A 144,179-nucleotide genomic window follows, 5' to 3' on the forward strand; every position below is an offset into this window, starting at 1 on the left:
AGACACTCACGGGTAAGTAGTGCGCTTTGCAAGTTCTACTGATTGATTGATTGACTCTCTCAGAGGGGTCACTGAGACTCCAGGTCACAAATACTGGATCCCTCCCCAACAAGGGGATAGGGAGTGCTTTGGCAAAGGAAGCCATTCCCACACCTCTGCTGTGTGTGACTCCCTTGATGCTGTGGACTCTCTCAGAGGGGTCTCTGAGACTCCAGGGAATAAATGCTGGATTCCTCCCCAAAAAAGGGGAGAAGGAGAGCTTTGGTAAAGGGCACATGGATAACAATAGTTACAGGATACACAGTTTCAGAGCATATTTACCAGTTGCTGGGGGCAGTTGCATGCTTTAAAAATGAGGCAAGGGGAAAGACTCAGGGGAGGGAGATTAGGAGCAGGGGAGGAAGACAAAGAATGAAAGAGAGAAAGAGGTGGGGAGGTTGAAGGAAACATTAACCAGGAGACACAGCAAAACAGTGTTCAACATCCGGTGTGCTGTGATCCTAGTGGAAATGGTGTAGTTCCCACACCTCAGCTGTGTGTGGCTCCCTTTACACTGTAGACTCTCTCAGAGGTGTCTCTGAGATTCCAGGGCATAGATACTGGGGCCTTTAATGATTGTTCATGTGCAGGAAGGTGTCCCTTCCTGTACAAAAACAATCATCCCCTCAGGGCACCCTTGCACCATTTTGCAAGGGTGTCTGTGTTGGTGCTAGGCTGCTTTTTTAGCATTGATGCAAGGGAAAACACAGAGGTGCGCCGTATTCTTGTGAATACGGTGCATCCCTACATTTTTTAAATAGCGCAGCTCGGTGCTGTTGAATTCCTTTGGGCACATTTCTTTGTAAATATGCCCTGTGTTGCTTTCTCCCTCTTGTGCTGTGTTTGCCCTCCTTTATCCCTTCTCTACCCACACAGATTAATTTTCTTATCCTCCCACCTATTCCCCATTAATTTTGCCTATTCGCGCCTTCATTGCTCCTCCATTGAGTTCTGCATTTACGTTTCTTTTCAAATTGCATTTTTTTGGAGGGCCTGGCAGTTGCCATTTGCTACCTGGCCCTCGACTACAAGAAAAGCGCTTTCACTCACTTAAAATTTCAATTATTTTTATTTACCGATATTACCGATATCAGTGCCGTTCACATTCCACAACTGGTCAATTAAAAAATGGCGCATGCGTCATTCAGTAGGCATGCTCGTACACGGTGTTGTTTGTAGTTGAACACGCCATGACGCATGTGCATGCCTACAGAACGACATAACCGGGCACAGAAGCCAAGTCATCGTGTTTTATTCTCTTTCTTTTGTTTTTTTTGGAGGATGCTGCAAAGAGCTAGCAAAAAAAGCATTGGCATAGCGAGTGTGTCTACAAGGCAAGACCCATTGGCTTTGTTTTCATTAGAGATCTGTGATTGGAGTCCTCTCAAGCACTTTGCCTGGAAGGCGCCAAGGAAGAATATTCCCCCCTTGTACATCATCATTTTCCAGAAGATTCTAGCTGCTGGGGAGGATGTAGCAGCGAGGGAGGATGACATGAATGCAATGTATGTGTTTTGATTGGCTAAGACTGTATTGTCAGAGTAGGATTCAGAGGCCTGCAGTGTCATACTTAAAGGTGATCTCCTAGTTGAGTGGCCTCATTTCAGAGTTTCCCTACAGTCTCTTCAAGCATTGCCCTGTCAGTGGTGTAGGTCTGCTGCAGTGTGAACTCCCTCCATCACCACCCTTTCAGTGCTGAAGAACTGCAGGACACTTAGCTACTCCTACAGTGTACTGTCAGGGCATCAGGATTCCAGCTCTGCAAGCATCCTCTAGCAGTCTCCCAGAGCTCACCAGGGTTCCACGCGTGCAAGCATCCTCTAGCAGTCTCCCAGAGCGCACCAGGGGTTCCAGGCGTGCAAGCATCCTCTAGCAGTCTCCCAGAGCTCACCAGGGTTCCAGGCGTGCAAGCATCCTATAGAAGTCTCCCAGAGCTCACCAGGGTTCCAGGCGTGCAAGCATCCTCTAGCAGTCTCCCAGAGCTCACCAGGGTTCCAGGCGTGCAAGCATCCTATAGAAGTCTCCCAGAGCTCACCAGGGTTCCAGGCGTGCAAGCATCCTCTAGCAGTCTCCCAGAGCGCACCAGGGTTCCAGGCGTGCAAGCATCCTCTAGCAGTCTCCCAGAGCGCACCTGGGTTCCAGGCGTGCAAGCATCCTCTAGCAGTCTCCCAGAGCGCACCAGGGTTCCAGGCGTGCAAGCATCCTCTAGCAGTCTCCCAGAGCGCACCTGGGTTCCAGGCGTGCAAGCATCCTCTAGCAGTCTCCCAGAGCTCACCAGGGTTCCAGGCGTGCAAGCATCCTATAGAAGTCTCCCAGAGCTCACCAGGGTTCCAGGCGTGCAAGCATCCTCTAGCAGTCTCCCAGAGCTCACCAGGGTTCCAGGCGTGCAAGCATCCTATAGAAGTCTCCCAGAGCTCACCAGGGTTCCAGGCGTGCAAGCATCCTCTAGCAGTCTCCCAGAGCGCACCAGAGTTCCAGGCGTGCAAGCATCCTCTAGCAGTCTCCCAGAGCGCACCTGGGTTCCAGGCGTGCAAGCATCCTCTAGCAGTCTCCCAGAGCGCACCAGGGTTCCAGGCGTGCAAGCATCCTCTAGCAGTCTCCCAGAGCGCACCTGGGTTCCAGGCGTGCAAGCATCCTCTAGCAGTCTCCCAGAGCTCACCAGGGTTCCAGGCGTGCAAGCATTCTCTAGCAGTCTCCCAGAGCTCACCAGGGTTCGAGGCGTGCAAGCATCCTCTAGCAGTCTCCCAGAGCTCACCAGGGTTCCAGGCGTGCAAGCATCCTCTAGCAGTCTCCCAGAGCTCACCAGGGATCCAGGCGTGCAAGCATCCTCTAGCAGTCTCCCAGAGCTCACTAGGGTTTGAGGCGTGCAAGCATCCCATAGAAGTCTCCCAGAGCTCACCAGGGTTCCAGGCGTGCAAGCATCCTCTAGCAGTCTCCCAGAGCTCACCAGGGATCCAGGCGTGCAAGCATCCTCTAGCAGTCTCCCAGAGCTCACTAGGGTTCGAGGCGTGCAAGCATCCTCTAACAGTCTCCCAGAGCTCACCAGGGTTCCAGGCGTGCAAGCATCCTCTAGCAGTCACCCAGAGCTCACTAGGGTTCGAGGCGTGCAAGCATCCTCTAGCAGTGCCTGACAGCACCACTCAGGCCCAGAAGTATGAGCATTGTGAGAAATTGGGTTGTTGATTGAGGAGGGTGTGAGTCCTTCTCAAGCACCAGACACAATGCCTGCCAGGGTGAACAATTAAAGTCACTAAATAAACCTGTGCTTAACCCTCTGGTAGCTTGGCATACAAGCAGTTAGGGTTAACTTAGAGGCAATGTGTAAAGTAAGTTTGGGGGTGACCTTGCGGAGATGGAATGGCTAACAAGCATCCTCTAGCAGTGCCCTGAATGTGCTACAGGGCTCCAGCAGTCTGTGGGCACTTTCCGCAGTGCTATGCCCGCACTACTATAGAAGACTCAAGCCCGGTGAGTTTACCTTCATCAGTGCCATGTCCGTTCTAAAGGATTCCTGTAGTGTCAGCTTCTGCCAATAGTGCTGTGTCAGGGCTGTAGGACATCATGAATGTTAGCTGCCCCATGTGCCATGACAACAGTTCTTTAGCAGTGTGAGCTTTCTCCTGCTTCCTTCAGCAGTCTCCTATCAGTACCACTGGTCAGGACTCCAGTAGTGTGGGCAACCCTACAGTGCCCTGTTAGTGTTGTAGGGTTCAAGGAATGGTAGCTGTCTCTTCAGTGTTGTGACAGCACAACAGCACTCCAGCAGTGCAAGCACCCTCCACAATCTAGTGATACTGTACAAGACTCTAGCGGTGTGATGACAATTCTATAGGACACTAGCAGCATGTTTGGTCTACAGCAATGCCTTATAAGTCCTCTAGAACCTCAGAAGTGTGAGCTGCCTCCGAGCATCACCATGTGAGTGCTGCAGAATGGAAGAAGTGTGATCTTACTCAGGCAAGTGCCACGTCACTGGTATAGAATTCCAGCAGTGTGATCTTACTCAAAGCACTGCCAGATCTCTGCTATTGAATACCAGCAGTGTGATCAAGTGCCTTGAGACCCTCTGGGTGAGTAGTGCGCTATATAAATCCATGAACTTGAACTTGAACTATTGTTGGGACGGGAAGTCTCCTGCATGTCTCTAGAGAGAGTGCTACCCCTGCCTTATGCTAATCTCCAGGTAAGTCACTCAAAAGCTACTGTATGGTTTCTAGATCCCTACCTCAGTGAGCATGATAATCATACCTGTCCACTGAGGGTCTTCCTGTTTACAAGGATTGAGACCCCAGAGCTAGGCTCTGAGGTCAAGTGGGCATGCCTAGTGCAACCATATTTTTCAGAGTGGCTACTGCCCTCTCTATTAACCCCTTCACTGCGGCGGCTATTCCGCCGCAGTGCTAAAGGGGTGGGGGGGCCGCACGGCGGTCCCGTGCTCATGACGGAACCACTCCGTCACGGCACGAGGGTGAGCTGTGCTTATGACGGAACGGTTCTGTCACGCCCGCTCAATAGAACGCGCCGCGCAGGCGCAGCGAGCGGGCCGTGATGGAACCGTTCCGTCACCAGCACAGCCCACCCGAGGCTCGTGACGGAACGGTTCCATCACGAGCATAGGAGGGGTTAAGGCTGTGGTAGACTGACAGTGGTGGCAGCAATAAATCTATTGTCAGGATGGGTGAGTCCCTAGGCACCCTCTCGACCAAATCTGTGCAGTCTGCCATGCCTGTGGACCTGTTGCCTTTGTCTACCTGACGTGAGTTTGAGAGCCTTGGGTGTACTGGGGTTAAATGGTGATTTGAGCCAGTGTGAGGAATGCAAGCTGTTCTGCTGGACCTCCCAGCTCCCCCGTGCCCCTCCCCATTTCCTTGGAAAGGCCTGGTGGGCTGGAGTAGACACTCAGATCTTATCTGAGTTTAGCTGCACTAACTCTGCAGAGAGGACCCTCCCCAACTGGTCAGGGCCTCCTGGGCTGGAGTTAATTAAAATTCCACTTTAGGGATCTGCACAGCCTGATACCAGGAAAACGTGGGAGGAAATAGTGCATCCTTCACCCATGCATTGAACATGCCATAAATGGTTTGTGATTGGAGGTGTATTCAGGATGCAAAAGTAGCAGACCCTCTGATTGGATGAGCCTATCAATCAGAGGGGATAAAAGTCTGGCCTGAGTGGTCAGCTTTCGTTCAAGACTGGTCTATGACTGAAGAGGCGGCCACACCAGGGCCGTCTGAAGATATAAATACCACACACCGTCTGATGATAGCCAGGCGCGACCCGCAGTGTGAAGGCAGGAGATAAGACACTGTTCACTATGTCTGGAACTAAGGTAGCAGCATGGAAGAAGACCAGCTGTTTCTGTGAGACTTGTGGACCGGGAGCTTTTCACCAAGGAAATTACAGACAGCTGCCCATGGTGTAGAAAGGAAGCTTACAGCACTTCAAAGGAGTTGGTGTGGAAAGGAAGCTTGCGGCTCATCAAAGAGGCTGGTGGAAGGAAGCTTGCAGCACATCAAGGGAGGCAGAGAGAGAAAAGCTTGATTCTAGTCCTTGAAGGTGTGAAGAAATTCCCTCTAACCTCCCCATCGCTGTGGGTGCCTGTTCAAGCGGTAGCTGGGAATAGAGGCCAGTGAAACAGGCCCCCACCTTTGTTCTTTTTGTGATCTCTTGGGGTAACAGGGTGAACTGGCACTCTGTCCAGCCACTACCCTCCTATAGCTAGCCAGTGGCTACTAGACTAGTGGGACTCCAGTAAACTGTGCCAAAACATCAGGGACCTGTGATCAGATCCCTGACACCACTAGAGCGGTGTCCTCACTCACGACGGGAGGGCACTTCTGTTGCTTTGAGTGGGGGGTTATGGGGCTGATCAAGAACATTTGACTTCACATCATATGCTGAAACTATATCCTTTCAATCCAAATATTAGTATTAAGGCTCTAGTGAATGAGAGCAGCCCTGTGTAACATGGTCTATAATATGCAATGCTTATTGTGTGTTTTCATGTTAACTGTGTTTTATAGTGCTTGGCATCTATGCGCTATAAAACTGTTTGGGGTCAGAACTCTGTCCAAGAGGGTTGTAGAGACATCTGTTTTTCACTGTTTATCCTAGTTTTATGTGTAGTATAAATATCTTGTGTGTATTAAAGTACTTTTCTTTTATAAAAATTAAAGCACTGACTGGACATGGAGTTTATCAGCTGGTGGTATGGTTTGCACTGTATTCTGAATGTCTAACCCCACTTTACCTCCTTGAGTAAGCCTTGGACTGCTCTGTCTCACTACCCTGAGAGAATCAAGTGCTGGAGAGGAGTACTTGGTTATCCAGTTTTGGGTCCACTAGTACTGAGGCCCCAGGACACCAGTGGGGGAACACTCCAGTTGATGCGATTGGAGCACAGTTACCCCTGAGTACCCAGGTGCCCAGGAAGCCGGGGCTAACAGTGATCTTACTCAGAGCAGTGCCAGATCACTGCTATAGAATACCAGCAGTGTGATCTTACACATAGCAGTGCCTCGTTAGTGCTTTAGTATATCAACAGTGTGATCTTACTAAGAGCAGTGCCGGGTCACTGCTATAGAATAACAACAGTGGGATCTTACTCAGAGCAGTGCCACTGGTCAGTGCTTTTGTATATCAACAGTGTGATCAAACTCAGAGCAGTGCCTGGTCAGTGCTATAGAATAACAACAGTGTGATCTTACTAGAAGCAGTGCCACGTCAGTGCTTTAGTATACCAATAGTATGATCTTACTCAGAGCAGTGCCGGGTCACTGCTATAGATAACCAGCAGTGTGATCTGACGCAGAGAAGTGCCAGGTCAGTGCTATAGAATACCAACAGTGTGATTTTACTCAGAGCAGTGCCGGGTCAGTACTATAGAGTGCCAGCAGTGTGATCTTACTCAGAGCAGTGATTCTTGGTGGAGAAGCACACTTATGTTTGCTAATTTTATTACCGTTATCTTATTTGTAATATTCTCTTTATATTTACAAGCGTGCTGCTGAGGTGGCATGTCTGTCCGCACACCATGCCTCAACAATGAACTTCCTAACTTGAATGGACTGACCACTCAACCTCTGCGCACTGTTGCTATGTGTGAATTATTCACAAAAATTTTATCTGCTAAATCATGTTTTACACAAAAATGCTTTTAAATTATTCAATCTTAGCCATAAACATTTATTTTGCTTTTTCAAACATAAATTTTTAATTTGATTAAAGTCATCAACTCAGTAGACCAGTAACATGTTTCAATTAGTTTCACATTTATAACCAATTCTCCGTTTCATCAAAATATAACAAAGTGTGACATGCTGATGAAGCCCGATGCATTTCGAGTCTTGAGAGACTCTTCCTCAGGGACCTGAAACTGAATATATACATACTGTAAGTGAAACATTGTAATTTTTATCAAAATTCTAAATGTAGCAGGCAATACAAAAATTTATTTTGTAAAAATGAGTAAAAGAATATTCCAACAAAATGTGCAAAATTCCACCACCTCACCACAAAATGTGAGAAGCAATGCATGAATGTACTCACTCTCCAAACCGAAAATAGTATGCACCACCTGTCAAGAGTACCGACAATGTCAAGAAATCGACGTTATTGATAACATGATCAGCACACGTTCACAGAGACGTTAGTACGTCTTACCTCGGTTTTTTAATCAGTCTCTGCCTCAGTCTATCAGTCACTACCTTCAAAACGGCAAACTTCCAACTCCTGAAAAAGCGGAGCACGCTGTTTAGACTCACGTTCTCCTTCAGCCCTGAAATCTACCCTGCCCGTGACAATACGAATGTACCTTCTATACACTGGATCGGTGCACACTTCTTTTCCACCTGAATTCAGTAACGTTGGCAACAATGCTCTAGGAAAAGCTCTCCGCTTTTACTACCTCCATGGATACTCCTAGGAGGTCGCTTCGCTCAGAGGGACAACATCTTGTGATCATCCCTCGTACCAAACTGGCCAGAATAGGCGGTCGATCCTTTAGCCTCCTTGCTGCCAAGCTATGGAACAGTCTACTGGAAACAATCCGTGGCATGCAGGACCTTTTGGCTTTCAGAAAGGCCATCAAAACTCACCTTTTTCAGTAATGCCTCTTCTTCTCTCTGTGCTTCTAACTTTCTGCATTTAGTCTTCTCGCAGCGCCGGGACGCCCCTTGGCTGGGGCAGCCGCGCGCTATACAAATCACTATAACATAACATAACATAACATGGCGCGTGATTCGCAATAGTTTCCGGGACCAACATAGAAAGCGGACTACACAATTCTTTTCGTATACAATGCGCCATCATGTCCTGGGCTGGATCTATGTTTCACGATTCTGAAAACCGAGGAATCTTAATTTCAACTCATCCCAAAAAATCGGTGGGGCTCCCGCAAATTACTCAATAACACGCTACCCTATCTAAATCCAAGGCCCCTCTCACCTCACCATATACCGTATTATGCGATGTGCTTGCTAGTGAAAGCAACAGCAAAAAAGTAAAGATAGATTGTGAAAACGAAAAAACAACCAAAAGACAAACCAATAAAGTGAACATTTTACAAAAGTGCATATTATTTGCAATACAACAGGATTGTACAAAACTTCATTCGTCAGTCTGAGACCTACCAATGCACTACACTGCGGGTGCACCCTTATTTACAAAAAACATGAATAGTCAATTTTTTCATTGAGCCCTTTTGGCTCCTGGGTTCTCGTTGATTGATTTTTTCTAGGACTGAAAACTGTATATGGGAGATGTTGTGTTTGTTATCCAGCCAGTGTTTAGCAAGATTACTCTTAATGTTGGCATTGCTAATGGTACTCTTGTGTTCCGATATGCGAAGTTTTAATTTTCGCTCAGTTTTTCCCACATAGAGTTTTCCACATGGGCATTTGATGTAATAAATCAAATTATTGGAATTGCAGTCACAATTGTAGTATAGTGATATTGATTTGCCCGTTTGTGGGTGGTGTAAATTAGCCCCAATAATGACATTATTGCAATTAACACAGTTCGTGCAACGTTTCAACCCTTTCTGAACTCGTTCTTGTTGTATCAGTGATGTGTTTAATAGTTCTTTCAAATTCTTCGATCTCGTATATGCAAAAATCGTTTTTTGCGAAAAGATCCCTTCAAAGTCTGGCTCATGTTGTAAAAGTTCCCAATGCCGTGAGATGATGTTTTTAATTTTCGTGGAACTATTTGAAAATTTTGATACAAATACATGCCTTTCCTGAATTTTCTTGGGCTTTTGTTTGAGAAGATTCTCTCTGTCATACACTTTAATACGTTCCTTTGTTTTATCAAGAACCTTTTGGGGATAACCCCTTTCAATATATTTGGAATGTTGTAAATTCAGATGTTTTTCCAAATCCTCAGGCAATTGAATCAAATCTCCATGAACTCTTTATTCATGTGAAATCTGTATAACATGGGTTTTATAGACATTCTCAAACCTCGTGGAATTCTCTTTACTCTATGATACTGCACCAGGGTTGATGCATGAAGTCTCTGACTGACTTGGCGTTTTGCCAAAAATTCTAGTTAAAGAGTTCATGGAGAAATGGTATTGTATCTTGAATAAGTGCTCATTAGACTTGATTCTATTGCTAATAGAAGAACTGGCAAGAGTTATTACCAAATTAACCAATGAAATTGATGAAATCAAACACAATTTGGAGAGTAGGATGTATAATTTTTAATCTTATTTTTAAATTGCATTTTGTCCCGCTGATTGCGAGCGGTGGCGTGCTCTTTTTAATGCTATAATTTCAGTGCTTTTACTGTGGTTCTAACCTTGCCCTCAAAGTTAACAGGTTACTAACCTGCATTCTTTATTCCAGGGGCTGCGCGTGGCTGGCTGTGGGCTGATCGTCCTAGGCGGGCTCACAGCGGCCGCGGCCGCCATCTTTGGTTGGGCAGGACCGGCAAACTCCACCCACGCCACTCCCCCCACGCTACTCCTCTATTTAAACAGCTTACATGTGTCAGCGCAGCGGACGAGCGCAGCGGGCGCGATGAAGGCGTGCCGGAGTTGCGCCAGAGTTAAGCCCGTCTGCGCCCGTCCGCGGCTGGCAGGGGCTAGGGGCACCCCACCCTGCTCGTTTGATTACATACTCCTCATCTCAACTCTGCTCATATTGGACCCCTGGCACAATCTCCCCCTCTGTAGCTACTCATGTGTCTGTCCTTGGCCAGTCTACTTCCCCTCCCTGTTCCCCTCCAGCGATTGTGTCACAGATGATACCCTCGCTTGTCTTCCCATCCCTGACCCTCCCTCATCCCTTCACTCCCCAAACACCGGCATTTAACATCTCGGCCACACTACTTAATACCAGGTCAGCGGTCAATCATCAGTACGAGCTATTTGACTATATTGACACGCACGCGCCCGATCTCCTGTTTTTAACCGAGACCTGGTTCAAGGCTGACTCCCTGCAAATATTCTAGCTATACTGCCCCCCTCATACTCTGCCATCCGAGCTGATCGGCCGGAGGGCAAGAGGGGTGGAGGAGTGGCCTTGATAGCTCGCACTGATCTCCACTTTCAGATCCTTCCCTCCCCCCTTATTCCGGAAGTGGACTACCTGCTAGCACGCTCGACCTCATACCAGACACCTTTGACTTGTGTTCTTATTTACCGTCCCCCCCAACTCACCCCTTCCTTCAATTCCAGCTTTCAAGATCTCCTGGCCACACTGGCGATAAATAACTCATCCGTTTTAGTCCTAGGGGACCTCAATTTCTGGCCCAACGACCCCGCTGAAAACTCCCACTCCAAGGACTTTACTGACCTCATGACCAGTCTGAATTTCATACCCCACATTCACAGTCCCACCCACACCCATGGTCATATGTTGGACCAGATCTGGGCTTTAAATGTCCCCACATCACTCCCCATCGTTTCCCCCTGCCCCGATCATTCAGTTATTTCATTCTCCCTTGCCCTAGCCCCTGAGGCCAAGCCTCTACTCCGCAAGAATATCTGGATCAGGAAATGGGGCAAAGCTGATATGCCGTCCCTCTGCTCGTCCTTGGCTGAGACCAGCCCTGACCTCTCAGGCCTCACAGCCCCAGTTCAGCTGGCAACCATTAACAACTGGCTGACCCAATCGGGCGACGAATTCGCCCCCCTGAGACGGATTTCGGTTAAAAGGGCCCATGCAGCTAATAGATGTTTCAACTCAGACCTCAAGGCGAAAAAGCTAGCTTCACGGAGAGCTGAGCGAGCTTGGAGGAGAGCTTACTGCCCTGTACTGAAAACTGCATACCTTTCTGCCCTCCAGGCCTATAAAAAAGGCATTCTCGAGGCCAAGACTGATTTTTACTCCAACAGGATATTAGCGGCAGAGTCCCAGTCCAAAGAAATTTTCGCCACTGTTCACGAATTAGCTTCATCCGATAGAGCCACGGCAACGATCCCCCCTTCCCAGCATTTATGCAACTCGCTCAATGAATTCTTCATTGAGAAGGTTGCAAAGATCAAAATCAACATACCCCTCCCTTCACCAACATTCGTTAACCCCCCCCCCACCCACCGCTTCTAAATTGACCAGTATTCCTCTGCTGACCATGGATTCACTCCCTCTGTTGCTTCAACGGGTAAAATCGGGCTCTCCTCTGGACTTCGGCCCCGCCCACGTCCTCAGAGAAATTTTCCTTGCTTGCCCTGCCCCTCCCCTCACACTCCTTAACGACTCGCTCAGCAATGGTGTTGTCCCCAACTTTCACAAAGCAGCGGTTGTTATCCCAGTCTTGAAAAAACCTGGCGCCGATCCCTCATCCCCTTCCAATTATCGTCCCATTTCCCTGCTGCCCTACTTGGGAAAGGTTTTGGAAACCCACGTCACCAGCACCTTGGGCACCCATGTGGAGGAAAATCACTGCCTCTCTCCCCGCCAGGCGGGCTTTCGACCTCTACACTCCACGGAGAAGGTAGTGATTTCAGTAATAGATGGACTTCGCGAGGGCATTGACACCAATCTCCCGCAGGCCCTTATCCTCCTGGACCTGTCCGCCGCCTTTGACACGGTAGACCATTCCATCCTCCTCACCCGTGTCAGGGCGGCGGGCATAGAGGGCTTAGCCCTCTCATGGCTTGAGTCGTTCCTGTGCAACAGGGCTCAAGCGGTCCACCTTGCTGGCTTCACTGCCGCCTCCCGTAAGGTGGAGTGTGGCGTCCCCCAGGGTTCATCACTTTCCCCCCTTCTGTTTAATTTATACATCTACCCCCTCATTTTTATGTTACAGCAGCTGGAGGTCACGGTGTTCAATTACGCCGATGACCTCCAGCTAATCTTCAATCTTTCCCACTCCCCCTCGTCCGCTCAGAATGTTCAAACTGTTATGTTATTTATTCAGGACTGGATGAACTGCAACCACCTCAAGCTTAATCCAGACAAGACTGAGCTGGTCTTGACAGGAGGTGGTTGCAGTCCATGGTCCCCATCTTTTTCGCCCTCATCACTCGGTGCCCCCCCACTCCCGGTCCCTAAAGTCAAAACCCTTGGGATTCTGCTTAACTCTCAACTTTCTGTTCACTTCCAAGTTAGTTCGGTGGTATCCTCCTGCTTCTTCTCTCTCAGAATAATCAGGAAAATATCCTGCTTTTTCTCCCTTCCGGCGCTAAAGGTTATTGTAATGGCTATGGTGCTCTGGTGCCTCGATTATGGAAACATAATCTACAACGGCGCGCCGGCCTACGCCATACACCGCTTGCAGCTAGTGCAGAATCAGGCTGCCCGCTGTATTCGTGGACTGCCCAAATTCCATCGAGCCACCCCATTGCTGAAGGCACTGCACTGGCTGCCCGTGAGAGAACGGTCCTTATTCAAACTAGGCTGCCTCACCTTCCAGGTCAGGATGGGTACTGCTCCTGAGTTTATTTGCTCAGCTGTCAGTCCCTACTTACCGGGCAGAGAACTCCGCTCTACTCACATGGCACTCCTGGCCATACCCCACTTTAAGAAAAAGAAAGCTGGCGGGGCGAAATTTGCGGCCCTTGCACCGGTGTTCTGGAACTCCCTCCCCCTGGCGCTCCGAACTTCATCCTCTTATTTAGAGTTCCGGAAAAACTTGAAAACTTTTCTTTTTTCTAGTGCTTTTGCCACCTAGTATGTCCTCTCCTGCTGCTGTTTGCTGTCGTAACCTCCAAAGCGCCATGAAACCGCTTGGTATAAGAGCGCTCAATAAATGTTTTTAAATTCAAATTCAAATAAGGAAGATTGGGAGAAAGTTTTGAATGATATCAACACTACACTGGATAAACATTCAAAAGAAATCCAAGAGGGTAAACTAAGGAAATGTAAAAGGGACACGCTTGATTACAAGCTGAACTAAGTTTATACTTGGGCCGAGGTATACGCCCAAAGAAGAGTATATACCAAAAAAAAAAGCACCAACTACATCTGAAGAAAGCCTAGTGTCAGACACTGATCTCAGTGCTAACAGACCATCAGCGCAGACACAAATTCCTGGGAACATCTGGATCAGCAGAAATTATAGAAACTGCTTCAGCTTCTGGAACATTCAAGTCTTCTTTTCCCCAGGTCGGGGATCTAAACCAACCTCCAGGAAAACCCAAAACAAAACCCGGAGAGGCACACAAATCTAGTAATAAACATTTCTAAAACGGAATTAACAAATGAAGAGCTAAGAGTCTTAAACAGAGAACTGGGCTTCGTTCCTACCTACGACATGAACATTTTGGAATGTGAGGTAGCTCTTTTCAAATTCATGAGAGTCCTTAGACTAAGACATTTTTTCACGAATGTGGTTCCTAAACAACCTGATAAAGAACCGGCAGAACTCATGGAGTTCAAACCCAAGTCTAAATTTCAATCCCCCGTTTCTCGTAAGATTTTGGATGCTTTTGAAAAATCAATCCGTAATGACCTAGATAAATTGAGCTTTCGGAGATCTAAAACTAAAAATCTATCGGATCATGACAGAAATATCTTGAAAAATTTACAAAAGAATGAAAAGATATTCATCCAAAAAGCTGACAAAGGAGGTGCCATCATCAGTATGGATAAAGAATTCTATTTGCGTGAAGTTCAAGAACATGTTTCTGATGAAACCACTTACTTGAAATTAGATGAAGATCCCACCAATGACTTGGAAGCCACACTAAAGACAATATTGGATCAAGCCCTTGAATTTGGTTACATCTCAAAAGCTACGAAACAATTCCTCACAGTACAATATCCAAGGCGCCCTCGCCTATATATGCTCCCCAAGGTCCACAAGGACAAACACAATCCACCCATGAGACCTATTTAAACGGGTGCAGTACCATTTTTGAGCCATTGGGCCAATATATTGATATATTTTTGCAACAGTTCGTGCAGAATTGGCCTTCTTATATCAAAGATACGAACCATTTTCTCCTGAAACTCAAGGAAATTCCCACCACCCAGAATTTGCTACTTTGCACAATAGATGTTAAATCTTTATATACATCTATTCCTCATCAATCAGGACTTGAAGCAGTGGAATGGGCGTTGTTGAAACAAACGGACATTAGAGCAGAAAAAACATTCATTTTGGAATTATTACATTTTTGCCTGTACCACAGCTATTTCCAATGGGATTCTAAGTTCTTTTTACAACAGAGTGGAACTTCGATGGGATTTGCTGGGGCTCCAGCATACGCCAATACATTATGGCAAAGTTTGAATCAGATTTCATTTATACAGATGAAAATTGGCAAGACAAAAGCATTTTGTATCAAAGATTCATCGATGATATTTTTGTGTTATGGTCAGGTAGTAGAGAAACCCTAGAGCATAAAATTGAACTACTCAACACACATGTTGAACAAATCCAGTTCACTCATACCATCAGTGATCGCGAAAAATCTTTTTTGGATGTGGCAATAAAATTGAAGGAAGGAAGAATGAGCACCAAAGTATTTCGAAAAGACACTGATGTAAACAACTCACTTCTGTACCAGAGCTTTCATCCGCAAAACTTAAAGGACAACTTACCAATGTCTCAATATATGAGAATAAAAAGGATTTGCTCAGAGCCTGAGGATTTGGAAAAACATCTGAATTTACAACATTCCAAATATATTGAAAGGGGTTATCCCCAAAAGGTTCTTGATAAAACAAAGGAACGTATTAAGGTGTATGACAGAGAGAATCTTCTCAAACAAAAGCCCAAGAAAATTCAGGAAAGGCATGTATTTGTATCAAAATTTTCAACTAGTTCCACGAAAATTAAAAACATCATCTCACGGCATTGGGAACTTTTACAACATGAGCCAGACTTTGAAGGGATCTTTTCGCAAAAAACGATTTTTGCATATACGAGATCGAAGAATTTGAAAGAACTATTAAACACATCACTGATACAACAAGAAAGAGTTCAGAAAGGGTTGAAACTTTGCACAAACTGTGTTCATTGCAATAATGTCATTATTGGGGCTAATTTACACCACCCACAAACGGGCAAATCAATATCACTATACTACAATTGTGACTGCAATTCGAATAATTTGATTTATTACATCGAATGCCCATGTGGAAAACTCTATGTGGGAAAAACTGAGCGAAAATTAAAACGTCGCATATCGGAACACAAGAGTACCATTAGGAATGCCAACATTAAGAGTAATCTTGGTAAACACTGGCTGGATAACAAACACAACATCTCCCAGATACAGTTTTCAGTCCTGGAAAAAAATCTATCAACAAGAAGGAGAGGATCTAACCAGATCCCTCCTCCAAAGAGAAATATTTTGGATAAAAAGATTAGGGACCCAGGAGCCAAAAGGGCTCAATGAAAAAATTGACTATTCATGTTTTCTGTAAATAAGGGTGCACCCGCAGTGTAGTGCATTGGTAGGTCTCAGACTGACGAATAAAGTTTTGTACAATCCTGTTGTATTGCAAATAATATGCACTTTTGTAAAATGTTCACTTTATTGTTTTGTCTTTTGGTTGTTTTTTTATTTTCACAATCTATCTTTACTTTTTTACTGTTGCTTTCACTAGCAAGCACATCGCATAATACGATATGTGGTGAGGTAAGAGGGGCCTTGGATTTAGATAGGGAAGCGTGTTATTAAGTAATTAGCGGGAGCCCCACCGATTTGTTGGGATGAGTTGAAATTAAGATTCCTCGGTTTTCAGTATCATGAAACATAGATCTAGCCCAGGACAAGATGGCGCGTTGAATACGAAAAGAATTGTGTAGTCCGCTTTCTATGTTGGTCCCGGAAACTATTGCGAATCACGCGCCATGGAGGCAGTGAAAGCGGAGAGCTTTTCCTAGAGCATTGTTGCGAACGTTACTGAATTCAGGTGGAAAAGAAGTGTGCACCGATCCAGTGTATAGAAGGTACATTCGTATTGTCACGGGCAGGGTAGATTTCAGGGCTGAAGGAGAACGTGAGTCCAAACAGCGTGTTCCGCTTTTTCAGGAGTTGGAAGTTTGCCGTTTTGAAGGTAGTGACTGATAGACTGAGGCAGAGACTGATTAAAAAACCGAGGTAAGACGTAGTGACGTCTCTGTGAACTTGTGCTGATCATGTTATCAATAACATCGATTTCTTGACATTGTCGGTACTCTTGACAGGTGGTGCATACTATTTTCGGTTTGGAGTGTGAGTACATTCATGCATTGCTTCTCACATTTTGTGGTGAGGTGGTGGAATTTTGCACGTTTTGTTGGAATATTCTTTAACTCATTTTTACAAAAGTAAATTCTTGTATTGACTGCTACATTTAGAATTTTGATAAAAATTACAATGTTTCACTTACAGTATGTATATATTCAGTTTCAGGCCCCTGAGGAAGAGTCTCTCAAGACTCGAAATGCATCGGGCTTCACCAGCATGTCACACTTTGTTATATTTTGATGAAACGGAGAATTGGTTATAAATGTGAAACTAATTGAAACATGTTACTGATCTACTGAGTTGATGACTTTAATCAAATTAAAAATTTATGTTTGAAAAAGCAAAATAAATGTTTATGGCTAAGATTGAATAATTTAAAAGCATTTTTGTGTAAAACATGATTTAGCAGATAAAATTGTTGTGAATAATTCACACATAGCAACAGTGCGCAGAGGTTGAGTGGTCAGTCCATTCAAGTTAGGAAGAAACTTACTCAGAGCAGTGCCACATCAGTGCTTTAGTACACCAGCAGTGTGATGTTACTCAGAGCAGTGCCAGGTCACTGCTACAGAATACCAGCAGTGTGATCTTACTCAGAGCAGTGCCACACCAGTGCTTTAGTATGCCAACAGTGTGATCTCACTCAGAGCAGTGCCACGTCAGTGCTTTAGTATACCAACAGTGTGATCTTACTCAGAGCAGTGCCGGGTCGCTGCTAGAGAATAACAACAGTGTGATCTTACTAAAAGCAGTGCCTGGTCAGTGCTATAGAATACCAACAGTGTGATCTTACTCAGAGCAGTGCCACGTCAACGCTTTAGTATACCAACAGTGTGATCTTACTCAGAGCAGTGCCGGGTCACTGCTATAGAATACCAGCAGTGCGATCTTATGCAGAGCAGTGCCAGGTCAGTGCTATAGAATTCTAATAGTGTGATCTTACTCAGAGCAGTGCCGGGTCACTGCTATAGAATACCAGCAGTGTGATCTAACTCAGAGCAGTGCCAGGTCAGTACTATAGAAGGCCAGCAGTGTGATCTTAGTCAGAGCAGTGCCAGGCCAGTGCTTTAGAATACCAGCAGAGTGATCTTACTCAGAGCAGTGCCAGGTCAGTGCTATAGAATTCTAATAGTGTGATCTTACTCAGAGCAGTGCCGGGTCACTGCTATAGAATACCAGCAGTGTGATCTAACTCAGAGCAGTGCCAGGTCAGTACTATAGAAGGCCAGCAGTGTGATCTTAGTCAGAGCAGTGCCAGGCCAGTGCTTTAGAATACCAGCAGTGTGATCTTACTCACAGCGGTGCCATGTCACTGCTATAGAATACCAGGAGTGTGTTCTTACTCTGAGCAGTGCCAGGTCACTGCTATGGAATACCAGCAGTGTGATCTTACTCACAGTAATGCCACGTCACTGCTATAGAATACCAGACGTGTGATCTTACTCAGAGCAGTGCCGCTTCACTGCTTTAGAACCCCAGACGTATGTTATGTTATGTTAACAGGTAGTTGTAGAGCGCATGTACACCCTTGGGTTTCATGGCGCTGAGAGGAAGGCTGATTATGGCCAGGATGCTTAGCCAACCGCTTGCACGAATAGCCATGTTTTCAAAGATATTCTGAAGCTGATGATGTCTTTGCAGCTTCTGAGTGAAAGAGGCAGAGATTTCCAGAACTTTGGAGCCAGGTGGGAAAAGCTGCAGCCACCCAGACGTTTCCGTCTAAAAGACGAGGTGGTAAGCAGGAGATGGTGGGCTGAACGTAGGCAATGCTTTGGGATGTATTTGGTAAGATGGCTGATGATAAATTTAGGGCAATTGCCGTGCACAGCTTTGAAAGCCAAACAGCCAGTTTTAAAAGACACTCTATGGGCCAACGGGAGCCAATGAAGTTGAGCAAGGCAAGAGCTGGCAGACGACCAATTGGGAAGTTTGAATATTAGTCTGGCTGCTTGATTTTGGACTATTTGAAGTCTTTTTAGTAGGCCAGCAGGGAGGTCAAGGTAGATGGAGTTGGAGAAATCGAGCCGAGAGAGTATCAATGCTATAACCACCTGAATCAAGGCAGAGTGAGTAAGCAGGTGAGCAATCTTCCTTATTTTCCGTAACTGATAGACGCTGGAAGAAATCACAGCCCCCACCTGCCCGCGAAGCGAGAGGTCAGCCTCGATAATGATCCCCAGGCTTTTCACGGAGGAGGAGGGGGCCGGGGGGAGCCCGAATTCAGATGGCCAGAAGTGCGGGCCCGAGCTGGACTTACTATTTCCAGGCAGGACCAGCTCGGTCTTGCCTGGGTTAAGTTTCAAGTGATTTATATCCATCCAGCGCTGAATGTGAAGTAAGGTGGCCTGAAACTGGCTTACAGCGTTAGGGAAGCTGAGGGAGAAGATGATCTAAAGATCATCGGCGTGGTTGAATAATGTAATGTTTCTGGTTTTGAGCAAATGGATGAGGGGTTTGAAGTAGATATTAAAAAGCAGCTGGGACAGGGAGGAGCCCTGAGGGACCCGGCAGGTGGAAGGAAGTTTAGGAGCAGTAAATTCTCCGAGCCTGACTGCTTGGGTACAGCCAGCGAGGAAAGATTTAACCCATTCTAAGGCAGCTCCTCGCAGGCCGGCCTGCTCGACACGGTTAAGGAGTATGGTATGGTCAACAATGTCGAACGCGGCCGACAGGTCCAGGAGCACTAATGCTTGATGTTCACTTCTGTCTGCATTCGCCCTCATGGTGTCCATTACTGCTCAGATCACTGCCTCCGTGGAGTGTGCTGGGCGAAAACCAGCTTGATTTGGTTCCAGGTAATCTGAGCGTTCGATGAAGTTGGACGCACAACTGGCCACTTGGGCTTCCAAGACTTTAGCGAGGAAGGGCAGAAGGGAAATAGGATGGTAATTAATCGGGTTACTGGGATCCGCCTCGGGCTTCTTTAGAAGGGGGACAACCGTGGCGTGCTTGAAGGCACTAGGGACCATGCCTTGGGACAGAGACTCATTAAGAAAAGGAATGACACAGTGGGGCAGGGTGGTAAATATATCTTTGGCGATATACGGGGGACCGAAGTCATCGGGGAGCCTGATTTAACACGAGTCATAAGTGCTGCTAAGGTTTTAGTACAAATGGGTTGAAGCCTATCTAGGGTGCTATGATTACTTGCCCTGTCTAGTGGGGGTTCCCAGTTGGAGGTATTGGGGAGAGTGGTTTTAATGGCAGAAATTTTATAGAGGAAAAAGTGGCTTAAAGATTTACAGAGCTCTTGGGTAGGAGTCTGAGTCAGCGTGGTTCTAGTGTCGTTGCACAGGTCGTTAACACTTTTAAAGATCACTTTAGAATTATTGGGAACATTCAGTAATTTAGAGGAAAAATAACGCTGCTTTAGTGGAAAAAATAGCAGTTTTGTACTCTCTACGGGGAACAACAAAGAGTTCCCTGTCTTAGGCAGAGTAGGTGGATCTCCATCTCCTCTCGGTATGGCGCAGTGCAGGTTTTTGTAGATTAAGGTCCTGAGAGAACCACCTATGTGCCTCCGAGTATGATCTTACTCACAGCAGTGACAGGCCAGTGCTTTAGAATGCCAGCAGTGTGATATTACTCACAGTGGTGCCATGTCACTGCTATAGAATACCAGGAGTGTGTTCTTACTCTGAGCAGTGCCAGGTCACTGCTATGGAACACCAGCAGTGTGATCTTACTCAGAGCAGTGCCAGGTCACTGCTATAGAATACCTGCAGTGTGATCTTACTCAGAGCAGTGCCAGGTCACTGCTACAGAATACATGCAGTGTGATCTTACTCAGAGCAGTGCCAGGTCACTGCTATGGAATACCTGCAGTGTGATCTTACTCAGAGCAGTGCCAGGTCACTGCTACAGAATACATGCAGTGTGATCTTACTCCGAGCAGTGCCATGTCACTGCTATTGAATACCAGCAGTGTGATCTTACTCAGAGCAGTGCCAGGTCACTGCTATAGAATACCTGCAGTGTGATCTTACTCCGAGCAGTGCCACGTCACTGCTATAGAATACCAGCAGTGTGCTCTTACTCAGAGCAGTGCCTGGTCAGTGCTATAGAATACCAGCAGTGTGATCTTACTCAGAGCAGTGCCAGGTCACTGCTACAGAATACCAGTAGTGTGATCTTACTCAGAGCAGTGCCAGGTCACTGCTATGTAATACCTGCAGTGTGATCTTACTCCGAGCAGTGCCATGTCACTGCTATTGAATACCAGCAGTGTGATCTTACTCAGAGCAGTGCCAGGTCACTGCTATAGAATACCTGCAGTGTGATCTTACTCCGAGCAGTGCCATGTCACTGCTATAGAATACCAGCAGTGTGCTCTTACTCAGAGCAGTGCCTGGTCAGTGCTATAGAATACCAGCAGTGTGATCTTACTCAGAGCAGTGCCAGGTCACTGCTATAGAATACCTGCAGTGTGAACTTACTCCGAGCAGTGCCAGGTCAGGGCTATAGAATACCATCAGTGTGATGTTACTCAGAGCACTGCCTGGTCAGTGCTATAGAATACCAGCAGTGTGATCTTACTCAAAGCAGTGCCACTTCAGTGCTATAGAATCCCAGACGTATGATCTTACTCACAGCAGTGCCAGGCCAGTGCTTTAGAATACCAGCAGTGTGATCTTACTCACAGCGGTGCCATGTCACTGCTATAGAATACCAGGAGTGTGATCTTACTCAGAGCAGCGCCAGGCCACTGCTATAGAATACCAGCAGGGTGATCTTACTGAGAGCAGTGCCAGACCACTGCTATAGAATACCAGCAGTGTGATCTTACTCAAAGCAGTGCCAGGTCACTGCTATGGAATACCTGCAGTGTGATCTTACTCAGAGCAGTGCCAGGCCACTGCTATAGAATACCTGCAGTGTGATCTTACTCAGAGCAGTGCCAGGTCACTGCTATAGAATACCAGCAGTGTGATCTTACTCAGAGCAGTGCCAGGTCACTGCTATAGAATACCTGCAGTGTGAACTTACTCCGAGCAGTGCCATGTCACTGGTATAGAATACCATCAGTGTGATGTTACTCAGAGCACTGCCTGGTCAGTGCTATAGAATACCAGCAGTGTGATCTTACTCAGAGCAGTGCCAGGTCACTGCTATAGAATACCTGCAGTGTGAACTTACTCCGAGCAGTGCCATGTCACTGCTATAGAATACCATCAGTGTGATGTTACTCAGAGCACTGCCTGGTCAGTGCTATAGAATACCAGCAGTGTGATCTAACTCAGAGCAGTGCCACTTCAGTGCTATAGAATCCCAGACGTATGATCTTATTCACAGCAGTGCCAGGCCAGTGCTTTAGAATACCAGCAGTGTGATCTTACTCACAGCGGTGCCATGTCACTGCTATAGGATAGGATAGGATAGGATGTACATTTGTATAGCGCGAATTGCTGCCCGGAGGCGTCCAAGCGCTAGGAGAACCGAATACCTACAGCAGGCCCCGAAAGAGAATTTAGGGGTGAAATTAACTAGACTGGATGAAATAAATAGGTCTTTAGTTGTCTACGGAAGGTTGAGAGGTTGGGATTAGCTCTAAGGTGCAGTGGGAGGGCGTTCCAGGCCCTGGCACCGTTGTATGAGAAGGTCCTGCCTCCGGATCTGGATCTTTTTATTTTGGGGGTTTTTGCGAGAAATGTTTGACTGGAGCGGAGGCTTCTGTTGGGCACATAATGGGTAATTAAGTCTTGAGTAATTTTGGGGCCAGTGTTCCAGAAGGCCTGGTGCGCAGTGCACATGGCTTTAAACAGGACCCTCTGTCGCACCGGTAGCCAGTGGAGGGTAATCAAGCCTGCTCTCACTGACTGTCTGCAGGGGAGGTCTAGTAGAATGCGCGCTGCGCAGTTTTGGACTATCTGGAGCCTTCTGAGGGTAGATTCGGGGGCGCCAAGATAAAGTATATTGTTGAAGTCGAGTCGTGATTGAATTAAGCCTTGTACGGCAGTTTGTTTGGCATCCCAGGGAAGAAGGGGGAGGATTCTTTTCAGCATCTTCATGATGCCAAAGCAAGTGGCTGAAAGTTTTGTGGACTGTATATTAAAGGACAGGGATCTGTCCAGCCACACTCCAAGGCTTTTGATGCTGTTTTTGGGAGTGGGTGGGGGGCCCAGATTGGGTGGCCACAAAGAGGGAGGAATACTGGGATCTGGGGAGCCCAGGAGCATCAGCTCAGTTTTGTCCCCATTCAGTTTTAACGAAGAAAGGGACATCCAGGTCTTCACTTCCTCAAGGAACTCTCTAAGCCCGCCTGGAGCCGAAGGAGCGGCTTCCTGAGTCATGGAGACCACCAGCTGCGTGTCGTCCGCGTAGGAAATGATCTTAATCCCATACGGGCGGACGACGTCAGCCAGTGGCCTCATGTACAGGTTAAAAAGTGCAGGGCTTAGAGATGATCCCTGAGGGACTCCACATTTCAAAGGTCGGCTGGCAGAGACAGACTCGTCTTCAAACACACAGAAGGATCTGTCTTGAAGGAAGGACTGGAACCAAGACAAGGCTTTGTCTTCAATCCCAACCTGGGACATGCGATATAGCAGAGTGTCATGGCTGACCGTATCGAAGGCCGCACTGAGATCAAGGAGGATCACTGCCACTGATCCTCCTTGATCCAAGATCTTTCTCGCTTCCTCAGTGACCATGAGGAGGGCGGTCTCGGTCCCATGCTTGGGTCTGAAGCCCGTCTGGGTCGGGTCCAGTAGTTGGTGGTCTTCCAGAAAGGTAATTAGTTGTTTATTTATGTATTTTTCCAGAATCTTGCTGATCCATGGGAGCAGGGATATGGGGCGATAGTTACTCAGATCATTGGGGTCCAGTTTGGGCTTCTTCACTAGGGCTCTAACCATGGCCTGCTTCCAGGCAGTCGGGACCACGCCAGATGAAATGGAGGCGTTTAAGATGTCCTTAATTATGGGCAGAGTGATTTGAGATGCTGCCATTATTATATCTGGTGGTGCTGGGTCATTGGGGGAACCAGATTTTACACTCCGTGCTAAGGGCTCAAGAGTAGCCAGCTCTAGTGGGGGGAAGTGTGTTAATGCGGGTGAGTGATGAATGGAAGTCATGTGGGGACAAGTAGGAGCCGAGGGGGTGAGGTTGTTCGGGGGAAAGGCAGAGTAGATGGTATTTATTTTCTGGTGGAAGAATTCAGCGACATCGTTACAATGGGTGATGGACTTATCCGCCTGATCACAGGGGGACTGTTTGGTCAGTTTTTTAATGATTCGGAAAATTTCCTTAGGTTTAGATTTAGCGAGGGAGATTTTCTCCGAAAAGTAAGCGGCTTGGGCCGTTTTTATCAATATTTTGTATTCCCTGATGGCTTCGCGATAGAGATTTTTTTTATCTGAGGAGTAGTCAGCTCGCCAGCTTCTTTCAGACTGCCTACAGCGGCGTTTCTTGTCTCTAAGATCTTCAGTATACCATGGGGCAGTTTTTTGAAGTCGTTTTAGTGTGATTTTTTTTTTGGGAAGAGCCGCGTCTAAAGACTGAGTGATCCAATTGGAATAAGCCAGATTTGCTAGGTTAGGGTTGTCTTTGATCAGAGGGGGATTCTCGGCAAGTATATTAGTCCATTTATCGATTGGGAGGTGGGACCAAGCTCTTGTGAGTCTGGTGATCGGTGTCGATTCAGAGGGTTTCGGTGCAGACCAGCTGATAGGGATCAAAAAATGGTCGGTCCAAGGCAGGTGGATGGGTGGTCCTGTTATAAGGCCGAAACAGTTGCTAAAAACCGGGTCCAACAAATGACCCTTGACATGGGTAGGGGAGGTAACTCTTTGGGTCAATTGTAGAGCTGCCAGGTCTTCTGTTAAAGTAGTGGCTATGTGGTCTGAATCCGAGTCGAAATGGAAATTAAAGTCGCCTAAGACGGTGAAGTTAGACGTGGGATTGAGGCGTTCGGCTATGATTGAGGGTAAGCAGACATGGAACTGATTCGGGGAGCCGGGAGGACGGTAAATGAGCGTGCCGGAAAGGCATTTGTTAAGTGAGAGTTCGACATGGAAAGTGAAGCTCTCGCAATCCGGGATGGATTAGGTTGCTACACGGCAGCGAAATTGATCTTTATAAATTATCGCCAGGAGTGCGTTCTTACTCTGAGCAGTGCAGGTCACTGCTATGGAATACCAGCAGTGTGATCTTACTCACAGTAATGCCACATCACTGCTATAGAATACCAGATGTGTAAAAAATGTAAATGTAGGTATACTTATATAGAACGACCTGTCACCACAAAGGGCATCCTGGCGCTTGCCTAGGGAACCCGTCCTGGTATTCCCCTGTGAGAGGCCCCGGCAGGGTATCCACAAGGTGAAATCCAGGCATCCCGCCGCGAGGGGCCTTTGTGGAGATTAAGCAAGCTATTGCCCAGAGTCGCAGAGCGTGAACCCGTGAGTCGAGAAGGCACCGGAGCGAGAATTATCGAGACCGTGGAATTTTTAGCCCAAGACCCGCCGAGGCGGGGAATTGAACCCTGGTCCAGGGCCGATCTCAGCTTCCGGGTCTGCCGCCTCTAACCCCTGAGCCACACTTCTCCACTTCTGATCTTACTCAAGGCAGTGCCCCGCCACTGCTATAGAATACCAGCAGTGTGATCTTACTCAGAGCAGCGCCAGGCCACTGCTATAGAATACCAGACGTGTGATCTTACTTAGAGCAGTGCCAGACCACTGCTATAGAATACCAGCAGTGTGATCTTACTCAAAGCAGTGCCAGGTCACTGCTATGGAATACCTGCAGTGTGATCTTACTCAAAGCAGTGCCAGGCCACTGCTATAGAATACCTGCAGTGTGATCTTACTCAGAGCAGTGCCATGTCACTGCTATAGAATACCAGCAGTGTGATCTTACTCAGAGCAGTGCCAGGTCACTGCTATAGAATACCTGCAGTGTGATCTTATTCCGAGCAGTGCCATGTTACTGCTATAGAATACCAGCAGTGTGATCTTACTCAGAGCAGTGCCTGGTCAGTGCTATAGAATACCAGCAGTGTGATCTTATTCAAAGCAGTGCCACGTCAGTGCTATAGAATACCAGCAGTGTGATCTTACTCAGAGCAGTGCCAGGTCACTGCTATAGAATACCAGCAGTGTGATCTTACTCAGAGCAGTGCCAGGTCACTGCTATAGAATACCAGCAGTGTGATCTTATTCAAAGCAGTGCCACGTCAGTGCTATAGAATACCAGCAGTGTGATCTTACTCAGAGCAGTGCCAGGTCACTGCTATAGAATACCAGCAGTGTGATCTTACTCAGAGCAGTGCCTGGTCAGTGCTATAGAATACCAGCAGTGTGATCTTACTCAAAGCAGTGCCACGTCAGTGCTATAGAATACCAGCAGTGTGATCTTACTCAGAGCAGTGCCAGGTCACTGCTATGGAATACCAGCAGTGTGATCCTACTCAGAGCAGTGCCTGGTCAGTGCTATGGAATACCAGCAGTGTGATCTTACTCAGAGCAGTGCCTGGTCAGTGCTATAGAATACCAGCAGTGTGATCTTACTCAGAGCAGTGCCAGGCCACTGCTATGGAATACCAGCAGTGTGATCTTACTCAGAGCAGTGCCTGGTCAGTGCTATAGAATACCAGCAGTGTGATCTTACTCAGAGCAGTGCCAGGTCACTGCTATGGAATACCAGCAGTGTGATCCTACTCAGAGCAGTGCCATGTCACTGCTATAGAATACCAGCAGGGTGATCTTACTCAGAGTAGTGCCAGATCACTGCTATAGAATACCTGCAGTGTGATCTTACTCAGAGCAGTGCCTGGTCAGTGCTATGGAATACCAGCAGTGTGATCTTACTCAGAGCAGTGCCTGGTCAGTGCTATAGAATACCAGCAGTGTGATCTTACTCAGAGCAGTGCCAGGCCACTGCTATGGAATACCAGCAGTGTGATCTTACTCAGAGCAGTGCCTGGTCAGTGCTATAGAATACCAGCAGTGTGATCTTACTCAGAGCAGTGCCAGGTCACTGCTATGGAATACCAGCAGTGTGATCCTACTCAGAGCAGTGCCATGTCACTGCTATAGAATACCTGCAGTGTGATCTTACTCCGAGCAGTGTCATGTCACTGCTATAGAATACCAACAGGGTGAACTCACTCAGAGCAGTGCCAGGTCAGGGCTATAGAATACCAGCAGTGTGATCTTACTCAGAGCAGTGCCAGGTCACTGCTATGGAATACCAGCAGTGTGATCTTACTCAGAGCAGTGCCTGGTCAGTGCTATAGAATACCAGCAGTTTGATCTTGCTCAAAGCAGTACCACGTCAGTGCTATAGAATACCAGCAGTGTGATCCTACTCAGAGCAGTGCCAGGTCACTGCTATGGAATACCAGCAGTGTGATCCTACTCAGGGCAGTGCCATATCACTGCTATAGAATACCAGCACTGTGATCTTACTCAGAGCAGTGCCTGGTCAGTGCTATGGAATACCAGCAGTGTGATCTTACTCAGAGCAGTGCCAGGTCACCTCTATAGAATACGAACAGTGTGATCTTACTCAGAGCAGTGCCAGGTCACCTCTATAGAATACCAGCAGTGTGATCTTACTCAGAGCAGTGCCATGTCACTGCTATAGAATGCCAGCAGTGTGGTCTTACTCAGAGCAGTGCCATGTCACTGCTATAGAATGCCAGCAGTGTGATCTTACTTAGAGCAGTGCCAGGCCACTGCTATAGAATACCTGCAGAGTACTCTTACTCAGAGCAGTGCCAGGTCACTGCTATAGAATACCTGCAGTGTGGTCTTACTCAGAGCAGTGCCAGGTCACTGCTATAGAATACCAGCAGGGTGATCTTACTCAGAGCAGTGCCAGGTCACTGCTATAGAATACCAGCAGGGTGATCTTACTCAGAGTAGTGCCAGATCACTGCTATAGAATACCTGCAGTGTGATCTTACTTAGAGCAGTGCCAGGCCAGTGCTATAGAATTCTAATAGTGTGATCTTACTCAGAGCAGTGCCGGGACACTGCTATGGAATACCGACAGTGTGATATTACTCACAGCAGTGCCAGGCCACTGCTATGGAATACCAGCAGTGTGATCTTACTCAAAGCTGTGCCAGGTCACTGCTATAGAATACCTGCAGTGTGATCTTACTCACAGCAGTGCCACGCCAGTGCTATAGAATACCAGCAGTGTGATCTTACTCGGAGCAGTGCCAGATCTCTGATATAGAATACCTGCAGTGTGATCTTACTCAGAGCAGTGCCAGGCCACTGCTATGGAATACCAGGAGTGTGATCTTACTCAGAGCAGTGCCAGGTCACTGCTATGGAATACCAGGAGTGTGATCTTACTCAGAGCAGTGCCAGGTCACTGCTATAGAATACCAGCAGTGTGATCTTACTCAAAGCTGTGCCAGGGCACTGCTATAGAATACCAATTTCTTCAGGGCGTTTTTATTCAGAAACCTACGAGGGTTCGGACCTCTCGACTGGTATGCGCCAAGGTGGTCGACTGAGGGTAAATAGTGTGTTATTATGTGTGGTTTGGGATCACTCACACTTAAAGCTTTCCCTAATGGCTTTTTTAGATGGAAGGATGACAATTATGTGTTTTTTATGTTTGTTTCAGTTGTGAAGATTACGCATGTCCGATGCAGTGGCTTAAAAATTTGTGACGCCCTGAAGAAATTGCCTAAATGTGAATGGCAATAAAACATGTCGGCAAGTGGAGTGTGGCTAGATAGGTATTAGCCATTCTCACTTTTTTAGAGCCCGCAACCAACACGAAAGTGACAGAATAAAGCAAAGTTCTGTGTTGTTTGTGGTTTTTATATGTTTGTTCTTTGACACGATCTGTGTTGTTCGTGGTTTCTATACACTGCACATTCTCACAAACACTGTTTTGGTTTTTTTTGGACACATTTCTTCCTTTTGAGCTTGATGTTGCCAATGATGAGATCAGGGCAATCCTGGTGAGTACCTGCCAGGTTCCCGTCGGTGGTGCGCCCGTGAGGCGCCATCTCGCTCACACACACTTTTTTCTACCTATCTGAGTTTGGCACATAAGTGTGTGTTATTTGTTGTCTCACAACTGTCATCATTTTTTCAAGGGATTGGGCACATTCTTTTAAATATGGCATAACATGGATGTACCTCCTGCCTCACTAATTAAAATAGAGGAGTTATTTGCAAAAGTTTTGCATGAGATGGTACAACATTAAGTGGTTAATTTATGGATGCCTTTGTGGTCTAGGTCTTTTTTGTGAATACATAATTTGAGTGGAGGGCGACCTATGACCCCTGTTCCCTCTAAGCTCCTCGTTGGTAGTTTCAGCTGTGTGAACGTACTCTAAGCAGTGCTGGCTCAATGCTATAGGACACCCCCAGTGTGTGCATCGTGTAAGCAGTGATGTGTTAGTGCTATAGGACATCCACAGTGTTCGCCTTCTCCAATCAGAGCTGTCAGAGCTATAGGACACCCACAGCATGCGCATCCTCCAAGCAGTGCTAGGCTAGTGCTATAGGACATTCACAGTGTGCGCATCCTCTGAGCAGTGCTGTGTCAGTGCTATAGGACACCTGCAGTGTGCACTTCCTCCAATCAGAGCTGTTAGAGCTATAGGACACCCGCAGTGTGTGCATCCTCCAAGCAGTGCTGTCAGTGCTATAGGATTACCCCAGTGTGTGCATCTTGTAAGAAGTGCTTACAAGATGCACACTGGGTATGCAGTGCTGTCAGTGCTATACAACACCCCCAGTGTGCAATCCTCCGAACAGTGTTGTGTGAGTGCTACAGGACACCCCAAGTGTGAGCATCCTCCGAGCAAGACTATGTCAGTGCTCCAGGATACCCACAGTGTGTGCATCCTCTGAGCAGTGCTATGTCAGTGCTACAGGGCATCTGTAGTGAGCGCATCCTTCAAGCAGTACTATGATAGTGCTATAGGACACCCACAGTGTGCGCATCCTTCAAGCAGTACTATGTCAGTGCTATAGGAAATCCACAGTAATCGCATCATTCAAGCAGTACTATGATAGTGCTATAGGACACCCACAGTGTGCACATCCTTCAAGCAGTACTATGTCAGTGCTATAGGAAATCCACAGTGTGCACATCATTCAAGCAATACTATGTCAGTGCTATAGGACACCAACTGTGTGCGCATCCTTCAAGCAGTACTGTCAGTGCTATAGGACATTCACAGTGTGCGCATCCTTCAAGCAGTACTATGTCAATGCTATAGGACACCCACAGTGTGCGCATCCTTCAAGCAGTACTATGTCAGTGTTACAGGACATTTACAGTGTGCGCATCCTCCAAGCATTACTATGTTAGTGCTATAGGAAATTCACAGTGTGCGCATACTCCAAGCAGTACTATGTTAGTGCTTCAGGAAATTCACAGTGTGCGCATACTCCAAGCAGTACTATGTCAGTGCTACAGGAAATTCACAGTGTGCGCATCCTCCAAGCAGTACTATGTTAGTGCTATAGGACAACCGCACTGTGCGCATCCTCCGAGCAGTACTATGTCAGTGCTACAGGGCATCCGCAGTATGCGCATCCTTCGAGTAGTACTATGTCAGTGCTGTAGGACATCCACAATGTGTGTATCCTTCAGGCAGTACTATGTCAGTGCTATAGGAAATCCACAGTGTGCGCATCCTCCAAGCAGTACTATGTCAGTGCTACAGGGTATCCGTAGTATGTGCATCCTCCAAGAAGTACTATGTCAGTGCTATAGGTCATCTGCAGTGTGTGCATCCTCCAAGCAGTACTATGTCAGTGCTACAGGACATCCACAGTGTTCGCATCCTTCAAGCAGTACTATGTTAGTGCTATAGGACATCTGCAGTGTGCGCATCCTCCGAGCAGTAATATGTCAGTGCTATAGGACATCTGCAATGTGCGCATCCTCCGAGCAGTAATATGTCAGTGCTATAGGACATCTGCAGTGTGTGCATCCTCTGAGCAGTACTATGTCAGTGCTATAGGATATCCACAGTGTGCACATCCTCCAAGCAGTGCTACATCAGTGCTATAGGACATCTGCAGTGTGCGCATCCTCCGAGCAGTACTACATCAGTGCTATAGGACATCCACGGTGTGCGTATCCCACAAGCAGTACTACATCAGTGCTATAGGACATCCACAGTGTCCGCATCCTTCAAGCAGTACTATGTCAGTGCTACAGGGCATACACAGTGTGCGCATGCTTCAAAGCAGTACTATGTCAGTGCTACAGGGCATCCGCAGTGTGCATATTCTGCAACCAGTACTATGTCAGTGCTACAGGGCATCCGCAGTGTGCACATTCTCCAAGCAGTACTATGTCAGTGCTACAGGGCATACGCAGTGTGCGCATCCTTCAAGCAGTACTATGTCAGTGCTATAGGACATCCACAGTGTGTGCATCATTCAAGCAGTACTATGTCAGTGCTACAGGGCATATGCAGTGTGCGCATCCTCCGAGCAGTACTGTCAGTGCTATAGGACATCCACAGTGTGTGCATTCTTCAAGCAGTACTATGTCAGTGCTACAGGGCATCCTCAGTGTGCGCATTCTCCAAGCAGTACTATGTCAGTGCTAAAGAACATCCGCAGTGTGCGCATCCTCCTAGCAGTACTATGTTAGTGCTATAGGACATCCACAGTGTGCGCATCCTCCTAGCAGTACTATGTTAGTGCTATAGGACATCCACAGTGTCCGCATCCTTCAAGCAGTACTATGTCAGTGCTATAGCACATCCACAGTGTGCGCATCCTCCAAGCAGTACTATATCAGTGCTACAGGTCATCTTCAGTTTGCGCATCCTCCAAGCAGTACTATGTGAGTGCTACAGGGCATCCATAGTATGTGCATCCTTCAAGCAGTGCTATGTCAGTACTGCAGGTCATCTGCAGTGTGCGCATCCTCCAAGCAGTACCATGTCAGTGCTACAGGGCATCCGTAGTATGTTCATCCTTGAAGCAGTACTATGTCAGTGCTACATGTCATCTGCAGTGTGTGCATCCTCCAAGCAGTACTATGTCAGTGCTATAGAACTTTCGCAGTGTGTGCATCTTCCAAGCAGTACTATGTCAGTGCTACAGGGCATCCGCAGTGTGCGCATCCTCCGAGCAGTAGTATGTCAGTGCTATAGGACATCTGCAGTGTGCGCATCCTCCGAGCAGTACTATGTCAGTGCTATAGGATATCCACAGTGTGCACATCCTCCAAGCAGTACTACATCAGTGCTATAGGACATCTGCAGTGTGCGCATCCTCCGAGCAGTACTACATCAGTGCTATGGGACATTCACAGTGTGCGTAACCCACAAGCAGTACTACATCAGTGCTATAGGACTACCACAGTGTCCGCATCCATCAAGCAGTACTATGTCATTGCTACAGGGCATACGCAGTGTGCGAATTCTCCAAGCAGTACTGCTACAGGGCATCCACATTGTGCGCATTCTCCAAGCAGTGCTATGTCAGTGCTACAGGGCATCCACATTGTGCGCATTCTCCAAGCAGTAGAATGTCAGTGCTATAGGACATCCACAGTGTGTGCATCATTCAAGCAGTACTATGTCAGTGCTACAGGGCATACGCAGTGTGCGCATCCTCCGAGCACTACTGTCAGTGCTATAGGACATCCACAGTGTGCGCATCCTCCAAGCAGTACTATGTCAGTGCTACATGGCATCCGCAGTGTACGCACTCTCCAAGCAGTACTATGTCAGTGCTACAGGTCATCTGCAGTGTGCGCATCCTCCAAGCAGTACTATGTCAGTGCTACAGGGCATCCATAGTATGTGCATCCTTCAAGCAGTGCTATGTCAGTATTACAGGTCATCTGCAGTGTGCGCATCCTCCAAGCAGTACCATGTCAGTGCTACAGGGCATCGTTAGTATGTGCATCCTTCAAGCAGTACTATGTCAGTGCTACAGGTCATCTGCAGTGTGTGCATCCTCCAAGGAGTACTATGCCAGTGCTATAGAACATTCGCAGTGTGCGCATATTCCTAGCAGTACTATGTAAGTGCTACAGGGCATCCGCAGTGTGCGCATCCTCCAAGCAGTACTATGTCAGTGCTATAGGACATCCACAGTGTTCGCATCATTCAAGCAGTACTATGTCAGTGCTACAGGACATTCACAGTGTGTGCAACCTCCAAGCAGTACTATGTCAGTGCTACAGGACATTCACAGTGTGTGCAACCTCCAAGCAGTACTATGTCAGTGCTATAGGACACCCACAGTGTGCGCATCCTTCAGGCAGTACTATGTTAGTGCTACAGGGCATACGCACTGTGCGCATCTTTCAGGCAGTACTATGTTAGTGTATAGGACATCCACAATGTGCGCATCCTTCAGGCAGTACTATTTTAGTGCTATAGGACATTCACAGTGTGCGCATCCTCCAAGCAGTACTATGTCAGTGCTATAGGACACGCACAGTGTGCACATCCTCCGAGCAGTGCTATGTCAGTGCTATAGGACACCCACAGTGTGTGCATCCTTCAAGCAGTACTATGTCAGTGCTACAGGGCATAAGCAGTGTGCGCATCCTCCAAGCAGTACTATGTTAGTGCTATAGGAGATCAGCACTGTGTGCATCCCCCAAGCAGTTCTTTGTCAGTGCTACATACGCAGTTTGATCATCTTTCAAGCAGTACTGTCAGTGCTATAGAAGAACTACAGTGTGCGCATCCTCCAAGCAGTACTATGTTAGTGCTATAGGACACCCACAGTGTGCGCATCCTCCAAGCAGTACTATGTTAGTGCTATAGGACATCCACAGTGTGCGCATCCTCCAAGCAGTACTATGTCAGTGCTACAGGAAATTCACAGTGTGCGCATCCTCCAAGCAGTACTATGTTAGTGCTACAGGGCATACGCAGTGGGCGCATCCACCGAGCAGTACTATGTTATGTTATGTTATGTTATTTATACTTTTGTATAGCGCAACGGTTACTCAAGAAGAGTGTCCCGGCGCTTTGGGTAAGGAGAACTAATTCACAATAACATAACACATTAAAAACAACAGAAAGCACATAAGACAGACGAGGGGACTGCTAACAGGACTATTGAGAGAACAACCAGGTCTTAAGACCTCTCCTGAACTCAAGCAGACTTGAAGCCCCCCTAAGAGGGAGCGGGAGCGAATTCCACATCTGTGGAGCCAGCAGGCTGAAGGAGCGGCCTCCCAGGCGCGCTCTCTTAACACGAGGAACAGCCGCCAAGAGCAAGGATTCGGATCTCAGAGAACGAGCAGGATGATAAAAAGCCAGTCTCTTTTGAAGATACCTTGCTCCCACCGCATGGAGAGCCTTGTATGCCAGAGTCAAAGCCTTGAAGGCGATCCGTTTGCGGATGGGTAGCCAATGCAGGGTTGATAACAGGCCCGAGGCACTGGCACGTCTGTTAAGACCGAAAATGGCCCTGGCAGCTGCGTTCTGCGCAACTTGAAGACGCTGCAACAGGTACTCTGGTAGGCCCAGGTAAAGAATGTTGGCATAATCCAACCTGGAACCTATCAGGGCCTGTACAGTCAGCTGCCTGTGCTCCACCGACAGAAAAGGCAGAAACCTCCGCAACATCTTCAATAGGCCGAAGCAGGTGCCGGTCACTCCAAGGATCTGGGCTTTCATCGTCAGCCCCTTGTCCATCTTAACCCCCAAGTTTCTAACCATAGGGGAAGAACCGGACGGAGGGAACATATCGATGGGCCACCAGGCCTGCCAGCTCGGCTCCGTATCGCATCCGAAGAAGAGTACCTCAGATTTATCGGAATTGCACTTGAGGCTGTTCAGTTGGAACCATGTGAACACCGCCCCAAGGCAATTCCGGATACTCTCCCCGTCAAAGTCGGCCCCTCTCTCACAAGAAAAGAGGAGCTGGGTGTCGTCGGCATACGACACGATCCGGGCGCCAAACGACTCCACCACCGCCGCCAAGGGGGTCATAAAGATGTTAAAAAGGGTAGGGCTCAATATAGAGCCCTGAGGGACCCCAACTCCCAAAGGCGGCATGGCGGCGGTGTCAGGCGGCGTCCAGATCGTTTGCCGTCGGCCGGCTAGGAAGGATGAGAACCAGCTGAGCACCGTCCCCCTAAGGCCAATCTCATAGAGTCTAGCGAGAAGGCCATCATGGGGGACGGTGTCGAAAGCCGCCGACAAGTCCAACAACACCAGCATGACTTTGCCCCCGGTATCCAACACCCCCTTGATAGTTTCAGAAACCTCAAGGAGCGCGGTCTCGGTGCTGCGATTTGAACGGAAGCCCGACTGGGAGTCATGTAAGATCTCATGGGTCTCCAAAAAATTGGAGAGCACCGACTGAACATGTTTCTCCAAGATCTTAACGAGGGCCGGCAACAAGGAGATCGGCCTATAGTTGGCAGGAACCTTCGGGTCGAGACCCGGTTTCTTAAGCAGCGGGATGACCATTGCCTGCTTCCAGACAGGCGGGACCACCCCCTGCCTCAACGAGCGATTCAGAAGAGGGTTCGCCAGTGGATTTATCACTTCCGCCAGCTTACCCAGAAGCTTGGCTGGGCAGGGGTCAAGTGGAGACCCAGATTTCAAGTTGCCCATAAGCGCTAGGGAAGCTGCGGCTGGTAAAGATGGAAACTCAGCTAATGTGACGCCCTGCGCGGCCGGATGGAACAAACTGGCCTCAGGTATCACCGGCGAAACAGGTACCCCAGATGGAAAAGAGTCCTGTATGAGTTTTATCTTGCTGGTGAAAAAACTCGCAATGTCTGCCGCCCAAGAGTCTGAAGGCACCTCTTCCGATGACGTGGTCCGAGGAGATATAAATTCTCTGACTATGGTAAAAATTTCCCTGCTGGAATTTGAGGCTGCCTCAATTCTCCCCGCCAGATAGGCTTTTTTTTCAAGACGGATATCCCGGTGGTAGGCCTTAACCACAGCCTTGTAGGCCACCATGTCCATGTTATCATAGTGTGCCTGCCAGGCCCTTTCGGCCACCTTGCACTGCTGCCGCTTAGCCCACAGTGCAGAGGAGAACCAAGGGGCGGAAACCCGCTTCGATGTCAGACGGGGGGGCAACACCGGGGCCAGGTCGTTGAGCCTATCAGAAAGCCATGCTTGCAGGGACTCCAAATCTACCTCCAGGTCACCAGAGAGGAGGCAGGGATGATCCAAAGCAGCCTGCGCCAACATCCCAGGGGTCACTCTGTTGAATGCTCTGAACGCGCCACCCCGCTGCTGCGGGGCAGACGAGGCCGGTCTAGTGGTGCCAGTGATAACAAATTTGGCAAGCCAATGATCCGACCACAGAACCGGGAGGGTCTCTTTCACCACCAAAGGCGACGAAGAGAAGACCTGGTCAAGAGTATGTCCCTTGACGTGAGTCGGCACCTGCAGATAAGGGATGAGACCCAGCGGGATCATGGCCTCAGAAAGCTTCATAGCAGCGGGGTCAGGCGGATCATCCATCCGAACGTTGAAATCGCCCGCGACTATACAGTGTTCTGCTCTCAGGGCCAGTCCCAGCAGCACTGAGTCAAGGTCAGAGAAGAACGTTCCAGGCGGGCCCGGGGGTCGATAGACCAACAGCCCCTTCACTGATTGGTGCGGTGCAAGCGTGATAGAAAAAGCAAGCGACTCCGAGCCACGGATGTCCTCCGTCGGCAGGACGGTACACAACGTGCCCTTCTTCACCACCAGTGCGACCCCTCCGCCCCTTCCCTTGGCTCTGTCCTTCCTGAAGATGTTATAATCAGGTGGGATCAATGTTAGTGCTATTGGACAACCACAGTGTGCGCATCCTCCGAGCAGTAGTATGTCAGTGCTACAGGGCATCCACAGCATGCGCATCCTTCAAGCAGTACTATGTCAGTGCTATAGGAAATCGGCAGTGTGCGCATCCTCCAAGCAGTACTATGTCAGTGCTACAGGGCATCCGTAGTATGTGCATCCTTCAAGAAGTACTATGTCAGCGCTACAGGTCATCTGCAGTGTGTGCATCCTACAAACAGTACTATGTCAGTGATACAGGGCATCCGCAGTGTGCGCATCGTCCAAGCAGTACTATGTCAGTGCTATAGGACATCCACAGTGTTCGCATCCTTCAAGCAGTACTATGTTAGTGCTATAGGACATCCGCAGTGTGTGCATCCTCCGAGCAGTAATATGTCAGTGCTATAGGACATCTGCAGTGTGCGCATCCTCCGAGCAGTACTATGTCAGTGCTATAGGATATCCACAGTGTGCACATCCTCCAAGCAGTACTACATCAGTGCTATAGGACATCTGCAGTGTGCGCATCCTCAGAGCAGTTCTACATCAGTGCTGTAGGACATCCACAGTGTGCGTATCCCACAAGCAGTACTACATCAGTGCTATAGGACATCCACAGTGTCCGCATCCTTCAAGCAGTACTATGTCAGTGCTACAGGGCATACGCAGTGTGGACATCCTTCAAGCAGTACTATGTCAGTGCTTCAGGGCATCCGCATTGTGCGCATTCGCCAAGCAGTACTATGTCAGTGCTATAGGACATCCACAGTGTGTGCATCATTCAAGCAGTACTATGTCAGTGCTACAGGGCATACGCAGTGTGCGCATCCTCTGAGCAGTACTGTCAGTGCTATAGGACATCCACAGTGTGTGCATCCTTCAAGCAGTTCTATGTCAGTGCTACAGGGCATCCGCAGTGTGCGCATTCTCCAAGCAGTACTATGTCAGTGCTACAGGGCATCCGCAGTGTGCGCATTCTGCAAGCAGTACTATGTCAGTGCTATAGAACATCTGCAGTGTGCGCAACCTCCAAGCAGTACTATGTGAGTGCTAGAGGGCATCCATAGTATGTGCATCCTTCAAGCAGTGCTATGTCAGTACTACAGGTCATCTGCTGTGTGCGCATCCTACCAGCAGTGCCATGTCAGTGCTACAGGGCATCCGTAGTATGTGCATCCTTCAAGCAGTAGTATGTCAGTGCTACAGGTCATCTGCAGTGTGTGCATCCTTCAAGCAGTACTATGTCAGTGCTATAGAACATTCGCAGTGTGCGCATCCTCCAAGCAGTACTATGTGAGTGCTACAGGGCATCTGCAGTGTGTGCATCCACCAAGCAGTACTATGTCAGTGCTATAGGACATCCGCAGTGTGCGCATCCTCCGAGCAGTAATATGTCAGTGCTATAGGACATCCACAGTGTTCGCATCCTTCAAGCAGTACTATGTTAGTGCTATAGGACATCCGCAGTGTGCGCATCCTCCGAGCAGTAATATGTCAGTGCTTTAGGACATCTGCGGTGTGCGCATACTCCGAGCAGTACTATGTCAGTGCTATAGGATATCCACAGTGTGCACATCCTCCAAGCAGTACTACATCAGTGCTATAGGACATCTGCAGTGTGCGCATCCTCGGAGCAGTACTACATCAGTGCTATAGGACCTCCACTGTGTGCGTATCCCAGAAGCAGTACTACATCAGTGCTATAGGACATCCACAGTGTCCGCATCCTTCAAGCAGTACTATGTCAGAGCTACAGGGCATACGCAGTGTGCGCATGCTTCAAGCAGTACTATGTCAGTGCTACAGGGCATCCGCAGTGTGCGCATTCTCCCAGCAGTACTATGTCCGTGCTACAGGGCATCCCAAGTGTGCGCATTCTCCAAGCAGTACTATGTCAGTGCTACAGGGTATAGGCAGTGTGCACATCCTTCAAGCAGTACTATGTCAGTGCTACAGGGCATCCGCATTGTGCGCATTCTCCAAGAGGTACTATGTCAGTGCTTTAGGACATCCACAGTGTGTGCATCATTCAAGCAGTACTATGTCAATGCTACAGGGCATACGCATTGTGCGCATCCTCCGAGCAGTACTGTCAGTGCTGTAGGACATCCACAGTGTGTGCATCCTTCAAGCAGTACTATGTCAGTGCTACAGGGCATCCATAGTATGTGCATCCTTCAAGCAGTGCTATGTCAGTACTACAGGTCATCTGCAGTGTGCGCATCCTCCAAGCAGTACCATGTCAGTGCTACAGGGCATCCGTAGTATGTGCATCCTTCAAGCAGTACTATGTCAGTGCTACAGGTCATCTGCAGTGTGTGCATCCTCCAAGCAGTACTATGTCAGTGCTACAGGAAATTCACAGTGTGCGCATCATCCAAGCAGTACTATGTTAGTGCTACAGGGCATACGCAGTGTGCGCATCCTCCGAGCAGTACTATGTTAGTGCTATAGGACAACCGCAGTGTGCGCATCCTCCGAGCAGTAGTATGTCAGTGCTACAGGGCATCCGCAGGGTGCGCATCCTTCAAGCAGTACTATGTCAGTGCTTTAGGACATCCACAATGTGCGCATCCTTCAGGCAGTACTATGTCAGTGCTATAGGAAATCCGCAGTGTGCGCATCCTCCAAGCAGTACTATGTCAGTGCTACAGGGCATCCGTTGTATGTGCATCCTTCAAGAAGTATTATGTCAGTGCTACAGGTCATCTGCAGTGTGTGCATCCTCCAAGCAGTACTATGTCAGTGCTACAGGGCATCCGCAGTGTGCGCATCCTCCAAGCAGTACTATGTCAGTGCTATAGGACATCCACAGTGTGCGCATCCACCAAGCAGTACTATGTGAGTGCTACAGGGCATCCATAGTATGTGCATCCTTCAAGCAGTGCTATGTCAGTACTACAGGTCATCTGCAGTGTGCTGAGGTTCCGTGAATTCTGCACCTGCGTCATAAAGGTTGTGGTTCTGTTACGAATTTGGTAACAGCGAACCGTAAACAGTGAGTTCAGCAAGTATGAGTGTTTTCATCATGTTACACCGATGGATTCACTGTGTATTTGAAGATTTTGTTCTGAACCATGGGTTCCATTTTGTGCATAGCAGCCATTTTGTGGTTGCCCTCACATAGGCTTATGACTGTGGCTGAACAAGTCTCTGGGACACATGCACCTTAGCTTGAGTTTGTGCTGACGTCTGTTTGAACTGAACGAACTGACTCCCTTGCCCGAGGCTGACCTCGTTGAGCCAGTTCCTTGTTAGGCAGCTGGTCAGATAGAGATCAAAGAGCAGGACATTGCTGAGTTTATGGTACATGCACACACCCCTCTATCTTACTTCTCATCTGTTTCTGTTCCTTCTTTTTATGACCTGTTTCCGATATGGGTTTGTCCAGATTGTGTAAGAAGATATGTTGGGTTTTTTGCATGCTTGCATAAGCTAGGACTGCCCCTTACTTTTGTGCTGAGTAATGTAACCCTAAAACATATAAAAGGCCTCTGTCCTCTGTATTCCTCAGACTGCCTCATTCAATTGCTAAGGCAGCTGGGTGACGTAGCTTCACTTAATTAAGTTTAATAAAGATGTCTTTTTCATATTTCAGCTTCTGTGCCAAGTTCTTTATTGATAATAGTAAGACCCCTGAGAATGAAGATTTTCCATTTCCTCAAATGGCGCAGCCAACGCGGGGCTCATCAGAGAAGTGACTTTCTGTGGGAGTGATCTTGTCTGGAGACTGAAATCTACTGAGGAGGACAGAACAGGATTCTACTAAGAAGGTACTCTGTGCACAGGGATTCTGGAGATTCTTTGTTTATGCAGCCCAGTATATTTCTGATCTTCCTGATTTTGATCCTCCACATGATGTCACTCCTGACAGAGAACCTTTTTGGTGTGAGTATTATAAAAAGACCGTTATGTCATGTAGAACTTGACAGTTAGAATTTGGATAATGTTTTGATTAGTAAAAGTAAGAGTTAAGTATAAGTGGGTCGCTCCCAGTCCTTTGTTCTTTGGTTCTGTGGTTCTTTGCTTAGTTTGTTTGGTCCTTAGTTTTATTTGAAGATTGCAATTTTCAAAAACCGAGGGTCTTTTATATTTACGAGTGTATCGATAGAGATAGCCCCTTGAAGTTTGAAGCTAGATTAGTGAGCTATAAGATGCCTGATCTTAGCAAATTTGAAGCTTTGTGTTGGCCAACTTTGTATACGTTTGGATTAGCTGGCTTCCCTTAAAGGGAATATCTAAATAGGTTAGATTTAAAAACATATTTCTTCCTTTGTGATTTTGTATCCCCAGGGAATTAAAATATGACATAATACAAAACAAGGATACTTTGTTCTGCGCAGTTTTATGAACGAAGATATGCAGACGATTTTGTTTGGTGTTCTGCTAGCCAAAGCTAGTAAATTGAGTGCATTTTCACTTCTTGGACATACATCAGTCTGTTGGGCTGTTTATGCAGTCTTTTGGAACACTATTGAGAAGCGTTTCTTGTAAATATGACTTACAACTAGTATTTGCAAATGGTTTGGTTCAAGTACAGTCTGTGGGCTGTTCTTCGTTTCTGTCCTGAGTATTGATTTGTGGGTCAAATGTGTGTTTAAATGACTATGTGGTTTTCCCATTATTGCAACTTCTGTAAGTGAATAGCGATGGCGCTATTCACGAAACTACATGGCTAAAGCGCGCTGTATTGTATGTCCTGAGTGTTTTGACCCCTTTCTGTTTATGTCTGAAATGAGCTCAATGTCTGTTCGTGGTTTTCTTGCACTAGGAATAAAAAGCCCCCCAAAACGAAATTGGGTGTTTTGCGAAAAATAAATAAACTTACAGCATTTTTCTTAGATGCATTGTATTAGATATTAACAGGCAAATACATCATCTGAATACATTGGACCTTGCTGTATTGCACACGCATTTTGAAACTTGAAATGTCTTAGTTTTAGTTTTAAATAGACAGCCACCGTGCTTACGTTACAAACATTAAGAGACAAGCTAAATAAATAGGAATATTTATTCAGCCATGACTTTGCCCTCAGTTGCACAGGTACATTTTTTACATTTCAGATTGTCATTTTAAAAAGGTTCCATAATTAAGGTTCATTATTTTGTATTACAGGAAGGCATTTCAATTAAGGGTTTTCTCTCTTTAAGCATTTTTTTTGTAAGCATATTCGTGGGTCTGTTGCTAAATAAAATTGTCCTTTTTAGAAAGACAGATAAAAACTAGCGCAAACATTTTGTCATGTTATAAGTTAGGCTTCTGTGCTTAGGCTTATAAATGAATACGTCTAAAATAATAGGCAAGGGATGCAGCTCGCTTTTATATGTGGAATTATCAAAAATGATTGGGTTTATTAAAAATAATTAATACATTTTGAAAAATAATTATTACAAATAAGTGCTACAAAATTTGTTTTTTACTAGTCATGAAGCTTAATGCTCATACTGTGACCTCCTTGCATTATAATTTAATTTAAGTTGTGTTACATTGCATAAAAAGAACATTAGCATATGGAATTTCACTTAGCGCAGGCGTACAAAACTCATTTTTATAAGGATTTACATGGGATATGTCCAATGTCCAATATTTGCAATTTGTAGAGAACATTCTGAGGATGATTAATATGTAAAACAATTATAGGATATTTATTTTTAAGTGCCCCTAATGTGAAAGTCGAATTTGGGTAAAATAGACCATTTAAAACAGCATTCTTGCCATTTATAATAGCTTTACAGTGCTTTAGGCTTCAGTAAATGCATACATGTAGGTATAATACAAATTTGCAGGTTGTCCCCGTTTTGGGGTTTTTCCTTTTACATGACCCAGTGAGATCCATTTAAGGTAGATGAAATAAGTACCACTGCAACAAGCATTTGTTCTAAAAACTGGTATGTGTGTTATTAAGGTTCTGTGAAGTCACACTGAGATGCTATCTTTAGTTTCCCTGTAAACAATGGAAGAATCTGTCATGTTGACATTTGTGACCTTTTAAATTAGGGCCTTGTCTCTGTGGAATGCAGAATGACCTTGCTAAACAGGCCTCTAAAAGGTGGGGTTTCTGGTTTTCTCCGTAAGAACATCTATAAAATTAAAGAACTTAATTCCAAAGGGACAATATAAAAAAAGGTTTCTTTGAAAGTCCCAACATCATGTTAAATGCTCTGCAGAACTGATACATTTGTGTCTCTGCTCTAAAAAAATAATGTCTGATAGTTGCTTTTTATTTGACAGAAAACGAAGTGTTGCATTAAGTCTTAGACAGAAAATAAGATGCAGCCCTTTTCTAAAATTTTGAAAGCTACATGCCTAAGTGAGAACGATTTGCCAATTAAGAATTATTTTTTACAGTGGAGATTGTGGCACAAGGCTAACATGGAGTGTCAGTGAAAGAATTTTACTTTTAGAACGTTAAAAGGGCTTCATGTTGCAAGGTGACTGACAAGATGGTAACAGTTAAGTAATGGAAATTTATTTGTGTGTTTGTTCATGTGTATTATGTTTTGTCTTCTGATTAAAAGTTATAATTGATATTTGTTTGTTATGAGAAATGTTTCTCTTTTGTGTGTTGTGTATGTTATTTTTGGTTCTGCCTACAGATCATTCATGGATTGTTCTGGGTGATTTAAAGCTGTCAAGACACGTGAGTTTGGTTGGTTGAAAGGAGATGTGTTTTTACGTACCTCCTTTGGAAAGAAATGTTCATGTGTTTTTTATGTTTGTGTATTTGGTCCTTTCATGAATTGTTCTTGCTGGTCCTGTATGTTAGAAAGTTGTATTTGACAGCAGATATCCAATACTGGTGATCTACTGTCAAAAGGAGGGTAAGGATTTTAAACCTGACAAATTAAGAAGGCCCGAATGGCCCGAATATTGGGTTTTGGGACATGGTATTGTGCGTCACCACTCATTTACATATGTTATTGTTTTGTCTATGCTTTTTGTGCTTGATGCTTGATATACAGCAAGTATATCTGATGGCTTGACATGTGCGTTATGCATGTTTTTGTTTTATGTTGCTGCTTTTTGATACTATTACAAGTTTACCTGTGTTGTGAAGGGATATACATGATGATGTGCATCGCTACACTACAGTTTGGTTGATTTGCTAAATTTCACAAATATGATATTTTCATTTTTGTGAACACGACACAGACAACACTTCACCAGTGTATGTCAAATTTGGCTATAAATAGTCTTCAAGAAAAATAAAAGAGATATACAGGATCAAAATGTGTCACTTGCTCCCTCTTCCCTTAAAGGAACAGGAAGCCCTAAATGTAGGTATCCTGATTGGACGTAAGGATAAAATTATAGATCTGTGACTCTCGTACATGGTGACCTAATTTCTATATTACATTACTCAGTTTTGTTCTGCTTCCTAAGTAGTGTATGGCTTTGTACCATAAAGGAAACCAGGTTTCATTTTTTTCCCTGAAGAAGGAACTGGAACATTAGCTGAGGTTACCGTATATGGTGTAGCGGCCAGCAGTAGAGTTAACATTTTAAACTATTGTAATTTTTTGTGTATCACTCACACTCTTGGTATTGTGTCACATGCTTGACTATCACCCAAGTATTTTCTTGGAATGGAATGGAATGGAATATGTTTTTGTAAAGCGCGATAGCTTCCCGCAGGCGTCCCAGCGCTATAACTGAATACGGTGGGGGTGAGGCAGGTCAGGGATTATTTCCTGAAGAGAAAGGTTTTTAATTTTTTACGGAATAGCAGGATGTTTGGTTCTGAGCGGATGGAAAGTGGAAGGGAGTTCCAGAGCCTTGCTGCGTTGGTAGAGAACATTCTCCCTCAGCTTCTTTCTCTTTTGTATCTGGGGATGATGACCTGGAAGGCGAGGGAAGATCTCAGCTGCCTGTTGGGGTTGTAGGGAGTGATCAGGCTGTGATTAAGGACTGCTCCTTTCCTCCAGTAGGAGGAAAGTAGTTGTTCTTCCTATACATTTTTCTTTTGTCACTACTCCCCTGACCAATGTTGCATCATGCCCAGTTATTGGGGATTTTAGCTGTGATCTAGTCCCATTTCTCTTTTCCATATTTCTTTCAGTAGTCAGCTTTTTATTATTATTGATGTATTGTTCAGGTTCACAATTCTAGATTGCAGTAATATACCAGAGACCCCCATATTATGTATATTTCCCTTTTGTATGACCAGACTGTTTTTTTAAGAATTTTCTTTAGGCCTACTTTGATGTTTCCCAGTCTAACTGTCAGGGTAGTGATGGGCTGGTTAGCCGACTCAATATTATAGTAAGATAAGTTTTCCACCTCAATAGGAGACACCTTACGTTTCTTTTGGAATATGACAAATTCAATGCCTATTCTAAATTGGTTTTTAGTTCCTTTTTTTCTGCTGCTTTAATTTTTGGTGGATTAGATGTGTTCCAAATCATGGAACATTTTGATCATTAGCTTTTGCATTGTATAGTCCACCTGATGCACAATTATTAAAGTGAGGTATCTACATGTCCCTGATAATATGTATTATGCAATTTCTCTTTTGAGGTGTTGTAGATAACGAATTAGGGAACACCTACATGTAATCAGAGAGAGAAAAATGTTTTTACCCCATTAGACGATGCCACTATGTGTAAGGACATCCATTTAGATAGAATTCTCATGTCGCTATCTACCCTTAGATGATGAAGGATATGCTCTCACATGAAAGCCCAATTGAAAAGCATAGAGGCACTGTTTTGCCTATTGCCTTTTTATTTGTATTGCTTTTTTGAAAAGGACAGTGTATTCTAGACCAAAATGTTCCCATGGCGTGTGGCCATTCCTTTGAAGATCACAGGCCACCTGTTTGCAGTCCCCTTTTTATACAATGAACTGTTTCAAGAATCGCACTTGCTCCATCAGACGGCATTGGATATCACAGAACCAGAATTTCAGTGCAAAAGAGCACCTGTCATGTACTGGTAGTGTGCAGTCCCTTGAGCCCCTTAATTTCAGTGCAAAAGAGCGCCTGTCATGTACTGGTAACCTCTGACAGTGTGCAGTCCCTTGAGCCCCTTGGCCTGAGTTTTGGCCACACCCCCCTTTTTCCTTTGCTCCAATGGAAGTGCAGTGCACCGGTGAATCCAAGATTGGCAAAAGGCACTATATTCTGGTGCCCATGAAAGAGCAGCCTGAGCGTCCTCTGACACTGAATGATGAGTGTTGCAGCCTGAGAAAGGCCCCGGGTCTGCACGAGATGACCTGTGCCCTTGATCAATGGAGAGCACACTACCTGTAGTGCCTGCCGCAAAGGAGAGATACTGGTGCACTGCCTTGAGACATTGAGACTTTTGAATGAGCTATGAGTGTTTGCCAGGAGGACACTCCAACGGATCATGAAAGGCTTGAATGAAGAGGCCTATGCGGAAGAAAACAACAAAAGAAGATTTGATGGACAATAGAAGCCTGCCAGAGAGGCTTTTTGAACGGACTCTGGGCATAGTTGGTTTCACAAGAGGTTTCCGTGTGATTGTATAGACTAGGTGTTAGGAGACTGATTGTTTTGCTGGCATTGTTTCAAAGTACTATTCTGTTTAGTAAAAGCAGAATAAAGTCCATTTTCTGTGGAAGAGTACCCCCTTTTCACCTCAGAGCATTGATGAGGGTCACCACTGTTTCACCTGAACATACAAAAATTACTGAAATGCATAGGAGCCCTAAAAATGTTACTAGATAATTTTAGGATTTGTTTTTTTTTTTTGCTTAGGGTTGTGAAAATTTATTATTTCATTTGTAATAGTGGTCACTACTTTCTCCTGTTGTCTACATGTTTTTAATAACATGTTTTCTAGTGTCTTTTTAAATATGACGTTTTCATTTATGGGTGGGATTGTTTTTTTCTACTCAATTGACTTCTGCACCCACTTCCCAACCTATGTCTTTTCCTACTACTGCTTCTTTGCACTCTTTTCACCCTTTTCCTGAACATGAGCAGGTTAGAGGATCAGAATTTGTAAGCAATTATTTTGTACAGCTTCTGCATCAGCACCAGTTAGTAGTGAACATCACTAATTGTTGGGTGTGTGATCTTATGCCACCTACTACAGATGGAGGTATTCCCTATTTTGTCCTGCCATATGTGGCCTTTGTGCTACTACATGTGTAAGGAGACGTGTCCCGAGAGAGTTGCTAAGTAATAGGATTATGCTCCAGCAACATCTTGATGATCTGATGAATATAGACCTGGATTCAGATTGACATGAGTTTAGGTTATTGCCTATGTAAGGGCAAAAGGAGGGACTGAGGTTCCGTGAATTCTGAACCTGGGTCATAAAGGTCGTGGTTCTGTTACGAATTTGGTAACAGCGAACCGTAAACAGTGAGTTCAGCAAGTATGAGTGTTTTCATCATGTTACACTGATGGATTCACTGTGTATTTGAAGATTTCGTTCTGAACCATGGGTTCCATTTTGTGCATAGCAGCCATTTTGTGGTTGCCCTCACATAGGCTTATGACTGTGGCTGAACAAGTCTCTGGGACACATGCACCTTAGCTTGAGTTTGTGCTGACTTCTGTTTGACCTGAACGAACTGACTCCCTTGCCTGAGGCTGACCTCATTGAGCCAGTTCCTTGTTAGGCAGCTGGTCAGATAGAGATCAAAGAGCAGGACATTGCTGAGTTTATGGTACATGCACACACCCCTCTATCTTACTTCTCATCTGTTTCTGTTCCTTCTTTTTATGACCTGTTTACGATATGGGTTTGTCCAGAGTGTGTAAGAAGGTATGTTGGGTTTTTTGCATGCTTGCATAAGCTAGGACTGCCCCTTACTTTTGTGCTGAGTCATGTAACCCTAAAACATATAAAAGGCCTCTGTCCTCTGTATTCCTCAGACTGTCTCATTCAATTGCTAAGGCAGCTGGGTGACGTAGCCTCACTTAATTAAGTTTAATAAAGATGTCTTTTTCATATTTCAGCTTCTGTGCCAAGTTCTTTATTGATATTAGTAAGACCCCTGAGAATGAAGATTTTCCATTTCCTCAGTGCGCATCCTCCAAGCACTACCATGTCATTGCTACAGGGCATCCGTAGTATGTGCATCCTTCAAGCAGTACTATGTCAGTGCTACAGATCATCTGCAGTGTGTGCATCCTCCAAGCAGTACTATGTCAGTGCTATAGAACATTTGCAGTGTGCACATCCTCCAAGCAGTACTATGTCAGTGCTACAGGGCATCCGCAGTGTGCGCATCCTCCAAGCAGTACTATGTCAGTGCTATAGGACATCCACAGTGTTCGCATACTCCAAGCAGTACTATGTTAGTGCTATAGGACATCCAGAGTGTACGCATCCTCCAAGCAGTAGTATGTCAGTGCTATAGGACACCCACAGTGTGCGCATCCTTAAGGCAGTACCGTGTCAGTGCTATATGACATCCACAATGTGCGCATCCTTCAGGCAGTACTCTGTCAGTGCTATAGGACATCCACAGTGTGTGCATACTCCAAGCAGTACTATGTTAGTGCTATAGGACATCCAGAGTGTGCTCATCCTCCAAGGAGTACTATGTCAGTGCTATAGGACACCCACAGTGTGTGCATCCTTCAGGCAGTACTATGTCAGTGCTACAGGGCATCTGTAGTATGTGCATCCTTCAAGCAGTACTATGTCAGGGCTACAGGTCATCTGCAGTGTGTGCATCCTCCAAGCAGTACTATGTCAGTGCTATAGAACATCCACAGTGTTCGCATCCTCCAAGCAGTACTATGTCAGTGCTATAGGACACCCACAGTGTGCGCATCCTCCAAGCAGTACTATGTTAGTGCTATAGGACATCCGCAGTGTGCGCATCCTCCAAGCAGTGCTATGTCAGTGCTATAGGACATCTGCAGTGTGCGCATCCTCCGAGCAGTACTATGTCAGTGCTATAGGACATCTGCAGTGTGCGCATCCTCCAAGCAGTACTATGTCAGTGCTACAGGTCATCTGCAGTGTGTGCATCCTCTGAGCAGTACTATGTCAGTGCTACAGGGCATCCGCAGTGTGCGCATCCTCCAAGCAGTACTACATCTGGGCTATAGGACATCCGCAGTGTGCGCATCTTCTGAGCAGTACTATGTCAGTGCTATAGGACATCCACAGTGTGCGCATTCTTCAAGTGGTACTATGTCAGTGCTATAGGACATCTGCAGTGAGCACATCCTCCGAGCAGTACCATGTCAGTGCTACAGGTCATCTGCAGTGTGTGCATCCTCCAAGCAGTACTATGTCAGTGCTATAGAACATTCACAGTGTGCGCATCCTCCAAGCAGTACTATGTCAGTGCTATAGGACACCCACAATGTGCGCATCCTCCAAGCGGTACTATGTCAGTGCTATAGGACATCTGCAGTGAGCACATCCTCAGAGCAGTACTATGTACTTGTATTTTGTATTTGTTAAGCGCAACAGTCATCCTGAGGGATATCACGGTGCTGGAAAGAAGTATTCTGATATAGCAGTAACCAGGGGCCCACGGACTAGGATAGGGACCCAAGTGCAGGGGGCTGGTAACGTTGTTTATAGCCTGGGGAACAGTGTAGCTTTCAGCTTCTTTCTGAAAGACATATAGTCGTCTGTAAGGCGAAGGTCTATGGGGAGTTCGGTCCAGTGGGCGGCTGCCAAGTGCGAGAAGGACTGGCCTCCTGCTCTGGTTTTCTTGATACGTTTAGTTTTGGCCAGAGCGAGGTTGCAAGACCTTAATTGTCGTGCGCAAGTGTAAAAATCAATTTTGTCTTGCAAACTTTAGGGGCCAAGCTTCTGTAATGCTTTATGTGCAAGCCTTGGCTCTCTGACGCACGGGCAGCCAATGAAGCACCTTCAGGCATTCTGATGTCGAGCTATACTTGTTTTTATTACAGACAAGTTTGGCCGCTGCATTCTGAATCACCTGCAGTCGAAAGAACAGGTAGTCTGGCATGCCCACATAAAGCACGTTCCTGTAACTCAGCCTGCTGGTAGCTAATGCCTGAGTGATGGTCCTATGACAGTTCAAGGGGATCCACAGAAAAGTCTTCATAAGAGCTTTAGCACAGCAACACTTTTCCCCCAGAGGGATTTGACTTGGTCCTGCAGGGTGAGTCCGTTGTCTATGAGAATGCCCAGATTTTTTAGGACCCGTTTTGGTTCTGGGGCATCGCCGAGTGTCCCAAGCCACCAGGTATTGTTCCAAATTAGGTGAGCTCCTCCAAAGAGCATTATCTCCCTCTTCTCAGCATTCAACTTCAGTGTTTTGTCATCCAAACTTCTGTTTCTGACAGACACCTAATGAAATGATTTCCAGTGAAGAATGGTGTATTGTCGCGTAGGAGCAGATGCTGAAACCCCATTTCCTGGCCATCTTGGCCAGAGATGAAACATGGCATTAAACAGAGTGGGACTCAGAGAAGCTCCCTGCAGGACGCCATAGTTACTGTTTTTAGAGATAGAGCAAAAAAGGCCCATTTGGACTCTCTGTATTCTGTACGTAAAAAAATTAAACCATTGGAAGGCTGTTGAGGTAAGGCCTTTTTCATGCAGGGTAAATAGTAGAAATTCATGGGATACAGTATCGAAGGGCGTTGATAGGTCTAAAAGGATCAAGGCGGCCGCTTTGCCTTGGTCCACCAAGGATTTAATATTGTCCAAAACTGCAAGACGTGTGGCATCCGTACTATTTGAAGCTCGGAAACCAGTCTGAGATGGGTCCAGGAGTTTGTTCGTTTCAAGCAGGGCTTTAAGTGGGGGGTGCTGTGGGGGACTGAGCCCCTCCAGTTTTTTGGGGGGGCCTCGAAAGGGGGCTCTATTTTCGGGCCTCAATGGTCAAAGCAAGGGTGAGCAGACATCCCGGTTTTTGTTTGGTGTTACTAGTGTAGGTAACATGTCTTTACAGGGAAATACTGCCAATTTCGTTTTTCACTATCGAAAGGCTATCTTGCCCATAGGATAACATGGGGAATGCTGTGTGACACAGCTGGGGCGTAAGGTCATGAGTCCTGCTCGGCCTCAAACGTGATCTGCCCCAGGATCGAGTCCCTCACGCTCTCTGGTTGCGGATTAACGCACCGCTGAGGAACTTTGTTAAGCCTGCTTTGCCCCCGAGCGCTGACTGCCACCCCTCGAGCTGTGTTGTGTGCCCGAGGCCGGGTTCGCCGCTCTGGGAAGGAGCCTTGAAAACACCCTGCCAGTATTCACTACCACCGGCCCGGGATCATCATTTCCAAGCTGCGCTAGGATTGGTCACAGCAACGAGGATTTCCCCCAGCAACGTGGAGGTTCGTCAGGCGGAGCTACGTTGAGTCTGGAGAGGCACGAGGCATCCCCTAGCAACTGGGGTTCCCTCGCGCTCATCAGCAGCTTCACCAGAGATCAGCGGGGACCGCAGGGCCCCCTTCACATCCTAAGGTAACCGGTAACCGGAGTTTGCACAGGGGGAGGGAGATTATGATCACAAACGCTACCCGCGGGCCTACCTTCTCTTTACAGGTCACCCTGTTGCTACTTACGCGTCAGTGGTGTAACGAAACTTGAGGGGGCCCCCCTGCAAAGTACCTGGAGGGGGCCCCTCTGACCACACTCAGGAGCTTGGGGAGCCCCGCATCGTGGGGGCTGCGGGGGTCCTTTGTTACACCACTGGGGGGGATTCATATTCAAGACTTCTGGACTTTAGCCCAATAGCTGCCTTCGCTTTCCAGTTTATAATTCAGTTTACTTCTGGTTGGCAGCCCTCGCAGTTGCTCATTGTTGCCCTCTCTATTTCTTGGGTCACCGTTAGCACCTCTCCTGCCATGCCCCTTTGTAGTGCTACTTCTTGCCTACTTTGTTTGGTGGGTCTTACAAGTGTGTTTGCAGCAGTGCGCCGAGTCCTTCAGTCACTGTTGTAACACTCCCTGCTGAAACCAGTACGGCTTGTTTCATAAGGAATCTATTCCTTGTTATATGCCCAGTATTATCTGTACAGCACATGCCCTCAGTCCTACAGCCAGTCAGCTTTCCTCCCCTTCTAACACCAAGACAGGGGATGCTGTCTCTTGAAACAGAGCTGTGCAAAGGAGGTGGGCTCCAGTTCGCCATTGCTCTTCTGCTCCCGTTCTCTAAAGACAGAGGGATTCTCTTTCTCACCTGATTTCTGTGCCTATTGGCACTTTCCATCCTATGCACCTGTTGGCACTTTCCATCCTGTGTATTAGTGCAGAGATTGAGGGATGGCACGGGCTTTCAGTGGATTCCTGAGTCCGAAACTTGACAGCAATTCATGTTAGAATTATTCCCATCACCTTGTTGGTTGTTGTGGCTGACTTCCTAAATGCGGCGGCTACGCCCAGTTGTGGGTGCCCCGCTCAATCAATTGTCATAGGAACCAAGCTATACCTCTCTGATGAGACCTAAGTACGTTTTGCTGACCCCCTCTCTAGTTACTCATTAGTTGCCCCAACTAATCGATTGTAGTGTAATAAGGTGTTTTACAGTTGTGATATATGGGAAAACGCTACTTTGGGTGATTCTGTGACTGGATGCGACTTCATGATTTTCTTAAGCACACAATGCTAGTTATCTTGATTTAGACCACGCCCCTACTCGGATAGGCCACACCCCTTTCATAAATTTGCCCCGCCCCTTTTAGAGCAACCTCCGGTTTTTTCCCCACTTAAAGCCCTGGTTTCAAGTAAATTAACAGCTGTTTGTTGATCAGTCTCTCTAAACTTTGGATGGGTAGGGAAGTTGGGAGATTGGTCGGTAGTTTGCAGGGTTGTAGGCCTCCATATCAGTGCTATAGGACACCCACAGTGTGCGCATCATCCGTGCAGTACTGTCAGTGATGTAGGACACCACTGTATTTGCATACCCCGAGCAGTGCTGTGTTTGTGCTGTAGGACAACCCCAGTGTGCGCATCCCCCCATATTTCTCCACACATGGTTTTAGGATCACATATTCTCTGCCTGGCAGCTGCTTCCCATCTACACAATAAAAAAAACTCAACACTTTGTAATATTTTTTTATTAAATATAAATATTCGGACAATACATTTACAGCTTTATTTAAAAAAAATCTTCCCTTTGATATATAAAATACAACTTTACAGCCAGGAAAATAGTGACAGAAAAAACACAAAATAATAGTTTATTTTCCAGCTGCTAGTTCGCTTACATGAACTGCAGGTACTTGAGAAAGGGGGGCAGGGAACTGGGGATGGGGCGGGGGATGGTGGTTGATAGAGAGATTTGATCCATCAAGTTAAGGCATGTGGGTGTGAGTGAACACACCAGGCTTTTTCAAAATTTTCTTTTAGCTCCCTCGCGCCTCACTCACCACTCATATTAAATATTATTTGGAGCGAGTCCCATTATTCGGAAAGCAGTGTCATTTTAGGCTGGCCTCAGCAGCACCATGGATTAATTAATATTAAATCACATTTTTTGGGGAAACATCTTTTTCTTGACAAAAATCTAATATTTTTGCCCCAATCACTCACTTTTCAGACCTGTGGTCCTGTGACCTTGAGCTGCGTGAACTCATGATTCTACGCCCAGGTATTCCAAAAAACAATTTATAGGAATGTTATTAAAAGTACAAATTTGGAAGGTGGCTGTAAATTTAATAAAGTGCAATAGGAAAGAATCAGTGTCTGAGACCACACGTGCGCCAGCCCCCAGGGTCAAGGCACAAGCAGGGGCTGTCAGTAGGAAAATTGCCACCAAGTAACACCCACTTTTAATCTTTAGATGTTACCAGCAAAAGCTCAAAATACAATTTAAAGAAGAATCTAACTTATACTGCCAAGATCAGCCATCTCTATGGATGGTTTTCTACTTATAAAAGAAGGCAGGGGTGTGCTCCAATCACCCACCGCCTACAGTCCCACACAGGAAACACTTCCACACAGGAAACATCCCCACGCAGGAAACACCCCCACACAGGTTTGCCTCACAAATCTTGGTCAGGATTCCAGGGTGCAATATTTTATTGTACTCCAGGGGTGGGGGAAAGAGGGAAGGACTTTAGGGGTGCGCGGTGCTGGGTTTGTCAGGGTGTTTTTGTTATTCTTACACAGCCAATCACATACAGCCTTGGGGAAGTGAAGAGATTAATGATCCACAGCTAAAGCTCCCAGAATGTGTAGCCAACGTGCTGTCGACTACAATGTAGGAATATCTGAAGGAGTTGCACGTGACACAGGAGGCTGTATCACGTGACAACACGTGCATATTCACAATGAAGACATTGCTGATTTTGCTGCATTGGGTATTACCTCCACTCCACAGGAGCAGGCCCAGAAATTGCAAACATAATCTAGCAGTAGATGCATGTAGTGGTGGTGCAGGAACCCTACACCAGGAAGCTGCAGGAATATTTACAATTTTGAAAACAAGGCGAAACCTGTTGTGCTTTGAGGAGAGATCTCCCCTTCACCTTCGGTCAATACATAGTACACTCCAGCTTTTTCAGACTGCACACTTTCATGCTCCTAAGAGCACCCTGGGGCAGCGGGTTTCAACATTTCAAATGCATTATGGGGAACGTAGTCCCTAGCTCCCCCATAGCACTCAACAAAGACCAAAAAGGTCGTGAAGCTGTCAACCTCTAAATATAAGGAAAAACAGGCCTAATGGAGGTAAGGAATGGAGGAGACATGGTAGTTATAGCTTCTTCCAGAAAGAGAGAGAGCAATAAATATTATACATGCTGCAGTCAGAGACACAATCAAATAATCTCTGGTTTTTAGGAAGCAACATTCCCTGGCAAAGCTCTTAACACAATGATTATTTGATGACCAAAGCTAGGCTCAAATGTTGAACAGCATTGTCATCTAGCGGTCAAACAGGCTCATTGCAGGCAAAATGCAGTACACAAATACACAATGTATTTTACACGCCTATGCATAGACAGACTTGTTAATCAAATCTATATAAAGACAAAAATAGACAAAAACACATGCACCCGTAAGAAGTGTAATACCACACCTATTCTCAAAGACACATGAGGGCAGGTGCTTCAAAGCTTTAGAGATGCATAAAGCTGAGTTTCTCGGCACTCTCTTGAAAGATATTTATGTGGGTACCCAATTCCAAGAGACATTTTGAAGAAAAAAAAGGGGGTTGGGAAGGAGAAGGGGCATCGCAGTGCTGGTGGTCGAGAGAAACGCCCAATACGACTAATTGGAGGTTTCTCTGCCTTTGGTGTTGTTTTGGTTCTCCCTACAGGTGGGAGGCGGACACAACCGTGTTGGTGACACAGATGTCATAGGATGAGAAGGGATAACATGAGGATGCAGGTTCCAGCATCAGGTCCAGACACATCCACACCACCTCTGACATTTACAGTCCTTCCTTCCCAAATCTGTCTGCGGGAACCTTCCGTGGCCAACATTCCAGACTCACACTTGCGAGTGTGGGGTACAGAGGCCTGGGGAGAAGGGTGTTGGAAGCACAGGGTAAGGCACAGGGAGAAAAGTCTGGAGCTGGCGGCCAGGTGGGGGCTGTAGTGGCTGCCAGTGAAAGGCGGAAGACAACCTACCAAGGCCCTCACCTTCCCCTCCATCTTCTATGTAGATACAACACTGACAGCCGGATCAACTTTGCCATCTAGAGGCGTGATGAGGGTACATCTGTGCAATTACAGTCTTGGCAATATGGAATCCAATGTACCATGAGGCCACATCCAGTAAAAGTCCACACAGGAACAAAGATCGTCAAATGACCATGATCAAGACGGAGAACAACAGAAAAGTCCTCCCAGTTACCAGCCTGCAGCGGTCGCCCAGTCCAGCCGCCATCTTGAAGGGCAGATCTCATTGGTCTGTCCAGATGTCTTGCTTCATATTGCAGCCAATAGGAGGAAACCAGCTACAGCTACAGCAGGAAGTGATGTGACAAAGCAGAATCTGGCATTCACTAAGCCAATTTGTTCATCAGAGTCTGTCTACCATGGCCACTGTAGATTCATACATGCGTTTGCATGCGCTGTTGGGCAGGACGGCCATAGTCGCATTGCTGGGAGAGGGAGGTGTAGGAGAAGTGTGACGACATTGATGTCTTGCTGGGCTGTTCCACTTGCTCAAAACTATTCCCCTTCTCATACGTGACAGGCTTGACGTAGCTGGAGAAGGCCCGGGTGTATGGGGCAGTGAGGTAGGATGCGCCCCCATAGACAGAATCCTGTGGGTAGAGGCGCTCGTGCGGGTCGTAGTTGGCGCGAGAGGCCACTGTGCCCAGAGTGTAGTGGTGGCGGTATTCATACAGCTTGGGCTGGTTGTTGGGCGGTGGGTGTAAGGTGCTGTGATTGATGGCTGGGGGCCCATAGATGGCACGCGGGGGGACACCATAGTCTGAAAAGCCGCTGGTGAGGTGGGAATCCTCGTGAGCTCGCACCTTGTAGTATCCATTGGTGGGATCCTGGAAAGAGAAAAACACAAGAGTTTTGAGTGAAAATGTGAACTTTGATTTACTCAGGAGTTGACTATGGGAGCATGGTGTCTGCCGCTACTACTAGCGTAGGGTATCTATTTTAGGAGTTTAGAAGAATGCATAAAAATCACCACAGGACGTTACAGTGAAGACATTTCAGTGCTACTACGTGAAGCACTTTTTTTATCTGCGCACTCTTTCTCACAATACACCAGTCTTGCTGCTGTTCAAGGGAGCCCCCTAGAGTTATGGCCGGTACTACATTAAGGCCTCTGAAGGGAGCCACCGTGCAGTGTCGGTGCAGAGGCCACAAGAGGGCAGCAGACTGCAACAACAGCTTTGAACACCTAAATGGAAAATTGAATTTGGCCTTGGACTAGCGTGCGTGCCCAGGGCTGCAGGGCGAAATAAGAAATGCGGGTCCTCATTTATGAGAAATGACGCATCGCTGCGTGAAAGCAGCGATGCGTCACTTCTCAGTGCGCACGCCTTGAGACATACCTGATGCGTCATATTTAATGTATGATGCTTCATGTCGCAAGAAGTTACAGATATGTCACTGTAAGCACAAAAGTGACGCATTACTGGAGTGTCACAAAAGTGATGCAACTCCAGCAATGCGTCCTTTCACATGGGGTAAGCCCAATGGGAAAGGGCCTGTGTCAGTCTTACGCCTGCTGTGAGACAGGCGCAAGATTTTGTCGCCACGGCGTCCTAGAAGTGATGCAGTGAAATCTCATAGATTTCACTGTGTCACTTCTACGAAGGTTTTTGTGGGGGAACGCCCCCCCTGCATACATTATACCTGATGCAGGTATAATGTAGCGCAGTGGTTTACAAAGTGACGCATCTGCTTAGATGCGTCACTTTGTAAATAGTGCGCAACAGGAGGCATGTTTTACGCCGCCGATGCGTCACAAAAAGTGACGCATCGGAAGCTTAAAACTGACGCACAGCCTCATAAATGAGGCCCGTGGGCTATGGGGTGAAACACTGTTTGCTTCTGCTTGCCGAACAGTGGAGTGGGACAGGGAGTTTCGGCCTGTGGGAAGGACACTACTACAATTAGCCAGAGGTCCTTCCAGGGCAGCCTGCAGCAGACAGAAGTTGCAGCTTTCTGAGGAGAGGAGCAACGGAGGCGAACGAGTTCAAGGAGTGGTGGTGAGGGCATGACGGGTGGAGAGCTGGAGATGGGGAAAGTGTGAGAAACAAGCAGAAGATGGCGAGGCGGTGAGCAAAACTCGGATGGAAGTGCGTGGGGAGAAGAGGGTTCAAGAAAGGAGCATGGTGCAGGGTTTAATAGAGGCAAGTAGATGTCAGAAAGTAGAAGAGGGTTGAAACAGTGAGTCTCCCTTGTCACAGGCACTACAGTGCATGACAACAATGCTGTCCTGGGTGCTTTACCATTGCCATTCCGTGTTTATTTTAGGAGCTGCTACTATCACCGACTGCCAATTAGGTAGGTCTATTGCTACTACCAATGCCAGCAGGGGACATGACACTAGTGCAACAGTGCCACCTAGTGGGCAGACACAGAAAGCCACTGGCTGAAGAACGGAGGGAGCAGTGCAGACTAGCTTATTATCACAGGAGTCACTAAAACCTTTCTTTGTTACAGGTAGGAAAAGCAATAAATCATAACTGAAGAGAGAGAGCATGAAACAAGCAGAGGAGAGGGATAACATGAAATGAGGAAGGATGGAAATAAATAAAGACAGGAGTCGGCGGGAGAGTGAGAGAATGAGAAACAAGGAGAAGCGAAAGAAGAGGAAAAGAGGAAGAAGGAACAGAAGAGGACCCTGAGAAGAAGACAGAAGAGGTAACGGGGGAATGACAAAGAAAGAGAAATAAAACGACATGAGTAAAAGTGTGTCAACATGACGGAGGCAGTGAGCAAGCAATGGGCGAAGGGAACAGAAAGACTCCAGGGAGCATTTAGCATAGATGGTATGCAACCTTTACAACGCAACTTTTACCACGCAGTGCTGTTACAACGCATGTATTACAACGAAAACCATTACAAATCATTACACTGGGGGGCGCTCTAGGATAAGGAATAGTTTTAATTTACTATCCAACCCCTTCCCTAGTGTCCACGGGGACTGGAGTTGGAATAGTAAATTAAACTATTCACTATCCAGCACCCCCAAGTGTAATGCATTGTAAAGGTTTTCATTGTAATACTTGCGTTGTAACAGCATGCGTGGTAAAAGCATGCGTTGTAACGTCATACATCCGCATAGATCAGCTAATGCTTGTCTGATATTAGCTGCACTAGAGTGTTTGGCAACAGGACAGCAGACCCTAGCTGCAGCTTTCCAATGTGATCCACAAACAGATGTGGGGTTCGCTAGGTCCTCGAGTCTTACCTTCAGGTCCTGACTGCCATCGTCTTCCTCCAGGATCTCGCTGTGTTCAGTGCGGGACGTGGCTGGTGATTCACTGTCCGTGGCCTGCAGGACAGAGAACATGGTCAGAGCCTGCGAAGAGGCAGTCCCACCTCACAACCTGCCCACTCCTCAGGGCACCCCAATCCCCACTCCCTTGAGCATTCACGCCAGGCACAGAGACAGGGCAGGACCCAAAACAGAGTCCTGCCTCACTTCCTGTCCTCCTCCTCCTCAGAGTACGCTTCATCCAAGCTTCTCTCTCATCCCCACCAGTAGTCTAAAGCATTTATCAGGCTTCATTCCTTTTTTAATTCATTGTTATATGACATGTCTCCATGGGATGTCGCCAGACTGGGCACCAAAAGTATCCCTGGGGAAAATGTTCAAACCAGCCCACTCCTTTCCCCCACTGAAATGAAATGAAATGAAAAGGGGTTTTGTAGAGCGCGGCTGCTGCCCTCATGCGTCCAAGCGCTGGGGAAGAAGAAGAAGTGCCTCATCACTATCTCTTTTTTTGTCTTTTCGCTGTCTCTTCCCTCTGTCTCTACTAAATCCAATGCTGTGCCAGAGCCAATTTATCTGGGAAAGCTGGAGTAAGTATCAGAGGGGGCAGCAGCAAACCCCTGCCTTCAAAAACCAGCCTCGAAAGGCTGCAGTCCACAGAGAAAATGACCGGTGGAATAGATAAGCAGCCCGGCACTGGAGACTGCTGTACAATCTGACCCCAATACTGCACGCAGACCTGCACCACACACATGCTGCTAACTTATGCTGCCCTAGTGCTGTTAGGACTGAACATCGAAAACACAAATAGCGTGGGACAGAAAGTTGTGTCAAACATATTGAGGACAAGAATATAGAGAAGGGCATTTTCTATGGGTAAGTACATTTTTTTTCTAAATATAACTACATTTATGTACCTTGAAATATATGTATATTTTCAAGGTATGTAGAGATAAAGTTACAAATAGTAAAATTCATACTTATCTTTGCACTTATCTTCTCGATATTCTCATCCTCAATACTTTTGACACTGTATTGTGTCCAGACAATATTTGTGTTTCCGATATTCTGTCACTGATCTGCCCTAGTAGGCTCAATTGGAGAGACTGCATGTACAACACACCCAGATCACTGCCTGCACACGCCACCCGTGGCCACTGGCAGATTGAAGGCACAGTGCAAAGAGGCCAAGACATTTACCAACAATTGCATAATCACGACACGGGGGACACTTTGCACAAAGACTTTACTTGCTTTGTTGTGTGACAAACGAATATGTCACTAGCAACTCAGGGGCCCCAAAACTTTTCTCTACAAGTAACGGTTATGCAGAAGACCTATGCCTGTTGCTGACCCTCCCTGGAAGCAGATCTCACGTACCAAGGTGTCCTTCATCTCATCATCCGTGTCGCTGGGTCGGCACGGGCTTTCGTCACTCGTTGTGATCTGCACATGAATATCTGTCTTCGAGATCTTGGTCGCTCGTGTTGCTGTGGATACAAAACAGGGGATCAGTAACATCCATGAGTTCGTGCCACAGCCACAGGACAAGACATGGGTTGTGACAGCGTGATGCCTCATGTGCCAGGTAGACAAAAGGTGAGGTGCATTCGTGTGTGGATATGTGTTGTGTGTGTGGGGTCCACTGACCATCGAGTGGCTTATGCTGAGGGGAAACAGTGGTGTACCTGGGTTGACTGAATGGGCAGAGAGCTTTGGTAAAGTGTCTCTTATAAGTGGTTGACTGTGGCAAGACTCCATGTCCCTGAAATGTGTGACTGCCCATCCCCATGCCCCTATAGTGCCACTGACGACATGGGTACCTTAGCTGACCATGACCTCTTACCTTTCTTTGGGCGACGGCAACAGAACGAGATGACGATGATGAAGAAGAGGAGCATAGCGACACCGGAGGCGACTGATGCAGCAATGATCATCAGAGGAAGGACATCTGAGGAGAGAGCGACATGTTACTAGAGTCTGCAGGACGAGGGACGATTGAGCAATGAGGCACTCAGGAGAGGGGACAACTGTAACAGAGCCTGCCAGAAACTGCTCAGGAGAGGTAAAACATTGATACAAACTCTGCGGTATGGAAGAGATGGGTGAGACTGTAACAGAGCCTGCCAGAAACAGCTCAGGAGGAGCGAAACATTGATACAAACTCTGAGGTATGGAAGAGATGGGTGAGACTGTAACAGAGCCTGCCAGAAACAGCTCAGGAGGAGTGAAACATTGATACAAACTCTGAGGTATGGAAGAGATGGGTGAGACTGTAACAGAGCCTGCCAGAAACAGCCCAGGAGGAGTGAAACATTGATACAAACTCTGAGGTATGGAAGAGATGGGTGAGACTGTAACAGAGCCTGCCAGAAACAGCTCAGGAGGAGTGAAACATTGATACAAACTCTGAGGTATGGAAGAGATGGGTGAGACTGTAACAGAGCCTGCCAGAAACAGCTCAGGAGGAGTGAAACATTGATACAAACTCTGAGGTATGGAAGAGATGGGTGAGACCGTAACAGAGCCTGCCAGAAACAGCTCAGGAGAGGTGAAACATTGATAAAAACTCTGAGGTATGGAAGAGATGGGTGAGACGGTAACAGAGCCTGCCAGAAACAGCTCAGGAGGAGTGAAACATTGATACAAACTCTGAGGTATGGAAGAGATGGGTGAGACAATAACAGAGCCTGCCAGAAACAGCTCAGGAGGAGCGAAACATTGATACAAACTCTTGAGGTATGGAAGAGATGGGTGAGACGGTAACAGAGCCTGCCAGAAACAGCTCAGGAGAGGTGAAACATTGATACAAACTCTGAGGTATGGAAGAGATGGGTGGGACAGTACTAGAGCCTGCCAGAAACAGCTCAGGAAAGGTGAAACATTGATACAAACTCTGAGGTATGGAAGAGATGGGTGAGACTGTAACAGAGCCTGCCAGAAACAGCTCAGGAGGAGTGAAACATTGATACAAACTCTGAGGTATGGAAGAGATGGGTGAGACGGTAACAGAGCCTGCCAGAAACAGCTCAGGAGGAGTGAAACATTGATACAAACTCTGAGGTATGGAAGAGATGGGTGAGACGGTAACAGAGCCTGCCAGAAACAGCTCAGGAGGAGCGAAACATTGATACAAACTCTTGAGGTATGGAAGAGATGGGTGAGACTGTAACAGAGCCTGCCAGAAACAGCTCAGGAGGAGTGAAACATTGATACAAACTCTGAGGTATGGAAGAGATGGGTGAGACGGTAACAGAGCCTGCCAGAAACAGCTCAGGAGGAGTGAAACATTGATACAAACTCTGAGGTATGGAAGAGATGGGTGAGACGGTAACAGAGCCTGCCAGAAACAGCTCAGGAGGAGTGAAACATTGATACAAACTCTGAGGTATGGAAGAGATGGGTGAGACGGTAACAGAGCCTGCCAGAAACAGCTCAGGAGGAGTGAAACATTGATACAAACTCTGAGGTATGGAAGAGATGGGTGAGACGGTAACAGAGCCTGCCAGAAACAGCTCAGGAGGAGTGAAACATTGATACAAACTCTGAGGTATGGAAGAGATGGGTGAGACGGTAACAGAGCCTGCCAGAAACAGCTCTGGAGGAGTGAAACATTGATACAAACTCTGAGGTATGGAAGAGATGGGTGAGACAGAACTAGAGCCTGCCATGAGAGAGACTGAAGAGTGGGGAAGAAGTAATATGACGTCATGTACAAGAGGGCCTGAGGAGCAAAGTTAGGGTTTTATACCAACCATGAAAAATGGTGAGACAAGACAAAGGCGAAAGAAAGATAATAAAACGTGTCTGGGATATGAGGGAAAAGAGTGAGGGATGCAGGAAAAAGCAAAGCTGAAGAAGTAGGAGACACAAATATAAGTGGGAGACACTACTCAGAGGAACGGAAAGACATTAGAAAAGTGAATGGAGAACTTAAGGAAAGAGGCAAATGATAGTGAGGTAGTCACAAGTCCAGCTCACAGGCTGGACTTGAGCGAGCACTAACCTTGCTTCTTGAGGGTGACGATGGCTGAGTGGGACCCAAACTGGTTCCATGCCGTGCAGTTGTAAGGTATGTGGAAGTCTTCTTCGTGGGTCCCCTCAATCACCAAAGAGGAGCGGACGACCCCTTCGGACATCTCCCTGCTGACTGCGAACCGATCCCGAGAGCCGCTGTCCAGAGAGAAGTCACCCCATGCCCAGACCTGGGAGAGAGAAAACACGAGTGAGGAGAAGGCGTCAGTTTAGCAGCAGTGTGAGCAAATTAATGATTGCGGTGTGAGGAGAAAACATGAGTGAGGCGAAAGCATCAGCGGGGGAGCATAAGTGAGCTTTGAGGAGAAACACGAGTAAGGAGGAAGCATCAGTGGAGGGTGCATAGGTGCGGTGTGAGGAGAAAACACCAGTGAGAAAAAAGCAATAGTGGAGGAGCATGAGTGAACTGTGAGGAGAAGCACGAGTGAGAAGCAAGCTTCAGTGGAGGAGCATGAGTGTGGTGTGAGGAGAAAACATGAGTGAGGAGAAAGCATCAGTTGAGGAGCATGAGTGAGCTGTGAGGAGAAGCATGCATGAGTGTGGTGTGAGAAGAAAACACAAGTGAGGAGAAAGCATCAGTGGAGGAGCATGAGTGAGCTGTGAGGAGAAGCATGCATGAGTGTGGTGTGAGAAGAAAACACAAGTGAGGAGAAAGCATCAGTGGAGGAGCATGAGTGAGCTGTGAGGAGAAGCATGCATGAGTGTGGTGTGAGGAGAAAACACAAGTGAGGAGAAAGCATCAGTGGAGGAGCATGAGTGAGCTGTGAGGAGAAAGCACAAGTGAGGAGAAAGCACCAGTGGACGAGCATGAGTGCGGTGTAAGGAGAAAACACGAGTGAGGAGAAAGCATTAGTGGAGGAGCATGAGTGAGCTGTGAGGAGAAACACGAATCAGGGGAAAGCATCAGTGGAGGAGCATGAGTGCGGTGTGAGGAAAAAACACGAGTGAGAAGAAAGCATCAGTGGAGGAGCATGAGTGTGAGGAGAAACACGAGTGAAGAGAAAGCATCAGTGGAGGAGCATGAGTGTGAGGAGAAACACGAGTGAAGAGAAATAATCAATGGAGGAGCATGAGTGCAGTGTGAGGAGAAAACACAATTGAGGTGAAAGCATCAGTGGAGGAACAGCACAAGCTGTGAGGAGAAGGGACGAGTGAGGATAAGGCATCAGTGGAGGCGCATTGTGTAAGAGAGAGCATTAGTGCAGTGTGAGGAGAAAATACGAGTGAGGCGAAGCATCATTGGAGGAGCATGAGTGTGGTATGAGGAGAAAACACAAGAGAGCAGAAAGCATCAGTGGAGGAGCATGAGTACGGTGTGAGGAGAAAACACGAGTGACAATAAAGAATCAGCGGAGGAGCATGAGTGAGCTATAAGGAGAAAGACGAGTGAGGAGAAAGCATCAGTGGAGGAGCAACGTGAGCTGGAGAAAGGACAAGTGAGGCATTGAGATAAGGCATCAGTGGAGGTGCAGTGTGAAAGAGAGAGCCGGAGTGCAGTGTGAGGAGAAAATACGAGTGAGGCGAAAGCATCAGTGGAGGTGTAGTGTGAGCAAGAGCATAAGTGTGGTGTGAGGAGAGAACACGAGTGCGGTGAATGCATTAGTGGAGGAGCAGTGCGAGCTGTGAGGAGAAAGCACGAGTGGGGAGAAGGCATCAGTGGAGTAGCATGAATGAGTGAGAGCATGAGTGCAGTGTGAGGAGAAATCATGACTGAAGTGAAAGCATCGGTGGAGGAGCAGCATGAGCTGTGAGGATAAAGCACAAGTGAGGAGAAAGCATCAGTGGAGGAGCAGCGTGAGCTGTGAGGATAAAGCACAAGTGAGGAGAAAGCATCAGTGGAGGAGCAGTGTGAGTGAGCGAGCATGAGTGTATGTGAGGTGAAATCATTAGTTAGGGGAAAGCATCAGTGAAGGCATGAGTGAGGTGCAAGGAGAAAGCATTAGTGAGGGAGTAGTGTGAGCGAGAGCATGAGTGTCTATGAGGAGAAAACATGAGTGAGAAGAACGCATTGGTGAAGAAAAATGAGTGAGAGTTGCATGAGCACGGTGTGAGGAGAAAACATTAGTCAAGAGAAAGCATCATTGGAGGATCATGAGTGAGGTGTGAGAAGTGAACGAGTGCGGGTGAGTGGGGAAAGATTATGATTGAGGAAGAGTGTTAGGGAGGAGAGAGGATGAGTGAGGAGAGAGCGTGAGTGAGGGAACAGCATGTGTAAGGAGAGGTGATGATTGGTTAAGCACTGCAGAAGAGGGAGAATGAGTGACTAAAAAGCACAAGAAGAGAGTGTGAGTGAAGGAGCAGTGTGAGTGAGCGCATGAGAGGAGAAAGCAAAGTGACGAGGTAAGAGAATGACAAGGGGCCGTGAGACTGAGGAGCAGGAATGAGGCAACAACTCGAACCACGCGAAAGCGGTGCAGTAGTACAGAGATGGGTATGGTTTGGAGCAAATGTGTAGAGAGGACACAGAGAAGAGAGCCTGACGGATAAAAGGGCTGAGAGGCAGAGTGGGTGAGAGGAGGGCATGAATAATGGATGAGTGGAATTGATGGGCACAAATTGGAGGAAGTGGGATGGAGTATGCCTAGTAAATGATTATGTCAGAGGAGTGGAAGGTGGGAGGGGAGGGAAGAATTGTGAAAATGGAAATGAGTGATGGAAAAGAGAGAGCAAGGGAAGGGAGGGATGGCAATGTGAGGGGAAACAAATAAGAGAGCTGGAGATTAGTCAGAGGACAGAGAATATGAGTGGTGGGAGATAATCTGTGAGGAGGGTGGAAGGGTTCTGACAAGGATCATCAGTTGGACGACTGAGAATGTGAGTGATAGAAGGGTCGAGGGATTCAGACGAGGAGAGAGGAAGTAAGCGGGCGAGTGGAAGACATGGGGCAAGTAAAATGTAAGGGAGGTAGGTGGAGGAGAGAAACCAGGGTTGGTGTCATGGAGGAAACAAAGATGGCTGCCACTTACAATGCGTTCGGGGGCTGGGGTGCTGGCCACGAGGCACTCCATGCGTGCTCTGGACCCCACCGCAGCCTGGTGCACGGAGTCCGCACTGACGATAGGAGGACCTGAGGGAGAAGAGTGAAAGGTGAGCACAAGACGACAACAGGTAAGCTATCCCTCACTGCCAGAGTCTGCATAGGCACCGACAGTGGGCACAGCATCTTCAGAGGCCACCCAGTCACCGAGGTGGCACCCAATCAGAGGTGGCCTTATATGATGACATCTGCAGACCGTGACAACGTGAATAACAAGTTGTAACTACAATAAAGCACAGAAAAAGACAGAGCAAGGCAGCAATTGCCATCATTTCAAACCACAAGATGGAAGTCCATCAAGACCTGGCTCTTCTACTGAACAGCAGAGCCACCCTCAACACCCCACCCAGCGCCTTGAGACCCTCCTGAGTGAGTAGTTGCACTTTATAAGATCACAGATTGATTGAAGCCAACAGCAAGTCAAAACAATCCATAGCTACTAGCCACAGAAGGCTACAACTACAAAACACCCACTCACACACAGACATGAACATGCACATACACATACATGTGCTCGCGCACTTTCTCCCCAAACACTTGAGCCTATCTTGGGTGCCACCTCCTTCTGATTCTTGACTTCTGTACACTCTCACTTCCTCTGTGATAGCTCTCTACCTTCCTCCTGCCTGGTCCAGATACAAGGGCCTGTTACCAATGCTCCTCTCAGTCCAGTACGGTTATGTTGAGTTGCCTCTCTATACCACCCAGTTTGTGAACAGTAAGGTATAGCAGCGCCTTTCAGCAGGGGCGGCTCCTCCATGTGGGCGGAGGAGTGTCGCCCCACTGCTTGCTCCCAATGCGAGAAGCAGAAACATAATATGGTATGAATACCATTTTTTGCTTCTGTTTCTCGCACTGCGAGAAAGCAGAAGGGTTTGGTTGGGGATGGGCAGGTGGGCGGGTTTGCTGGAGTCCAGGGGAGGAGTGGCTAGGCCAATGTTGTGGGCGCTGACTGTTTGGTCGGCCCCAATGCCGACCAAACCAGTCATGCACACTCTCCCGTTTTCTCCATGTAGGCTGCATGCAGCCTGCATGGAGCATACGGCCTCCCCGTAGACTCCTTAGCAGTCAGCGTCCCAGCCAATCACAACGCTGCCATTGCAGTGTTGTTATTGGCTTGAGGGAGGAGAGGGGGCTGCATGCTTCTGCTTCCTGTGAGCAGAGAGAGGAGAAGCGTTGCAGGACCGTAGGCAAAGGTAAGGTTTTTTTTTTTTTTTTATTAAACCCGCCTCCCTGCACGCCCCCCTACCCGTGACCCCCCTACCACCACTCACCCACGTGTCAAGCCAGACGCGACTGCCTTTCATTAATATGGGGTTTGACTTTTCAAGCATTTGCATATTGCTTCACTGGCCGAGGGAAGAGTGGTTTGAGGGAAATCTTTTAATTCACAGTACTCTGCCCATATGTTCTCTCTCCGTAAAATCCTGTCTTCTCTCCCCTTCCTTCCTTTTCACCTCACTCCCACAGCCTTTAAGTCTGCATCAATCCCTCTGAAAGAGCATACCATAAAACCTCATCATGCCCTATCACCTACTATAAGTTTACCTAACATACCATAACACCCCATCATGTTCCATTACTGAACATACATTAACAAATATAGCATGTTACAATGCATGCTTTTACCATGGACGACGGCATTCTTACCACGCGTGGCATTGCATTGCAAGTCGTTTCAAGGACTTGTGCTACATGGCGCGCTGGACTTAGGAATAGTATAAATTATTATTACTACTCCAGTTCGCGCTACAGCATGGAGAGTGTTGGATTTAAAATCCAACACATTCCCTGGTGTTGCACACTAACAAACGCAAGTCGTTCAAACGTCTTGCGATGTAAAGGCATGCGTGGTAACAACCGGGTTGTTATGTACCTGCGTGGTATTGCCAGCGTTGTAAACGCTGTCTCCCTAAATTAACCTAACGTACCATAACACCCCATCATGTCCATCACCGACCGTAAATTCACCTAATATACCATAACACCCCATCATGTTCCATCACCGAACATAAATTAACGTAACATGACATTGAGCCACAACAAAAAAGCCATCTCACGTCAAGCCACAAGAACAAACGTACAACAGGAAAACCATTCATAGAGGTGACCTACGTGGCATCAATGACAGCAAGGGACATTCTGAGCAACTTTTATGTGGAAACACATCCATGAAGCCGCCCAATGTGAAATCACGTGTGTTATTGACATAGGGATCTTATGAAGCGCTGCCGGCATCAAGATATATACAATACTACACTTCTGTTGTTTCCAAACACTCCAAGTGCCACTCTCAGCCTGCAGCTGCCCCAAAGTAACAAGATGTCTCCTCACCATTCACCAGCAGGGGCACCTCCTTCTCTGCCACCCCGATCCGGGGCACAATGGCCTTGCAGACATAGGCGCCGGCATCCTCCTGCGTCACGGCTTTCAGCTGCAGTGTGTTCCCGTTGCTCAGGACCTGCAATGCACAGGATATGGACTCTGTGAGACGTCATACAAGGGAACCCATACAACATATGTGCACACATTATAAGGAGCGATATGTTTGCCAGGCTCAGCATGGGCATCGCAGACCCCGCGCACCTGAGACGGTTAATAGTGCAGGTGACTGTGATGTGGTTACAGTGGGCTACAGACCACAACCGAGGTGCATCGCTGGTGGCACGGAGACCCCGTGCAGGTCTGAAGAACTGGGGTGGGTGGTATAGTCAATCGTCTACAGAGTTAGAGGCGCACTTGCATGGGAACCCTTTATATGTAAGTGGGCGATTATTGCTCTTCACCCAAATGCTGTTATTGCACCTTTTTTTAAATAACTGAATCCAAAATATCCCTTATTCTAAAGCACTGAAGTAAATATGTGGAATTTCCCCTCTTTCTCAAGTAAGGGTTCCCGCAAGTGCTGCGGAATTCTGGGATTGTGCACAAACATCAGCTGAGCAGTGGACTTAAGTTACAGGCTATATGGCTAGCATCACGTGGCTTACGCTTGCCACCCATCATGGTCAACTTACCACGTTGGAGCCTTTCTTGGTCCAGGCCAGAGTCAGTGGTGGGTTTCCAACCCAGTTGCAGGTGAACACAGCATTAGCCCCGATGTCGACTGTCAGGGGTCTGGGATCTGCGATCAGGCGAGGACCAACTAAAAGAAACATAGGAGGCAGGAATATGCATAAGTAAACCTTAAGAGGAACAACGCAGAGTGAATGAAAAGCCTGGGAAGGGGAAAAGACAATCTGCGTCTAGAAAGGCTTGAAGAGAGGAGGCCTCCTTACAATGGATTACCCTAGGCGTAAAGTAATGCTATGTCGTTAAAGAACACTTCCACCAAAGTTCTGTTTTTTAACATACCTACACTTTGCATGCTGGTGCATTCAGGACCATGTTAATGGAAACACTAAACCAAAAGTCACAGCATTCAAAGTGATGCTGGTTAAAAAGCAAAGACTAACTGAAGGTGACACAACACGCAAGCCACTGCAAGGGAGCCAAATGCAAAGCCCACTGTAAGAAAGGAAAGGACGGGGCTATCCTGGAATTGGGTATTAGCACCCCCTGCACCATCCATCCATCTATCTATCTATCTATCTATCTATCTATCTATCTATCTATCTATCTATCTATCTATCTATCTATCTATCTATCTATCTATCTATCTATCTATCTATCTATCTATCTATCTATCTATCTATCTATCTATCTATCTATCTATCTATCTATCTATCTGTCTATCTGTCTGTCTTTTTACAGCCACTGTATATATCTGTAGACATCTTGCATTGGGAGTCTGCCGTTCACTACACTAACAGTTCACACCATCACCAGGGCACAACAGATTCCAGGACACTACATCTGTAAAAAGATGGATGTGTTTCTCTGGTGTACCTTGATTATTTATTAGATATTTACACTTTGTTTTAAATGTGCATTGTTGACCCTCCCTCTCTCATTGCGAGATGATAACACATTATCTGAATTACTGAAAATGTTCTTTTCTAGGGGGGGTTCTTGCTATGGTCAATGAAAGCCCCCGCTATAACATGGGCAGAGTGGGAATGGCATCACCCAAAAGCTGCTATCAGTGTCTTCCTATGCGAAGTATGGGGACTATAAAGCTAAAGAGAGAAGCATGCGGTGGACACGTGTTTCAGTGCACTGTCCGCTAAAGACTACAGAAGGCAGGCAGACCACGAAGCAGGCAGCAAGCTCCAGCGCCCTGGGCACTCACAGGTGATTTGCTGCCCTCTATAAATCCGTGATTGAGTGATTGGCCATCAGCAAGTGTTGGGGGAGGTAGCTGAGAAGTGGACTGTTACTGCATTGTGATGTAGTGTTCTTTAATGAGGTGCATCTTTAACTCTTTCCTGAATCGGAACAGCGTCAGCGCTCGTGTTAGGAGCAGCAGACTACAGGCATGCAGGCTCATGCAGGGTGTGTGGATGGAGAGCGGTGCCGTGGTACTCACAGTGCACGTCCACCAGGGTGCTGACGTTTGTGCTGCCCACGGCGTTGGACACCTCGCATGAGATGGGCTCCGTGAAGAAGGTGTGATCGACTATCACTTCGTAGCTGTCTCCATTCGCTTCAGAGATGGGTACACCTCCCTTCGCCCATCTGTGGTCGAAAGACAAAAGAAGGGAAAGAGGTGAGGGATTATTGAATGACAATGTCCAAGTATAAATAATGCGGCAATATGCTTGAAGTCACAAACTGCATACCATTTAGAATTGGTACCTGAGCTCCTGAATTACTATAACCTGAAAACAAAACTATAAAAAAGGATAAAGAATGTAAAGAGAAGCGTATTGACAAAGTAAAGGATCGGCCCAACAGCCATTGCACTGCAGTGCTCTTATCTGTAGGCAGATGTGCACATGTGATCAGAGAAGATGCAGTCACTCACAGTGCAAGAGAGACAATGGCTGAAGAGGGCTGACCCACTGCCCCATGCAGGATGTTGTGGTTACAGAAGCAAAATTAGAGTGACAATGGGACAAAGGCGCCAATGGATGAAGAGAAGGACCCGAATCCCCTTTAGGTATGTATATAGGAATGTATCTTTTATTGTTTAATAAATGGGCCAGCAAAAAAAATCTGGCTCATGGCCAGACCTAAAAAAGATAAAATGGACTAATATTCCTTTGACGACAATGTCACATAAGCAGTAATTATCCAGAATGGCCATAATCTGGGGATAAACAACAACGTAGATGAGGTGTGAGCTTGAAGGCAAGAAACACGATTTAGAAACTCATAACCCCTTTTCCCTCACACTCTCTGCATATTTCCTACCTGTATCCCGTCACTTCCGGGTTCGATGTCGCCGTGCAGAGAAAGGAAACCTTCGCCCCTTCTAGAACCGTCTGCGGAGACGCTGACAGGGTAACGGTGGGAGGGTCTGGAAGAGGAAACTCGGTGTCAGCTCTTTCCTGAAATCTCAGATGGTCCTAGAAATCTCCCAGACTCCCCCTCTGGACCTTAAAACCACAACAAGGAGGACTGCAAAACCTGTTCCTCGCCCCAAATCCAAATAACAGCATAAAAGTGAGGGGTGGAAAAACTTGAATCAATGTTACCCACTAAAAATTGCTACTGGGACCTAGCATTCTATTCCTTCGTATTTACGCCTGTTTAGCACCACCTCACTGAAATATCTATCCTAAAAATGTGGCCCTGCCTTTTTTGAACAAGCTGGTGAATGTCTGCTCGGTGGGTCTTAGCAATGAAGAACATCTTAGGCCCCTTTAGCAACATTTAAATGAGATCTACATGTGGGCAGACCTGAGCAATTAGTGCGCATTAAAGAGAAATACGAAAAATAGATTGAATAGAAGTGCTTGAGTATGCCTCAAACTTTGAAGACTCATCTGGGTGGCTCTCGTTCTATTGTTATTTGCTTTCCTGTGCAAGATAGGAACCCACCATATGTAAATGACTTTAGGCAAGGCCAAAGAGAAACAGTGTAGCCCAAACTGGTGCGTCACTTCCTGCTCTTACAGGAACAACACATTTCAGCATGTAGCCCAAGTCCCTGTGGAGAAGCAGCCATGGCTACCAGGCTCTTGATGACTGCGCCACACACTCATTGGTCCACCTGCCACCGCTGCAATGCCCCCTCTCTCACTGGTTGAGGAGACCAAATGGCTTCATGTTGCAAAGATATCACATTTCGAGTCCTGGCCTTCATATTATAAACAAGGGCATTCTGGGACCGGTAGTCTTTGTGCACGATGATCTGACATGGACTGCAAGCCTCATAATGAAAGGTTTATAAAACAGAGGAACTGTGATGTCCTAGCAACTTAGAACCACGAGGTCACTCTTTCACAGGGAGTCCACTGCAGATGCCAGCTATAAAAGAGCATTTAAGACATCTGTTTCTAAAATCTCAAGCCTCTTCTTTGAGACACTCCAAGGCTGTGGCCTGGTAGTTGACCGAGTACTCACATTGCACGTTCAGGGTTGCAGAGACCCGCTTGCCGACCGGATTGGCCGGGTTGGAGACATGGCAGGAGTAGGTGCGGCCCATGTCCCGGTGGGTCGGGGTGATGAGCAGCATGCTGACCGAACTCTCCCGCCGACCGTCGTCCATCAGAGACTGGGGGGCAAGAAGAGCAGGGTTAGTAGGGAATGGTCCCCGTCATGGTGGAGAGAAGTGTACGTGAGACTAGGGTAAGTCCGATAGAAGATGGTGTCACTCAGTGGAAAGAGACAGACAGACAGACAGAGACAGGGAGAGACTGGTGTGTATTGGCTGAGCTGCCACACACCCTCTCCTCCGCACACAGCCTCTCCACCCACCTGTGGAGGGCAGTTCGAGACTTACCTTGGAGTACATAGCGTTGTCCTGCAGCTCGCCGTCCCGGTACCAGGTAATCTCAGCCGCAGGTTTGGCGCCCAGAGCCCGACATGTCAAGTTGTAGGGCATGTTAGCCTTCAGCTTCAGAATGGGGCCTTCCTCGATCTCAGGGTCCTCTGGGGGAACTAAAAACGTGGGAGACAGTCAGGCATGTATTACACCCTACTCTTGGCATGACACATATGATAGGGCCCACCCACCACATTCGGAGAACATTTAAGGTCGATAGGTCTGAGCAGTGTAAACTTTCTCCAGCAGTGACTGCTCAGAGGGGGAGCCCTCCAGAAGTAAGAGTTTCCACCAGCGCCATAGGATTCTACACCCATCTCAGTGCCATAGCTGCTGCCTATAATGTGGGTGCAGTGCAGGAGTACTCGCAGTGCTGTAGGTGAAGTGAGGGGTTCATCCAGCAGTGCTCACTCAGTGTTATAGACCCCGGAAGCGTAAACATCCCACCAGGCATATCTTCTTCACTGCTCTAATCTACGGTCAAAGCCCTTGTTATTAACATTTTAACAACCCCCTCAGTAAGCCTGTGGTGCCCTGTGTATTCACTGCATAGCCATGTGCCTAGCAAAGCTCTTTCAGAGTTTAAGGACTCTGGTGGCCCCAGCACCCTCCTGGAAAGGCTAAAGTTATCACTCAGTGAGCAAGCCCAGCTCAGCGCTGGATGTGTCTCAGATGCCTGGCACCCTTGTGGTGCAGCCATACAGCCCTATGCCGTGCACTGCACTGATGGAATAGCGTAGAAGTGTTACTCACTGAGCACGGTCAGCTTCGCCCGGTGGGATCTCAGTGCTGCCTGTGTTGCCTGGCACTCGTACACAGCGTCGTCCGCGAGCTCTGCGCCATCAACGCGTAAATTGTGTTCTCCTGAAGATGGGTCACCAACGATGGAATATCGAGACCAACCTAAGGGAGCAAGCAGAACATGTTGATTAGATGGCAGAGGCATAATCCAGGTGCCACTGTGTGCCAGTCTGTACCAGACGTGCTACTTTCCTGTTTCAGATCCACCTCATCGTCTGCTGCAAGTAGTTACATAACCTCCTCATGCCACATATGCCAGCTGCATCACCCCTGTCTGTCAGCTATCATTCTACATTTGCGCCTTCATCCCTTTGTCTGTGGGGCACAGATGGTGTGGGTGTCGTGCTTAGAATGATCATTTCTTCTGCCACATCCCACATCGCCCTCTTTACAGGTCAAACCCTCTATCACACTCTTTGTACCTCCAAATCCTAATAGTTGCTACGTAAAGCCTATGACATTGCCTCTGCCACATTTCCCTTTTTGTTACTTTCCAGTGAACCCATTTTGAACCACTACTTCCTATATTTAGTGGTCAAAAAGAGTTTGTGTATCTCACCTGGCTGGCACACTACTACCCTCTCTCTCTCAGCACCTTCTCAACAACACTTCACTGGTCTGCCTCCTGGGGCTATGAATGCCACAATATGGTGATCCCTTACCTGGCAGGTCTCGTTCTCCGCCCAGTGCCAGGCCATCCTTAGTCCACTGCACCATGCCTCGATACCCGACCACCACGCACGCCAGGGTCGCTGATTGGCCAGCGATGATAACCTGATCCATTGGCTGCTGGGAGAAGTGAGCTGTGTGACCTGGTGGGAAGAAGAGGAAGGTGCGTGTTAGTATATTGCGGACAGACCTTGACGAGCCCATATCTACACTGTTAGTAGGACATCCTTTGTGGAGCTATCCTGCACACAATTCATCCGCCATCCCTCATGGAGCCCCCTGGGCAATACTTCTGACATCCCCTGTGCACTACTTGTCTGACATCCCTTGCGGAGGACTCCTGCCCAACCTTTTTTTTTAAATGTTTTATCTAATGTGATTTTATATAGCGCGAACTTTACCCGAAGGTATCAGAGCGCTTTACATAAGAACCAGTTGCAAAACATAAGGACTTAGGATTACATGTGTTACATAAAAGATACAAACAGAAAAAAATTGCAAATGTACAAGATGTAAAGTCACACAAGGAAGAGATACAAACTAAAAGAAAAATGGAAAATGTACAAATAGTAAAGTCACTCAAGGAAGAGATACAAATGGATATACTCTAAGAGTCACATAGGAATGGTAGAGAGTACAAAGGTCTACTGCTTATACTAGTGATTAGAGTTATCTCTATATACATAAGGAAGGGATACAAATGGATATACTCTAAGAGTCACATATGAATGGTAGAGAGTACAAAGGTCTACTGCATATACTAGTGATTAGAGTTATCTCTATATACATAAGGAAGGGATATGAATGGATATACTCTAAGAGTCACATGGAAATGGTAAAGAGTAGAAAGGTCTACTGCATATACTTGTGATTAGAGTTATCTCTATATACACAAGGAAGGGATACGAATGGATATACTCTAAGAGTCACATAGGAATGGTAGAGAGTAGGAAGGTCTACTGCATATACTAGTGATTAGAGTTATCTCTATATACATAAGGAAGGGATACAAATGGATATACTCTAAGAGTCACATATGAATGGTAGAGAGTACAAAGGTCTACTGCATATACTAGTGATTAGAGTTATCTCTATATACATAAGGAAGGGATATGAATGGATATACTCTAAGAGTCACATGGAAATGGTAAAGAGTAGAAAGGTCTACTGCATATACTCGTGATTAGAGTTATCTCTATATACATAAGGAAGGGATATGAATGGATATACTCTAAGAGTCACATAGGAATGGTAGAGAGTACAAAGGTCTACTGCATATACTAGTGATTAGAGTTATCTCTATATACATAAGGAAGGGATACAAATGGATATACTCTAAGAGTCACATATGAATGGTAGAGAGTACAAAGGTCTACTGCATATACTAGTGATTAGAGTTATCTCTATATACATAAGGAAGGGATATGAATGGATATACTCTAAGAGTCACATGGAAATGGTAAAGAGTAGAAAGGTCTACTGCATATACTCGTGATTAGAGTTATCTCTATATACATAAGGAAGGGATACGAATGGATATACTCTAAGAGTCACATAGGAATGGTAGAGAGTACAAAGGTCTACTGCATATAGTAGTGATTAGAGTTATCTCTATATACATAAGGAAGGGATACAAATGGATATACTCTAAGAGTCACATATGAATGGTAGAGAGTACAAAGGTCTACTGCATATACTAGTGATTAGAGTTATCTCTATATACATAAGGAAGGGATATGAATGGATATACTCTAAGAGTCACATGGAAATGGTAAAGAGTAGAAAGGTCTACTGCATATACTCGTGATTAGAGTTATCTCTATATACATAAGGAAGGGATACGAATGGATATACTCTAAGAGTCACATAGGAATGGTAGAGAGTACAAAGGTCTACTGCATATCGTAGTGATTAGAGTTATCTCTATATACATAAGGAAGGGATACAAATGGATATACTCTAAGAGTCACATGGGAATGGTAGAGAGTACAAAGGTCTACTGCATATACTAGTGATTAGAGTTATCTCTATATACATAAGGAAGGGATATGAATGGATATACTCTAAGAGTCACATGGGAATGGTAGAGAGTAGAGAGGTCTACTGCATATACTCGTGATTAGAGTTATCTCTATATACACAAGGAAGGGATACGAATGGATATACTCTAAGAGTCACATAGGAATGGTAGAGAGTAGAAAGGTCTACTGCATATACTAGTGATTAGAGTTATCTCTATATACATAGGGAAGGGATACAAATGTATATATACTCTAGGAGTCACATAGGAATGGTAGAGAGTACAAAGGTCTACTGCATATACTAGTGATTAGAGTTATCTCTATATACATATAAACACATAGTAGATTTTCTCAGGTCAGGACATCCCCTGTGGAGCCCTCCTGCGCACCATTCATCTGACATCCCTTCTGAATTTCACCTGCGCACAATTTACCTAAAATCCCTAGTGAATCTCTCCTTTGACAGTTCAACAGGTCATGGCTGCACTACCAGTATGGGTCTAGGCTACACTACCAATCCTGGCACAAGACCCACTTCCTGTTGGGTACACTGGGCTAACAACTCCAGTAGAGCATGCAATCAAGCAGCACCAGGGTAAGATGCACACTGCTCACCAGTGTAGGCTGCAGTACCTGACCTAATGTAGACTTCGTACTACCCGCAGTGTAGGCCACGCTTCCCGTTCCATTACAACACCCCAAGGTTTGGCACAAAAGCGACAATTCCCTGGTGGATGCAGATCCTATGGAAGCACCAGATGACAGCACAGATAGTCCATAAAATGTAAACTTGCAACAGAGCTTTCTTGGGGACTGCCTCGAGAATGTGTCACTCCCTGCCGCCTGAAATCAGACTGATCCCCTCAACTGCATCTTTCAAAAAAGAAGTTAAAATATTACTTATGAACACATTTTTGCTCTTGGTCATACAACTTGACTCAAGATCTACACCCATGATTATTACTAGATTGTTGGACCATGTCTATTGTCCTGGGATGTACCTTCCTCAGTTTGTGAACTTACACAGTCTGTACCGCTCTTGATTAGGTTGTTGTTTGCTTTCTTGTACTCTTGTTTTATGAGCATTTGTAAAGTGCTCTGATAGCCTCACAGGCCATGCTAGTGCTATATAAAACTTTATAAACAAATACATTGTAGGCCACACCCTCCAGGCCCTGTTTAGGCTTTACTGTCAGTCCCAGCAGAGCCAGCCATTGCTAAGATAGCACCCAGGGCGGAGGAAAATGTGGTGCCTGTGCTGATGGTAGTGAATGGAATGAGGCAGCAGGGAGTCCATTTTGTGTTGACTGGTCAGACTGGGTGACAGGGCCTGGCCCCTGAACACAAACATCACCGGACCTTCCCCAAGTCACCTAAATCACCACTAGCTTACTGCAGAGGAGGGTTTTGCTGATGTGGGTCAGTAGATTAAGCGAGGAGGGCATGGGCGGAGGTTAGAGAGATGTTAAAAACATTGCATGCCATAGGATAATGAAAGACTGAAACCACTTTATACTGGCAAATTAGACAGACACGAACAGACGGGGACAAGACTGGAGCAAGATGAGAAGGGCTTGTTGCCGGCATAACTTCAATGCACACAGGTCCACGCGCCCGCATAATATTGGCACCCTGGACCAGGGCCCAGCTCGTCCATGATAAAGGGGGGCCAGGAGTCACAGTGTAGAATGCATACATCTCACCACTGTAGTCTGCACAACCAGTCCCAGTTCAGGCCGCACCACCGGTCCCAGTGCAGGCCGCTCCACCAGTCCCAATGGAGGCCACACCACCGGTCCCAGTGCAGGCCGCCCCACCGGTCCCAGTGCAGGCCGCCCCACCAGCCCCAGTGCAGGCCGCATCACCGGTTCCAGTGCAGGCCGCACCACCAATCCCAGTGCAGGCCGCACCACCAGTCCCAGTGCAAGCCGCCCCACTAGTCCCAATGGAGGCCGCCCCACCAGTCCCAATGGAGGCCACACCACCGGTCCCAGTGCAGGCCCCATCACCGGTTCCAGTGCAGGCCGCCCACCAGTCCCAGTGCAGGCCGCCCACCAGTCCCAGTGCAGGCCGCCCACCAGTCCCAGTGCAGGCCGCACCACCAATCCCAGTGCAGGCCGCACCACCAGTCCCAGTGCAAGCCCCACCACCAGTCCCAATGGAGGCCCCCCCCACCAGTCCCAATGCAGGCCGCACCACCGATCCCAGTGCAGGCCGCATCACCGGTTCCAGTGCAGGCCACGCCACCAGTCCCAATGGAGGCCACATTGCCGGTCCCAGTGCAGGCCGCCCCACCAGCCCCAGTGCAGGCCGCACCACCGGTCCCAGTGCAGGCCGCATCACCGGTTCCAGTGCAGGCCGCCCACCAGTCCCAGTGCAGGCCGCCCCACTAGTCCCAGTGCAGGCCGCACCACCAATCCCAGTGCAGGCCGCCCCACCAGTCCCAATGGAGGCCGCACAACCAGTCCCAATGGAGGCCGCACCACCAGTCCCGGTGCAAGCCCCACCACCAGTCCCAATGGAGGCCGCACAACCAGTCCCAGTGCAGGCCGCACCACCACAGTCCTAATGTAGAAGACGTGTGGTACACTGGGGCTCACGGTTCGATCCCCGGTGGCTCTGGGCAATAGCTCGCTTAATCTTACCGAGGGCCCCCGGCACCTTGACACCTTTGCGGGTAATTGTTCGTGCTTTATAAAATACCGGTATTTCATTTCATTTGACAGCAGGCCGTACCACCGTTAGTTGTAGCTTCTCCTGCCGGGCCGGATGCAGGTCTCTCTACCGGCCGGAGTCGGCATCGGTTGCCCGCTGGTGCAGGCCGCCGTCCCCCCCACGCCACCCACTGCCAAGGCCACTCCAGCGGGCGGTGAGAAAAGCTGTCAGTGGTGAGAGGTGGAACATACGGTTGTGGCAGGGCTGGGGGGGCGCGGCCCGCGGAGACGGAGCGGGCTCTTTTCATTCCACAGAATCCCAAATAAATCGTTTTCTAATTGCGATTGAATGCGGCGGCCCCTCCCCTGGGGACGGGAGACAAGGGGGTCCGCCATGAATGGGCGCTTTATGGAGTTGCCGCCTCTTCAGTGCGGGCTTTGTGCTCGCCCAATTATCCGGCACGACAGAGGGGGTGACCCCCAAAGGCCGTGAGCAGGCTGCTGATGGCATGGGGCACAATGAGGCCGGCAAACAAAGCGGGGAGGGGGTTTCAAAGGAGAGATCCGGGGGGAAGACAAACTCTGGGCAATAAAAGAAGCAGCGGGGCTGTGGAAGTAGAACAAGGGAGGGAAAAGTGGAGAGGTGGTGTAAACACAAACGGAGAAAACAAGGTAGAGGCAAAAAAAAAAAAAAAAGAAACAACTGTGAGGAAGAACAAAGAGATAACGAAAGGGGAGAAAGGAAAGATGGCGAAGAAAGGGGTTTAGACAGAGAAATAACAGAGTGGACAAATAAAAGAGGGAACTAGAGAGTTTGGGAAAGAAATCGAGAAAGTGTGACAAGAGAGGGGGAAAAAAAGGGAGGAGACAGAGTGACTTAGAGAGAAGTTAGCTCAAGGCCTCGGCTCTGTATACGACAGAGCCTGCTCTTATGGGCAACGCGACAACAGCGCCTCGGCTCTGTACACGACAGAGCCTGCTCTTATGGGCAACGCGACAGCAGCGCCTCGGCTCTGTACACGACATGGCCTGCTCTGATAGGCAACGCGACAGCAGCGCCTCGGCTCTGTGCACGACAGATCCTGCTCTTATGGGCAACGCGACAACAGCGCCTCGGCTCTGTACACGACAGAGCCTGCTCTTATGGGCAACGCGACAGCAGCGCCTCGGCTCTGTACACGACAGATCCTGCTCTTATGGGCAACGCGACAACAGCGCCTCGGCTCTGTACACGACAGATCCTGCTCTTATGGGCAACGCGACAGCAGCGCCTCGGCTCTGTACACGACATGGCCTGCTCTGATAGGCAACGCGACAGCAGCGCCTCGGCTCTGTGCACGACAGATCCTGCTCTTATGGGCAACGCGACAGCAGCGCCTCGGCTCTGTACACGACATGGCCTGCTCTGATAGGCAACGCGACAGCAGCGCCTCGGCTCTGTGCACGACAGATCCTGCTCTTATGGGCAACGCGACAGCAGCGCCTCGGCTCTGTACACGACATGGCCTGCTCTGATAGGCAACGCGACAGCAGCGCCTCGGCTCTGTGCACGACAGATCCTGCTCTTATGGGCAACGCGACAACAGCGCCTCGGCTCTGTACACGACAGAGCCTGCTCTTATGGGCAACGCGACAGCAGCGCCTCGGCTCTGTACACGACATGGCCTGCTCTGATAGGCAACGCGACAGCAGCGCCTCGGCTCTGTGCACGACAGATCCTGCTCTTATGGGCAACGCGACAGCAGCGCCTCGGCTCTGTACACGACATGGCCTGCTCTGATAGGCAACGCGACAGCAGCGCCTCGGCTCTGTGCACGACAGATCCTGCTCTTATGGGCAACGCGACAGCAGCGCCTCGGCTCTGTACACGACATGGCCTGCTCTGATAGGCAACGCGACAGCAGCGCCTCGGCTCTGTGCACGACAGATCCTGCTCTTATGGGCAACGCGACAACAGCGCCTGGGCTCTGTACACGACAGAGCCTGCTCTTATGGGCAACGCGACAGCAGCGCCTCGGCTCTGTACACGACAGAGCCTGCTCTTCCTTTGTCTTCATACTGTTTGGTTGTGTTGTTGTTGCCCCGCTTTGTGTGTTTCCCTGTAAAACGCCACACTGTGCTTGTGTATTGAAGAAAACAAACATGCCGCTCCGCGGGGGTTAGGGGGCAGGCCACACCCCGTTCGGTCCTCAATACACAAACACACACACACAGATGGGATTTGCGAAGATTAGGTCTGCCCGCAGCATTGAGAAGATATTTAATAAGCTCTTTTGAGGAGGGAGGGGGGGCACTTCACCTGCATGCCTCTCTCTCTGGGAGCAGGCCTGGACGGGGGCCTTGATCCCCCCATCTCCCTCCTCTCTTAAGCCGACTCTCCGTCCGCCAATGTGGCTTTAACAGATTTTTAAAAGCTGCTTCTCGCTGCTAATCCCTTTCTCTCTGCCCTCCCGGGCTTTGTGCTCCTTGTTACACTCTGGGGGCGCTTTCACTAGACTCCCGGCTTTCATGGGCCTTCGGGCGTGCGAGGGGGCAGTGAAAGCTCAGGGCAGGGGCAGTTGTGTTTGTGGGGCCCACACACCCCGCCCCGGCAACCCACTGCTCCAGTAGGCCGTGAAGAGCCCCACAGGACGGCAAAGCTTGGGCATAGCCCTTCACCCCCCTAAAAAGAGTCACTTTGCACCTCTGCTCCCTAGGCCTCAAAGTCAGACCAACAATAAACAGAAACACCCAAGTGCCCTTGAAGGGAAAGAAGCAACTCCATTATAACCTGCAGCACCCCACATCTAACCCCCAGCCTGCTACCCCACCCAGGGAGCCCCAAACAACACAGAACCCCCGAGCAGCGCTGCTGCACACTGCCCCTCCTTCACACAGCTAAGCAGCGACACGATGCACCAACCATGTCCCTCCAACAACGCTCACCCAGAATCAGATCTCCCTCCCGGCTACCCCAGCACTCACCTACACACACCTCTCTCTCTCTCCCTGCTACCCCAGCACTCACATACACACACCTCTCTCTCTCTCCCTGCTACCCCAGCACTCACCTACACACACCTCTCTCTCTCTCTCCCTGCTACCCCAGCACTCACCTACACACACCTCTCTCTCTGCTACCCCAGCACTGACCCGCAAGCAGATATCGCTCTCTTCATCACACAATGTCCCTTCACTCGCTCTCTTCCCGCACTGACCCACACGGACTGACATTTCTTCTAGTTTGCTGCCCCATCGCTGGCCACACACAGCTCCTTCTCCCTCCTGGAGCCCAGGGCCGGCTCGGCCCCCCCAGCGCCCTGTGATGTGTTAAGCGGAAAGAGTTAATGCTGAGAACCGCACCATATGGCCCGGCTCCAGGAGTCCATTTGTGCCTTTTTACCAGTCGGTTTCACGCCTGCTCTGCCCAGCCGAGCGCGCGGGAATCTCTTTATCACAAATGGACTGTGAGCAGAATGCGGCAACGCCCCCTGGACACCGCAGCCGAAGGTGACAGGAGACGCGGCCCCCTCCAACCCCCGCTCCACTGACTGCATCCTCACTGATAGATAGGCACATCCCCGACCGATGTCTGTACCCTGCTACCCCGGGGCCAAGCCTGTACCCCCTGCTACCCCGGGGCCAAGTCCGTACCCCCTGCTACCCCGGGGCCAAGCCTGTACCCCCTGCTACCCCAGGGCCAAGTCTGTACCCCCTGCTACCCTGGGGCCAAGCCTGTACCCCCTGCTACCCCAGGGCCAAGTCTGTACCCCCTGCTACCCTGGGGCCAAGCCTGTACCCCCTGCTACCCCGGGGCCAAGCATGTACCCCCTGCTACCCCGGGGCCAAGTCTGTACCCCCTGCTACCCCGGGGCCAAGCCTGTACCCCATGCTACCCCGGGGCCAAGTTTGTACCCCCTGCTACCCCGGGGCCAAGCCTGTACCCCCTGCTACCCCAGGGCCAAGTCTGTACCCCCTGCTACCCTGGGGCCAAGCCTGTACCCCCTGCTACCCCAGGGCCAAGTCTGTACCCCCTGCTACCCTGGGGCCAAGCCTGTACCCCCTGCTACCCCGGGGCCAAGCATGTACCCCCTGCTACCCCGGGGCCAAGTCTGTACCCCCTGCTACCCCGGGGCCAAGCCTGTACCCCATGCTACCCCGGGGCCAAGTTTGTACCCCCTGCTACCCCGGGACCAAGTCTGTACTCCCTGCTACCCCGGGGCCAAGTCTCTACCCCCTGCTACCCCGGGGCCAAGTCTCTACCCCCTGCTACCCTGGGGCCAAGTCTCTACCCCCTGCTACCCCGGGGTCAAGTCTGTACCCCCTGCTACCCCGGGGCCAAGTCTGTACCCCCTGCTACCCTGGGGCCAAGCCTGTACCCCCTGCTACCCCGGGGCCAAGCATGTACCCCCTGCTACCCCGGGGCCAAGTCTGTACCCCCTGCTACCCCGGGGCCAAGCCTGTACCCCATGCTACCCCGGGGCCAAGTTTGTACCATCTGCTACCCCGGGGCCAAGCCTGTACCCCCTGCTACCCCGGGACCAAGTCTGTACTCCCTGCTACCCCGGGGCCAAGTCTCTACCCCCTGCTACCCCGGGGCCAAGTCTCTACCCCCTGCTACCCCGGGGCCAAGTCTGTACCCCCTGCTACCCCGGGGCCAAGTCTCTACCCCCTGCTACCCCGGGGCCAAGTCTCTACCCCCTGCTACCCCGGGGCCAAGTCTCTACCCCCTGCTACCCCGGGGCCAAACCTGTACCCCCTGCTACCCCGGGGCCAAGTCCCTACCCCCTGCTTGCACCAGCCTGTGCCCCTGGACCCACAGTGCTCTCATGGTGCTAGTGCTGAGTGCCCGAGGCTGGGCCCTGTGCCAGTGCTGAGCCAGCACTGCTCACTCGTGTGCACCGCTCCCTTTGTCAGCCCTCTGTGCCTGTCCCTGGTCTGTACCCAGTCTGTACCCCTGCTTGCCCAGGCTGTGCCCCTGGACCCACAGTGCTCTCATGGTGCTAGTGCTGAGTGCCCGGGGCTGGGCCCTGTGCCAGTGCTGAGCCTGCACTGCTCACTCGTGTGCACCGCTCCCTTTGTCAGCCCTCTGTGCCTGTCCCTGGTCTGTACCCAGTCTGTACCCCTGCTTGCCCAGGCTGTGCCCCTGGACCCACAGTGCTCTCATGGTGCTAGTGCCCGAGGCTGGGCCCTGTGCCAGTGCTGAGCCTGCACTGCTCGCTCATGTGCACAGCTCCCTTTGTCAGCCCTCTGTGCCTGTCCCTGGTCTGTACCCCTGCTTGCCCAGGCTGTGCCCCTGGTCCCACAGTGGTCGTTGCACTTCTCCTGGTGCTAGTGATGAGTGCCAAGGATGGGCCCTGTGCCAGTGCTGAGCCTGCACTGCTCGCTCATGTGCACAGCTCCCTTTGGCAGCCCTCTGTGCCTGTCCCTGGTCTGTACCCAGTCTGTACCCCTGCCTGCCCAGGCTGTGCCCCTGGACCCACAGTGCTCTCATGGTGCTAGTGCCCGAGGCTGGGCCCTGTGCCAGTGCTGAGCCTGCACTGCTCGCTCATGTGCACAGCTTCCTTTGGCAGCCCTCTGTGCCTGTCCCTGGTCTGTACCCAGTCTGTACCCCTGCCTGCCCAGGCTGTGCCCCTGGTCCCACAGTGGTCGTTGCAGTTTTCCTGGTGTTAGTGCTGAGTGCCCGAGGCTGGGCCCTGTGCCAGTGCTGAGCCTGCAGTGTTCGCTCATGTGCACAGCTCCCTTTGTCAGCCCTCTGTGCCTCTGCTTCCAGCTCTCGGCTCAGGGCTGGAGGGGGATTTGCAGCATGAAAGAGCCCCCTTTCTTCTCTCTGCTCACTGTCTGTTTCTGCCCCTTATCAGCCCACTAAAACCCTCTAATTCCAATCCAATGAAGCCCGGCCTTTGTCCCCATTGTTGGGGAGTTTACCCAATAAACTCCTAACTGAGCCAGGGGATTAACTTTTCAAGAGGGTCGGGGGTCAGGGTGGGGGGTGCAGAGGAAGAGAAAACAGAGGGAACACAAGAGAAGCGGAGGGGGGCAGAAAAAACAGCCAGGCTCGGGCATTTTAATAGACTCCCACTCCCAGCTCAGGGGCTGGGGCTTGTGAAAGCAGGAAGCTGAGGGCTGTGGAAGGCACGGGGGACAGGTCTCTCTAAAACAAGGAGTCACATCAGCCATTCCTTTCGTGCTGCCGCTGACGCCATGTGTGACCTTTCATTAAGTACCTCTCGCTTCCTGTGCAGAATCGCTGATGCCCACCAGGCCATGCCATCCTTGCCCGGGCATACAATGCAGGGTGAGGAGAAAAGTGGCATCTTCGACTAACTATGTATCTAATATAATTTAAAGTTCTTATGTAACGCAACTGGTTCTTTTGTAAAGCGCTCTGACACCTTGAGGTAATGTTTGCGCTATATTAAATCGCATTAAATAAATAAATAAAATAACAACTAGGCTGGGGATTAATAAGGCGCCTCGTCGTGCCAAGTTCACCGTGAAGGGGGCAAGGAGGCCGTGCCCGGATAACCGAGGTCACTCGGGGCACACTCTGCGCATGTGCGTGCGCCCCGCGCTCCTGAAATACTTCCTATTACTTCAATACCCCTCTCTTCCTCCCCACTTCTGGATTCAAAGCAAACACCTTATTATCCTCGAGCCGAGCGGCTGGCGCCAGCCCCGGCCCTATCAGCAGAGGTGATAGGGTTATCAGGACAGGGGTGACTGTACCCGGGCGCCGGTCTCTCCTTCCAAGGGCCCAGTCACAATCTGGGACACAGCACCCACCCTAGGCCTCCCCTCCTGCGATGCAGCGCGAGCTACGAAAATCATTTTATTTATTTAATTGTTTACTTACCTCCAATCATCCCTATTCCGGTGTTTACTACCCCCCACCCTGCCCCTCCCCACCTTTCTGCCCCACGGAACTCCCTCTGGGCCGCAACTGGACTATCCCCCTCCGGGGGCAAGACACCCGTCCTAGGACTCTCCCCTCCTGGACATAACTAAGACCCTTCCACGTTGGAAGGTGACCCCCACCCTCTTTCCTGTAATGTGCCCCTTTCCTGGGCCCCTGCCATCACCTAGACCCATGCCACCCTCCCTGGACTCTGACGTCCACTTGGGGCCTGGTCCCCACTTAGACTCCTCTGCTCCCTCCCTGGACTGTCCCCCTCCTTGGACCCTCCACGCATCTCCGCCCCTCTCCAAGGCGGTCTACTGGTCTTGCTTATCATTGCTCCAGTCGCCTAGCAAAGATGCCACAGGGCCTGGAGCAAGCAAGGAAAATGCCCCGTGTGACTGCTGTTCGGGAAGTAAAATACAGCAAGTATCAGAATTCAATGGGCCCTCTGGACTCTGGGCCCCCGGTGCCACTACACCTGCTGCACCAATGGTAGATACGCCCCCAAAAGTGATCTTTGGGTGGTGACTTTCGACAGAGTGGGAGAGCATTTTCAAAAGTGACTCCAGGGCCAACTTTGAAAGAGTGCCTTGTGAGACCTGAAAGGCACCCCCTAAAATGTGTCACTGTCAGCATATTTTAAGAAAGGTTTCAGGGCCTAGTGTCTCTGTAGAGGTGAACACAGCTCTGCCATTTGCATACTTCATAAGTATAAAGTGCAGTAGTTTAAGTCAATAAAATGTGTGCAAATCTTCAATCAATCAACTCATCTGGAGGGTAGCTCTGCTGGCAAAGCCCCCTCCGCCTACACTACAGGATCTGGGGAGCAGCCGGCTGCCCCAGCAAATCCCTTGTATGAGGGACAGTTCTGCTATTAAACATTCCAGAGCCTGTAAGGGCAGAGAACAGCCTTCCTGTCCTAGCACTCAGCCTGTACACTGAGCAGGAGGTCTGTTGTTGATCACCTCTCTTGAGCCTGTGATTATAGCTGCCAGCATGTCTTGGCTTGATGGGGGATAGCAATGTTGTCTAAGGCCCTTGAGTGTGTAAAGTGTGCTGATGGCCATCCAGCCACTACCAGCTAAGAGATCTGTAAGACCTGGGCCTAGAGGCAGGGACTCTGGAATTATGCGATGGTTCGGCCGGCGATTTTCACATAATTATAGATTTGCAGAATTTGCCACATAACCCATCATCTGCCCCATAACCTGCAGATTTTAACAAAAAAAAATGTTTTCTAGCTCAAATGGTCCAAAAGTTACTAAAACTGCAGCAGTACGTGTTGCCGTGCCATGGAAGGCCCTCTAGAAAACTGGACTGGTCACTTTTCTGTTGCTTACTGTTATATTTTGGTGTTAAACTGGTACCAAAGACGTGCAACCAATGCCCAGACAGTGTTACTAAGTTTAAACGTGATGAATTAATGTAGTAATACTATTACAAAATGATGCCACATAATTTGCCTTTTCTTGCTGCATAATTTACTGCACCCTGTCACATAATTTGGCCTGCTCCTGTCGCATAATTCCAGTGGCCATGCCGATAGATTAGACATCGCTCTACTGCATGCTGCCTCACGAAATTTAAGAATCTGCTGTAACTTGAAAGATAGTTCTGCTACCTAATCCACCCTGATCCTGAACGAGCCATGTGAACGCTGTGTGCCCTGAACCTGGAGGGTCTGTGGGACCACTCTACAGTATACTGACCGAATGTGTAGGGTTTGATTGACAACCCTGCTATCCAAGGCCCTTTAGACCTGTAGGATCTGAGTTATGTGGGACCTTTAGCACGTGGCACCTGAGAAAAACTATAAGGTCCTGCATCAAGCGATTTTGGAATCGCAAACGGTGCGAATCGCAAAATTCGGCTGTTTGCGATTCCAAAATCACTTTTTGGGATGCATCATTTATTTTTCATTTATCGCAATTTAAAAAATCGTAATTTTTTGCGATTTCTCAAATTGTGATAGTATTTAAGAAATAGCAAATTTTGTGATTTCTTAAATGCTATGCATGATTAATTTCAATTTGCGAATTCGCAATTTTAAAGGGAAAAATTATCATGAAGTACACCTTCATGATAATTTGCGAAAAGTTTCAAAAATGCAAATAAATGCATTTTTGAAACTTACATTTTACACACACATGCCCTTGTGACATGTGTATGAGTAAAATGTACTTACGTGACATTTCAGAGGTGCAGGGGGGGTCCTTCGGAGCCACCCCTGCACCCTTGAAAGAGCATTCTTATATTGCGATTCCTTAATTGCGAATTCGCAAAATGAGAATGCCTTCCCATTGATTCCTATGGGCCTCTAGGCCCAGTGGAATCAATGTAAAGCGATTCCTTATTTGCGATTCGCAATAAAGGAATCGCAAATAAGGAAAATTAAGAAATCGCAAAAACGTTTGCGATTTCTTGATACATAGGAATTTGCAATTCCTAAATTGCGATTCCTTAATTTTCGCAATTTAGGAATCGCAAATTCCTACAATGATGCATGTGGCTGCAAGCGTGTGGATTTGCGAGGTGGCACTGCTAGTTGCGGCCTAGGCAACTAATGGATGGTTCCAGAATTGCAAGGCCTGAGCTTGTCTGCTCCTGGAGAGTGGTCTCCTGTCTAATATGTAATGAACCTCTACGGCTGTTGTGTAGGGCCAAGGCGCCTGTAGGGTCTGAGATATAGGAGGTCTCTTATAAGACCCTTCAGTCTGTCTGTGGCACCCAAGACCAGCTGGCCTGTGTAGGGTTCAGGCATGACTGTAACAACGCATGCATGCTTAGGATCTGTCGTAGGGATCTCGACTGTCTCAGGACACCTGGTCATAAAAGGTATGCACACTCATCAGTGGAGCAGCAGGCCCATTGGCACCGAGATCGGGGTTGAAATGTACCCACTCCACCCCATTACAGTTATTTTTACAACTCATGACTCTGGCAGTGAAGCACTTGCTATGCCTCTGTGTGAAGCTCCTGAGATATCGGAGGCGAGGCTGCTGCAGTTGGCTTGGTGAGGTAGCCTCTAGCACGTTCCTCCAGGGTTTAGCTACACCTCTGAGGAGAGGTGCGCTGCAGGCGGCTCTGTGAAGTTGCTTCTATCAAGTTCTTGCAGTGTTAAGCTGCACCTCTGGGTAGGTGGCTGCAGACAGCTCGCAGGGCTGCGAGGAAGCTTTACACCACACAATGGGTCTGGTGGCTCAGTGGACTAATGCACCTACTACAGGAGCCTGTGTTTGACCTCATGGTCACAGGTTCAAATCCTGGCGGGTCCACTCAGCCTTTCATCAATCTAAGGCAGATAAAATGAGTACAATTGAGTTGGGTAACAACAAACATCTGTTATTCAGCACCAAGATACCTGTAGTGGTGAACGGGCGCTTTACAAATACACCTGTTATGTTATGTTAATGTCACTTTCATTTGGGCACGAGGCGAATCACTGATGTGCCCAGGATCACAGTATGCTGAGACGACGCTGAAATTCGAACCTGGTTCCACAGTACCAAAGTCGGCATCTCTGGGATGGTGGCAGGCAGAAGCCACATGAACTCTCGGCTCGAGATGGGCTCGCGGTTTCATCAGAACCCCCAGCTGAGCCAGCCCAGAGTTAGGCTTCGGGCTCGAGTTTGGCTCGAGCTTTCAGTGGCTCGCCCGCCTCTGTCTGAGGTGAGGTGCGCGCAGGCGGCTCGTAGGGCGGAGAGGTAGCGCTGGAGTGAGTGCCTGCTGTGTTTGGAGATGTGGGCTCTTAGCTGGGTATCACCTTACTGAGGTGAAGTGATCCCTTCAGCCAGGGTCGCCACTCTGGGGGCAGGGCGGCGACCAGAGGCCGAGAACAGACATGTGTGGACCCTGGGAACACCGGCTCTGACCCCCAGACTCCAGGGGTCACCCGCTGACAGTTCCCAGGTAAGCTCATCCTGCACTTGGAGAGCCCCCCCTGTGACCTTTGCCCTTCACTCCATCAGGAATGTCAACAGCCAGATTAAACTGTTTTCTTATCTTTTTTTCACTGCAAGTCTAAAACAAGGTTGCCTTTTGAAGGTCTGCATGAAACAGAAGACCGATTGTTCCCTAAAACCGCAACCACAAAAAAAGTTTTCTTTCTCCAGCAGCGTATTTTGGGTATGTGGCTGGACTGGAGGGGGCGGGGGCCACCGGCCCAGAGTACCGAACAGGACAGAGTGTGGGGGTGGGGGCTCCCCTGTCTGCTAGTGTACCAGGTCCCCAGCCTCCCCCTTGACTGCCCAGTACTGCAGCTCCCCTGTGCACACCCCCCCACCCGACCCCCAGTTTCTCTTCCTCTTTCCTCTACACACATTCTTTTTTTAAAGTTTAAAGTTAATTGAAGGAAAATTTTGAAGCAAACATTGGGAAAAACAATATATAAGAAAAACACAATAAATATTGTAAAGTTAAATTAATAAAAACGTATTACTGATGATTGGGAAAGTGAGTAGAGGGAAAAAGGGAAAGGGGGGGAATGAAAATATCTATTAAAATATTATTTGAAAAACATTGAGAATAAAAGTGATATCTAAAACATTAATCTCTATTTATACACAAAAAACTTTGGTACTGTAATCTCGATTTATACACAAAATACGTTAGTGTATGCACAAAAAACGTTGGTACCTCGACACACATTCTGCCCCAAAATGCCCTACCGCCAGTCTCTGCCCCCAGCCTCTCATTCCCATATCTCTGTGGCTCGAGCCTCTGGCTCTTAGAATCTCTGCCCCCGGCCTCTCTGCACCCTGTCCCTCCACCCTCCAGACCCCCAAAACCCATACGTCTCCCTTCCTACTAGCTCCTGTCCCTAGTACTCCCCCCCCCCCACACACACCCAGACCCCCCTCACTCCTGATAGCCCTCTGCGCCTCGGTTTGTCCTGGTCCTTGTTTATCTGTCCGTTTTTGCCTCAGCCCAATGCCTCTCCTGCCCTTCAGACTCGGCTTCCACCCCGCACAAGGCTCTCTGCCCTCATCTCCAATTTATGCTCGTCTGTGCCCACGGGCGCTGTCTGCAGATAGCCTCGTACCTAACCCAGCTCTCATCACCAGGCACCCTCCCACAGGCTCTGTGCACCCCACTCCCTGCCCCGCTCTCTTCCCCAGGCACCCTCCCACAGGCTCTGTGTACCCCACTCCCTGCCCCGCTCTCTGCCCCAGGCTTCCTTCCACAGGCTCTGTGTACCCCACTCCCTGCCCCGCTCTCTGCCCCAGGCTTCCTCCCACAGGCTCTGTGTACCCCACTCCCTGCTCTCTGCCCCAGGCTTTCTCCCACAGGCTCTGTGTACCCCACTCCCTGCCCTGCTCTCTGCCCCAGGCTTTCTTCCACAGGCTCTGTGTACCCCACTCCCTGCCCCGCTCTCTGCCCCAGGCTTCCTTCCACAGGCTCTGTGTACCCCACTCCCAGCCCCGCTCTCTGCCCCAGGCACCCTCCCACAGGCTCTGTGTACCCCACTCCCTGCCCAGCTCTCTGCCCCAGGCACCCTCCCACAGGCTCTGTGTACCCCACTCCCTGCCCTGCTCTCTGCCCCAGGCTTCCTCCCACAGGCTCTGCGTAACCCACTCCCTCCCCCGCTCTCTGCCCCAGGGACCCTCCCACAGGCTCTGTGTACCCCACTCCCTGCCCAGCTCTCTGCCCCAGGCACCCTCCCACAGGCTCTGTGTACCCCACTCCCTGCCCCGCTCTCTGCCCCAAGCACCCTCCCACAGGCTCTGTGTACCCCACTCCCTGCCCTGCTCTCTGCCCCAGGCTTCCTCCCACAGGCTCTGCGTACCCCACTCCCTGCCCAGCTCTCTGCCCCAGGCTTCCTCCCACAGGCTCTGTGTACCCCACTCCCTGCCCAGCTCTCTGCCCCAGGCTTCCTTCCACAGGCTCTGTGTACCCCACTCCCTGCCCAGCTCTCTGCCCCAGGCACCCTCCCACAGGCTCTGTGTACCCCACTCCCTGCCCTGCTCTCTGCCCCAGGCTTCCTCCCACAGGCTCTGCGTAACCCACTCCCTGCCCCGCTCTCTGCCCCAGGCACCCTCCCACAGGCTCTGTGTACCCCACTCCCTGCCCAGCTCTCTGCCCCAGGCACCCTCCCACAGGCTCTGTGTACCCCACTCCCTGCCCTGCTCTCTGCCCCAGGCTTCCTCCCACAGGCTCTGCGTAACCCACTCCCTGCCCCGCTCTCTGTCCCAGGCTTCCTTCCACAGGCTCTGTATACCCCACTCCCTGCCCTGCTGTCTGCCCCAGGCACCCTCCCACAGGCTCTGTGTACCCCACTCCCTGCCCCGCTCTCTGCCCCAGGCTTCCTTCCACAGGCTCTGTGTACCCCACTCCCTTCCCTGCTCTCTGCCCCCCGCCCCTCAGGCTTCCTTCCACAGGCTCTGTGTACCCCACTCTCTGCCCCAGGCTTCCTTCCACAGGCTCTGTGTACCCCACTCCCTGCCCCAAGCTTCCTTCCACAGGCTCTGTGTAACCCACTCCCTGCCCCAGGCTTCCTTCCACAGGCTCTGTGTACCCCACTCCCTGCCCCAGGCTTCCTTCCACAGGCTCTGTGTACCCCACTCCCTGCCCCGCTCTCTGCCCCAGGCTTCCTTCCACAGGCTCTGTGTACCCCACTCCCTGCCCTGCTGTCTGCCCCAGGCACCCTCCCACAGGCTCTGTGTACCCCACTCCCTGCCCCGCTCTCTGCCCCAGGCTTCCTTCCACAGGCTCTGTGTACCCCACTCCCTTCCCTGCTCTCTGCCCCCCGCCCCTCAGGCTTCCTTCCACAGGCTCTGTGTACCCCACTCTCTGCCCTAGGCTTCCTTCCACAGGCTCTGTGTACCCCACTCCCTGCCCCAGGCTTCCTTCCACAGGCTCTGTGTAACCCACTCCCTGCCCCAGGCTTCCTTCCACAGGCTCTGTGTACCCCACTCTCTGCCCCAGGCTTCCTTCCACAGGCTCTGTGTACCCCACTCCCTGCCCCAGGCTTCCTTCCACAGGCTCTGTGTACCCCACTCCCTGCCCCGCTCTCTGCCCCAGGCTTCCTCCCACAGGCTCTGTGTACCCCACTCCCTGCCCCGCTCTCTGCCCCAGGCACCCTCCCACAGGCTCTGTGTACCCCACTCCCTGCCCAGCTCTCTGCCCCAGGCTTCCTCCCACAGGCTCTGCGTAACCCACTCCCTGCCCCGCTCTCTGCCCCAGGCTTCCTTCCACAGGCTCTGTGTACCCCACTCCCTGCCCTGCTCTCTGCCCCAGGCACCCTCCCACAGGCTCTGTGTACCCCACTCCCTGCCCCGCTCTCTGCACCAGGCTTCCTTCCACAGGCTCTGTGTACCCCACTCCCTTCCCTGCTCTCTGCCCCCCGCCCCTCAGGCTTCCTTCCACAGGCTCTGTGTACCCCACTCTCTGCCCCAGGCTTCCTTCCACAGGCTCTGTGTACCCCACTCCCTGCCCCAGGCTTCCTTCCACAGGCTCTGTGTACCCCACTCCCTGCCCCAGGCTTCCTTCCACAGGCACTGTGTACCCCACTCCCTGCCCCAGGCTTCCTTCCACAGGCTCTGTGTACCCCACTCCCTGCCCCAGGCTTCCTTCCACAGGCTCTGTGTACCCCACTCCCTGCCCCAGGCTTCCTTTCACAGGCTCTGTGTACCCCACTCCCTGCCCCAGGCTTCCTTCCACAGGCTCTGTGTACCCCACTCTCTGCCCCAGGCTTCCTTCCACAGGCTCTGTGTACCCCACTCCCTGCCCCGCTCTCTGCCCCAGGCTTCCTCCCACAGGCTCTGTGTACCCCACCTCCTGCCCGGTGCCCCTCGCCGCTCCGCTCTCCGCCCCAGCCCCTTCGAGTGAGCTGCTTCCGGAGTACGGAGACAAGACGGAGAGCTCACAGCTGCGAGCCCCGCGTTTGATGTGCGGACTGGGGCGGGGAGGAAGCAGAGGCCCCCGCACCTGCTGAGATCAAGGGGCGCTCCTCACACTCTCCCCCATTCCCTCACAGGCCGCAGCGCCTGTTGACAGCTCGAAGCTGGGAAACAGCATACTCTGCTGACAGGGCCGATAAAGAAAGCTGATGGATGGGGGTCTGGGGAGATGGTCTCAGGGAGGGTCACAGACCGCCAGCGCTGAGCGTGGATGGACTAGGGGCCAAGGGCTGTGTGTAGATGGGCCATAGAGCGCCAACACTGTGCATGGCTGGTCCAGGGGCCACGCTCTGTGTGTAGAAGGGCCACAGACCGCCAACTCTGTGTGTAGTAGGGTTACAGACTGCCAGCACTGTGCGTGTATGGACAAGGGACCAAGCACTGTGTGTAGAAGGGCCACAGACTGCCAACACTGTGGGTGGATGGACTAGGGGCCAGGGGCTGTGTGTGGAAGGGCCACAGACCGCCGACACTGTGGGTGGATGGACTAGGGGCCAGGGGCTGTGTGTGGAAGGGCCACAGACCGCCAGCGCCAGCGCCAGGGGCTGTGTGTGGAAGATTGACAGACCGCCAACACTGTGCATGGCTGGTCCAGGGGCCAAGCTCTGTGTGTGTAAGGGCCACAGACCGCCAACACTGTGTGTAGTAGGGTCACAGACCGCCAGCACTGTGCGTGGATGGACTAGGGGCCAAGGGCTGTGTATGGAAGATTGACAGACCGCCAACACTGTGCGTGGATGAACCAGGGACCAAGCACTGTGTGTGGAAGATTGACAGACCGCCAACACTGTGCGTGGATGGACCAGGGACCAAGCACTGTGTGTAGAAGGGCCACAGAGCACCAACACTGTGCGTGGATGAACCAGGGACCAAGCACTGTGTGTGGAAGATTGACAAACCGCCAACACTGTGCGTGGATGGACCAGGGACCAAGCACTGTGTGTGGAAGGGCCACGGAACACCAACACTGTGTGTGGATGAACCAGGGACCAAGCACTTTGTGTGGAAGATTGACAGACCGCCAACACTGGGCGTGGATGGACCAGGGACCAAGCACTGTGTGTGGAAGGGCCACGGAACACCAACACTGTGTGTGGATGGTCCAGTCCAGGGGCCATCTACTGCCATCTCTCTCCTTGGATGGACTAGGGGCCAAGCGCCAGGGGCATAACTTCTGTGTGTGGATGAACCAAATACCTCCTGTAGTGTGCGAGAGGGACGACCACATACATCCAGTACTCTGTGTGAAAGAACCACAAACCTCCACTACTGTGTGTGTGGAAGGACCACAAACCTCCACTACTGTGTGTGTGGAAGGACCACAAACCTCCAAGGACCACAAACCTCCACTACTGTGTGTGTGGAAGGACCACAAACCTCCACTACTGTGTGTGTGGAAGGACCACATGCCTCCACTACTGTGTGTGTGGAAGGACCACAAACCTCCACTACTGTGTGTGTGGAAGGACCACAAACCTCCACTACTGTGTGTGTGGAAGGACCACATGCCTCCACTACTGTGTGTGTGGAAGGACCACAAACCTCCACTACTGTGTGTGTGGAAGGACCACATGCCTCCAGTACTCTGTGTGTGGAAGGTGGTAGTCTGACCCTCCTGCACAGAAGGTTTATTAATGCAGAGCTTCGCTCTCCCTGTGCCAAGCCCGGGCCTATTCTGGCCCCGACAGAATTCAATCTCTTCACGTCAGATTTACCGGTGTGCCTGTAAGTACGGAGCGCGCGGCTGATAAATCTCCCACCGGGCTCCAGCGCTCCTTACAGCTCCCCGGACCCTTACGGGGGCCTAATGGGGCCAGTGTCAGCAGCAAACAGCGCAAGTAATGATCCTCGCGAGGCGCCGCCTCCGATATCGATGGCGCCCTGGATTAAAGGCGAGGCTGTGACGAATACTTCTCTTTTCATAGAGCAGGGGAGCAGTGCCGGGCCCAGGGCCGGACAGGCCTCCTATTCCACCGGGCATTTCCACGGCCGAAGCCCGATGCCACTGCTGCAGCTAATACTTTCCCCCAAGATTAATTGCAGCAGGCTGGCGAGGCTTCAAGAGAGAGAGAGAGAGGGGGGCGGAAGGTAGAGAGAGAGCCATCTCAGCGAGGGACAGAAGAAAAAGGGGAGAGAGATTGGATGGATGGAAAGGTTGGGGGAGGGGGGGGAATGAAGGGAGCTTGGCTGGTTTGAGCACTTTTGCCAGGATTTCTTTTGCTTCTCCAGTCCGGCACTGTCTTTACCTACTTGAGCCTGGCTAAGAAGGGCACCTGGTTGGCACAGTTGAAGACCAGGATTGGTGGCCTGTCAAAGACCAGAGAGGTGGCAAAGCAAGAAAGAGATGTATCTAGGTCACAGGTAACCGGGGGACCTAAAAAGCATTGGGGGTCAGGAATGTGAGATTGGATTGTGAGGTTGGATTGTCCAATACAATGACTTCAAGGTTTCCAAGGACCCAAAGGGCGGTGCGCCCACATAGATGCACAGAAAGTGGAAACAACAGGAGTGGGGTGTTACTGCACACATCTACGGTATTGTGTCTAGTTCTGTAGGCCTTATAATGGCAGCTGTGTCAATTTCTAGAGACCTTATTTGGATCATTGTGTCCGATTATTGAATTCTCATCTAGAGCATTATGTCCGATTCTTGACTTCTCATCTGGAGCATTGTGTCCGATTATTGAATTCTCATCTAGAGCATTGTGTCTGATTCTTGACTTCTGATTGTGTCCGATTCATGACTTCTCATCTGGAGCATTGTGTCCGATTCTTGACTTCTCATCTAGAGCATTGTGTCCGATTCTTGACTTCTCATCTGGAGCATTGTGTCCGATTCGTGACTTCTCATCTAGAGCATTGTGTCCGATTCTTGACTTCTGATTGTGTCCGATTCGTGACTTCTCATCTAGAGCATTTTGTCCGATTCTTGACTTCTCATCTGGAGCATTGTGTCCGATTCTTGACTTCTCATCTGGAGCATTGTGTCCGATTCTTGACTTCTGATTGTGTCCGATTCGTGACTTCTCATCTGGAGCATTGTGTCCGATTCTTGACTTCCGATTGTGTCCGATTCGTGACTTCTCATCTAGAGCATTGTGTCCAATTCTTGACTTCTGATTGTGTCCGATTCGTGACTTCTCATCTAGAGCATTGTGTCCGATTCTTGACTTCTGATTGTGTCCGATTCGTGACTTCTCATCTAGAGCATTGTGTCCGATTCTTGACTTCTGATTGTGTCCGATTCGTGACTTCTCAGTTAGAGCATTGTGTCCGATTCTTGACTTCTGATTGTGTCCGATTCGTGACTTCTCATCTAGAGCATTGTGTCCAATTCTTGACTTCTGATTGTGTCCGATTATTGACTTCTCATCTGGAGCATTGTGTCCGATTCGTGACTTCTCATCTAGAGCATTGTGTCTGATTCGTGACTTCTCATCTAGAGCATTGTGTCCGATTCTTGACTTCTCATCTGGAGCATTGTGTCCGATTCATGACTTCTCATCTGGAGCATTGTGTCTGATTCGTGACTTCTCATCTAGAGCATTGTGTCCGATTTTTGACTTCTCATCTGGAGCATTGTGTCAGATTCTTGACTTCTCATCTGGAGCATTGTGTCCGATTCTTGACTTCTGATTGTGTCCAATTATGGACTTCTCATCTGGAGCATTGTGTTCGATTCGTGACTTCCCATCTAGAGAATTGTGTCCGATTTTTGACTTCTCATCTGGAGCATTGTGTCCGATTCTTGACTTCTGATTGTGTCCGATTCATGACTTCTCATCTGGAGCATTTTGTCCGATTTGTGACTTCTCATCTAGAGCATTGTGTCCGATTCTTGACTTCTCATCTGGAGCATTGTGTCCGATTCTTGACTTCTCATCTGGAGCATTGTGTCCGATTCGTGACTTCTCATCTAGAGCATTGTGTCCGATTCTTGACTTCTCATCTGGAGCATTGTGTCAGATTCTTGACTTCTCATCTGGAGCATTGTGTCCGATTCGTGACTCCTCATCTACAGCATTGTGTCCGATTCTTGACTTCTCATCTGGAGCATTGTGTCCTTTTCTTGACTTCTCATCTGGAGCATTGTGCCCGATTTGTGACTTCTCATCTAGAGCATTGTGTCCGATTCTTGACTTCTCATCTGGAGCATTGTGTCCGATTCGTGACTTCTCATCTGGAGCATTGTGTCCGATTCGTGACTTCTCATCTAGAGCATTGTATCCGATTCTTGACTTCTGATTGTGTCCAATTCTTGACTTCTCATCTGGAGCATTGTGTCCGATTCGTGACTTCTCATCTAGAGCATTGTGTCCGATTCGTGACTTCTCATCTAGAGCATTGTGTCCGATTCTTGACTTCTCATCTGGAGCATTGTGTCCGATTCGTGACTTCTCATCTGGAGCATTGTGTCCGATTCGTGACTTCTCATCTAGAGCATTGTGTCCGATTCTTGACTTCTCATCTGGAGCATTGTGTCCGATTCTTGACTTCTCATCTGGAGCATTGTGTCCGATTCTTGACTTCTGATTGTGTCCAATTAGGGACTTCTCATCTGGAGCATTGTGTTCGATTCGTGACTTCTCATCTAGAGAATTGTGTCCGATTCTTGACTTCTCATCTGGAGCATTGTGTCCGATTCTTGACTTCTGATTGTGTTCGATTCTTGACTTCTGATCTGGAGCATTGTGTCCGATTCGTGACTTCTCATCTAGAGCATTGTGTCCGATTCTTGACTTCTCATCTGGAGCATTGTGTCCGATTCTTGACTTCTCAGCTAGAGCATTGTGTCCGATTCTTGACTTCTCATCTGGAGCATTGTGTCCAATTCTTGACTTCTGATTGTGTCTGATTCGTGACTTCTCATCTGGGGCATTGTGTCTGATTCTTGACTTCTCATGTGGAGAATTGTGTTCAATTCTTGACTTCTCATCTGGAGCATTGTGTCCGATTCTTGACTTCTGAGTGAGTCTGATTCGTGACTTCTCATCTGGAGCATTGTGTCCGATTCTTGACATCTAATCTGGAGCATTGTGTCCGATTCTTAACTTCTCAGCTAGAGCATTGTGTCCGATTCTTGACTTCTCATCTGGAGCATTGGGTCCGATTCTTGACTTCTGATTGTGTCCGATTCGTGACTTCTCATCTGGAGCATTGTGTCCGATTCTTGACTTCTCATCTGGAGAATTGTGTCCAATTCTTGGCTTCTCGTCTGGAGAATTGGGTCCAATTCTTGACTTCTCGTCTAGAGAATTGTGTCCAATTTGGGACTTCTCATCTGGAGCATTGTGTCCGATTCTTGACTTCTGATCCGGAGCATTGTGTCTGATTCTTGACTTCTGATCTGGTGCATTGTGTCCGATTCTTGACTTCGGATTGTGTCCAATTCTTGACTCTCATCTGGAGCATTGTATCCAATTCTTGAATTCTCATCTGGAGCATTGTATCCGATTCTTGACTTCTAACTGTGCCCAATTCTTGACTTTATCTGGAGCATTGTGTCCAATTCTTGACTTTTTATCTGGAGCATTTTGTCTGAATCTTTTCTTCTGATTGTGTCCAATTCTTGACTCTCATCTGGAGCATTGTGTCCGATTCTTGACTTCTGATTGTGTCCAATTATTGATTTCTTCTCTGGAGCATTGTGTCCGATTCTTGAATTCCGATCTGGAGCATTGTGTCCGATTCTTGACTTCTGATTGTGCCCAATTATTGATTTCTTCTCTGGAGCATTGTGTCCGATTCTTGAATTCTGATCAGGAGCATTGTGTCCAATTCTTGACTTCTGATTGTGTCCAATTATTGATTTCTTCTCTGGAGCATTGTGTCCGATTCTTGATTTCTTCTCTGGAGCATTGTGTCCAATTATTGACTTCTGATTGTGTCCAATTCTTGAGTCTCATCTGGGGCATTGGGTCCAATTCATGACTTCCTTTCTGGAGCATTGTGTCCAATTCGTGACCTCTCACCTGGAGCATTGTGTTGAGTGGAATCCACCACCCAGGACTTCAGTAGTTTCCCCATCTGTGCCCCATTGAGGGTGGGTGCTTGTCTTGGGGCAGGGGCGGGAGGGTAGACAATACAGAACACCGTCGCCAGACTCGTCTCCCGCATCCCTCATTACGAGCACATCAGCCAACGCCTACGGAAGCTCCACTGGCTCCCTGTGGAGAAGAGAGTCACTTTCAAAATCCTCACCCACACCTACAAATACCTAAACAACACCGGACCCAAATACCTCAAGGACTGTCACTCTCCACGGCAAAAACCTGGAACGAGCTCCCGGCAGACATCAGACGCAGCCCTTCCCTGAACACCTTCAGGAAGATGCTCAAGACCTGGCTCTTAAACTGAACAGCACTGCTGACCTCCCCACACCCCTAGACCCTGAGACCCTCACAGGTGAGTAGCGCACTTACAATTCCCGGATTGATTGAGGGTAGGGAGGGCGGGTGTAGGGATGAAGAGCTCGTAGGGTGAGTTTGGGAGTGAGACCTAGGAGAGGCTCGTGGCTGAGGGGGAGTTCGGTGCAGACCCTCTCCCAGGCCCGTGGAAGTCTTTCCATCTGTGCTCCATTGATGGCAGGTGTTTGTGTGCGGAGGGAGTGTGAGTGGGGAAGGTGTGGTGATGAAGAGCTCTGGGATGAGTGAGACAGAGAGTGTGGGGGTGGGCGGGTGAGACAGACAAGAACCTCATGGCTGAGGGGAGCTCGGTACAGGCCCTCTTCCAGGCCTGTTTCCCATCTGTGCCCCAGTGAGGGTGGGTGCTTGCCTTGGGGCAGGAGAGTGAGGAGGGCGGGTGTAGGGATGAAGAGCTCGTAGGGTGAGTTTGGGAGTGAGACCTAGGAGAGGCTCGTGGCTGGGGGGGAGTTCGGTGCAGACCCTCTCCCAGGCCCGAGGAAGTCTTTCCATCTGTGCTCCATTGATGGCAGGTGTTTGTGTGGGGAGGGAGTGTGAGTGGGGAAGGTTTGGTGATGAAGAGCTCTGGGATGAGTGAGACAGAGAGTGTGGGAGTGGGCGGGTGAGACAGAGACGAGCCTCATGGCTGAGGGGAGTTTGGTACAGGCCCTCTTCCAGGCCTGTTTCCCATCTGTGCCCCAGTGAGGGTGGGTGCTTGCCTTGGGGCAGGAGAGTGAGGAGGGCGGGTGTAGGGATGAAGAGCTCGTAGGGTGAGTTTGGGAGTGAGACCTAGGAGAGGCTCGTGGCTGAGGGGGAGTTCGGTGCAGACCCTCTCCCAGGCCCGAGGAAGTCTTTCCATATGTGCTCCATTGATGGCAGGTGTTTCTGTGGGGATGGAGTGTGAGTGGGGAAGGTGTGGTGATGAAGAGCTCTGGGATGAGTGAGACAGAGAGTGAGGGGGTGGGCGGGTGAGACAGAGAAGAACCTCATGGCTGAGGGGAGCTCGGTACAGGCCCTCTTCCAGGCCTGTTTCCCATCTGTGTCCCATTGAGGGTGGGTGCTTGCCTTGGGGCAGGAGAGTGAGGAGGGAGGGTGTAGGGATGAAGAGCTCGTAGGGTGAGTTTGGGAGTAAAATTGAGGGTGGCTGAGGGGAGCTGGGTGAAGCCCCTCTCCCAGGCCCGAGAAAGTCTTCCCATCTGTGCCCCATTGAGGGCGGGTGTTTGCCTTGGGGCTGGGGTCGTGATCGTGCGTCTGCAGAGGGGCTCTTCTGTAAATGTTGTTTCAGGTGGAGGCGCTTGGGGGGGGGGGGGAGCTTTAATGAGCTCGATCGTGCAGCAGACCCCTGCTTTTGTTTTCTTTATTTAAAAAGTAGGGAGTTGTTTTAAAAAGCTGTAATGGGTAAAAACATTTCGAGCCCTCTCGTCGCCCCCCTCACCCCCCTTCCCCCATCCGGGTCTCTTCGGCCGCTTTCATCTCGGGAATTTCCGTGTTTTCATTGAAGTAGAATGTGCAGAAACAGCACATCTCACTGAAGCGCGAGCGCGGAGGGGGCGGGGCAGGCACTGCGCTAACACAGGCGGCGCTGCACCCGTAGGCGGGCACTTAACAGGCAGTGCGTGCACTGATTTGTGAGAGTAGGCGCTGGACTGTGCTTCCAAGGCGGGTGCTGTACTCAGGGGGGCCAGAACTGAGTCCCTTAACAGGTGCAGCACCCTCACGGCAAGCGCTGTGTTACCAAGACACTGCACTCACTGCCATGGTACTGCAATAAGAAGGCATTGTATTTGGAAATCATGCATTGCACCGAGCAGGCAGTGCACTCACTGGGCAGGCACTGTTTATACAGAGTAGGCACTGCACCTACTAAGCATACACCAAACACTGCACTCGGTGTGAATTGTGCAGCGTTCACCTCACTGAGTAGATAATGTGCTCGCTGAGCAGGCACCGTGCCCGCTGCACAGGCGCTGCCCTCGCCCACTAGGCACTGTGCTCACTGAGCAAACACTGCCCTCAAGTGAGCTGCGGACACTGCATTCTTTGGGCAGGCACTGCACTGAAGTCATTGAGCAAGCCATGCCCCCGCCTTGGCTTCATTCATTGGTAATGCAGCGTGCATGCACTACACGCACTGCACGGAAGTCACTGACTGAGCAAGCCGTACACCGCCTTGATTTCATTCATTGGTAATGCAGTGTGCATGACCAGCACGCACTGCACTGAAGTCACTGAGGAAGCCATGCACGCGCAGTGATTTCATTAATTGGTAAAGCAGTGGGCTTTCCCGGCTCACACTGTATTCACGCACTGCGCTTTAGCCCCGATGCTACACTGGCCGTGCACTGCACTCACCAAGGAGACACTGCGCTTCGCGACCGTTGCATTCGCTTGGCAAAGAGCAGGAGGTTCACTCACTGAGTAAGTCCTATTAGCCTCAGTGAGCAGGCTGTGCACGGATCAGGCACTGAATGAACAGGCACTGCACTCACTGAACAGTCACTGCATACAATGATCCAGCACGCCATTGGGCTGACACAGATAGGTACCTGCACCGAGCAGGCACATCGCAAGGGTTGCACCGAGCAGGCACTTTGCAAGGGTTGCACCAAGCAGGCACGTAGCAAGGGTTGCACCGAGCAGGCATTGCAATCCAGAGGCATTCATGAACTTTTAATCCGCCACCGCCCTCGCTGAGCAAACATTGCGCCACGCAGGCACGAGCAGGCACAGCGAAAACAAAGCAGGCACTGGGAAAGCACGGATTGGGCAGTCTTCGAAGTCTTGAGCAGGCACTGTCTTCATAGAGCGGAAACTGTATAGGAAATCACGAGTATGCAGTGAGACGAGCAGGCACACGGCTGGAAATGAGCAGCACTGCACACAGGATATTTGAATGAAGTACTGAGCAGGCCTTGAAGAGGAGCAATCGGTTGTTGTTATTTAGCATCAGTGGTGTACTGAGCATGCACTTTACGGAGGAGGCATAACGAGTATGTACTGTACAAGCAGGGGATCGATGGAGGACTGAGCAGGCACTGCCCAGAGGCCACATCCACGGAGTACTGAGAAGGCACTATACAGATGAGGCATCAATGGCTGAACAGGCACTACACATACGAGCATCAACGGAGTACTGAGTAGGCACCATACAGAGGACACAACCACAGAGTACTGAGCAGGCACTGTACAGATGATGTATCAATGGAATACTGAGCAGGCACTATAAAGAGGAGCTAATCCATTTCTGGAGCAGGCACTGTACAGAGGAAACATCAAAGAAGCGCATAGCAGGCACTCCACAGAAGAACAGGAAATCACTTACAAAGAGCATTTACTGTTACTAACAGCACGAGGTGATTAACAGCAGTTTCGTCACTTAACATGCATACATTTACAAACACTTGTCTAGACAGCAGAACTATACCTCCGGCTAAACACAGTCCATAGACGCGACCCACAAGGACAGCAGAGCTATCCCTCCGCCTAAACACAGTTCACATACTCGACCCACAAGGACAGCAGAGCTATCCCTCCGCCTACACACAGTTCACAGACGCGACCCACAAGGAAAGCAGAGCTATCCCTCCGCAGCAGAGCTATCCCTCCGGCTAAACACAGTTCACATACTCGACCCACAAAGACAGCAGAGCTATCCCCCGCCTACACACAGTTCACAGACTCGACCCACAAGGAATATCCCTCCGGCTAAACACGGTCCTCCCTCGACCCACAGGGACAGCAGAGCAGCCCCACTAAGATTGGGCACAGCTCGCAGACCCGGGCCTAAGGCAGGTTGGTTATACGGATCTCACAGTCTCAAAGAGCGGACAGCAGAGCTAGCCCTGGCTTGAGCTAACCACTGCCCACAGACACCAGGTTTATATGCGTCTTTCGGCCTTAGTGCATTGAAAGCAGAGAACACAGACCTCAGACAGCAGAGCTATCTGTCCGGTTAAACACTGCCCAGAAATTAGGCCTTTAGGCCTTATTGTCGTCTATCAGTGAGAAAACAGGCCCAGGGGAATGGCCTTACACAGCAGAGGTACCCAAACCTCACGTGCTCAAGTCTTCTTAAGGAGAGCTCGAATCCCAGACTCAGCCGAGACAGCAGAGCACGAGAGAGTGCGCATTCATACGCTGCGCAAACACATCACGTTCCGACACGCGCGCTTCCCTAAGTACAGACGCGCAGCAGCTGCAATTTGGAAGCTATTAGCACTTTAAGCGAAGGGATAATTGGACTGGCGGGGAAGGATGCTGATGGCGGGGTTGACTGGGGGAGGGGTAATTGCCCCCGCCACCCCTTCCCGCGTTCTCAAGAAGCGCTACGTATATTCTAGAGACGAAAAACAGCGCCCCGGGCACTTATCCTATTTGAGACTGTTTATAGCTTAAGAATATGCAGCAGAACACACATTGCACAAAAGCTCATCGGCGCCAGCACCCTTCATTCATGTCCTGTCTTGGTGCATGGGATAGCCACTGGTGTCTGATGCCCCGTTCATGCCCACCTCCCTTCTTCTGCTGCGCAGGGTACCGTGTGGTACCCACCATCTCTACTTGGACACTTAAGGGTTCACCCCGCCCCCGTCACCGCCGGCGCCCCCCTCACCACCGTGGGCACGCAGAACAGTGGTACTCAGCGTGCCACCTATCGAGCCCCTTTCCCCCGCCCCATCATATAGAAAGGTATGCCCCGTCAGCATCCTTCCCGTCCTGTCCCCTCTCTTACATGGACACCCCCGACTGCCAGTCCCTCCTATAATTCATTAACCCCTTCATTCACCCGCACCCCTGTGTGCCCAGATACTCACCGATGCCCAGCAGAGAGACCAGTGCCATCCAGGCGAGCGGGGTGCTCATGGAGCCGGCGGGGCCAGTCATCTTCTCCTCGAAGGCTCCCTGGCACCTGGTGCCTGCTCCGCAGCCGGGACTGGTGCCACCAGCGATGAACGTGCGGGCACCGTGCCCAGGGCAAAATATCCAAACCGGTGCGCGGAGGAAACTATCGGGCGGGAACTGGTGCCTGGCAAGGCAGGGACTGGCAAGATGCGCTCAGGTGCAGCGGAGAGGATACGACCAGATACCGTGGTACCAACGGGTGAAAGGCTGTCCAGATGCCCAGATGATGCTGCGTGAAGAGGTGCTGCCCAGATATCCAGCGACTCACCGTCGGGCTTTCCAGGTGCTCTCTGATGGGGTGCTGCCCCAATGCGCTGGTGATAACCTGCGAAAAGGTGGTGCCCAAATGTCGTCGTGGTTCAAAGGATGGGGCTTTCTGGGTATCCTCTGTCCCTTTACCCTGCAGGCTCTGTGCCAGGGTTGCCGTCTGGAGAAGGTGGGGTTCAGCCCTGGAAAGGATGCTGGCTATTGCCTTCCCAGTGGTACCCTCGCTTCTACTGATGTGGGAGTCAGGTTGTCCCGTTGACTGTCTCTCGTCTTTAGCCTCTCTTGAGCCGCCCGCTTTCTGCAGCTCACTAGGAGTGTACTCAGTGCTCATTCAGGGCAGTCAGCAGCGCCACGCCCACACGCCCTGCCATTGGTGGACACGGAGCCCCATTAAGAAAAAAAAGAGGCAACGCCCCTCCTCCCGGGCAGGACCCGGGCTGTGCTGCGTCTGTGACAGCCGGCCTCTGTGCAGAGCACTGCGACCAGCCCGAGCCGCCCCCAGCAACAGGAAGAAACCAGACCAGCAACAGGTGGAGGGGGGGCCAGGGGCTGGAAGCAGAGGGGTGCAGGGTCAGCACCCCCTGTCCTGCTCCCACAAACCCACGCACACTTCCAGCTTCAGGCTTCTTCGATGAGTGACTACCCGTGGGAGGGGGGTCGGTATGGGTGAGGCAGGCTTCTGACAGTCACAGAGGTGTGATGAGCAGTGGCTTCGAGAGGGATTGAATCAGCAAAGCAGCCCTGATTTTGGGGGCTGCGAGCACTGACAAGCGTAGGGGAGTCACGAGCATCCAATCAGGTGTGGGGTTACTGACATCGTTTTAAGGTGTGCGGTTACTGACATTACGTGTGGTGTGGGGTCATAGGGGCGTGACGCATTGAGGCCAGTATACCCAGCCCCCCTCCCCCTTGAAGTCATCAGATAGCACCCTTATGAACTAGAACGCTAGCCCCCTAACATGACCACGTCACACTGCCATTCTTGTGCTAGAGTACACATTCCATTCTCAGGCCGTATTTATTAAGCAGCACATCATAAACGTAGCAAATAAATCCATTGTGAGTATAACCATTTTGACAGTAATTTGCAAAATGGACCGTGGAGTAACAGCTGATGATGCGGTCGAATACACTGACATCTCATACCCACATTCTCACGTTTCTTAAACACTGTCAGAGTCGTGATTGGCCACCCCTCCTGTGACAGCACCTAATTAAATTGACTTGGACCCGGGGAGAAGGCCCCCTCACGGAGCCCACCATTAGCAACCCTTTAGGGGAGCATGGGCCAGCATGAAAGCTGATCCCCCAAAACAGTAATGTGTGCCAAAGCCGCCTATTGGTGGAATACCCCTGGCACCCAAAACGGGAGACGGGTCTGGGCAACTGGGCCATTCCCTGGCCCTCTGGTGCAGGCAGCACCCCCTCTAGCATTCCCAGGGGTGCCTAATGGTGGACCCTGTCTGACTATGGACAATAGCAGCGATGGACATCACCAGCCCTTTTCTAGGGACCATGATAGCCATGCCCCGGGTACCAATGGCTTAAAACCTAATCCTTCTTGAGTTAGCCTGCACCTATATTCTGATGCCGAGGCTGTCCACCTGTTTCTTGGCCAGACCCAACTCTCCCAACACCACAGGCTTGGGTGGTTCCCGACCAGCCAGGACTCCCCATAGTGCTGTGAGAAATGTTGTATGGTGAAAGCCACCAAGTTCTTCCCAAACAACCTGTTGCCCCTGGTTGATAAATGAACCCCATCCTTGTGAAAGAATGACTCTCCTGGAAGACAGCTGTGGGGAATTGTTGTAAGCCAGTGTTGCGCAGCCTCCTCATTTTGCTTGTCTCCCCGCTATTACTCCTTCCTCCCCTCCCTCCTACGCATTCTTGAAAGATTGTTCATGTGTACGGTAACTTACTATGCTCTTGCACCTGATGTAACTTCTAACGCAACGATTCTAAATGTGAAGCGCTCTGATACCCTCTTGGGTCACGTTCGCGCTATATAAAACGCTATAAATAAATAAATAAATAAATCCCTCAAGCCCACACCGAAAAGAGAAAATTACACAGTCATTCAAGTTGCAAGGAATGGGAGGACGGTAAAGAAGCTCTTGGGCTGGAAGAGTGAAGTGAGTCACGTCATCAGGTACCAGGGGCAGCCAGGCAGGAAGGTGGCCGCCAGGTGAAAGAACTCCTTATTTGACCTGCTTGGCCCCCTGCCGGCCGCCCAGGGAACCACGTTATCCCCACAAGCAGCCTATGGTTGCGTTTCGTGGGAGACCATTGAATGTTCGAAAAAACAACACCACCTTTGGCCAACCGCCATAGACTGGCCAAACCGACCCACACCTGTATTGTATTGTATTGTATTGTATATTGGACTTATATAGCGCTTATCACCCAGGGGTCTCTAAGCGCTTGCCTTGGGAGCCCGTCCTGGCTTTTCCCTGTGAGATAGCCCCTACAGGGCATCCCCAAGGTGAAAGCCAGGCATCCCGCCGCGGGGGGCCGTTGTGGAGATTAAGCAAGCTTAATGCCCAGAGTTGCAGAGTGTGAACCCATGATTAGGTCAGGCACCGAAGCGAGAATTATCGAGTCCGTGGACATTTGAGCTCAAGACCCTGCCGCGTCGGGACTTGAACCCTGGTCCCGGGTCTGACCTCTGCTTCAGGGTCTGCCTGCTCTAACCAGTGAGCCACACTGTCTCAGGTGCCTCCGCCAGGCCCCTGTTCTACTGATACCAAAGAAGTGGTTGACCACTGACATAGTTTGATGTGTGGGGTACTGATATCTAGTGCAGTGTTGGGTCACTAAATCAAGTGAGGTATGGGGTTACTGACATGCAGTGGTGTGTTGGCTTACTGGTATCAGGGAGGTGTGTGGTTACTGTCATCGTTTGAGGTGTTGTGTCACTGACACCCAGTTTGGTGTTGCGTCACAAAGAAGTAAACTCCTTGGGACGTAAACCTGACGTCATGTTCAGGCTACATGAATAGAAAGAGCTACAAGAGGCCTTTCCTGCATCTGCCTAGCCGATAGTCAATGGCCACGGCAGAATAGGATCTAGGCACAATGTGAGGCTGACCACGATTGAGAGCGGGCAGCCAATATAGCAAAGGGGAACCCATGACAAGCTAATGTAGGTAGAGAATCAGGGGAAAAGTCAAAATTCACACAAAACACTTTTTCTACCTGTGTATTTCAATATGTACTATGTATCATATATTCAAATTATGACACTGACTGGACCAAAGAACAGAACAACTAAAACATCATAGAGAGTATATTCATTATTTAATTGATTATTTATTTTTTCATGTTTTTCTTGGACAAAAAGAACAGTTACTTAAGAACATGTACTAACAATTTATAGATAATAATACATTAAAATGACAAAAAAATACACTACAAATATAATCAAATCCAACAAATAAGATCCAATTACCAACCATTCATTCACAGCACTCACTCAAACTCAAACCAATACCATACAGAACCACAAATACATATGTCGCATTTATACCAGAAACAGACAAAATGTACATTGGGGCTCCACACAACATGTGATCAATTTTCAAAAATCTGTTTGCAAATGCTCAAATTTATACAGAATTATAGATATTTTGTTATAGTTTCAGAAGTATATCATTCGAAAGATGCAAAAAGGAGGGGGGCATCATTCAAGGCGCCAACGCGCGTTTCGATAGAGAGCGGGTCACATACGCCTACCAGGTTCATTCTTGTCACCTAATTCCTTCTGATTTCGTTGGTTGAGTCCCGATCCACACCAGCAGTACATTTTTAAGTCCCCCAGAACCAAAGGGCAGGCACTTAGAGTCTCACAGGATGTCAGGCAGAGGGCAACAGCAGGGTCGAGGTCCAGTTGCCACTGATCAGCTGTGCAGTTGCAGGAAAGGCCTTTTGTAGCATGTGGTATCCCTGTAGTGTGAACAGGAGGAGTCCACTTCTTTGTCCTGTGTACAAGAGGGAGCAGGTTCAGTACTTCAGCGCCCCTCTCATGTCATGGCAGCAGGTCTAGTCCTCTTCTGATCTTCCACAGGTCAAAAAGTGCTGTGAAGTTGTGCCTGGTGATGCCACATATATGCCTGGCAATAGCTAGTCGGTTGAAATGACTTCTGGGCACCCCTAACCAATACAATTAATGTTCCCGTGGCTAACCGTACCCACTATGAGCATATTCAAGATGGCGGAAGTCTTTGGGCATTCTAAACTTGGGCTCTGAGGGCTGGAAGTGAATGGGGGTAGTGTACTATCGCAACACTAGTGTCTTCCCATATCTAACACTAAAATCCAGTTTGAGACATCCAGTGTGCCCACAACAAACCAAGAGACAGAAGCCTTGTAGGTCAAAAGCAGAGTACTTCAGCAACCACATAGTGGATCCTCAAGAATGCTCTTGCCATCCTGTTCTCTTCCCTTTCAAGTGTGGTCCAAGTGTTACATGTGAATCCAGAAGACCTTACAAGCAAAATGTAACACTCAAGCAGGAGTTGACAGCCCCCGCATTCCATATTCTGTGGGGTTCAGAGGAGCCACCTCTGTCCATCCATTTTAGTCTATTGTTACCTGTGCCCATCCATGCCAATCTATTGTCATCTATGCCCATCTATGCCAGTCTATTGTTATCCCTGCCCATCCATGCCAGTCTGTTGTCATCTCTCCCCTTCGATGCAAGTCTACTGTTTTCTCTACCCATCCATGCCAGTCTATTGTTATCTCTGCCCATCCATGTCAGACTATTGTTTTCTCTGTCCATCCATGCCAGTCTATTGTCATCTCTGCCCGTTCATGTAGGTCTATTGTTATATCTGCCCATTCATGCCAGTCCATTGTTTTCTCTGCCCATCCATGTCAGTCTATTGTTATCTATGCCCATCCATGTCAGACTATTGTTTTCTCTGCCCATCCATGCCAGTCTATTCTCATCTCTGCCCATCTTAGTCAGTCTATTGTTATCTCTGCTTATCCATGTCAGTCTATTGTTATCACTGCTTATCCATGTCAGTCTATTGTTTTCTCTACCCATCCATGCCAGGCTGTTGTCATTTCTGCCCATCCATTCTAATCTATTGTCATCCCTGCCCATCTTAGTCAGTCTATTGTTATCTCTGCCCATCAGTCTATTGTTTTCTCTGCCCAACCATGTCAGTCCATTGTTATCTCTGCCCATCCATGCCAGTCTATTTTTTTCTCTGCCCATTCATGTAGGTCTATTGTCATCTCTGCCCATCCATGCCAGTCTATTGTCATCTCTGCCCATCCATGTCAGTCTATTGCTATCGCTGCCCATCCATGCCAGTCTATTGTCATCTCTGCCCATCCATGTCAGTCTATTGTTTTCCCTTCCCATCCATGCCAATCTATTGTCATCCATGCCCATCCATGCGAGTCAGACTATTGTTTTCTCTGCTCATCAATGCCACTCTATTGTTATCTCAGCCAATCCATGCCAGTCTATTCTTTTCTCTGCCCATCTATGCCAGTCTAAAATCTACTCTGCCCATCCATGTAGGTCTATTGTAATCTCTGCCCGTCCATGTAGGTCTATTGTTTTCTCTGCCCATCCATGCCAGTCTATTGTCATCTCTGCCCATCCATGCCAGTCTATTGTTTTCTCTGCCCATTCATGTAGGTCTATTGTCATCTCTGACCATCCATGCCAGTCTATTGTTTTCGCTGCCCATCCATGCCAGTCTATTGTTATCTCTGCCCACCCATGCCAATCTATTGCCATCTATGCCCATCCATACCAGTCTATTGTTTTCTGTGCCCATCCATGCCAGTCTAATGTTATATTTGTCCACCCATGCCAGTCTAATGTTATCTCTACCCATCCATGCCAGTCTATTTTTTTTCTCTGCCCTTCGATGCTAGTCTATTGTTATTTCTGCCCATCCATGCTAGGCTATTGTCATCTCTGCCCATCCATGCCAGTCTATTGATATCTCTGCCCATCACTGTCAGTTTATTGTTATCTCTGGCCATCCATGCCAGTCTATTGTCATCTTTGCCCATCCATGTCAGTCTATTGTCATCTCTGCTCATCCATGCCAGTCTATTGTCATCGCTGCCCATCCATGTCAGTCTATTGTCATCTCTGCTCATCCATGCCAGTCTATTGTCATCGCTGCCCATCCATGCCAATCTATTGTCTTGTCTCCCCATCCATTTTAGTCTATTGATATCTCTGCCCATCCACGGCAGTCTATTGTTATCTCTGCCCATCCATGCTTGTCAATTGTTATCTCTGCCCATCCATGCCAGTCTAATGTCATCTCTGGCCATCCATGCCAGTCTATTGTTATCTCTGCCCATCCATGCAAGTCTATTGTTATCTCTGCCCATCCATGTCAGTCTATTGTTATCTCAGCCCATCTATGGCAGTCTAATGTTATCCCAGCCGACCCATGCCAGTCTGTCATCTCTGTTCACCCATGCCAGTCTAATGTCATCTCTGCCCATCCATGCCAGTGTATTGTTTTCTCTGCCCTTTCATGCCAGTCTATTGTTATCTCTGCCCACCCATGCCAATCTATTGTCATCTATGCCCATCCATGCCAGTCTATTGTTTTCTGTGCCCACCCATGCCAATCTATTGTCATTTCTGCCCATCCATGACAGTCTATTGTTTTCTCTGCCCATCCATGCCAGTCTAGTATCTTCTCTGCCAATCCCTGTAGGTCATTTGTTATCTCTGCCCATCCATGTAGGTCTATTGTCATCTCTGCCCATCCATGCCAGTCTATAGTAATCTATGCCCATCTATGTCAGTCTATTATTATCCCTGCACGTCCAGTGTCAGTCTATTGTTATCCCAACCCACCCATGCCAGTCTATTGTTATCTCTTCCCATCCATATCAGTCTATTGTTATCCCAGCCCACCCATGTCAGTCTATTGTTATCTCTTCCCATCCATGCAAGTCTATTGTTATCTCTGCCCACCCATGTCAGTCTATTGTTATCTCTTCCCATCCATGTCAGTCTATTGTTATCTCCGCCCATCTATGTCAGTCTAATGTTATCCCAGCCCACCCATGCCAGTCTAATGTCATCTCTGTTCACCCATGCCAGTCTAATGTCATCTCTGCCCATCCATGCCAGTCTATTGTTTTCTCTGTCCATCCATGCCAGTCTAGTATCTTCTCTGCCAATCCCTGTAGGTCATTTGTTATCTCTGCCCATCCATGTAGGTCTATTGTCATCTCTGCCCATCCATGCCAGTCTATAGTAATCTATGCCCATCTATGTCAGTCTATTGTTAACCCTGTACGTCCAGTGTCAGTCTATTGTTATCCCAACCCACCCATGCCAATCTATTGTTATCTCTTCCCATCCATGCCAGTCTATTGTTATCCCAGCCCACCCATGTCAGTCTATTGTTATACCAGCCCACCCATGTCAGTCTATTGTTATCTCTGCCCATCCATGCCAGTCTAGTGTCATCTCTGCCCATCCAAGCCATTCTATTGTTATCTCTGCCCATCTATGTCAGTCTATTGTTATCTCTGTCCATCCATGCCAGTCTAGTGTCATCTCTGCCCATCCGTGTCAGTCTATTGTTATCTCTGCCCATCCAAGCCATTCTATTGTTATCACTGCCCATCCATGCCATTCTATTGTTATCTCTGCCCATCTATGTCAGTCTATTGTTATCCCTGCCTATCCATGTCAGTCTATTGTTATCTCTGCCCATCTATGTCAGTGTATTGTTATCCCTGCCCATCCATGTCAGTCTATTGTTATCTCTGCCCATCCATGCCAGTCTAGTGTCATCTCTGCCCATCCATGCCAGTCTATTGTTATCTCTGCCCATCTAGGTCAGTCTATTGTTATCCCTGCCCATCCGTGTCAGTCTATTGTTATCCCATTCCACCCATGTCAGTCTATTGTTATCCCAGCCCACCCATATCAGTCTATTGTTATCCCATTCCATCCATGTCAGTCTATTGTTTTCTCTGCCCATCCATGCCAGTCTAAATCTTCTCTGGCCATCCCTGTAGGTCTGTTGTTATCTCTGCCCATCCATGTAGGTCTATTGTTATCTCTGTCCATCCATGCCAGTCTATTGTCATCTCTGCCCATCCATGCCAGTCTATTGTTATCTCTGCCCATCCATGCCAGTCTATTGTCATCTCTGCCCATCCATGCCAGTCTATTGTCATCTCTGCCCATCCATGCCAGTCTATTGTTATCTCTGCCCATGTATGTCAGTCTATTGTTATCCCTGCCCGTCCGTGTCAGTCTAGTGTTATCCCGACCCACCCATGTCAGTCTATTGTTATCTCTGCCGGTCCATGTCAGTTTATTGTTATCTCAGCCCACCCATGTCAGTCTATTGTTATCTCTGCCCATCCATGTCAGTCTATTGTTATCCCAGCCCACCCATGTAAGTCTATTGTTATCTCTGCCCATCCATGCCAGTCTATTGTTATCTGTGCCCGTCCATGTCAGTCTAGTGTTATCTCTGCCCATCTATCTCAGTCTATTGTTATCCCTGCCCGTCCGTGTCAGTCTAGTGTTATCCCGACCCACCCATGTCAGTCTATTGTTATCTCTGCCGGTCCATGTCAGTCTATTGTTATCCCAGCCCACCCATGTCAGTCTATTGTTATCTCTGCCCATCCATGTCAGTCTATTGTTATCCCAGCCCACCCATGTCAGTCTATTGTTATCTCTGCCCATCCATGCCAGTCTATTGTTATCTGTGCCCGTCCATGTCAGTCTAGTGTTATCTCTGCCCATCTATCTCAGTCTATTGTTATCCCTGCCCATCCGTATCAGTCTATTGTTATCCCAGCCCACCCATGTCAGTCTATGGTTATCCCTGCCCACCCATGTCAGTCTATTGTTATCCCTGCCCATCCGTATCAGTCTATTGTTATCTCAGCCCACTGTGTCAGTCTATTGTTATCCCAGCCCACCCATATCAGTCTATGGTTATCCCTGCCCACCCATGTCAGTCTATTGTTATCCCAGCCCACCCTTGTCAGTCTATGGTTATCCCAGCCCACCTGTGTCAGTCTATTGTTATTCAAGCCCACCCATGTCAGTCTATGGTTATCCCAGCCCACCCGTGTCAGTCTATTGTTATCCCAGCCCACCCATGTCAGTCTATTGTTATCCCAGCCCACCCATGTCAGTCCACTGTTATCTCTGCCCATCCATGTCAGTCTATTGTCATCTCTGCCCATCCATGTAAGTCTATTGTTATCTCTGCCCATCTATGTCAGTCTATTGTTATCCCTGCCCTTCCATGTCAGTCTATTGTTATCCCAGCCCACCCATGTCAGTCTATTGTTATCTCTGCCTATCTATGTCAGTCTATTGTTATCTCTGCCCATCCATGTCAGTCTATTGTTATCCCAGCCCACCCATGTCAGTCTATTGTTATCTCTGCCCATCCATGCCAGTCTATTGTTATCTGTGCCCGTCCATGTCAGTCTAGTGTTATCTCTGCCCATCTATCTCAGTCTATTGTTATCCCTGCCCATCCGTATCAGTCTATTGTTATCCCAGCCCACCCATGTCAGTCTATGGTTATCCCTGCCCACCCATGTCAGTCTATTGTTATCCCTGCCCATCCGTATCAGTCTATTGTTATCTCAGCCCACTGTGTCAGTCTATTGTTATCCCAGCCCACCCATATCAGTCTATGGTTATCCCTGCCCACCCATGTCAGTCTATTGTTATCCCAGCCCACCCTTGTCAGTCTATGGTTATCCCAGCCCACCTGTGTCAGTCTATTGTTATTCAAGCCCACCCATGTCAGTCTATGGTTATCCCAGCCCACCCGTGTCAGTCTATTGTTATCCCAGCCCACCCATGTCAGTCTATTGTTATCCTAGCCCACCCATGTCAGTCCACTGTTATCTCTGCCCATCCATGTCAGTCTATTGTCATCTCTGCCCATCCATGTAAGTCTATTGTTATCTCTGCCCATCTATGTCAGTCTATTGTTATCCCTGCCCTTCCATGTCAGTCTATTGTTATCCCAGCCCACCCATGTCAGTCTATTGTTATCTCTGCCTATCTATGTCAGTGTATTGTTATCTCTGCCCATCCATGTCAGTCTATTGTTATCCCAGCCCACCCATGTCAGTCTATTGTTATCTCTGCCCATCCATGCCAGTCTATTGTTATCTGTGCCCGTCCATGTCAGTCTAGTGTTATCTCTGCCCATCTATCTCAGTCTATTGTTATCCCTGCCCATCCGTATCAGTCTATTGTTATCCCAGCCCACCCATGTCAGTCTATGGTTATCCCTGCCCACCCATGTCAGTCTATTGTTATCCCTGCCCATCCGTATCAGTCTATTGTTATCTCAGCCCACTGTGTCAGTCTATTGTTATCCCAGCCCACCCATATCAGTCTATGGTTATCCCTGCCCACCCATGTCAGTCTATTGTTATCCCAGCCCACCCTTGTCAGTCTATGGTTATCCCAGCCCACCTGTGTCAGTCTATTGTTATTCAAGCCCACCCATGTCAGTCTATGGTTATCCCAGCCCACCCGTGTCAGTCTATTGTTATCCCAGCCCACCCATGTCAGTCTATTGTTATCCCAGCCCACCCATGTCAGTCCACTGTTATCTCTGCCCATCCATGTCAGTCTATTGTCATCTCTGCCCATCCATGTAAGTCTATTGTTATCTCTGCCCATCTATGTCAGTCTATTGTTATCCCTGCCCTTCCATGTCAGTCTATTGTTATCCCAGCCCACCCATGTCAGTCTATTGTTATCTCTGCCTATCTATGTCAGTCTATTGTTATCTCTACCCATCCATGTCAGCCAGTTGTTTGCACCTGGGAGGCATTTCACTCATAGTCACACCTACTCAAATCTAATTACTGGCTTGGAGAAATTGAAGAGCCTTCAGGAACGTCCGGCAAAGATAAAGTAACTTTCTAAAGGCAAATTTCCTTAATGTTTGCTAAAAATTAAAATTTACCATTGTATTGTATTTTTGATAAGTATGAAAAATAGTTCGTTAATTATTTTTCTGGCTGGTCTTATCACCAAGATACAGAATTGGTAGGTAAATATGTACTCTGTTTTTCTGCATTGGACGGCTAGGCCTGCCAGTGTGAAAAATAGCTTTTGGGTGTGACTAACTGTAGGGACATGTTAACATAAAACTTCTGCATGCTTTACTTTTAAAAACCATGCATCCTCTCTTGTTAGCTAAAAGGCCTGCACAGGGGTATCTTATGAATGTTTTAGAGGAAGGTTTTGACTTGTCAAAAGCTTTTCGTTTGGCAGGTTTTTACATTGTACGGTCAGGCTACAATTGTAGGCCTGAACCTATGCTTGCACTGCCACTTTAGTGGATGGCACAATATGTGCTGCAACCCATTAATATAGCCTTCTAGCCCGCCGTAGAGGGCTATACCGGCTATTAAAGGCCCGAGCCGAAGGCGAGGGCCTTTAACAAGGGAGAGGGATTTTAATAGTGGTGTAGCCCATCTACGAAGTGCTATAAGGCTATTAGAACATTCTGTCACTAGAGGACAGAATGTTCTAACAAAAAAAACAAAGCCTTTTGGAAGCGTGAGGGGATTGGAATCCCCTCAGGTTCCCTAAAGCCTTTGCTCACAGCCAGAGCTGTGAACAAAGAAACATTGGAATGTTGGAGCTCCAGGCTTATACCAGCTATTATAAGCCCAGAGCACTCCATTGTTTTCAATGGAGCTCCCAACATTCCAATGTTCTAATGGCATTTAACTTCCAGGCCATGGGTGTACTTCGCACTATATACCTCCAGGCAAGTTAAATATGGCAGCTATGAATATGCAATTTTAAGCATGTTTAAAAGAGAAGCACAGGCTCTTTAATCCTGGTTAGCAGGGGCAAAGTGCACAGAGTTCTCTAGCCAACAAAAATATAGGCTCCTGCAATTGTGAAAAATCTGGAGTGACCACACGGAAATGGCAGATTTCCTACAATTGTGGTTTCAACATCTGCATGATCGATTTTTTTTTTTTTTACTATAAGTTTGTTTCTTTTTTTAAGTGCTCTATCTTTCTATTCATATATTTGTGCATATGTTTTTCTCTTTGTTTCCTCTATCCAGTTTGTTTTTCATAAGCTGCACTGTCTTTTCTTTCTCTGATTAGCAATTTGTTAATTAAAGTTTTATCCCGTGTTTTGTCTTTCTTTCTTCCGACAGGTTTCTTGTCCTTTCAATGAGTTACCAAAGCCTTGAGGAACACGAACAATGAATAAATGTGAAATCTTCACATTACCAGAGATCAGATTAAGTACCACTGTCCTTTCTTTTCTTAACTGCAGAGTCTTGTTTTTCATTTGTTCGTTGTATTTTGTCTCAGCACAGGTAGCTGGGTCTTTTCTCCTGGTTGGTTCGAAGTGGGATCTCCAGGGACCAACTGGTCTGCAGCAACTGACAGGTAAGTGTAAAGCATATGGTTCTCTTTCTTATGGGTTTTCCCAGTTGGAAACCAACGATGCAATGAAACGTCTTTGGGTTCTCAGATGATCTGGTGGTTGGCCGTAATTTGGATGCAGCCTTTATCCAGACCCGCCCCAAGATTGCGGCCTAGAGTTGTGAGACCTCGCGAGACCTCACAAAAGCCCCACAAGATCTGAGTGTGCGTGCACACTTATGCGCATTCATTCAGGAGGTGTGCTATCGGTTGGTGGCCTCGTGGGTGGCGGGTGGGAGTTTGTACAGTGGGGACAGATTGAGGAACAGACACATCATTTGAGGTGTGAAGGTACTGACATCCAGTACAGTGTTGGGTCACTGATTCCAGTGAGAATAGGGTCACTGACATGCAATAGGTGTTGGGTCACTGATACCACTGAGGTGGGGAGTCGTTGAGATGCAGTGTAGTGTCGGATCACTGATACCACTGAGGTGTGGGGTCACAGACATCTAGGGGGTATTGAGTCACTGACACCAGGGAGGTCACTGGGTCACTGACATTATCTTAGGTGTGAGGTCATTGACATCCAATGCTATGCTTGGTCACTGATATCAGTGAGGTGTGGTTGTATTGGCATCCAATGTGGTGTAGGGTCACTGACATGCAATGCGCTGTTGGGTCACTGACATCTAGTGTGGTATTCAGTCACTGACACCAGGGTGGAGTGGGTCACTGACATAATCTTAGGTGTGCGGTCATTGACATCCAGTGTGATGCTGGGTCACTGACACCAGTAAGGTGTAAGTCACTGACAGTGAGAGTGATGTTGGGTCACTGACACAAGTGAGACGCGGGTCCCGGGCATTCAGTGAGTTATTGCCCGGACTTATTCTCTTGAATCTTAATCCATCCAAACACCCACCCCAAGCCATTGAGGCACTCATCCTTGTATCCCTATTTCTTACTCTATCCTCTCAGCCGATGACATTATCATGTATATTTATGCTAAGATATAGAATATAAGAATCCCTCTCCCCTCCACGATCACAGCCCCCATCCTTCATCTTACACCCGGCACCCACAGATCCATCCTACCCTTATTCTCTGTAGGTTTAAGTTAAACCCAATACTTAAATATGTGAACCATCACTGCCTGGACCTCTGTATCCTCAAATCAGCGAACCTGTGACTCCTGCCTTATGTGTCCTCACTTCAGACTCTACCTTTTTCAGGCTCTAGTTAGTCACCGTCCCTCCGTCCCCCACCATGTTCCATGCCCGCTATTGTGCTGACTTTTTTTCTTTAAATTCCAGATGTGACTCTGGTTATCCATTCAATAACTACCTGACCCTCCCCAGTCCGGTTCCTCACCTTATCTGACACTTTATAAGTCCAACCACTCTATCCAGCTAAACACACTTATTCTTGTATCACTGGTTCCACTCTTGAATGCAGGACCGGACAGGCCATAGCAGGCACTGGGAATTTTCCCTGTGGGCTAGAAGGGTGGGGGCCGGTTTTGGTATAGAGGGCTGGTTTTGCAGCAATATCGGCCCCCTGTACCAAAAGCAGCAGCAGCAGTGTTTCACACAACCACATACAACTCTCTCCCAATCCCCCGCCCACCGGCCGGTCCAACTCAATTGCCAGGGCTGGTTTGCGTTCCCAGTCCGGCCCTGCCTGAATTGCTCTACAGCCACTCTTTCACTGTCCCATGGAGAGTGACTTGGCCCTCATCTGGCAATCTTAAAGGTGGTATCCCTCAAGGCTCAGTCTTTTTCACTTTCTCCTATCCTCTTTCGGCTTATTGCACCCATAATGTTTGGTCTTCCTTCCTGTATACACTCTGCATTAACACAGGAACTTCATACGCTCTCGTAGTTGTTACACACTGGATACAAAAAGAACAATTAATGGACAGAATGCTGAGCAATGTCAAACATTCACCCCAGTACAAAGATCTGGGCCTAAAGCCATCATTTTTTGCTCCCCATGCCATTGCAAATTAGTCTTGACCCTGCTCCCCATGGGAACTGTTCAGCCCGAAAAGCAGGCCAGGTCCTCCCAGGACCGGACCAAGCATCCTGGGACCGGTTTCAGCGTATCCCCCCGCATCAGCCTGGCTAGCTAGATTCCAGTGGCATGGAGAGCACAGGACCCATTTCTGGCCATACCCGTACCACTCGAGGTGACAAATGCAAAAAGAACATTTGATGGACAGAATGCTGAACAATGTCAAATATTCACCCCAGTTCAGTATATGGCACTATTCTACACAAACAGAAGATATCTGTTTCTGCCCCAGCTAACTCTTTGTCAGCATCCTTGACTACACTGACCCCTTTTCCACCTAATGCCCTTGCTCCTCCCATCTGCCAGAAATCTTGGTGTTCCATTTGACACAGAATGTGCATCCACACTCCATCTATAACAGTTACTGAAGCTAGATACCAACTACTTAACATCTGATTATTCCTTCAGATTGCACTTTCTACACTGCTAAGCCGCTCAACAATCAACTACTTGAGCATAAACTAGACTGCTGTGATAACTTGCATATGGGTCTACCTGAACATTCTTTCTTGATCCTAGACAAGGCGTCATGTTTATCATCTTCTTCTCTCTTCTCTAAGACCAGCCCATCTTCACCTATTGACTTCAGCCGGTTGACCAAATGCCTGAAAGCAGTACCCACTAGAACTTCTTTGTCTTGGTATTAAAGACTATCTCCTCAATACTTGTCAGAACACTCATCTTCCTCACCTTTGCACCTCCACATTTTCTCTGTTCCCCAAACCCTCAGTAACCAATCACTGCCGCCATTTCTAATTTCTTGCACCATTTTTGGACAAATTACCTACTTATGCTTGCGTCAAACCCTCAATGCCTTCCACTGGTTATATACTCCACCTCGTCCATGGTAAGTCTAGTTTCTCCTCAGAAGGACTAGTCATTGTTGCCAATTTCACATTTCCTGCCCCTGCAGTCCTGATTGTGCTATATGAAATATTTATATCATATTGTGAGCAATGTCTTCTACCTTGTCATACGCATTATGGCAACAATCTAACAGCTTTATGTCAACACTCATTGGATGTTCTGTTTGATTAATATATATTGAAAAAAGGAGAATTCCCTTGGGTACTTTCCTCAGCAGGGCGTAACCTGTCCTCAAGTCCGAATCACCCTAATGCACTCAAACTGTCATTCATCATTGTCCACACATCTCAAGCTTTAGACCATATATAACAGAAATATAACAGAACTACATAAAAACACAGTACATAAAACATATAAAGCCCAATATGCATGAACTACTAAGAAGAGTTGTTCATGAATATTGGGATATATATGTTTATGTACTGTGTTTTTATGAATTTCTGTGATATCCAATGTATTGATCGTCGGGTCATTTCCGTGGTTTTAACTTCCTGTAATGTGAACAATAAATATATGTGATATTTTTTTTAACATAAAGTGTTAGAGTGGTTTCCCTGTTATATATGGTTTAAACCTTGAGATGTGTGGACAATGATGAATGACAGTTTGAGTGCATTAGGGTGAATGGTACTTGAGGACAGGTTCCGCCCTGCTGAGAAATTTACCCAAGGGAATTCTCCTATTCTCACTTTGTAAGTGCCCTATTCCCTTTGGTTGAAAGGGGCCCCTCTAATTTTCATATTCTTATTATATATATAGCAGTGGCATAGCAAGAGGGGTGCGGAGGGGTTGTCCGCCCTAGGCGGCACAAGTTTTGGGTGCGGTAGCCTCCCCCCAGCTCTTGCCTGCTGTCTCGGGGCAGCAATCGCCAGCACCTCGACCGCCCCCCCCCCCCTCTCTTCAGTGCGGCAATTGCGGGGCAGCAACAGTTTGAGGAATCCGCCAGCACCTGTCCCCACTCTTCAATGTGGCCGCGGCTGGGCGGCAAAAGCAGAGACCGCCCCGGGCAGTCTAAGGACTAGCCACCCGACTCATATACAGTTATTTAATAAAAATGTAATTGACTTCTAAATAAATATACATAGATTGCAGATAAGATATCCTTTGGAGTGATGTGTTTTCATCTCTGGTCTGAACTTGAGGAGAAAGGCAGGACCCTGGTCTGTAGCCCACTGAATATCTATTGGTCATTACTATTAAGCAATGTCCAGGTTTTGGGTGCTGTACTGGACACCCGAGCTAGAGAGTTTTTTTTGCAAACTAAGGGGCATATTATCAAGGCGGGCGATATGAAATTATCGGCGCTTTAGCGTCCATTTTTGGCCTCAAAGCGGTGATAATTTCATCGCCCTATTAGCAAGCTGTCGCTAACAGCAGTTAGCGACAGTTTGTATGCGATAGCGAGTGGTTTGGGACCCACTTTGCATGTCAGCTATATTTATCGCTAATGACATGCAAAGTGGGCGTACCCAACCTGTTAGCGACTGAAAGCAGTCGCTAACGTCTCTATCGACTATTATCAACGCAGGCGTAGCGATTAAAAAATTTGCGCTAAGCGAGAATATCGCTGAAAACGAACGCCTGCTCAGAACAGTTCTTACCCATTATATCCAATGGGAGGTGGATATTCTGGCTAAGTCCCCATTGGCGATATTGCGTGAATCTCGCTGGATTACCAGCGATATTCACGCATTTCGCTGCTAACACCGGAAATGTTATCGCATTTGAGATAAACGTTGCTAATAGCACGTTATCTCTGCGATAAATTCTGGCGATGCACGGCGATAGCAAAATGTCGCTAAGCTTAGTGTGTGATAAATATCGCTACTTGTTGATAATATGCCCCTAAGTTTAGTGCCTTGTAGAGGACACAGTAGGTTTTGAAGAGGACATGGGTCTGCAAATGGTGCCCGTGTAGATCTGCCTGATATGCCTGATATGGTCAAACCACTTTTTGATATTTGATGAGTCAGGTTGGCAAGCAAGTTGCTGTTCATTTGAGGCAAGTGAGAGTCATGGATGCTGGTATTCATGTTAATGCCAATATCTTTGTAGAAAATGACCAACAGTTTTTTGTGCTTCTGCCGTCTGCTTTTTGAAGGTAATGTTACATTCTGCAGAAAAGAGGCAGCTGTTGCCTAGCACGTTGTTTTAATGGCAATGGTGAGTCTGAAGCACGAGTTACTCTTGAAGACAAACTCAAGAGACTTTGGGGGTGATTCGTAGTTTGGTGGACAGGTTACTCCATCATAAAGGCGTCAGAATACCCTGCCTGCCAAAATGACAGACCACCCATCCTATTTATGGTCAGAAGGACCGTCCTTTTCTGTCAACTGAGCCAATTTTTGCTCTGCCAATGAAAAGCTTCCTCCACAGCCAGAGGGAGTAGGTGGACATTGGAGTAAGGGCCTTCCACAGGCCGGTGTGATGTCCTTTTTTATGCTCGGCGAGGCACTGAAGAAACATAGTGATCCCTCCCCACACCTGCCCAGGGTTAAAAAAGTCCTGGGTGTTGGGGGTCATTCGTTTTTTTGTTTTTCAATAACATTTTCAATAACAAACCCCCACTTAGAGTGTTCTTTTTTTAAACAAAAAGTTTGTTAAAGTTGCGTGGACAGCTGACAAAACCGACAGTGTCCATCCACCAAACTTTTTTGTACCTTGCCAAGAACCATAACGACAGAGGTTCCTCAAAAGGTACAGAAATCTATGCTGGGTCATCAGGGATCTCTAAATTTGGCAGACGGTAGTCCGTCAGGGTGGCGGACGTATTGTCCTCCACCAACCTGATGGATGGAGTACTCTCTGTCAAACTCTAGATCTACCTTTGTCTTTGGAATGGATGTTGACGTAAATCCATCTAGGTTCATGCTATTCTTGGACGAGGACTTGTACAACATGAAGCTCTGCCTGGACGATAAAGATAACTGGAAGCAGGCTGAACGCCTGCAGCACTGCTCATGTCACTGACATCTGTTGTGGTCTGAAGGTGTCCATCGAGATAAATTAGTGATGGAAAGAAAGGAGTTTGACAAGTGTAATCCAGTGTTATCATGACCCATTTGTGTTGTTAGAGTGTTTACTTGAGTAGTGTTATGGACCAATGGTTAGTGAGGTTTCTTCAGTAGTGGGATGATTTGTCTAGTTTCTGAGGGAACTTGCTCCCCTGGAGAAAGGTCCAGCCTGAACTGCCAGGTCAGGTCCTCCCTACTCTGGAAACAGGCACCCTGGGTCCGGTTTTGAGGTAGCATCCTAAACCAGCCAGCCTGGCTTGTAGTCGATGCAGCAGTTTTTGAAGATGGTGCAGGCCGGTGAGGGAAGCCATTGGAGCTTCTTCAGGTGGGGTGATGTGGGCACAGCAGCACTGAAGGAGGGGCACAGGGTCCTGTGAAAGGTGAATGCTGCATGGAGTTATTTGAAGGGTAAAAGCTCATAGGTCGCTTTAAGGGTTTATGGAGTTTTGTGGGGGTGTGCAGTGTAGTGCTGTAGGAGGCACACAAAGTGCCGTAAGGGGTACATCTGCACAGTGTGCTGCAAGAGGTAAATTGTGCAAGAATGTTATAGGAAGTAGAAAAGTACAGTGAGGAGGGAATGCTGCAGGGTGTGCTGTTGGAGATCTGTGAAGTGCTGTGAGAGGTTAAATTGCAGCGTAAGCAGTGGTGCAGGAGGTGTATGAACTACAGCGAGAGGCAGGGCTTTAAGTGGGGGGGTCTGTGGGGGGCTGAGCCCCCCCAGGTTTTTTTGGAGAACCTCTAAAGGGGGCTCTTGGGGGCTCTATTTTCGGGCCTCAAAGGTCAAAGGTAGGGTGAGCAAACGTCCTGGTTTTTGTTTGGTGTTACTAGTGTCGGTAACATGTCTTGATAGTGAAATACTGCCAATTTCGTTTTTCACTATTGAAAGGCTATCTTGCCCATTGGATAACATGGGGAATGCTGTGTAACATGTTTACCTGCATTTCTTCCCATAACAGCAAGATATACATATGGAATCTGGTATCCCTGAACTCAGGCGCGCAACACCCATCGGACTCCAAGGACTTCAGCCCCCCCCCCATCACGTGTGGCAGCCCGGGATGAGATGCTTCCCGGGCACACACACAGCCGCACCCGAGCACTTCACAGGTCTTTAAAAGACCATTTGCATATTAATGAAGAATTGTTGTTGTTTCACCCAATCTAAGAGCCCCTGCAGCTCCACTCTGACTATTGCTTAAAGATTCAGCCCCCCCGCCCCCAAAAAATTTTCTTAGCCCCCCCCTGAAATTTGGCTCTAATTGCGCCTCTGCCTGAACTCAGAATTTAATAACACATCCTTTAGTGAAGATGTTTTTTAAATTCTAAGTTTGGAAATAGCAAATGTTTTTTTTAAGTGTTTGGTATTTTATGGCTTATACGTAATAAATATACTTTTTTGCCTATTTTATTATCCTTTGCTGGATGCGACTTCATGATATTCTTAAGCACACAATGCTAGTTATCTTGATTTAGACCACGCCCCTACTTAGATAGGCCAAACCCCTTTAAGAAATTTGCCACGCCCCTTTTAGAGCACCCCCAGTTTTTTTTCCCACTTAAAGCCCTGGCGAGAGGGACATGCTGCTCAAGGTGCAATGGGGTGCAGTGTTGTGGGGGGTCATTTTAAGGAGTGATGAGAAGTAAAAGCTGCTTAGAGTGCAGATGGAGTGTGTGTGAAGGGAGTGTTAGTGGAGCTGTATGGACTGCTGTGAGGGTTCATACATGTAGTGTGTTGTGAAAGGTACATGCTGCAAGAAGTACATGCTGCATGCAGGGTTGTGGGGCTCTGTGCGTGTAGTTCAATGAGATGTGCAAACTGCACCAAGTGCTGTTATAAATGAGTGGAGTGCTGTGAGAGGTCACTGTGTTTTATGCAGTGCCGTGCGGATGCCTTATATAGTGCTGTGAAAGGTACACATTGCATGGGTGCTATGCGGTCTGGACGTATACAGTTCTGTGAGAGGATCCCGCTGCACTGAGAGCTGTCATAAATGTGTGAAGTGCTGTAAGTGATCTATGTTTTATGCAGTGCTGTGTGGATGGCCTTATGCAGTGCTGTGGAAGGTGCATACTGCAAGGGTCCTATGGGGCGTGGGATATAAAGTTCTGTGAGAGGTGCTTGCTGCACCAAGTGCTGTTATAATTATGCAGAGTGCTGTACGAGGTCACTATGTTGTATGCAGTGCTGTGTGGATGGCTGAATGCAGTGCTAATATTGCACGGGTGCTATGTATGGGGGTGGAGATATAAAGTTATCTGAGATGTACCCGCTGCACCAAGAGCTGTTATAAATATGTGGAGTGCAGTAGGAGATCAGTGTTGTATTCAGTGCTGTGCGGATGGCCTTATACAGTGCTGTGGAAGGTACATATTGCACGGGGGCTATGTATTGGGGTGGAGATATAAAGTTATGTGAGATGTTCCCGCTGCACCGAGTGCTGTTTTAAATGTGTGGAGTGCTGTAGGAGGTCAGTGTTGTATGCAGTGCTGTGTTGATAGCTGTATGCAGTGCTGTGGAAGGTACACATTACATGGGTACTAAGTATAGGGGTGGGGTATAACGTTCTGTGAGAGGTGCTTGCTGCACCAAGTGCTGTTTTAAATATGTTGAGTGTTGTAAAGGGTCACTGTGCTGTGTGCTGTGCTGTGTGGATGACCTTAGACAGTGCTGTGGATGGTACATATTGCACCAGCTCTCTGTATGGGGCGGAGGATGCGAGCTGCACCCAGTGCTGTTGGCTCATAAAGTTCTGTCAGGGGTTGCTTACAGTGCTGTGGGCGGTACACGAGGAGGAGGTGTGCGTTGTACGTCACACGCTCACACCTCGCCAGGTAGAGAGCTGAGAATAGAAAGGACGGGCCCCAGGGGGGGAGCCGGGCCGCACAACAACATGATGCAAACAACCGCGGCCCTCCCCCGGGCCTCCTGCGGCGGTTAAACATAGACTGTGCAGTTTCCATTCCGCCATGGGCCCCCAGGGGCCGCTGGGAGGGGCGAGGGATAGGGCCACAGCCAACACAATGAAAAGCTGACGAACAGCAGAGCAAACCGTCTGCGAAAGCCAGAGACACCTGGAAACTAGGGACAGTCTCACGGGTAAATGAGCGATAGAGTCTGACCTTGAAACAAGCACTGGCAACCGCAATTGGCACTGGCAGCCGCAATTGGTCTGCCGCCGACTACCACCTCTTTGGCTTTTTCAATCCATTCCTTGTTTTGTTTCGGCATGTCTTTTGCACAATTTGAATGATGGGGAAGCTGCCTTGTCCTCGTTCATCTAAAAAAACAGAGCTATTAAACATTTATTTTGGTCTCCAAAAGCACGCATTACTATTGTAGGCCATGCCACTTAAGGAATATATTTTTTTCTGCATGACCTCCTTCTGAAACTGCAGAATGCTGTCAGTCCCAGTGAAGATAGCCAGGCTGACCCACTGAGCAATGCTATATACTGTTAGGACGTGGTGGGCTGAAGAAACATGTGAATGCCTCAATTACTGACATAATGGATGATAAGGGTTGGCTGAACCCTTTAAGTAGGCACAACATACACATATTGTTTAGTAAAATCAAAAGGTCTTGGCTAAGAACAGACCGAATAATTTGATAAAAACAAAAGGTTAACTCCTGACCTAATAAGCGACTGACTCACTTGGAAACAAGATTTGTTTTTCATGCAACAAGAGACATAAATGGAAAGAGAGGACAGACTCACTAGAAACCATGAAACAGACCTTTACATACTTTCAATTTTCTTTACTACTATATTGCAGGAGCTATGCTGCTTTTGGTCACTTTGAAGCGCCATGCATGCATTTGTCTTAGCATATGATGGGCATCCATTTAAATAACAAGCACTGGCAATGCTAACAGGTCTGGCCTTGTCAAACCCGCAAAGTGTATTTATTTATGTTGCCAACATATATAATATACAATAAAGGTGTAACGTAATACAATCAATGCTATCTAAATTTGGCATGCATATGTTTGCAAATATATTGAGTAAAAATTCATGCATCACAAAATAACTATATTCAATTAAAGCAGAAACGAAAGCGCCAATGTCTAGTAGCCATTGCATTGAGGTGGCCTACTTTCTAGACAGATGTGCACATGTGCAAGAACAAAATGCTGCCACTCACAGTGAACAGAGTCAATGGATGAAGTGGACAGACCAATTGCCCTGTGCTGTAGGGTGGAGTGGGAAGAAACAAAATGTGAATGACACTTGAAAAGACAAATGGATGAAGGGGGGTGACTGAAAGCCCCTCTATGTACATACATAGATATCCCAAACCTTTTGATTTGAATAAATGATATGTACAATATACTTACAGGGGCTTTCAGCTAGCCTTCTTCATCCATTGGTCTGTTGCTGTGTCAGTCACATTTTTCTTCAGCTCACTGCAGCCTACAGCACAGGAAAAGAAGTAAGGCTGCTTCAACCATTGGCTAACTTCACTGTGAGTGGCAGCATTCTTCCCTGTCACAATGAGCACATCCACACGCAAAGTAGTTCCCTTCAGTGGCAAGACTGCTATAGCAATGTGTACTTTTTGAGACCAAAACAATATTTCTGTTCTGCTTTTATAATATTGGCAAGCTCCCACAACAATGCTTTTCTTTTTTTCAATCCATGGCAAAAGAAAACAAGCATTGACAAAGCCAAAAGGACACCGGTCAACAACAAACCGTTTGGCTTTGCCAATGATAATTTAAAAACGTGAGGCTTCGTATTAACTAAAGCTGTCTGTAGGCCAGACCGAAAAATTAGTACAATACTTGTGTGGATATAGGCTACAGGTGAGATTAAAGACTAAGGGTAATTATCAGACTACAGTGAACTCCAGGGGGCCTTTGATGTCTGTTGTGGCTACATTGAGAGTAGAGCTCTTTATTAATGGGCGCGGGGGCACCTGTTTCTTGAAAAACCTTTCCTCACACAAATAACTAATTAAATCCACCTTCTGCTTTTCTCAATCTTTCTTGTCTCATTTATTCGGTTGTAACACCCACTTGCGTTCTTTAGTTTGCTCCCTGTCCTAATTCTTCATCCTCCGTTTTCTTTTATGTCTGGCTTGCTTTTCTCCTTCTTTCTTCCATTTCATTCCCCATTTTCCCCTTCCCTCCCCTTTCTCATCGGCCTTTCTTTATTTTTTTTCGACTATTTCCCTTTACCCTCCCACCCTCCACTCCGTCCATCCCCGGCACTCGCCGCACTCTTTTCTTCCTTCACTCCACGTTTGGAGCAGATTATCCCTTACGCTCCCTGGAGGCTGAGCAAGGTCCCTCAGAGAGGTGTTGAAAGCCCCCTGAGGCCACCGCAGCAGACGGGGTCTCGCACCCCTCCCGGGCAATCACTGGCCAGGTGTGGCGGGACTCTCAGAAGTTTACCTCATTTCCCCAGTAAACAAGGGCAGGAACTCGCTAATAAGGGCAAACAAGGCCGCTTGGCACGCGGTAAGGAACGTCCGCAGCAGCACGGGTCGCTGACCCGGAAGTGTAAGGTCAGCAGCAGAATAAGGGCCAGCTGCAAGGAGTGCTGGACATGCGCAAATCGCAATGTGTTTTATTTCGGTTTCCACAAGTTTGCCCTGGTGTTGGGTCGCCATGCAGTGTATCAAAGGGAGCCAGGGTGAGCTGCAATCTCTGGTTGAAATCCACTCAGCAAGCCAGGCAAGGGACCGACTCCACCAGCTGCCTGGTCGCAAACCTTTAATTGGCATCCCCCTCAGTGGGTCGTGGGCAAACACCTCCCTCGAGATCGCACCCCCTGCAAGGGTGTCACAGGTGGCGCAGGAGATAAGTAGTTGGTAACTAGTTGACACAGTCGGGTTCCTTCAAAGTGAAAATTGACATCACACAACAAATCACAAACTGTTGTGCAGAAACCCTTCTTCCTCGCCCATTCAATTAACACACAAGCGAAGCAAATATCGCACCCCGCGGCAAGCACGCCAGCCTCTTTTCACACGTGATCACATACAAACAAAACAGAAAACACAACACACATAAAAGCTTCTTTCAGTACACACAACAAAGCCAGCTATAAATGGTTTGTCACGGCTTCGTGTTAGAATGAAAGGCTGGTCCGTGTGAAGAGCCCCCCCTTCTGCACATTTCCACTTTAGGGTTCTGTGGGCTAGGACCCCACTGTAATCCACTTCTTCGGAGGCTGCATCGTTCTCCATAGCGCACTGGCTGGCGCCTTGCATTCCATTTGTTTTTGTCTCATAATAGTAAATAATTGTCTAAGTGTATTTTTGTTTCTAAGAAAGAGGTATCGCAATTACTACCAGTGGTGCTAGATTTATTTTGGCATTATTTCTGGAACGACAGATAACTGAACACAAATCCTTACTATGGAATCAAGATGAACTAGGGATCTCAAACGACCACCTGTTCCTATTCGTCAGTTTTTGTAACAACAACCTATGTTTTTAATATAGCAGTCTTCACACAGCAATTCTTCTGTTTTTTAGTCCTTTCAATAAGACATGTTATTATGACATAATTTAGTGGTACCCGATTTACCAACTTTCAGAAGTAAGGCTGAACCAGCCTTTATATTTGTAATCAGCCAATCAACGCATGCGACAACCGTTCAACTCATTGAGTCTTCCTGATGTCATTGAGCCGTCCTTATGTCATTGAGCCTTCCTAATGTCATTGAGTCTTTCTGATATCATTGAGTCTTCCTTATGTCATTGAGTCATCCTGTTGCCATTGAGTCTTCCATATGTCATTGAGTCTTCCTGATGTCATTGAGTCATCCTGTTGCCATTGAGTCTTCTTGATGTCATTGAGCCTTCCCGATGTCATTGAGCCGTCCAGATGTCATTGAGCCATCCTGTTGCCATTGAGTCTTCTTGATGTCATTGAGCCTTCCTGATGTCATTGAGCCGTCCTGATGTCATTGAGTCTTCCTGGTGTCATTGAGCCTTCCTGATGCCATTGAGCCTTCCTGATGTCATTGAGCCTTCCTGATGTCATTGAGTCTTTCTGGTGTCATTGAGTCTTACAGATGTCATTGAGTCTTCCTTATGTCATTGAGCCGTCCTTATGTCATTGAGCCTTCCTGATGTCATTGAGCCGTCCTGATGTCATTGAGTCTTCCTGATGTCATTGAGCCTTCCTGATGTCATTGAGCCTTCCTGATGTCATTGATCTTCCTGATGTCATTGAGCCGTCCTGATGTCATTGAGTCTTCCTGATGTCATTGAGCCTTCCTGATGTCATTGATCTTCCTGGTGTCATTGAGCCTTCCTGATGTCACTGAGCCGTCCTGATGTCATTGAGCCTTCCTGATGCCATTGAGTCTTTCTGGTGTCATTGAGTCTTACAGATGTCATTGAGTCTTCCTTATGTCATTGAGCCGTCCTAATGTCATTGAGCCTTCCTGATGTCATTGAGCCTTCCTGATGTCATTGATCTTCCTGATGTCATTGAGTCTTCCTGATGTCATTGAGCCTTCCTGATGTCATTGAGCCTTCCTGATGTCATTGATCTTCCTGATGTCATTGAGCCGTCCTGATGTCATTGAGTCTTCCTGATGTCATTGAGCCTTCCTGATGTCATTGATCTTCCTGGTGTCATTGAGCCTTCCTGATGTCACTGAGCCGTCCTGATGTCATTGAGCCTTCCTGATGCCATTGAGTCTTTCTGGTGTCATTGAGTCTTACAGATGTCATTGAGTCTTCCTTATGTCATTGAGCCGTCCTTATGTCATTGAGCCTTCCTGATGTCATTGAGCCGTCCTGATGTCATTGAGTCTTCCTGATGTCATTGAGCCTTCCTGATGTCATTGAGCCTTCCTGATGTCATTGATCTTCCTGATGTCACTGAGCCGTCCTGATGTCATTGAGCCTTCCTGATGCCATTGAGTCTTTCTGGTGTCATTGAGTCTTACAGATGTCATTGAGTCTTCCTTATGTCATTGAGCCGTCCTTATGTCATTGAGCCTTCCTGATGTCATTGAGCCGTCCTGATGTCATTGAGTCTTCCTGATGTCATTGAGCCTTCCTGATGTCATTGAGCCTTCCTGATGTCATTGATCTTCCTGATGTCACTGAGCCGTCCTGATGTCATTGAGCCTTCCTGATGCCATTGAGTCTTTCTGGTGTCATTGAGTCTTACAGATGTCATTGAGTCTTCCTTATGTCATTGAGCCGTCCTAATGTCATTGAGCCTTCCTGATGTCATTGAGCTGTGCTGATGTCAATGAGTCTTCCTGGTGTCATTGAGCCTTCCTGATGTCATTGAGCCTTCCTGATGTCATTGATCTTCCTGGTGTCATTGAGCCATCCTTATGTCATTGAGCCTTCCTGATGTCACTGAGCTGTCCTGATGTCATCGAGTCTTCCTGATATCATTGAGCCTTCCTGATGTCATTGAGTCTTCCTGTTGTCATTGAGTCTTTCTTATGTCATTGAGCCTTCCTGATGTCATTGAGTCTTCCTGATGTAATTTTCCGTGCCAGAATAACCTCGTGGGTGATAGTGTGCTTTACAAATACACATAACATTTGTAGTTATCTTTCCCTTTCAACACCTATTGTGCCACTTATCATGCTCCCCCACATAGGTATTGAGCCAATAACCATGCCCCTCTATGTAGGTAGTGTGCCCATAACAAAGTTTCATCAGACAACAATTGTACCATGAAACATACACCATCTCTTACTTTTCCAGTAACTCTTCCACCTCAGTTAATGTACCATTAACTATGCCACCACTATGCTATTATTTTCTCCATCATCTTGTTGCATCAGCCAAGTAATTTTATGGTAATCATGCCACCACCAAACAGTCATTGTGCCAATAATGACCTTCCCCAAACATACTGTTAATGTGTGCGCCAACTGAGAGTTATAGCAGGAGTAGGCTTGTTTTCTTCGGTAGCTATGCCACTGGCATGTAGTTATTGTGCCAGTAGACCTCCCTAATTATACAGTTACGCTGTATCAGACAAATATTATGTCTGCAACTGTGCTAATCAGACAGCGTTTGGGTCACTATTCAGGTCTTGCCAAACAGCTAGTCGGACAGTAATTGTGCATCATTGGAATGTTATGTTTTCAATAATCAAGCTCTCATCAATCAGCCGTTGCCCCAGAAATTGTGCATGTCCCCATGCCTCGGGACACAGTGTTAAGTGAATAAACATTTGGGACCAGATGCAAATCACAGGCACAGACATCTTAAATAGGCTTGATTTAAATTTTAATTAAACTGGTGAAATTTGAGAAATTCATGGATTTTGCATTACATGAAATAGTAAAATGTCTTATAATTTTGCATTTCAGTTTCACCTAACTTTTTTTTATTTAACCAGGCACACACATGGTATATAAAAATCTCACATTACCTGTAGGGGGCTGGTTTGCATAGAAAATAAATATCTCTCCGACTTTGTTTCTGGTTCACAGGATGCCACAAATCCGATATAATAGCAGTGCCGGATGTGTGCCTGACATGTTCTAGTCTGCTGGCGAACAGGGATCACACTGTACCTTGTAAGGGGCTCCGGATTGTGGGAGCCCACATCTCCTCTCTGCTTAGATGATTGATTTAAGAGTCTAACAGGAAGCACAAGTGTCTGTTTGTTGAAAGACAAGCCATTTCATGCTCCCATCTGAAGTATTCTCATCAATAAATCCAAGAAGGAATATGGTTCATAAAATGAAGTTTAATCCAGGAATAAGAGATCCCATCCACATACAATGCCAGAAGACATCAACTGACTGAAATTAGAACATTCCCATAACGGGGCGTGGCTTGGACGACAAAGAAGATGGTCGTCTAGGTCCGAGAGCTCCACAACCCTGAGGAAACTAAGGCGATTTTAACCGGCCAGACGCAAGGTATTAACCTAAAAAAAGAGAACTAGCGGTTTGTGAAGGCTGTGGCTACAAGTGGGGGAAGCTGGAGGTCTGAACCTGGTCTCAAACAACAATAAGATACTGGAGGAGCCACTGGAGAGTGACGGACAAGAAGCAAAAGCAAGATGGCGATCCGAAGGGCAGCAGGAAGACCCGAATGAGACCAAGCGGCGAGTAGGGAGTCGGAGCATCAGGAAGCGTCGCACCGCCAGCACCGAGTAGCCGCGGGTGCAGTAACAGAGGAGAAGTGACAGATCGAGACAAAAAAAAAGGAAGAAAAAAGGGAAAGATACCCCGAGACGCTGGACAAAGAGCGAGGGAGGTGGAAACAAGGGTACCCAGAACCGGAGCCTGGTCTGCAAGCGTAACACCGAACCACGCGCCCGGCACACACACCGGTGGGAAGCTCGGCACTTTAAGCGATACGGAACGAAACCGGAAGCAACTACTGGAGGCAGCCATTACTGTTGTCAGAACTGTAGGGGCGGAAGCGGAAGGGAGAGGCCTCAGAGGCAGACAGAGGAACTACGCGCAAGGTGAGGCGCAACAACAGGCTACCCCGAGCGGACAACGGAAGGCACCGATCCCTACAAACCGGGAGGAAGGAGGAGGGGCCGCAGTAACCCCAACCGGCGCCGGTGTCTGCTAGCCGCAGCGCGATCACACAGCAAGCAGCGAGGAGCGATACAGCGTCCCCCCCCACCGCTCCGAGCGCTCCGAGGGCTACCGTGCAGCAAACAAAGCTACAACGCTATCCTAGCGGGGGAAGGTCAAAACGCACGTGTAAGCGCACGATAAAGGCAACGCTCAACCAGAGCTGAGGTCAGCGCTCTAAGCAAGGGGGGACACCCAGCAAAGAGAGAGGACGGGACAAACGATCTCGGCCGCACACAAGGCGCACAAACTACACAAAGCGACTGACAGCAACAAGAGGGGTGGCGCCAGATGGCAGCGAGGATAGGCCAACACCTCAGCACCCTATCTACCTAACGAACATCTAGGCAAAGGGAACTGAAGCAAACAAAGGAGACCTAGGCCGGGCAGAGAAGTGAGGGCGTCAGGTGACCGGGGCCAACACTGGCAAACGAGACAAGGCGTACGCTGGAGGGCATAAGGTCAAAAACAAAGACCCGACACATTAAAGTACCGAGCCGCTTCCGCCTCAATTTTGCAACACAAACCACAGATCAAACACAGGCTAGACAGCGTGCTGACACAAGGACAGTAGGCGGATCACAGACCAGACCAAGCAGATCGGACAATTCACAACCACAGGAAATGGCTGAAGGAGGGAAAACCCCAAATGACCAGAAAAAACTTAAAAAAGACACTATGGAGTCACCGGCAAAGCCCAAAACAGAGACTGCTACACTAGAAACAGTACTGGAAAGAATAAACGAGGTTAAAGATGTTGCAAAGGAAACCAAAAAGACAATAGATACAATGCAACTAGAACTGGCTGCAATCCGGGCTGACCAACACAGCACAAACACCAGGATGGAAACGGTGGAAGGTAGGATGAGAGAAGTAGAAGATGCAACAAGTAAGAACATCAAGGCCACAGAAGAGCACGCAAAGATTGCCAAGACAATTCAGAAGCAGATGGCGGTGCAGGGCTACAGAGCAAGAAGGGGCAACATCAGAATCCTGGGGTCCCGGAGGGCCTGGAGAAAAAGGAGAAATCATGCGCAGCAATGTTGGAAGACATGTTGCCCAAACTCACTGGCCTGATCTTCGAGAGGCAGTTTGAAGTTAACAAAGCATACAGAGTACCAGCGAAGCAACCAGCCACTGGGAAGGCCCCAAGAGCAATAATCTGCACCCCCCTAAGAGCAGACCACACCGACGCAATCTTCGGCTTTGCAAGGAAAAACCAAAACCTTACATGGGCAAGCAGCAAAATCGTGCTCACACAAGACTACTCGAAATCCACAGTAGAGGCCAGGAAAGGCTTCCTAGCCATGAGAGAAGCACTGCGGAAAAGAAACCTCAACTACTCTTTCACGGGACCTGCCCGCTTTAAGATCACGGACAATTGGAGATCAATGGTCTTTGAGGACCCCGAGGAACTCAGGCGATACCTGAGAGGCCCACCAACAGAGGAAATGGATGCAAAAGGCCAAAGTGCCCCGAAAAGAAGTGCCTCACCAACCGACGAAAGGAAAGTGGAATAAAGAGGAATGGAACACTATGAAAGGACAACACTAAGTCTCTACCTCAAAATCAAAGACTTTGTGCGATTATAAGAATCCAAGCATAAATAACACTATACCGACTTCTACCTCAAGCTCGAGCAAGGAGCAAAGAAACCGAAATGGAAAGGCGATGATAGCAGGAACAAACTTGTAGCAAGAAGTAGCGCTAACCCAAAGAGCGCGCACAGAACTCAGGAACTTGAAAAGGACAATCGTTTAAGAATCACGGAATCAGCAACCAACCTACCTCAGGGGACGCGGAGCAAAGGAACTTTGTTGTCGCACACCCACTATGCAAGTAAGGGGGGGTGGGGGGGGGGAGGGGGCAGGGGAGGGGGAGGGGGGTGCAGGGAGCACACACATGGGTCGATTCTATTTTCTTCTATTTTTCTATTATTCCACACCACTTTTCTACTACTAGAGAGAGCTGACAGGGAACCAAAACACAGAACTAAGCATTGCATGCAAAGGAGCCAAACAGACAGCCAGCTCAGAAAGAAAAGGAAATGACACACAACACGCACCACACTCTCACGACCGACATCAGGGTAGTGTCAATGAACGTAAAAGGTCTCAACCACCCAGTTAAAAGGAGGAAAATCCTAAAGCACCTGGCCAAGTTAAAGAGTGATATCTATGTTCTGCAGGAAACAAGGCTTGGGGAGGAAGACATAGACCGCCTGAAAGCCAGCTGGATAGGTCACGTAATAGGTTCACCAGCGAAGAACAAAAAGAACGGGGTCATCACAATACTAAGTAAAAAGTCAAAACTCACACCAGGCAAGTCAAGGACAGACACAGAGGGAAGGCTACTTATAACCAGCCTGCTAAGGGGGGAGGAACCAATACATGTGGCAAACATCTATGGACCCAACACTGAAGATAAGACATTCTGGGAAAAGATAGGGAAGGAACTAGAAGCACTGCCTCTGGGGGAGCTCCAAATAGTAGCCGGAGACATGAACCAGGTACTGGACCCAGCCATAGACAGACACCCACAAAGACAGAGTCAGAGCACACAGAGAGGCAACCCGCTAAGGAACCTTTGCACAAAAATAAGACTAGCAGACCCATGGAGATTACAAAACCCAGATGAAAGAGATTACACCTTCTACTCAAATCCACACAACTCCTACAGCAGGATTGACTATATACCCATATCAGACACACACACACACCTTATTGAACACACAGAGATTGGCCCAAGGACGATCTCGGACCACTCTCACATCTGCCTAACACTAACGGGCAAACACAACGAACACCCGACGCGTAGATGGAGGTTCGATGACGACCTACTCAAAAACACAAACAGCGGAGATGAGATAGAACTAGCCATAAAAGAATACCTCAAAAACAATGACAGCCCAGACATTGGAAGAGAGACGCTATGGGACGCACTGAAGGCCACGATACGAGGAACAATAATCAGTATCAAGGGAAGGCAGAACAGAGAGAGAAGCAGGAAGATAAGGGACCTAGAGAGCGAAATCAAAAAACTAGAATCAGGACACACAGCCAACATAGAAGACAGGAACACCCTCACGACCCTGACAAAGAAAAAGTACGAGTTGAACAAGATCCTCAGCGAAAGGGCGGGGACATGGATCAACGAATACAAAGCAATAAACGTATGCTCGGCTAACAGGGCAGGGAAAGCACTTGCAGCGTACCTTAAAGGCAAACAGAGACAACACACAATAGCAGCCGTCAGAGACAGTACAAACAAATCACACACAACAAACAAGGGAATACTCGATACTTTTAGGGACTTCTACGAGCAGCTCTACAAAAGAGATGAGACGCTAAGTGCAGACGCAGGGAAAAAACTACTGGAACACATCACAACACCAGAACTGACGAAATATCAAAGGGAGAGATTAGACTCAGAAATAACCAGTGAAGAGATAGAAAGGGCTGTCAAAAGTCTGAAAGACAAAAAGGCACCAGGGCCGGACGGCTTCACAGCCAAGTTTTACAAACACTACATCACCACACTCCTACCAACGATGACGTCAGTGTTCACAAGCTGTGTAAACAATGGCCGCATGACACAATCGATGGCAGAAGCCAACATCATAGTGATCCCCAAAGAAGGCAAAGATACACAACACCCGAAAAACTACAGACCAATTTCACTCATTAATGTAGACTGTAAAATGTATGCCAAGATCCTGGCGACCAGACTCAACCCGTACCTACCCTCCCTCATACACTGCGCACAAGTGGGCTATCTGAAGAACAGAATGTCCCACGACAATACAAGATTATTATGCCACGTAATTAATCACACTACCAAAAGCAACAACGCGGCGGTCATGATCGCCCTTGACGCAGAAAAAGCGTTTGATAGGGTGTCATGGCCATACCTAGACCAATGTATGCACAAATTTGGCCTAGGCCACAACTACAGGAGGATAGTGATGGCCCTATACAATGAACCCAAAGCTCGGGTGGTAGTGAACGGGTGCACGTCAGATCCGCTAGACTTAAGAAGGGGAACAAGACAGGGCTGTCCGCTATCTCCGGCCCTTTTCCTACTGGCAATAGAACCCTTACTCAACATGATACGATCAAACCCCAACATCAGAGGGATACCTATAGAGGGAGAATCTTTTAAACTGGCAGCATACGCGGACGATGTCCTCATTGTAACAGAAGATCCAGAAAGATCTATAAACGCTCTAATGGACACTATAGATCAGTATGCCCAGGTGTCGGGGTACAAACTCAATAGAGAGAAATCAGAGTGTAAGCCACTGAATATCCACACCAACAAGATGGCTCTGGGATCCTTGGGTCTGACCTGGCAGAGGAAAGCCATTAAATACCTGGGCCTCCTTTTCGAAAGAGACTTGCGAACCACATTAGACCAGAACGAACAAGCAATCTTAGACAAAATCAAGGAGAAACTAGAGGGGTGGTCACCCAAATTTACTACGTGGTGGGGGAGGATAGAGACCATTAAGATGATGATCACCCCCATGGTTAACTACATGCTTAACATGCTGCCACTAACCAACACATCTGATTTTCACAAAAAGTTAGATAAACTACTAAACACCTTCCGATGGAGAGGAAAGAAACCCAGAATCAGCCTTCAGAAACTAAGACTCCCCAAGGAACTAGGAGGCCTTAACATAACAAATTTCAAAACCTTTCAAACAGCCTGTATGGCAAAACAGGGCCTGTACTGGCTATGCCCAAAGGGTGACTACACCCCGGCCTGGCTCTCTTTAGAGCGTAACCTGCTAGGGGGATGGAACCAGTAGCACTACTCACAGCGTCGAAACACCCCACAATCAAACAAAACGCAATACTAAGGAACACAAGAATGGCCCTACTAAAAATAGACAAAATACTAGACACAAGCGTCAGACAAACTCAGCTAGAGTCCCTCTGGCACAACCCTAGGCTAAAGTACAGGAACAACATACTGGACATGCACACATGGTACCAACATGGCATAACTACGGTGAGCCAACTACAGAACAAAGGAAATCAAACAGCCTTCGACACACTCAAAGAACGATACAAGTTTGACAGCACAGAGCTCTATAACTTCCTCAAGATAAGGGTGGCAATCGCCAAAGCTGGTTTAAACAATCTCACCCCATCAATAATACAACACGCCACCAGCCTGAACATTATAGGACACCAAGTAGCGCACATATACAGAGCCCTAAGTCCCAAAACGTCTAAACTAAATAACAAAACTATAGCCGAATGGGAGGCAGTGGCAGGGAAAATGCTCAGTGAGAAGGAAAGAGCAGACCTCTGGTCTTCATCATCAAGAAGGAAGGTGACAACGACTCTAGACCAGACAAAATTCTGGCTGTTACACAAAGCCTACTGGACCCCAGCACGCCTGGCCTCCATGGGAATCAGAGAGAACGACTCCTGCTGGAACTGCAACAAGCAGAAGGGGGACCTGGCACACCTACTCTTCCACTGCACCAAGACCAGGAAATTCTGGGACGCAATAAACACTCTAATTAATGACGTAACAGGCGCCACACTAACACTGGACTTTCACTATCTAGTACTGGGGTACACAGACCCATCCATAACATCTGGAAATGACAGGGACCTGATTGACCTCCTGCTCACAGCGGCGGTCAAGATGGTGTTGACCAACTGGAAAGACACAGCAAAGGCAACTTTTAGAGCCTGGTTCAATTGGGTCATTTTCCTACAGGCAGCCAACACCATAACAACCAACAGCCTACCGAACTCAGAGAAAAAGAGCGAGATGTGGCTGTCGCTAGACAACTACCTGTCCTCCCATAAGCCTCCCTGAATGTCCAGACTAGGCAACACTGCACAAACCACATGCATCACCTACTCGGCAACACAATTGCTCTCTGCACTCTCTATATCTCTACACCTCTCCTTTCTCTTCGCACCACCAGGGGAGCAGAAAGGTAATCAGACAGTCCGCAAGGGGTATGGGGGAAGCCTGAAGGATTACGAGAAGAAGAAGAAGTGAGCGTGAGAACATGGACTATGGACTTACGGGCACAGGCCAATAGAGACAATGTTTGCATTGCCTCCCCCCCCCCCCCCCCCCCCCCCCCGGGGCATTTTTCTTTTCTTTTCCTTTCCCTGTCTTTTCCCATCCCCCATGTGTTCACTCTGCACCATGTATATATGTCTTTATTTTCAATAAAAAATTACTGAAATAAAAAAAAGAAAAGGGAGAACATTCCCATAACAACATAACATGACATAGCTAATGACATCCTTAAAATTCTATTAAAGCTGCAGTGTTAAATATTACACATCTCCATACCTCCAAAAAACCCAAAAATAAGTTATACAAATTACACAATATTATCAAGATACGCAAACTATACAAAATCAGTAAGATAACTAGGCCTTCTGGACACACGTGTAGAAGACCTAATATTACCAGAATCAATTTCTTTACTATTTTCCAGATTCTTTTCCTTGGAATCAAAATTCACTCCACCTTGCAATTTCTTTCTAACAATGACAATTCTATTTAAATTCCAAATGCGATAAACTTGAGTTTGCACTGCATTGTTAAAAATTTTGATCACTTTGATAGGCCTCATGAACTTTGTTTCTGAGCAACCCACCATACCAGGTCGTCTGACCATGACCATATCGCCTACACAGACAACAGTTTTTTTGACACTTTTTTTAACATCAAAATATGCTTTCCTACGCTCATCTTTATCATTCTCATTTTTAACAATTTCATCTTTGTTGCACACACATTTTTTACCCTTCAACACTTCATACTTATTAACCCAAAAAGGTTCAACATGCGTGTTAGGCATTCTCCCACGAAACAACAAAAATGGAGTCTTTCCAGTTGTAGCATGAGGAGTATAACGGTATTCTTCTATTTTTGCCAAAACACATTTTTTCCAATCAGAAGACAAGTTTTTAGCTAAGCTAATAGTGTCCTTGATCACTTTATTAAATCTCTCGACTATACCATTGGCCTCAGGGTGGTAAAGAGAACAGGTCTTATGTGTAATACCCTTAGAAGATAAATAATGTTCCATTTCCTTGGAAACAAATTGAACACCATTATCTGATAAAATGGTTGCAGGAAGACCTTCTTTGTAAAATAACTCACCCAAACATTAGATAATCTTACTCGAATCAATTGTTGACAAAAAAAAACCTCTGGCCATCTTGAATACATGTCAATGACCACCAGTATAAAAACCTGAGCGCCAGCATGCCAAGACCATTGTGGTGGTGGCTCTGCTGAGAAGAGTGAATCCAACCAGCCTATCCTTCAGATAAACAAGCGCAGAGAATGTCACTCTCTAAGGACGCGAGCCACGGTCAGTCATTCCTGCTGGACTGCTTATCTACCTAGAACTAAAACTACCCACACCAGTTGAGTTGTGATCCAGCCTGGCATTCACTCCCCTGTGATAATCCTGGGATCCACCCACTAAAACTATTCTGCCCCTAGTCGAAGGCTGCCCTGAGCGCTCCACCTCATACAGCCTTGCCCGTCTGTGGCGCTGGAATATGGGATGGTGGAACCCAATATCTTCATGTGGTACCAGTGTGCCGCCCTCCCTCTAGTGTACTTACTACAACAGCCCTTCTTCGTATAAGGAAAAACCTGCAACTACTTCCTGCTTTGAGATCAGACTAGTGAACGCGTCTCTCCAAATACCAACCTCAGTCTCCCATTCCAAGCACAGCAGTTCCTACTGCCAGTAAAACAAACAGCTTCAGCCATCCTCCAAACTTGAATGACTCCCTCATAGATGTGCCTCATGAAGGAGCTTCAGGAACCCGAATATTCAGTTGTTTGTCGTCAGTGCTCAAATACCATAGATTACCAGTGACCTGGTGTGATAATACAACTAGAATAATTTAGCAGAGGGCTGCAATCTTCATGTCTTGTTACAACTTGTTGGGGGACCATAACTGAACCCACTGAGACTAGAGACTTCTAGTTCTAAAAGGTCTATGCCTCACTGGTGCTATATTGTTTTTATCTTACGCAATACATGTGGTATTACCTTTTTACGTAAATATGTTGAATGGACCTTCCCATTTGTTTACCTGGATAATGGTGTTAATGTTTGTCCGGTGTCAATACTCAAACCACCCCTACAGTGCATAGGTAGGCCTAGGGTCTTGGTCCATTACCAAGGGGAAGCCAAGGAAGCTGCAGAGTTGGTGTCCAAAATATGAATTCCTGGAACTCAGCATCCTCATGCATGCAGTGACACCTGTCGTGCTGCTGTCTGGTCATCGTTTGCTTACTAGGAAGGGAAAGGGTCTTGCCATAGTCTCATAGGCCCAACTAATATAATACTCTTTCCATTGTGATGTAGCTGCCACTCCAAAATCAGTACCAGGTGGCCAGACCTTCCAGGAGTGCTACTGGGACCCTTGGGGGCAGGGAGCTGATGAACGTAGCACGAAAAACCAGGGAATGACGAAACTTCACTGAGAAAATTATACAATTGCCATAAATAATGCACAAGTGCTGAAAATGGGTGGGCACAAATATAAGCAGCTGGAGTGCCCACATTGAAAGAGGAGGACCAGGGAAGAAGTCCAGTGCTGGGTGATGAAGCTTGGGTGAGAGGATGTTTGTATCAGTTCTGGCTGACGAAGCTTGGCACCGAAGGAAACCTCCAGAAGGTAAGCACATTTCCTGGGATACATCATGAAGCTCACGTCCATCTTCGATTTCTACTACTAAAAAGACAAAGAGCACAAACCATGCACTGTATAATGATGGCTGGTTGGCCATAGCTTTTGGTTACAATGATGCACAGACATAGGCAGCATGGGAAACGAGGAAGGTGCAGAAAAGAGGAGAAAGAGAATTAGCAAGGAAGGCCATAGAGTTGTGGGGTCTTCTGTATGAAAACTGCAGGTGAAAATGTTGACAGATGTCTACCTTTGTCATTATGTCGTTCGTCAAAAGGTCTTTGTCACAAAGATCCCCCACAGACCTCTGATGGGGCAACCACATGGCAGTTTCCATGCCCATAATAACGGTCCCCATTATGATAACCACCCCGTCATGTTCAAATTACATCTGAGTGATCGGTGCTCTATTGAACAGTTAGTTTGTCAGCCATCATGTTCCTATTAAGCAATCATGTTTTTCAGTAATCGTGACCACATGAGACTGGTATTGTGCAGACTCAGACAGTGGTTGTGTCCATCATCGGCTCCCATCAGGCAGAAGTATTGAAGCAAAACTTTGTTTTACTATTTTTCTCGGTTTTCTAAACAAGCATTGGCAAAGCCAGCAGGTCTAAGCTATGCTCAGGGTACAGTAGAGAGGCGAAGAGTGGACTGGTACAGAAGGAGCAGAGTGCAGTGGTGCAGAGTACAGTGGTGTAGAGTGCAGCGGTGTGGACTTGTGCAGAGCACAGTGGAGTGGCATAGAGTGAAGAATGCATGGTGTGGTAGCGCACTGCCATTATAGACAACACATTTTCTATAGAAATGATCATTACATGTGCACAGGCCTAGAGTTTTAGAATCAGAACTATACATCGCGCAAACCATAATGTGTGGAAATAGCATCAGGTAGTGTAATGATTTGTTACGATCATAATAAAGTATTTGTTTCCAACACACTTTGGAATTAACAAAAAATATACTTCATTTGTGTTCCTAATTGTGATACATTCTGAAATACTTACACAGTTCATTTAAATGTTATTGTGTGCTCGAAAAAAATCTTTCCTACTCCCAGTATCCAACAAGATTGTCACATAAATCCTTTCTCTTTGAAGTCAAAGAAAGAAAACACCAAGCTCCCTTGGAAGACAGAGCCTGACATTTGACCTCAGTCTTTGAAAGCAGAGCAAATGTGACAAGATAAGAACAAGGTTTGGAGGCCTGTTTACAGAAAGGAGCACTTGTGGAAGAATACAAGGAGAGGTAGTGTGAATAGGCTTTGCTCCTTGGGAGGGATGAACTCATGCTGAAGGCTCAATAATCCACACTCACTGGTGGAGCGTGGCCGCTAATATAGGGACGGTAACCAAGATGGTGGCCATGATTTGGGTCACTTGCGAGAGGCCGAGATGCTATAAACTAAGGGCCCAATTCACAGAACTAACTTAAGACAAAATCCTAAACTTACTACTTTTGGTATTCACAGAAGTTAGGATTTTGTCTTAAGTTTGTCTTAAAACAGACTTAAGACAAAATCCTAATTTAAGACTGTCTTAAGACAAACTTAAGACAAGATCCTAACTTCTGTGAATACCAAAAGTAGTAAGTTTAGGATTTTGTCTTAAGTTAGTTCTGTGAATCGGGCCCTAAGAAAGGATGATAGTGGGCAAAAACGAAAGTACACGAGCATGCAGCTATTGTGCATTGTGCAAAAGAGAGTCTGTATTGTTCCTACTTGCTTGCAAATTACTTGTTCACAGCACAAGTTTTGTCTTTGCACAATAAGTTCAGCATGATGAATTTGTTTCGTTCACCACCATAGTCATGCATTTAGTACAGTATACATTCACGGTACTACACAGTCAATGCACTGTAAGAAAACTATGATCAGCACTCGTGACACGTGCTCAGAGGTCATAATGACAGTTGAAGTCCCCATGCAATAGGTGCAGTTAGTTGTTAGGAAAAAACATATACAGCCAGAGAGACAATGTTAATGCTAGGGAGTTT

The 144,179-nt window shown here is 48.2% G+C and overlaps 1 protein-coding gene across 1 annotated transcript; it reads right to left on the minus strand.

Moving 5' to 3' along the window:
* Positions 1 to 52,348: 52,348 nt before the first annotated feature.
* KIRREL2 (kirre like nephrin family adhesion molecule 2) lies at positions 52,349 to 104,845 on the minus strand. The gene is made up of 15 exons (XM_086929993.1): positions 104,228 to 104,845; positions 73,554 to 73,703; positions 72,844 to 72,993; positions 72,049 to 72,206; positions 71,670 to 71,820; positions 70,515 to 70,620; positions 69,688 to 69,836; positions 68,237 to 68,364; positions 67,554 to 67,680; positions 65,149 to 65,249; positions 62,154 to 62,352; positions 59,994 to 60,098; positions 59,528 to 59,637; positions 58,124 to 58,207; positions 52,349 to 55,742 (listed from the first exon to the last, which is right to left on the minus strand). Exons 1-15 carry the CDS (start codon positions 104,295 to 104,297, stop codon positions 55,290 to 55,292), a joined length of 2,241 nt encoding a protein of 746 aa, XP_086786119.1. The 5' UTR covers positions 104,298 to 104,845; the 3' UTR covers positions 52,349 to 55,289.
* Between the last annotated feature and the right edge of the window lie 39,334 nt (positions 104,846 to 144,179).

The sequence above is a fragment of the Lissotriton vulgaris genome, chromosome 7, assembly GCF_964263255.1.
Source record: "Lissotriton vulgaris chromosome 7, aLisVul1.2, whole genome shotgun sequence".
Taxonomy (NCBI): Eukaryota; Metazoa; Chordata; class Amphibia; order Caudata; family Salamandridae; genus Lissotriton; species Lissotriton vulgaris.

Coding starts and splice junctions, on each gene's coding strand:
- KIRREL2 (XM_086929993.1), bottom strand. CDS start 104,297: ATGACTGGCCCCGCCGGCTCCATGAGCACCCCGCTCGCCTGGATGGCA. Junction 72,994..73,553: donor CGGAGAACGAGACCTGCCAG/GTAAGGGATCAC, acceptor TTGCTCCCTTAG/GTTGGTCTCGATATTCCATC. Junction 58,208..59,527: donor ATGAGATGAAGGACACCTTG/GTACGTGAGATC, acceptor TCTGTCCTGCAG/GCCACGGACAGTGAATCACC.